The sequence below is a fragment of the Micromys minutus genome (genome assembly GCF_963924665.1).
Source record: "Micromys minutus genome assembly, chromosome: 19".
NCBI lineage: Eukaryota > Metazoa > Chordata > Mammalia > Rodentia > Muridae > Micromys > Micromys minutus.
This window is the reverse complement of record NC_137954.1, coordinates 17,123,163-17,267,341: the sequence shown is the minus strand read 5'-3', so window position 1 is coordinate 17,267,341 and position 144,179 is coordinate 17,123,163.

The window sequence follows — 144,179 nt, the reverse complement described above, 5'->3', positions numbered from 1 at the left end:
CAAGGAACAAAGAAAGAAATTAAAGACTCATTAGAATTTAATGAAAATAAAGTCACAATATACCAAAACATATGGACACAATGAAAGCAGTGTTAAGAGGAAAACTCATAGCTCTGAGTGACTCTAAAAAGAAACTGGAGAGAGCATACACTAGCAGCTTGATAGCACACCCGAAAGCTTTAGAACAAAGAGAATCAAATACACCCAAGAGGAGTAGATGGCATGAAATAATCAATGTCAAAGCTGGAATCAACCAAGTAGAAACAAAAAGAATTGTACAAAGTATTAACAAAACCAGGAGCCAGTTCTTTGAGAAAATCAACAAGATAAATAAACCCTTAGTCAAACTAACCAGAGGGCACAGAAACAATATCCAAATTAACAAAATCAGAAATTAAAGGGGAGACATAACATCAGCAACTTATGAAATTCAAAAACATCATCAGATCCTATGACAAAAACCTATACTCAACAAAAGTGGAAAATCTGGATGAAATGGACAACTTTCTAGACATAAATCTATAATTTATGAAGAAAATGTGTTTTAGCTATTGCTAAAACACCATTACTGAGCTAACTTACAAAAGAAAGCACTTATGTTTGGGGCTTATGATTCCAGAGGATTAGAGCCTATGACCTTCATTGCCAGATAAATGGCATCAGGCCAGCAGGTACCACTGTAGCAGTAGCTGAAATTCTGTCTTGATCCACAAACAGGGAAAGAGAGAGCTAACTGGGTCTAATGTGTGCATTTGAAATTTCATAGCCTACATCAAGAGTTACACCTTCTCCAACAAGGCTGCACCTTCAAATTCTTCCCAAATCATTCAACAGGCTGGAGAGCAAGTACTCAAATATATGAGCTCATGGAGTTATTCTCCTTCAAACTACCACAATATTCATAATACATAAAGGTAGAATTAATTATGAATGGCCATCAAACCCACTGAGGGAAACATCTAGAAAATTGTTATTAAACTGAGTATCTACTTTGCTGAGATGGTAGTCTGATTGCTCATGAGCCTCTTAAAATTTTGTGCTGTACCATGTGCCATGCGCCCAGTTTTGGGTAGCTATGCTTCCTGGAAGGAGTGAAAATATTTTAAAGAGACATCTGTGGCCCTCTCAATTCTGACTATTGACACAATAGACCCCCCAAAATCGAAATCTCCTACTGGAAGAGATATGGTTGTGGCTCTGACAGCAACCAATTAGCAACTTGCCTCCTAGAAGAAAAGCTTTATAACTTACCAGACCTCCTTGCAGGACAGCCAGGAGAATGAAAAGAGCCACACTTTGACCAGGACTCCTTTGTTATACCTACCTTGCTATCTACTGATACCTCATCTTCAAGTTAAGGTAACCTTACCCAGAAGGTAAAGTTGAGCATGTGTGGATGGGGGAGTAGTCACTGGATCATTTGCCCCCCCCCATAGCCACTCTTCCTATGTTTCACTATTTTTGGGGGAGTAGCCCCTACTCCAGTTGTTCAGGACCGGCATGAAGACAAAACTGCATTTCTGCTACATATATGCAGGGAGGCCTAGGTCTAGCCTGCATATGTTCTTTGTTTGGGGGTTCAGTCTCAGAGAGCCCCAAAGGTCCATGTTAGTTGACTCTGTTTCTTACTGTGGAGTTCCTATCTCCTTAGTGTTCACAACCCTTCTGCCTATTCTTCCACAAAAACGTCCAAGTTCCAACCATTATTTGGCTGTGGGTCTCTGCATCTGTCTGTGTCAATTGGTGGGTGAAGCCTCTCAGAGGACAGCCATGCTAGGCTTTTGTCTGTACACATATCATTAACAGTGCAGAGTATCATTAATAATGTCTGGGATTGGGGCTTGCCCATAGGGTGGGTCTCAAGCTGGGTTGGCTAGTGGTTAGGCATTCCCTCGGTCTACTTCATCGCCAATCCCAAGTACTTGTTGAGGATGGGCTACTGAGCCTGGTGTGTTAGGGTAGTCAGAGCCCAGGCTCGTCTCCTAAGTGGCTAACATTTGCTCATCATATTTCTTCCACCATTGGTGCTTTATCAAGTTACACTGCATCCCCCATTCGGTGAGTTCTAGCTAACAGGCCATAAGTCTATTTTGATTTCTCACGTATAGGCTACCATTTCTAGTAAATCAGTTGCTTTGTGTTCATTAGTAAATGTCTGAAAAGAAACAGTCTTAAAGAATGTGACTCTACAATTATTTTCCTTTTGTTATTGGGAATTCAGTCCCTATCTTTCTGGCCCTTAGCTCTGCATTTATTTTGAATCTAGAAAAGTATTGAATAGGCTGTTTATGCAGTGCCTTTTCATTGCCATTCTTTTGTTTACATATTGACTGTATTAATTTCAAATCCAGGGCCTTGAATATCTTCTGCAAGTACTGAGCTAAGAAACTCCCTCTCGGCCATGTGACATTTGCGTTCAGCTGTTTTAAGTTCCTAGTTCTTAACTAATTAGATTCAGTGTGCTGTTTGGACCTTGGAACAGTAACAAGATCTTGAAGACAGACCAAACACTCGAACCCCTTAGTAACCAGAGCTCTTCTATCTTCTCTGGATTATTTGCTAGAGAGCTCAAGATTTAGTTCGTCTCAGAAAAATACCCTTTCAGCATCATACTCACTGGCTGTGGTGCAGCCTGCCTGGAAGCCAGATCTAGCCTGGAAACATCAAATACAATTTCCTGGAAGCTGATGTCGATTTTATTTTCAAAACCTGGCAGAAAAGGTTTCTCCAGGAACTCTATGGTGCACCTGTCATGTGCATCTGTAGAAACTGCTATATCTGCAGCGAGGCTTTAGGAACCTCATGGCAGCCAATCAGAAAAGTGAGGTGCTGTTCAGTGACAATGGACCAAGCAAGGAAGTAGTAAATGTTTCTTATTCTTCCTCATTTATCATTGTTCCACTTGCAACACTTGTGCACATACATGAAATTACATACATACACACACACACACACACACACACACACACACACACACACACACACACACTTGCAGGAAGTAGAGCATAAGAACCCAGAAGATTGTCATGTCAATGGAAACCTGGCTAGGTGTCATATTAAAACCTCCGGGAAAGAGATTATAAGAACTAGAAAGACTGGTTCTGCTCCACTCCACTCTGCTGAGAGGCAGTAAAATGGTATGAGTGAGACAAGAGTCAGAAAGATTTCAAGAGAGGTGTGTACAAGGTACGCTATGGCTCTCCTGTCCACCCTCCTCATTACCAAAGAAATTGGGGCTTGACTCATCCTCCATGAAAGTAGGTGTTCCCAAGAGACCTGCCCAGAAGGTTCTCAGGGTGAGATTTTAATCAGGGAAATTGTGAATATTTTCTCAGGAGAGTGTGTGATACAGTTTTGTTTAGGAACATGGATGAAAGTTGCTTGTGGTAGCATTTCTAAGTAAGAAAGGAAGGAGTCTGTCTCCTTCTTGTATTCCATTTAGTGGTGGCAAGATTTTTAACACTTTTATGTTGGTCAAGAGCAGGCCAGAGGAATGGATTTGAATCATGATCCAGTAATCAGCTTTCCTCAGAATACTTAAGAGGATATTTTTTAGAGTTGGTCAGACAGATTGTAACATCGTTGTTCATTTTGATTATCATCAACCTAATTGAATTAAGAAATGCTACAAAGTTAGGCAGATTCAGCCCTCAGTGTGTTTATGAAAGCATTTGCAGAGACAATTGGAAAAGAAGGGTTCTGGCTTCATCAATGGATTCATTCCTTGTTAGATCAATATAGTTTTATATTAGGGGATTGAGGAAGGTGAGGCCTAGAGGTATGTCCTAGGAGTTGAATCTTAGCTGCCCCCCTTTCTAAAGTCTCAGTTTCTTCTTTCTTTCTTTTTAAGATTTATTTATTTTATATATATGAGCATGCGGTCCTTGACATGCCAACAGAGGACAATTGATCCAATTAAAGATGATTATGAGCCACCATGTGGTTGCTGGGTACTGAACTCAGGACCTTTGGAAGAGCAGCCAGTGCTCTTAACCACTGAGCCATCTCTCCAGCCCCTGAAGTCTTATTTTCTTTGCATGCACTATGGAGTAAAGAACTACCTATGCCCTGCTATCCTGAGGTCCTGCTGTCACACCCTCCCATTGCCATGTGTTCTGATCAAGGGAGCTGAAAAAAAATGCCATGACTCAGAAACTATGACCTAAAACAAATCTTCTCCTGCTTAAGTAGATTCTGTCAGATATTTCTCAAATGATTGAGTGGTTCAGAGTTTCCACATTGGAATCCCACAGGTGTTTAACTGGGGCTCTCAACATCTAGTCATCTTGACAGCTTACTTGGAAAAGAATTCTACTGTGAATGGGAATTTATACCCCTGGAGCCCATCAGCTCCCTTCCAGCTGTCCTGTCTCTGTCATCATGTATGAGATGCCTCTCAGAGAGCTGGGCATTTTTGACTGTCATTAAGTGAAAACATGAAGACAAACTCAAAGGATAAATGCATGAGAAAGATGAAGTTTCAGAAAAATTAACTAAGTAACCTTAGTGCTGTGCTGAATTATATTCTCTGAAAAGTTAAGTTTTGAATAATCAAACAGGGATGTGGACTCCTAAGTTGCTTGATCTGTGTTGGAGCTGTTTTGTATGGTCATCTGAACTGTCTTGGTTGCATTGTTAATTCCATTAATATGTTTCTTCTGATGGTGAGACACCACTGCAATTGTGTAGTAGGTTTGTTTTTACTTATGACATAGGTTCACTCAATTTACCATCTCTCGAAATGTCTTGTTTAGCCACACTAAAGATCTTCAGTCTTATGAGAGAGACAAAACCTTAGTTGAGCTTGAATTTGTAATTAATTAGATAACTATAGGTTAGGCTGCAGTAACAAATGATTTTAAAATCTTTGTGGCTTATTTAATGTCATGAGATTTTATCTTAGTAAAAACATTTCAAGAGCATGAGGTAACCCTGATTAATCCTGAAGCAAGACTTTCTAGAACTTTGCTACCTAACAGAATAGCCAGTAACTTTATAAGGCAATGAAGGACTTAGGAAGAATGTGTGAAGGATTTAGTCTTATTCTGTTCAACTAAAATTTTAAATGAAAGCTGGACTTAGTAGACCTAATAAAACACAATATTATAAACTTTCTTAAAATTATTTTTATATTTATCTATTAAAATTGGATAGCAGACAAAAATATATTGCAAAATTAGTTTTACCTATTCGCTTAGTTAGGGTTTTACTACTGTGAACAGATACCATGACCAAGGCAAGTATGATAAAGGACAATATTTAATTGCGGCTGGCTTACAGGTTCAGAGGTTCAGTCTGTTATTATCAAGATGGGAGCATGGCAGCATCTAGACAGGCATGATGTGGGAGGATCTGAGTTCTACATCTTCATGAAGACTGCTAGTAGAATGCTGACTTCCAGGCCCATGCCCGCAGTGACACGCCTATGGCAACTAGGCCATGCCTCCTAATAGTCCTCTTCTTGGGCCAACCATATTCAAACCATCACACCTATCTAATTGGACTGTAAGAAAACTTGTAAAGTATACACCTTGTATTGTACTCTAGAGCTGCAATAATCTGGGAAAATATGGACATTAAATAATAGAGAAAACATGTCTTAATTGTCTCAGCCTACAAATGGCACTCTGTTTCCATGCCCAAGAGTAGTCATGAGTCCTGCAGTCTCTGCCTTAAGATGGTGTTTTTCCTTCTGCAAAGTTGCTCACTGCATGCCTGCACCTACTGTTCCTAGTCTCATTTACTATTCTTCTACCACCGTTACCTTTAGATGCCCGTAAACTACTCTTTGTCTTATTTTATATTTCCAAATTATTAATTTGCTTATTTTAAAAATAACAAGTTAAATATTTAGACGAAATGCTAGCAAATCAAGTGAAATTAGTTATTCATGGCAGTTATGAGCCAAAAAAATTCTCTACTTACTACTTGATGTGGGGCATAAACTTGTCATTAAGTCCTGTTGTAAGGAGACATCAATAATATGAGAAGACATTGATTTTTGTTTGTTCTGTTGTTGGTCTCTATAACTGTAAACACGAACCAGGGAAAGTCTCTAAGTTCCAATAATATGAACCAATTCTAGTACCAGCTTCTATTTTGCATTTTCTCCCATTGCTCTGATCTTCGGTGAAGTCCTTGCTCTCTAAAGAGTTGACTGAACTTATCTGCACTCCCTTCCCATAGGTTGGGGCTTTCCAAAGTCTCCCCACGGTTTTGACATTTTTTTTGTTTATTGGAACTGAGGAGATGACCGAGCAGTGAAGAGCTCTTCTTGCACCAGCAGAAGACAGACCCTGGTTTGGTTCCCAAGACCCACATGGCAGCTCGCAACCTTTCATACCTCTAGTCTCAAAGACTCTCATGCCTCTTCTGGCCTCTGAAAGCAGCGCATGTACATGGCTCACATGCATACAGACTGGCAAAACATGCATGTACACAAAATGAAAGTAAATATATCTTTAAAATATTGTTAAATCCCATTATTACTTTTGTGGGACTGGTTTATTAGGAGGAAGAATAAAAGCATGAGTGGAAGGCTTCTTGTTTCACATTAATTCTCTTGTCAGTTGCTGCTCTTCTCTCTGTCCAGTCTCCTGAGATGTAGCTCAATTCATCACTCTCTCTGCTGCAGACCCATTTAAATGATTATAGGACACATTATTATATTAGCTACCTTGGTCTTCTTCCAGTAGCAAGATCCATTATGGCTTGAGAGGTACACTGTGATCTGGGATATTCAGCATTTTCTATTTACTCAATATGAATGAGATCATGGAACAACTGCTCAGAGCATTTATCTTCAAGATGTCTTTTATAGCTACTACTAGATTGAAAGACCCTTAAGAACGCTAAAGAATTAAAAAGAACTAACAATTGATTGTCACAGGAGGAAGACAATGCTGTGAGTACAGTGCTACACATTCTAGAAATCATAGAATTTGAGTTAGCAGAGATCCTAGGGTAAAAAAGTTTCCAGCCACTGTACCTCAACCTCTTAAAACATTAAAGGTGTAGACCTTGTATGATTCATTCAGTAAGATCATAGATCAAAGTTAATTTGTACTCTTTTTTTAAAAAAAAATCATAAAGCATGAATTAGAGGCATGAGTAAGAGAGGGTAGTGCTTAGATCAGGGTACAGATAGAAATAGTCTATGGAATCTGCAGAGCCATGACACCTGCTTTGGTACAACTCACAGGTTTTTTTTTTTTTTTTTTTTTTTTTTTTTTTTTTTTTTTTTGCAACACCCTGCGCCAGTGCTCTACTGTTCAACCTCTGTAACAGAGATGGACTTTATTGACTCATTACTGGGGTCAGTCAGGTGTGGCATGGATTAGGGGTTACAATCACATCTCATTAGGTTATTGTTCTACTCCATTATCCAATGGCCCAAGGCACTGTACTAAGTATAATGTGATTCTTTATATTATAGGGAGACAGCTTAATTCTAGAGACCTCAGAAAAACAATTAAGAGAATGTTCTAGAAAATGCAAAATATACATGCATGAAAGATTCAGCTGCTACTGAGGTGCAATTATATAACTTTAGGCTAGGGGATTTATAGTTGCATAGATAAATTTTAAGTAGTCATTGAGATCGAATTGCAAATTTTATTCTACCTTTAAGCTCAGAGGCAGGCAATTTGTTCATGGTCAGACCCAGCACTAGACCTTTGGTACAAGTTATTACTGAACTGTTGGACACTGAAATGTTCATGGATATGATGATCCTGACTCATCTCCCATGCTGTTTATCTGTCATTATATTTACTCCTCATTTCTAGTAATTGTGGCTTTCAAGTGATTTGGCTTTAATGCTGTCTTAAAATAAACTGTATGGCCCTGAAACCGAAAATCTAGGGTAAATGAGAGCCACGATTCCATTGGAAAGAGGCAGAAAACCAAAACAAAACCAAACAAATCAAAACCAGACTCTTTGAGGGGGGAAAATACCAGCTTGGTTTATACAATATCCATAGGAAATATAATGGTAACTAAATTTTTTAAATTTATTTGGCACATCTGCATTTATAAATGATTAATTATCTGGCAACTTGTTTCATGATTATTGGGGAGGTAGTTGCATCCTTGGGGCTGTTTTTAGTATCATGTGATCCCTAAACTTAGTAGGGATAATGTGTGGCTAAATCTTTATAAATAGCAGGCTTTCTGTAGACAAGTCCTATGCTTCTCCTGATCGTGGTGATTTGGTGCCGCTAAGTATTTTTAGCTTAATGTATCATCTTATTGTTTCTTATTCTTAGTTTGATTCTCTTACTTCTTTTGCTTTTCCTGATTTGGGGTTTGGGTGTGCCTGGATGACTCTTGTGATCTGGGGTGGGGTTCATGAGAAAATTGCATATTCGTCTTCCATAAAACCTCGTTAGACATTTAAATAATTATGATATCAGAGGAAGCCAGAGGAACAAGCTGAGAGATGACTAGACTGTCAGCCAAAGGCATCTTACTTTGGCACGTAAAATATCTTAGGATGTTACTTAACATATCTGAAACTCGCTTTTGTCATTCAAGAATGAGATGTTGTTAGGAGGATGGCTCAGCAGGTAAAGGGGCTCACTGCCAAACCTGATGACCTGAGTTTCACCCACAGGACCAAGAGGACATAAGGAGAAGATATCTCCTGCAAGTTGTCCCCTGACATGTGTGAACCCCATAACACTCCCTACCTTCCCCAAATAAATATGCAATTAAAAATTATAAAAAAAAAACCCTGAGATGAACATGCTTGGGGATATTTTTGTTTGCTTGCTTGCTTACTTTTGCTGAATGAAACAGGAATATGATAGCTAGGACTATGCTTGAGTTGTAGTAAACAGTCAATTGATGTTGAATCTGATCTCCACAAAAATAAGTGGCAGATACAGTCCGGATAGAAGAAACAAAAAGGTTCTCTAATTCTGGAATGGCAAGATGACTCACCAGGTGATGGACATACAAATCTAATGACCTGAATTCACTCTCTAATGTTGCCCTCTGACCTCTGTCCGTGTTCCCTGGCACACTTATCCCAGTATTCATAAACACACATAAAAGGCAGCAGAGCCTTATGGTCTGGCCCCCTTTCACCACTGATCAACTGTACTTGTGTAATACTTCTGATTGGGCCACAGTCTGGGAGCATTCAATTCATCTATAGGAATCTTACAAGAATTTATACAAGTACTCTTTGTACAAAGATTTACAACGTAATCTTTGAATACCAATAGTCTGTTTGCTTTTGTGTTTCTATCTAAACTACTTCAATCCAGAAATCTTAGAGCATTCACCTCCCGTGGTTGACTAGGTTATATGATGTACATTTGTTGGGAGATGAAAACATGCTCTCCTCAAACTCCCTTCCACCTAAGTCCAAAGATGATATAGAGCAAAAGCCAAAAGGGTATGAATGTAATGGTAGAAATTGCAAGAAAACAACTATTTTTTTAAAAATCAAACTCATATGATTGTCATTGTGGTATAGTGTTTTATAACGTTCAACTAAAAATGACAGATGAGAAAGAATATGTAATTCTCTAATTTGCTCATTTTCTTACAACCACTGATGATGTAGTTGCCATTGAATCTTAAGTTGCTTGGATATTTAAATTAACACAATGAGACTGTCAGATTATCTTAAATTATCATGTAGAGTTTTATCCTCTGAGCATTTGTGTCATAAGGTTCTCAGAAGGCACAGAAGCAGTCTTGTTTATGAAATACTGCCACAGATCATGAGACTCGCTGATGACTTTCAGTCTTGGGTCATGCACCCTCGCCTTGTTCTCAGTTGACATCTGTTGCTATAGTGAGGCCGCTGTGATGTCAGGCCTTTATTATCAGAAACCCTTGTTTAACTGCCCCCTTTCAACTCTACAAACCTGCCTAATTGCCATTTGGCCTCTATAACAGAGGTTGAGAACCTGTCCACCACCTTCTTCAGAAAATGGCCTTGAAGCTATGATTTGAATAATAGTAATTAACATCCACGCAAGATGAGTTTTATTCACGGAGTTTTGAGACATTAATTAGTGTTATAACATCCCTGAGAGGTAAGTAATTATAATTCTCACAGTCTTTTAGGAGGAGGAACCTGAGATAGTGCTGGGTTAAGTCTCTGGCCTAAGCTTATGCACAAGGAGGCCAGGCATAGATAGGACCATCTGAAGAGGATATGATCATCTTGTCTGACAAGAGCGAACAGTCATTCTGGTAATATGCTGGCAGCGTCACAGTGTAGAGAGCATCCTCAGTAGTGAAAGGTCTTTACTTTGGTCCCAGAACTGATGACATTGGCTAGAATCTGGTCGAAGAGAGCAATTTTCTGAAAAAGTCTATTAAATTGGAAGATTGACATTAGTTCCTTCATGAAGAATTGCAAAAGAAGTTAGAAATGTGGCCTCTTGAAAAGAATGTCTCAAATGATGTGAAGACATACATATTAGTGTTGGATACGATCCTCCTCTCATCCTGTTAGTAAACATTAGTCTGAGATGCCCATCTTATACCCCAATACATAGCTGTGTGAGGGAAACTGAGCGGCAACACAATGTTTCTGCCTCAGGTCTCATACCAAAGTGGACTATGGAATAGTTGATGTTGAAAATGCCATGTTTAAGTATTATCTGGCACTAGTGATTTAAGAGCTCTTATATTATTCAAAAATTTAAGTACTATCTCCTAATAATAGATTTTATATTAATAAAGGTTCATTTAAATTAATTTATTAGGTTTAGATTTTATTTTATTTCTGCCTCAGTCTCTCTGCCTCTCTGTCCCCCTGTTTGTCTCTGTCTGTCTCTCTGTCTCTCTCTCTCCCTCCCTCCCTCCTTCCCTCCCTCCCCCTCCCCCCCTTTTGTGTATGCCTGCAGAGGCCTGATGAGGTTGTGAGGTTCCCTGTGGCTGGAATAGCAGGTGGCTGTGATCTGCCTGAGTACTGGGAGCTGAACTCAATGTTCTGCAAGAACTTGAACAGTGAGCGATCTCTCCAACACCAAGGCTTCTTTTAAAGATAACATTTATTGAGAAGATCTAGGTTCCAGCAACTGTGTCCAGCCTAAAATGTATGAGCCCCACGTGTCTTGGGATAACTATGACTATGGCCTAACACAAAACTGTAAACTTACTTAAAACATTAGATATCTAATCTGAGGCAGAGGAGATGATGCTTATGCTGTATCTGATCAGTTCTCTCCACACAAACATTACTCCATCATAGTCCAGGTTCCATTTTGGAGAAAGGTAGCTATCAATTCTAAATTCTTCATTAAACTCAAGTATCCAGACTGGAAGTTAGGGTTGTACTTTCAAGAGAGACTATCTTCAGGTAAAATAACTGATATGTAAATTTTCAAAATCTAGGCTTAATCCATGTGGTCATAGAAATACAGTGAGCTTTTACCATTGTATTAATGGCAGAATGATTTCCCTTTATTTGCAGTACATATAATCAGCATCACTAACACCTGTTTATAGTGTTATCATTTAATCTTTCCTGTGCCATCTCCCCTCAGCAAATCATAGCGCTGGACTAAATGCCATCAATATCCTGCAATATCAAATACTTTAACTGAGACGCAGCAGTCTCATCAGGAAAAAAAAAAAGCTGTGAAAAATTTTAATCATTTCACGAGAATATTGTGCAGATTAATTAGTAAATTCATCACATACTGAAAATGTAGGGCATGTTAACATTCAGGTGCTATGTTTGGTGACCTGTGATCATCTGGGGGATATTCAAAAGGGTAGGTGGAAAGTTTGAGAAACTCTTGTAGATTGTGTATGAGGGGGTACAAGCCCAGGATGAAGATTCCTAAAGCAAATTTTGTTTCAGAGCTTGACATAATTGTTTAGTAATTTGAGTTTCTTTCTTTCTCTTCCTTTCTTTCTTTCTTTCTTTCTTTCTTTCTTTCTTTCTTTCTTTCTTTCTTTCTTTCTCTCTTTCTTTCTTTCTTTTTTTCTCTCTCTCTCTTTCTTTCATCTTTCTGTACTGGCTGGTTTTGTGTCAACTTGACACAGGCTGGAGTTATCACAGAGAAAGGAGCTTCAGTTGAGGAAATGCCTCCATGAGATCCAGCTGTCAGGCATTTTCTCAACTAGTTATCAAGAGGGAGGGCCCAGCCAATTGTGTGTGGTGCCATCCCTGGGTTGGTAGACTTGGATTCTACAGAAAAGCAGGATGAGCAAGCCGGAAGAAGCAAGCCAGTAAGTCACATCCCTCCATGGCCTCTGCATCAGCTCCTGCTTCCTGACCTGCTTAAGTTCCAGTCCTGACTTCCTTTAGTGATAAAGAGCATGTGGGAAGTGTAAGCTGAATAAACCCTTTTCTCTCCAACTTGCTTTTTGGTCATGATGCTTGTGCAGGAATAGATATTCTGACTAAGACACTTTCTTTTTTTCTTTCTTTCTCTTTCTTTCTTTCTTTCTTTCTTTCTTTCTTTCTTTCTTTCTTTCTTCTTTCTTTCTTCTCTTTATTCCTTTCTTTCTTTCTTTCTTTCTTTCTTTCTTCCTTTCTTCCTTATTTTGGTAGGAACCAGTTTATTTTTATAGGGTTACTTCAAGAGAAAAGTAGTAGTAATGAGGAAGATACACCATACTAGTCTAGAAAACACAGTAAGCAACATAAACCATGTCATACTGTACTGAACATGTGTCTATAGAAAATTCCCATTTTCTTTTTAAAATGTGTTATTGGATATTTTATGTATTTGCATTTCAAATGTTATCCCCCTTTCCGGTTTGCCCTCCACAACCCCCTATCCCCTCCCCCTGCTTCTATGAAGGTGCTCTCCCACCCACCCACCCACTTACTCCCACCTCACTGCCCTGGCATACACTGGGGCATTGAGCCTTCACAGGACCAAGGGCCTCTCCTCCCATTGATTCCAGATAAGGTCATCCTCTGTTACATGTGCATCAGGAGCCATGGGTCTCTCCATATGCACTCTTTGGTTGGTGGTTTAATCCCTGGGAGCTCTGAGATGTCTGGTTTGAGTTTCTAGGCACAGAGTTCATGGGAAAATGGCACATTCAATTTTCTGTAGAGATGTGATTGTGTATATGCAGGATTTGTATGTATACACAAGTATATTTAGTAGGTATATACAAAAATCATGTGCATAAACCTCTAAAATTCTTGCACACCTATGTGCATAAACATAGACAGTTATCTACTTGATTTGTATAATATTACTTTTATGTATTATTTTTTCTGGACTTATTACTTTTTTATTGGATGACAAATCAATATCTTCTTCTCTGGAGAAGACTATCATTCTTGCTCAGTATTCCTTAGTTACTTATGGTTCTTTGTATAAGGCTGGGGTCCAGTGGGCTTTCCTCCCACTCACATTCCCATTAGCATATCTATAGTTGCTGGCCTTGTTCATCTTATGCTTAGCTAGTCATGTTAGTGACATTTTATGAGTGCAGCTTCTGTCATTCTCAGGAGATACTATCTCACAGCAAATTTCACATACTTCTGGCTCTTACAATCTTACCATCCCCTCTTTTGCAACATTGTCTGGGTGTTAAGTATGTTTTTCAAAGATATGAGTTTCAAAGATTTATTATATGTGTAATTATTTGTGTAGTCTCTTGAGTGTATGAGTACATGAACGCAGGTACCTGCAGAGGCCAGAGGCATCTTATCGGCCTGGTGTAGATTGTCCTGAAGCTGTTTGTATTTTAATGTTAATACCACTTCCCCAAGATGACACCAACTGAACCTTCCCATTTTAATTAGTAAAATAAAGGAAAGCTAGTGACAGGGCAGGGTGAGGGAGGTGGAGAGGGCTGGGAGGTCAGAGGAGGTCAGAGGACAGAGGGTGAAGGTTGTGGCAACATGGAGTTTCCCAAGGACCAGCTAGACCCAGGTGATATTAAGTGGCATTAAATAGCTATGGACATTAAGGATTTTATAGGTCTAGTATCTCATATAGTAGGGAAGTTTGTATCTTTGTCTATTTGATGTAATCTTGTTGTGTGGAGGGTTTGTGGATTGAGAGTTGAACATATAAACCTGTATGAAAAGCTATCAGGCTATATATAGAGTTGTGCTCATGTGGAATTTTGGGGTAGAGAAACACCCCAGGACAGAAGCAGAGAACAGGCAGTAGAAAACCGCCAGGGAAAGGACTTGCGTGGACAAGCTGGGCTGTGCTGGCTTGGACTGGGCGCCAGAGGTGTGTGGGGCTCCATATCAGGGTTGAGCCTGAGGAGCCAGTAAAGAAATAAACCCTTTTTATTTCTTAATATTTGCTACACCACCCTGGAGCTGATTAATTAGTAATTTTGTATTGGTACTGGGAACTGAACTTGGGTCCTCAGAAAGAATAGTGCATGCATATTTTATATTATTTTGTGTGTGGGGGGTGGGTGTGTGTGGTTATTTCATTTTTGTTTTTCATTTTGGGGGTGGTCACATAACAAATCCCATTGGAGGTCTACTGGAGGTGCCAGTAGGGTCAGAATTAATCAATAAAAGCAAATTATGTGGATCTGATGCAGGTAAATGAGCAGGCAGATGAATGCATTGCAGCTCCAGATAGACAAATAGGCAGACAGGCAGGTGACAATCCAAAGAGGCTGCTTAAATAAAACAAATGAAACAGAGCTGAAGTCCCTGAGAAAGCTGTGACTTCTCTGACTGATGATTCTTTGCTGTCTTCCAGTTGGCTGGATGATGGTAAGTGGGTTATTGTGCTGGCCATGGTGTGTCTGCTCTCTACATATGGTCTGGGGGAAGAACTCTCCCTTCAGGCTAGTATGTCTAATCCGTTCTCAGCCATGACATTTTTTTCTGATAAGGTTTTAATATATCCATATACTTGTAAAGTTTTAATTTACTTTGATTAATTTATAAGACAACATAGTTTCTTTCCCCTGGAAGTAAGTCATTTATCAGTCTATAGTAGTTGTGTGTTACTGGACAGGCAGATGGAGCTGTTGGTGTGTCCCGAGTAGAAGACTTGTTCTCTGTCCTCAAAATGGAGTCAACTGCTACCTGAAAAACTGAGGTCAAGGTAAAGCATAGTCTAAAAAACTACTTTTGTACACAGTATGTCATAACTTAGAGAAAGGCACAGCTATAGAATAGCTCTCAACACTTGTTGTGCAAATTAGTTCAATATTGATATCCTCAGTACTGGGGTCCAAGTTAACCCCAAGACATTCTCTCATGATATGATTTATAGTCTTAAAAGTGTCAAGGCATGTCAGGGTAGGGGACAGTGGATAAATTGTTGCACAATGCCAGATGAGTGCAACCAAATATGGAGATACTACAAGAAAGGATGCTAGCACATGTGTGCATGATTGTGAATGAGAGATTTATGGCAGAAGGTAGCCAAAGGGCTCTTGGAGATCTCTATGTTACTTCTGTACTCAGTGTGCTTTTATATACATCTTCATGGTGTGTAAAAGGAAGAGTATTTGAGGATGATTATCACCATCAAACTGGAACCTCATACGCATGTGCATACCTTACAGATGCTCCCACAGACAAATGTACACACACACACACACACACAAATGGAAAAAGTAATAATGATTTGTCTTGTCTCAATTTCCATTTGATACAGATATCAGATATAAGAATGCTCTAGCCTTGATTTGTGACCATTGTGAAACTATGTCTTTACTGGAATTGTTCGGGTTATCTTTGACCTTGTCTACCCTAATAAGATAGGCTTGGCCACAATCCTCAATAGGCTAATTAATAGAGTATCAATGGTGACAAAAAGATAGAGACAGGGGGACAGAGATAGAGACAGAGAGACAGAGACAAAAGCAGAGAGACAGAGACAGAGAGACATAGACAGAGAGTCAGAGAGACAAAGAGACAGAGACAGAGAGACAGAGAGAAAGACACACACACAAAGGGAGATGGAGAGATAGAGAGAGAGAGAGAGAGAGAGAGAGAGAGAGAGAGAGAGAGAGAGAGAGAGAGAATGACCACTTTGGGAAGAGGAACAAAGAGACATAGTGACATCTCTCCCCAGCTCCATCTTTGAGTCAGCTTATTAGAAGGTAATTGGTGTGCATAACTAAGCAGTCTAGGTTATAACAACCTATAGTTGTATTGTTTCCACGTTATCACAACTCTGTGAAATACATTCCTGGGAAACACATTCCTCTGTCTGACACCAAGCAACAGTCTTTCCTTTCTCTCAGCATAGGATTCCTAGAGAAATGTCAATTTCTTGGGTTCTATTGTTTCATTAGGGTGATAGTCAAAGCGAGGGACACTCTCAAGTATCTCAGGACACATTTTTTTTATCCCTAATATCCCTTTTCCTGCCTGGATCATTATTATTGCTATTGATCATGATATCATATTTAATCTATGGTAATATAGATACCAGAACTTTCAGCCTCATCCCAAGGTGTTGGTTTCATGCCCATTCTGTGAGTCAGTGAGCTGAGCTAAGTCACCTGATAAGTGCTTAGGAGAGAGAGGTAAGACTTCTTCACTGCTGCCAATCAGATAAGAAGCATTCCAACCAGCCCATAATTCCAGGTCACATTTAAATTGAGCAAGAAATGCCAGAAGGACACATTTTAATATTAGTGTGTTAAAAATAGTCTTTGAATCTGAAATTTATTCTAGGTATCACAAAGAACCAAATAATGCATTAGTAAATACTTGTAATAGAATTAAGAATAAAACATAGCTGGTCTTATCTTGGCCAATGTTTCTCTATGACAGACTGAGATTTTCTTTTTCAAAGACATTTAAGATGCAGGGTTTGCATGAATTTTTATTAACTATCTAATGGAATGGAGCAGTTGAGGTATGAGGAGACTTGCTCTGCCAAAGACTGGTGGCTATGTTTGGATTTTGCAATCTCCTTTTCCTTTACAATGAGTATTCATATTGGTTTGTGGCCCAATAAATCATTAGCCAAGTGGAAAGAGTATTGGATTTAATGTTCTAATAGTCAAGGTCAGAGCTTGTCATTCAAAATAATAATTAGATCTACCCTCGCAGAATATGTGTGACAAGAATAACAAATACTTACACAGCCCTATGCCAAATTTTAAGTAACTTCATGTCTTAATTCATTCAACCCTTAAAGCCACTACAGCAATAGTATTATCATCATCATGGGAGATTTGTGGTTTGGCAACGAAGAACAGCTTGTCCAAGTTCACCCAGCAAGTACTAGGATACAGATTTAGGCAGCAGCTCATGTCTATCAGTTCAGTTCTCTTTAGAATAAGTGAATAAAAGCATTTATTAAATTAACTGCCAGTGATGTAGCTCAATGGTAGAATACAAGCTTTACACACACACACACACACACACACACACACACACACACACACAAATATGGTTGTGTATCATAAACACTTGGTCCTAAAGTCAAATCCTTAACTCAAATCCTTAACTTCTAGACATTCAAATTTTCTTCCTTGGTATGACGTCATATGCCACAAAGCTAAAAGGCCACATTTTATAGCCACCCTAAGAGCTAGAAGTAAATTTCAGCAGATGTTAGTGGGAAAGTCTAGAAAATGTACTGTGTGGTTGCAGCAGAGAGTTGGCTAGTGTGGCTTCTGACCAGAGTTCTTTCTAGTAGTTTCCATAACACACTTGGCACCACCAGGCACCACTATACCCACAGGCATCTCTTCTCTGCATGATTGGTTGTGTAGCATATGGGGTCAGAAGCTGAGAAACACTGAGGACAGTTCTTCACCAGCCTTATGCACAGCACCTTCCACCACTCTGAGGAGTGCAAGGTTTAATCTCAATCCAGCTCGTCTTCTGTCTTGCATTAAAAACATATCCTGTCTTCAGTGAGAATTTTATCACTTAGTACTGGTGGGCAACAAGTCCCAGTGGCTACTGACTGTATTGTTTAAATCCCTAAAGAAGATTTAAATCTTGTAAAGAGTAGCTCACTAACTCACCCACTCACTCACACACACACACCCACCCACTTACTCACTCACTCACTCACTCACCCACTCACTCACTCACCCACCCACCCACCCACCCACTCACTCACTCACTCACTCACTCACTCTCTCACTTACCCACCCACTCACTCACTCACCCACCCACCCACCCACCCACCCACTCACCCACCCACTCACTCACTCACTCACCCACCCACCCACCCACTCACCCACCCACTCACTCACCCACCCACCCACCCACTCACCCACCCACTCACTCACTCACTCACTCACCCACCCACTCACCCACCCACTCACTCACTCACTCACTCACTCACCCACCCACCCACACACCCACTCACCCACACACCCACCCACTCACCCACTCACCCACTCACCCACTCACCCACTCACCCACTCACCCATTCACCCACCCACACACCCACCCACTCACCCACCCACTCACCCACTCACTCACCCACCCACACACCCACACACCCACTCACCCACTCACCCACCCACCCATTCACTCACTCACTCACTCACTCACTCACTCACTCACTCACCCCTGGAACTGGTCTTTCTACTTAACAACCTATAGCTTCTGAGATTGCTTGAATAAATACAGAAGGTTAAAATAAAATGAGACAATAAGAGGCTTCATTCCAAACATGCAAAGATATTAAACTGAAAATACAATAAAGGCAGATGCAAGCATACAAGGTGAATGGAAATACCATTCTAAGTTTCTTTTTGCTAAAGAAAGAAAGTATGAGATTCAGAAAACCATAAGACACACCTTTTAAAAGGCAAATGCACTTTTTTGAACAATGTTTCACTATTCTGAAAAACATTACTATGTATTTTAATGCATATAATATACCAAGAAATCATTTCAATCAAACAAGATTCTCTTCAATATTTATTATCATTGACTCTTGGTTAATAAAATATATAAATGCTTTGTCATTGATAGGTAACTATCTACCAAATGGCTTCTCTTCTGCCCTTTCTGCTGTGACCTCATCATATCTATGAGACTCCTAACCAATTAGTACCTACACAATACATTCAATACTTCCCCATAGTAAGCTTAGCCCACTCAGTACCCTCCCAACCTTCATATACAGACCAAGGATAGTTGCAGGTTAGGTTTTCATATTCTTATTTCCCAATCAGTAATATTGCCAATAATTTCATGTTGGTGACTCCCTCATTCTGTAACATAAATTCCTATGATACTAATCCATATTATACCTCCCTTTTTGTTGATGTTCAGGATTCAATTTATACTGACCCGATCTTGTCCAGAAGTTGGGAACTAATGGACTATTATATAAATACAGTTCATGTAACTGTTAATGAATTCTAGATTCCACGTGTAATTCATTATTCCATTCATAAACAATCAGCTTGGAGGATGGAGACACTGATGGAGATGCACTTTATAAGCTCTTTTTTAAGTGTATTTCAAAGTTTTGTATTTCGATGTCACGTATTTTCTTGGAAATAATGGAAAAGTTGCAGTACTGCAGAGATCCCATTTTCCCTTCAGCTCGTCGCATTAAGTTCACTTCTTACATAACTGAAGAACAATGATCAAAACTAAGACATCAGTGTGGGTGTAATTCTACTAGCAAATTATAGGTGCATTGTACATAGAATCAATTTTCAGAACTGCTAGCGTGTACACTTTATTCAGTGTTCTCCTGTCCTCACATCAATGCCACCCCTACCCCTTCTGTTTTGTTCTCTCTCCCTTTGCCTAGAGTACCACGTGGAGTTAGCTGTCTGTCTTGTCTCTTTCGCCTCCTCCAATCCAAGGAAGCCTCTGTCTGTCTTCATCTTTTGTGACTTTGTTGTGTGACAGAAGAAAAAGTGAGTTAAAGACTTTCTTCAGTTGTTTTCACCAGATGCTTTACCATTATTGAACCGACGGCACAGGTTTCAGCAGGGATGTACAGGTCTAATGTGACAATTTTAGTGCATTGTGTTGGAGTCAAGTGGTGTGTGTGTATGTGTGTGTGTGTGTGTGTGTGTGTGTGTGTATACATGCATGCATGTCTGTCTGTCTGTCTGTATATAAGCCTGGTAAAATTAAACAAGTCCCCGTGGCTAGAGTTGTGCCTTCCACATCTCACCACAGTAAAGCCAGTGATTTTTTGCTTTCCAACTTGTGGTCATTAGCAGTGAACATCTAAGTCCAGCCCACTTTCAAAGAAATGAAAATTTAAGTTTTACTTTCAGGATTGAAGAGAGGCAATGTCTTGTCACCATCTGTTAAAATCATCATAGTAATTAAGCCATAGTTTGAGGGTATGAAAATATTTTGGTGCCTTGAAGTTTCTCCCATGAATTTTTAACATTTATTGGAGAATCTTTCATTTTCTTCCTATTACTTATTCCCTTTTGCACATATTAGTTATGACTATAATCAATTACTTTTATTTATTTATTCAGCCAACCATTTATTTGTAACAGTGTGGACACATGAGCAATCAGTTTACTCTTTGACTGTAACTAATTTTATTCCACTCACTATGTTATTTAGCACTGCTTTGTTTTCTTCCATTCCATTGTGACTTGTGTGTGTGTGTGTGCATGTGTGTGCATGTAAAACCTTTGAGTATCAACTCAAAACTTTGTTTTTTGCTTATTTGGTAAACTTCTTTCTTCCCTAAAAAGAGTAATGATCAGATTCTCCTACTTAATATAACTATGGTAATAAAAAATAGCACCATTATATTTGTAAATATTTATAACAAGAATGATATCTAGCAAAAATAAAGGTAAACATTATATCATGACTTATTTTTAGAGGAATTTATCATTTCTCATAATAACACATTTTATTCTTTTAGTAGTCTCTGTTCAATTGATGTGTTTTTAATTCTTACAAGTATTTAACATGGGAAGTCATTACAGAGATGCTAGACACACAGGATTATTTGACAATATGATACTGAGTTTTGTTCAGTTTTAGAAAAACCACCATAGGGCTAAATCCATAACCATTAGTAAAATTTTAGTCTCAGATTTATACTATACCATAAATACATACATAATATTATATATCTGCATTAAAAATAAAACCATCACTGTCTTTCTATAAAAGAAATAATGCATTTGTTTTCATGCTATATCACAGTGGCCAAAAGCTTTGGTTTCTAAAAAGTTAAAAGAAACCATCTTCAGGTACAGGGGAAACTAGAGAAGGAAAGAGATGAAGTTAACATGAAAGGGGAAATGGGAAAAACAGGAATAGGTATTAACTGGGGAGGAATAGAGAAAAGGGAGAATGGATAAAATAACACACTAAAGGTGCTTGAAAAAGTGTTACAGTCCTATTATTTATATTTACTTAAAGGTACATATAATACAAACATATATATTCATACACACACACACACACACATACATGAAGATATACTAGATGAGGTGATAAGAACTAACAAAAACCCCATTCCTGAATGAGAAACCTTCCTTTGAGTTGTTTGTCAAGAACTCCAAGAGACTCTCCAAACCATATAGACTGTTACTGTTACCCTTATTGAATCCCAATTGTGGGCTGAAGTTAAATTCTGGTTGTAGGTAAGTCCCTATTACCAAAGAAACATTGGACATAGGACTCAGAATATCTGAGTTGTATCAGACCTAGAGCCTTCTCCCTGAAGAATACTTTCCACAGTCCACTGAAGATGGTATGCAAACTGCCAAGGGAGGAAAACAATCAACAGTCCTACCAAGCTGTAATGCTTATGAGCCACAGCAGTAAACAGTGTGACAAGATATTCCTAAGAATGTAATAGTGACACCTATGTCTTTGTGGTAACCAACAGCTATCTAATTGGACTTACGGTCCACTCAATTGAAGAGAATCCATGCCAGGTTCTACAAACTTATATAATATCAGTGCATTATGAGGGCATAAAACCTTGCTTCACTTTTTTTACATTAATGCAATTTCTAATTCATAACTCCAAAAACATGTAGCTCTCATCGATCATCAAAGAAGCTCCTTGTAAGAGACAGAGGCCATTTGAGAAAGCCCCAACTGGTCAAAATGCAGAGAACAGTGGATCCTCAGATTCCCGGTTCCAATAGATTGATTTATCAGCAGCTAAAGCCTAGGGAATATTGTGGAAAAATGGGTAGAGAGAAAGATTATAAGAGCCAGAAAACCTGAAAATCTATTGTAAGATTGTGTTTTCTAGATAGGACAGGCAAGGTATACCTATAAAATATCAACAATATGGGTACCTAAATGATATCTGAACAATGACAACATAGTTGGCAGGAGATGTGCATGGGTGTGCTACAGTAATACTTAAAGAAAAGGAAGCCATGCCCTTGGAGAAAGGGAAGGAGAATAGGAGAGGGGCAGGAGGGAGGGAAAGGAGGAAGTAAAATCAAATTATCTTTTAACTAAAAATAAAATAGAATTGAAAAACAATATTCCTTGGATTTAAGAATATTCATTTGTTAGATACCGATTAATAAATCTTCTTGGTTGGGTTGTATTCAAAAGGGTAAAATACTTAAACAGAAAGTAAATACTGATTGCCAATTCATTTTTCATAAGCCAATCCATCAGGATAGTTAGCAGAGAAACATTTATGCAAAATCCACAGTAAACATCCTACTTATACAAGCACAAAATCCTAACATTAGGCTGAACTTAGAAAGGGCCAGTTTCACATTTTCTGAAAATGTGCAAACTTTGTGTGTGTGTGAAAGGATCGCACTATGCAGTACATACTTTGAGAATCTCTATCCATAGCTTCCTGAATTCTGAGATTACATGAGTGAGCCACTCATATGTTTGAAAGCTACTGAATTGTGGAAAATTAGCAAACAAAACAAAACAACACAAAAAGAAGCAAACCACAAAATCCCCACTAGCTTTGTGTTCTAATATGAAGGGACTTACTATTGATTCAAGATGTCATTGTTAGATCAATCACATACTTCTTTTACTATCTTAATATATATTTATTTCACAGTATGACATTAACTACTTTGGCATACTTATTTTTAACCATTATTTTGTAATTTTAGTTATTTAATAATATTCATAAATATTTAAAGAACATCAAAAATAATAATAGCAAGGCATTTTGACAATATTTATACAATTGATTATATACATTGTTTCTTAAATTAATTAAGTTCATCATTTTTAGGTGTTAAACTGATTATTTTTTTAAGAATAAGCAAAATCTTTTGATATATATTTTATTACTTGAAACCAACTAGTGAAATCAATATTGTTGCCTTAATGATTCTTAGGTTCACTCTGAAAAGGTTGTCAAAATTTTCCACTATTAAAGCAAAATTCAGATTTACCTATTAGCATATTTGCTGTTATGAGCAGGTTTCAAAATATTACTAGCCACAACTTTAACACCAGATACCTAAGTATGACAATCCTGCTAACAATGACTACATTTATAACCAATACATATTCCATAGACCCAGACTCTTTCATTTATATAAACCTTTCTGTCTCCTCATAGGTTTAAGTGTTTGAACATTTGATCCTAGGTTGATGTTTCTGTTTTGGAAGGCTGTAGAAACTTGGAAAGATGAATCTTTGGAGGAAGTTAATTACTGAGGGTGAGCCTTAAGGATAGACTGGTTCTACATTCCTTGATCACTCCCTGTTCTTAAAGCAGATTCAGTGTGAAGATCTACCCTCTTTGTGCTCGTCCTCCTTGCTTTTCCCAGCTTGAACAAAGTATCCCCTCTAACTGTGAACCACAGTCAGCCTTTCTTTCATGTTGCTTCCTGTTAGGTATTTGGCCCAAGCATTAGACAGATAACTCTCCAGGTATGCTTTCTAACTCATATATACTTGTCTCCTAGCAACAGTGTCTAGAAATATCACATTTAATTAACTCTAAGATGTTATCAGTTATAGATGCACAGTTATGTTAGGCACCGAAAATGAAATACTGTTTATTAAACTGTGAAACTATGCTGTCAGATTATTTTTAATTTTAAAAGGAGATTTTTGGATCCATTTAGACAAAAAATTATTACATAATTCTATTTATCCATAAATTTAAATTATAGGTAGAATCATTCGGTCATTCTCTTCTTCAAACTTCTTCATTACCTGTGAGGGTCATAGAAGGCACAAAGGGAAATATTATTTTTTAATTTAAAATGTATTAAAAGAAAAAATAGTTCCCCGGGGGATTCTTTGCAGCTCCCTTTCTCAATCATGCTTGGAAATGTGGTTCTACCTGTAAGGAAGGAGTGGAAAAATCTCAGCTCACTTCATTCAGTTTCTCAATAATTATATTCCAAATAGATTATATTTGGCAATACTCCATTTAAATTGCATATTCAGAACATGGAAAGAGCTCTGTTAGGAGATGGAAAGAAATTCAACCTCTAGAGTCCAGTTTAGGCTCACCAGTCACAAGTGAATGGCTCCTGACCTTCAGATAATTTCTCCACACCTAAGTATAGAATTGAACATTTGTAATATATTGGTGAAAAGAAGGCATCAGGCCAAAAAAAATCAATCTTTCATGTTTTTAAAACATGTGCATGCTATATAAATGAGAAGGGAGAGAAAATGTTTTCATAAGGAAATGAACAGTAGTGTCGACCTTTGGGATGAATCTGAGATAGAATAACAGGGGCATGGTGAGGAACTTTCTGTCTTCACTTAATCTTTGATTTGGTTTTCAAGACAAAAAAATGTGTAATGAGTAAATTCCTTTTGTAGTTAGAGTAGCTTTCAGGGCTGTTGAGTAGTGTTATCCTAGCAGCAGGAGCTTTCTTGTACAACTGAAATGAGTGTGCCTGGCTGTGTCGTTGTTCCATAACACTGCAGTACATGGGGCAGCACCTCCCAGACTTCAGAAGCCCTCTCCTGGTTTCCAGTATGGCCCTCAACATACCTCCTTATGTATGGTTTACATTTGAAGAGACAGACTGAGTCTGGAACTCCTAGAGTCCCTCTGCAGATTCATTTCTATAAAAGTCGTATGGGCAACTCTTTCCACAGAGTTCTATGGAGGGATTCTGTGGAAAGTGAGAGATGACGCTTCATCACTTAAAACTGCTTAATTACAATTCTGTTCCCACTTTTCTTCTGCTCACACATTTACTCTCTTGTCCCCTTCCACATAGCTCCCAGTTCCTTGAAGTCTTTATGACTCTCAAATTCTTACTCTCACCTATCCATTTTCCTCGCCTAACTTTTCCTGACACTGTCCATTCGTAGACATTGCAAGGATGTTACAGAACAAAGGCAAGGCCCAGCAATGAAGTCATTGTGGTAGGTACCAATTATAATCTGTAATGTTATACTTTGTATCACTTGAAAAAAATCCGTAGTTCTAAAATGTTTGCTCATTTAAGACTTATTGTCTTTCTTTGTGCTGGAATTTTCTTGCCTACTGCCTTCTACCTCACTCAAGGATTGTGTCTCCCCTTCATCCCCAACTTCCATCAGCTCTACCAGCCCCTCTAGCCAGCCAGTTCAGGAAATGGTTTCTCTTCCTAAGCCATGTGTCTGAAAGCTGAGTCATGCTTGCATGAGTCCTAGCTCCCAAGCTGGATCATTTTCTCGCCCTTCTCCTAATTGGCTTCCATTTACAATGATAATTTATGGAAACACTTAGGGAATCTTAGATACTGTGTGGATCTGTAGAACATACCTCACCAAATTCCACCTATAGTGATTTACTGCAATGAAACTAAAAACTTCAGACTAACTTTAGCATAACTTGAGATGTCTGAAATGTTTTAGTGAATGAAGATATAATCATTTAATTTCTTTCCTGCCTTTTCTCTGTCTTACCTCTTCCATATCTGTTAACTCTCTCTCTTAAAGTCACAGCCTCCTCATATTTAGCAATTGATGTGTTTGATACATATACATTCACATATACATATGCACATATATGCATGCATATATGTGTATTTATGTAATATACATATATATGTATATATGTATATTTGTTGCAGGATACTGTGTGTATATATATAAGTTAATATATATAATGTATATATATTAATTAATTAATGTAAAGAACTTGCTGAGTTAGTTCAGTATTATCTGCTTATATATGTTTCTGGGGCTGACTATTTGGTATTAGATAATCAGAGGGCTCAGCCCTGGGGATGGCCAATTCTACATCTTTCATTAATTACTACTTTTCTGTAGCTCTTTATAGCCCATGACATTTCCCTCATCTATATTAGGGATATAAACTGTTGTTGGAATTGTTCAGGTCTTGTTTAGACATGGTATTGTAGTATGTGGCTTCCCTGGCATTTCTAGGAAACAATTTCACACGGACTCCCAAGTCCTTTGGCTCTTATATTCTTTCTATCCCTTTTCCACAATGTTCTTTGAGCCTTGAAGATATATATATAATGTGTGTGTGTGTGTGTGTGTGTGTGTGTGTATACATATATATGCATATACATGTGCACACATATAGGAACTATATATATTGTTCCTTGCATTTTGACCAGTGGGCTTTCTGTAATGATCACTACTGCAAAATGAAATATCTTGGATTGAGTAGTGATATCTACACTTATCTATAGGTATAAAGATAAATTTACAGTACCAGGCATGTAGATGCAGTGAACTATTCAGATGAAATTATGTTCAGTATATAAAAGTAACTGGCAATAACTGAATGAAATACAACGTCATTAATATCAATCAATACTGGAATGCACATGAGGTGGTGTGTTGTGAAACAATAGGCAGAGGAGTTTCTGTAAATTGTAGTAGTGAAGAATGATAGAAAGGATTACATATTGGAAATAAAAGATGAAACTTTAATTAACAATAATTAAGTTGAAAATTGGAAGAGAAGCCATGGTAAATCTGTGCAGAGATCTGAATAAACCTTATGACTGTGATATTCTATGCAAAACAATTTAAAGTGAATACTCATAGCTTAATTTTATTTACATAAATTTAGAAATATACATGTAAATATCCAGTAACACATAAAGGCACAGATATAAATGATAAAACTGGAAAGCAAAGGGATAATAATCCCAAATCGAAGTGTATTTTTTAAGGAACATAATAGATGAAGGACAGTCAAGAAACATCAATGGAACTCAGCCCAACTCACTTCTGGAATGTGTGGAAAATCATGTATTTACTTTGTTCTTTATTAAAACTAAAACCACTTATCATATTTCAGCATTAGTGATATTTTGAGATTGGTTCTAGGTTTTATACAAATTATAGAAGAAGGAAAGGGGCTCTCACAAGTTGTTCTTTTATTTTTACATGCAGGTTTTGGCACATGTGTGTTCATGTACATATAGACACACACATGCATTAAATAAATGTAAGAAACAAACCAATAAATAAAGCAAGTGCTCTGATTCCAGCTGTACCACCAACACCAAGGAGTGTTGCCTTTTGTTCTTCATTTTCATTGAGGAAGTAATTGAATTCTAATTTCAGGAATTCAGAGTTGTAGATGCCTCTAAAAATTGAGAGGTACTCAGACAGAGGAACCAGAAGCAATTACTTCTACATAAACAAGAGATTTTAAAAAATCATTCATTTTATGGTTTATCAAGAATATTTCTACAAGGAAAACTAAAGAATAAAATACTGTATAAGAATCTGAAGCAGAAGTGAAGATCATGTAGCACTCTCCCAGAGGACCCAAGTATAGTCCTTAGCACCCATATCAGGCAGGACAAATTTTCCTGTACCTTCAGTTCCAAGAGGAATCCAGTGCTTCTGCTCTCCACTAACGACCCCCTCTCACAAACGTGCATGCGTGTGCACGTGGGTGTGCACACACACACACCAGAGGCACATACACATATTTTTAAAGAATAATAAACACTCTTATAGATGAAAGTATCAATTCTAAACACAGATATTGTTAAGAGAGAAAGCCCATGCCCATTATGTCTGTCTTTATCTACCTTGCTATGAAAAATAAAATTACATACATTGGCCTGGGAAGAAGAAGCTTCAGGAGCTTGTGGCCTTATTTGCAGAGGGATCAAGACTCACATAGTACAGCTTTCACATTTTCTGGAGTTTTCCTCAGAAAAAGTCCTCACAGAAGTTCATCAACAGTGTCATCAGGTGATACATTATCTTACTCTATGGTCTTTGTAAAGAGACTACTATTTTGAAAGAGTGTTAGTTTTCTTCTATCTTGCTTAGATTCTTAGACTCAATAACTACTTGTGGACCCTTGTATGCTGAAATAGATTCAAGCTATCAGCTTTGCCCTATTATGAATAGGGAATTTACAAGAGACTGCTGTAACACTTCTGCCATGCAGATTATTGAGTAATAAAGTAGATATTTAGGAAATTGGCTGGTTACTATTTCTGATGACCTTCAAAAGAAGTTACTGCAGCTGCTGGAAGCCTCTGTAGAGTTGCTTCTTCATGAAACCATTGGCACTTGCTGGTCTCAGACTGCCAAAGCATTACATCAACAAGAGTTAACATCTTCTGTGCAGACACAAGAAGAATAAGATGTTGGCATTGACCTGAAGACATTTGAAGTATCAGAGGAAGGATGAAGGATTTAATCAGAAGGACAAGCATAAATAGATTAATAATAGATAGATAAATAGATAGAGTAGCATTAGATGACCCTTGAAGAAGACAAATAAATTATTATAATGACAAACCAAAAGGATGAAATACATCCTTCCATGTAGAGACTGTGGCTGGCAGATGTATAATAGTAGGTTAAGGAATATGCAGAAAACCTTGTTAATTAGAATTAAGCAATGTTACAATTTTTGACATGACTTGTTTGCCTTCTAATTTTGTAAATGACTTGTTTGTTATAGAGGGTGGGAAAAGAGGAACAAAGTAAAGAATCAAGAGTAAAAAGAATAAAATTAATATTTTCCCAATACTACCCTTAACAAACTCTGTGAAATTCAATCTTATTTTATTCTCAAGTTGGTCTTCTAATGAATGGACAAGAAAATAAATACATATAAAACAACCCAAACAAACAAACAAAAAACAGAACAAAACAAAACAAACAAACAAACAAAAAAACCCAAAAAACTCAGGAGGGAGGAAGGGTGAAACAGAAAGGCAGAAGAGTACTGGATGGCTGTAGCATGTTGGAAAAGAATTTGACCCAACCACAGGATTTTCTGTGCTCCTATCAATTAAGCTTGGCATAAAAAGCTACTTAGAAATTGGCAGAAACACAAAGAAAGAGGAGGTGAATCTGATTTTTAAAACAACACTGCTTCAAAAATCTCCCAGGAAATTATTTAAGGTATTAAAGTAAATGGAAGATAAGATTTGCCCATGAATACTGCTTCCAGAACCAGTTATAGTTGGTGATCATGTGACGAGTATGTTTAAAATCAATACCTCACTTCTCATTAGAATCATTTGCACAGTGAAACCCAGTTTGCCCAAAGAATTTGTTTCATTCTCATCTGTTTATGACATGTGATTCCTATTTCTAATACACACTTTGGTTTTGATCCATAACAGCTTTTATATCTTAAACTTATTCTTGATGTAATTTACAAAAGAGTTTCTGAGGACAGAAAATGAATTACCTTTGCTTTTTGCCAGGCACAGGCTGCATTGCAGTAGATTTTAGAGAAAATTGTCTAAAATGCTTTAGTCAGAAGAGATGTTTCTCAAGGTGAGAGTGTGAGCTTTAAGAAATATAAACTAATAAATTTGAGCTTGGTATAGTGGCTCAAAGCCAAAATAATAATCCCAAGGGGTCTAGATGCCAGCCAGAGTCACATGAAAAGAGACAGAGTCTGAGAGGGGAATAAAGAAATCAAACTAGTTATTTCACACAACTGTCTCTTTACATTAATGTGTGTGTGTGTGTGTGTGTATGCCACACGTGTGCAGATCCCTGTGGAAACTAGAAGAGGGCATCAGATCACTTGGAGCTGGAGTGGCAGATAATTGTGTGGTTTTCTACTTGGATGCTGTGTAACATCCTCAATAAGCAATGTAGGGGAAGCCAAGGCAATCAGGTACAGAGGGGGATTAGGAGCCAGTGCACCTTGATGAAGACAAGTGGAGTGGGAAGGGTGATGGGAGCAGGGTGGGGTAAGGGGATAACATTTCAAATGTACATACAGAGAGTATCTAAGAAAAAGAAAAAGAAAGAAGCAATATGTGCTAGTGACTTCTGAGCCATTTCTCTTGTCCAAACTTGTAATTTCTGACATGCTAATATATCTCTGAGTAGAGATAAAATACATTAAAAATTATAATTTTAGTTTTATGTCATGTCATCAAATAGTTATTGAGACATACTAATTTTTTGTTGGTAAGCTCCATTAATTATCTAGTAGTCCTTATATTTAAAATTATAGTGAACAAAAATCTAAAATATAGGCTTTCCTCAAAATATTTGCACATCTGATAAACAAGCTCATCACTTTTTATATCGCCACTCTGCCAACAAAAAATAATTTTCCAGAGCATTTAAATAATAATTCAAATTAACCCATTTTCAAATATGTTTTAGGAATATGTCCCGTCATCTTGAACACAGTTAGAAATGTTAAGTGAGAAGATATTTCGATATACCATCTACTTTAGAAGCAAGAGGTTGTAGGAATGAAGCACCTTATTCAGTCTCATACGGCACTAGAAGAGCAGAACTTTTATTTAACAAGCCTCTAAGTCATTTTGACATAGAGACTTGAGTTTGAAAATTGCTTGTCTGGATGGTCTTTACCTAACAATTTACTTTCTGTTAAGGATCAACCTATTCTATGTAAATGTCCCATCTGAGAATGAGACAATAGGTTTATTTTGATATTGAGTTTATGCTCAAATTCTGGATCTCAAGGGTAGTTTGTGACCAGATGGCTGACTTTGTATCACTTAAGCAGTTTTCTTACTCATCAATATTGTAGACTAATGTGTTCCTCACACATTTGCTATCTAATTATATACCCAGTCTCTGGCGTACAGCTGAACTTAGTAACCTGCATTTATAATTATTGCTACTACTTCTATCATTTTTACAGCCATGAATTTTCCACCTTAATTTGTGTTTGCTAATGTGATACTATAGCCAATAATAGGTTAAGGATAGACATTTTGTCATCTTTGTTTCCTTGCAAAAGAAGATACTTAAAAACCATTGTTTATGGGAGAAGGTAAAGAATATTATCACCTTCACAGTATTATGTAGCAAATTTAGGGGTTTAAACACTCAACTATGGAGAAAAGCTTCTTCAGGCTCAGAAGTTATAAGGTTCAGAAACATTTCCTTTTATAAAAACACAGAAGGGACTTGTGACTCAGAAAGAAATTAACCTGCAAGTTTCAGGAAGTTCCTGAAACTAGCAAAACAAATGGAAAGTCTCCATGAGGTTAGTGAAGTAGTAAACAAATGCTGTGAAGAGAAAACTTTTTGTTTACCAAGGTGAATTTAGGTGCAATCCTTGTAAATTTTATTTTATTTTTTTGTATCTTGAATAAGAAACATTTGTTACTTGTCTCCAGTGATGACTTTTGCTGATTATTCACACTAGAGATAAGGAAAGAGTAGTACAGTTATTAGTTTTTCTGACTATAATAAATACCCGAGATATTCTATTTACACAGATAAAAGGTTTTGCTTGCCTCAAAATTCTAGAGGTCTGTGATTGAGAGTGTCTTTCTTGCCTTTACAGTTCTGGTTGGGAGGCAATGTAACCAGGTTGGTAATAAGCAATAGGAAAAAGCTATTCACCTCATATCCAGTGACTCAAAGGAAAGAGAAAAAGAGCCTGTATCTTACTGTGTTCTTCAAGGGTATCCAATGATTTAAATACCTATGAGGTCCTAATGCTTAAACATTTTACTACCTCCTACATGTGCCATGCTGAAGATCATGAAATATAGATCTTTAACAACACTTCATGTGCAACTGTAGCAAGTAGTGATGGAATGTCTTCTAAGAACAATATTTTGACACTGAGTATGCCCTAGACCAATTTTCTGCATAGCTACTGAGAAAGTGAGTCTATGGGGTGGTTTGCAAAAGGTATTCAAGATCCAGTTCTTGCTATTTTCATAGCCATTTTTTGGAATGAACTGATTCAGTCTGGTTTCTCTGCCTACTTTAATAATTATGCTCAGGCTTATCTGAACTTTAAGGAGAAACATCTAATTAGTAGCAAAGCTATATAAAAAACTTTATTTAGAGAATTTTTGAACTCAACTGTATCTCAGAGCAAGAAAACACCATGGTGGCTTTGTTGGCTTAACTTTGTGTCAATTTGACACAGCTAAAGTCATTTTAGCCCCACCAGATTTCCCTTTGACCTAGCCTGAGAGGTGTTTTGTTGATTTATCATTGATACTGGAGAACCCATCCAACTTTGGTTGGTACTATCCTGGGCTGGTGGTCCTGGTTGCTATTAAAAAGGAGACTGAGCAAGCCATGAAGAGCAAACCAATAAGTAGCACTTTCCCATGGTCCCTGTATCAGATTCCTGGCTTGAGTTCCTGGTCTGACTTCCCTGAATGATAGACTACATACTGGAAGATGAAATAAACCCTTGCTCCACTTGGACTTGATCTTTGAACAAGGAGATTTATCTGCATTCTTCTGCATGCTGACTGCCATTTGAACCAGCGCCATTTGTTGAAAGTGCTGTGGTTTTTACACTAGATGGTTTTAGTTTCTTTGTCAAAGATCAAGTGACCATAGGTGTATGGGTTCATTTCTGGGTCTTCAATTCTATTCCACGGATCTACCTGACTCTCTCTGTACCAATACCATATAGTTTTTTTTTGTTTTGTTTTTTTTTAATCACAATTGCTATGTAATAAAGCTTGAGGTTGGACATCGTGATTTCCCCAGAGGTTATTTTATTGTTGAGAATAGTTCTCACTATCCTTGGTTTTTTGTTTTTCCAAATGAATTTGCAAATTGCTCTTTCCAACTCTATGAAGAATTGAGTTGGAATTTTGATGGGGATTGCATTGAATCTGTAGATTGCTTTTGGCAAGATGGCCATTTTTACTATATTAATCCTGCAAATTCATGAGCATGGGGTATCTTTTCATCTTCTGAGATCTTTTTCAATTTCTTTCTTTAGAGACTTGAAGTTCTTGTCATACAGATCTTTCACTTTCTTAATTAGAGTCATATCAAGGTATTTTATATTGTTTGTGACTATTGTGAAGGGTGTTGTTTCCCTAATTTCTTTTTCAGTCTGTTTATTCTTTGAGTAGAGGAAGGGTACTGATTTGTTTGAGTTCATTTTATATCCAGCCACTTTGCTGAAGTTGTTTATCAGGTTTAGGAGTTCTGTGGTGGAACTTCTGGGGTCACTTAAGTATACTATTATATAATCTGCAAATAGTGATATTTTAACTTCTTTCTTTCCAATTTGTATTCCTTTGACCTCTTTTATTTTTGTCTAAATGTTCTGGCTAGGACTTCAAGTACTATATTAAATAGATGGGAGAGAGTAGGCAATCTTGTCCAGTCCCTGATTTTAGTGGGATTGCTTCAAGCCTCAATCTAGATGTCCTTGAACAGTGGAATGGATACAGAAAATGTGGTACATTTACACAATGGAGTACTACTCAGCTATTAAAACCAATGACTTCATAAAATTCTTAGGCAAATGGATGGAACTAGAAAATATCATCCTGACTGAGTTCACCCAATCACAAAAGAACTCACATGAAATGCACTCACTGCTAAGTGGATATTAGCCAAAAAAAAATCTCAGAATACCCAAGATACAATCCACAGACCACATGAAGCTCAAGAAGAAGGAAGACCAAAGAGTAGATGCTTCATTCTCAGAAAAAAATAACAGAATACTCATGGAAAGAAATACAACGACAAAGTGTGTAGCAGAAACTGAAGGGACGACCGTGCAGAGACTGCCCCACCTAGAGATCTATCCCATATTCAGATAGACACGAAACCCAGACATTATTCCAGATGCCAAGAAGTGCATGCTGACAGGAGCCTGATATAGCTGTCTCCTGAGAGGCTCTGACAGAGCCTGACAAATGCAGAGGTGGATGTTCTCAACCAACCATTGGACTGAGAATGGGGTCCCCAGTGGAGGAGTTAGAAAAATGACTGAAGGAGCTGAAGGGGTTTGCCACTCTACAGGAAGAACAACAATATCAACCAACCAGGCCTCCTAGAGCTCCCAGAGACTAAACCACCAACACATGGAGGGACCCATGGCTCCAGCTGCATATGTAGCAGAGGATGGCCTTATCAGGCATCAGGAAGAGAAGAGGCCTTTGGCGCTCTGAAGGCTCAATATCCCAGTGTAGGGGAATGCCAAAGTGGGGAGATGAGTGGCAGTGTGTAGGTTGGGTGAACACTCTTATAGAGGCAGGGGGAGGGTGGTGGGATGGGGGATTCCAGAAGGGAAACTGGGAAAGGGGATAACATTTGAAATATAAGTAAAGAAAATACCCAGTAAAAAATGAAGGTGCAAATGTCATTTTTACCAAACTAGAAAGCTGCCAATGGAAAATTATGATATGATCATAATTTTCCATAGCTGAGGCTAGAGGCTGCTCGTGAAAATTAATAATAGATTTAATTAAACTGAAAGGTGATAACATTTGAAATGTAATCACAGAAAATATCTAATTTATGAAAAAAATGGTAGAAATAAACCCTTTCATTCCCAAGTATCTTTGGTCATGGTGTTCTGTCACAACAAAGAAACCCTAAGACAATAAAGATGTATCATTTATCTAAGTTAGTAGAGGTTAAAAATAGAATAATCTGCATATTAAAAACTGTTTGTATGTAAGTATGGTGTATGTGTAGTCATACACATTGTGGTGAACATGTATGTGTCTGGTGGTGTTAGTTAACAATTTTGGAAAGCGTGAAAAGCAGTTCTCTCCTTATACCATGTAAAAGATTAGATTATCAGTCAACAAATGCCTTAACCTTACCATAACCCACCTTGCCAGACAACCAATCTGAAATTTTTATCAATCATCTATTTGTCTTCTATCATGTGTTTGTCTGTGTCTGTCTCTCTATGCCTTTATTTATAAATATGATGTATTTGTCTTAAAGGGCATATGAAAGTCAGAGAACACTAGTGAGTGTTATTCCTCTGGTGGCTGCCTACCTTTTAATTTGAAAGTATCTCATTGGCCTGGAACTCATGAAGAAGACTATGCCAATTGGTTGTGAATCCAAAGAATCCACCTTTCTCCTGCCCTAGTTTGAGATTACAAAAGTGTGTTCTATGACCCACTTTCTTTTTCATATAAATTTTGGGTTCCTTATGCATGCCTACGAAGTGAACTCTCAACTGAATGAACTCTCTTCCCTGCTCTATGATTTTTAAGTGAAAACAATAAAATTTTCAAATTACTTTAACAAATATATAAGTATCTACAAGTCAATTACCAGTGTCTTCTTAGGCACTGATAAGTTACTACCAAATGCCCCAAAGTATTTTTCATTTCCTGGTTTTGACTGTTGAAAATACTTATAACTTATGAATTTGTACAAATTGAGATAAAACATAAACAACACCTTATTATTCCTGGAAAATGAATAATAAATGCTATCTAATATGCAACTCCCCAAAGGGATCGCAACCCACAGGCTGAGAATGTCTATTTTAGTGCAAGCTAAGAGAAACTGCATGTCAATATGGTTGCTTCAATGATTAAATGTATGAATGTTCAAGTAATTAAATATGAATATAAATCCACAAAAGCTCAAGTTCATTGGTCAGTCATAAATTTCCAATTCATAGTACAGCCTGGCAAGGCTATTTTTGCTTTTTGCCTTGTCATATGCTTCTAAGAGTAACATGAGGAGCAGCCAGCTCCCAGTGCTGGTAAAGATTTCCAAAAGAACCAACAGAAGCTTAAGCTGTTTTCTGACTCAGCCTTCTCCTGGGTATCTGCCAAGCTGAGTTAAGGCTGCAGATCCTCCCTGGTTCACAGGAAATTAGCTTTCAGTAAGAATATCCCCAGGGAACGTGTTAAATGTCACTTGCAACATGTCTGAGTTGGACTTTATAGAAAACACTGAAAACCTTTATTGTCTACAGCTGTGGCATATTCAGGGCCCAGTCACTGGTGAATTTTGCAGCTCCTAAGAACACATTTGTTCATAAGCTTTCTTATAGCTATTTTTTTAAAAAAAATATGATATTTTGGGGCTTCTTAGAAATATTTTAAAATATATACATGGTTCAGAGCTGATAACCAACATCTGCAATGAAAATATGAATGCAAAGGCCTTAAAAAATCAGTCAAATGTTTTGTATTATTTGTTTAGATATTTTCTGTTTTATGTATTTCCTAAATGATGTTAAAAACATATATCTTGAAGAAAAATTAAAGTTACATTAAAATGTTTGTAAAAAGAAAAAACATTCCTCCAAAACATGGATTACCTGCTATTACTGAATTTAAAAGTCAGATGAATTTCTCAACGCAAAAGAAAAGTGTTCATACTGAATAAAGCAAATAGCATGTCATGAAAGAAAATAAGGTACACAAAATCACCTGGAGACAAAATAAGACTCTATCTGTCTGTCTATCTGTCCATCTATCTATATTACCATATCTTATCTATCAGAGGGTAGATATGAAGGTATCACAGTATATATGTATGTATGGGTATATAAAACTCTATGTAGCAATTATATATATATATATATATATATATATATATATATATATATATGTTACAGTATACTTCTATGTATGAAGACATAAACCTGTAGTATGTACATATATTCTGGGTTTATCCTCAACAGACTGCCCTGGACCTCATTTCTGTGGCTACCACCCACACATGGAAATGTTAACCTCAGTTCCTCCTCAGATGTTCAGACAATTCTGTGGTGTACCTCATGTCTCAGAGTTCCCCTGCCGGATCAGGCTGGAGCTACACATAAAAATTTTTTTTCTAAAGACCAAGCCTTTGGTGACTTATCTCCAATTCGTTCTCAAAAAAATTTACTTGTACATAGACTTTCTTCTCAAGCTCTGCTTCTTAAAGACCTAACATTGCCTAACAGTCTATTTCAAACAAGACTGGTAAACCTTGACCTATCTAGTGAAACAAAATGAGGAAGTTGTGCTTAAATCTCACTTCTTCTGTATTAAAGGATGACTGGCACTGCCTAGATGGCCAGGAACCAGAGACTGGACAAACCAGGTACCTGGGATAAAACTAAAAACAACTGGGGAAAAATGTAAACGAAATTGTACCTAGTGAAGTCTGCCATGCTCATAGATTGGAGCCTAGCCCAGTCTTCATCAGAGAGGCTTGATCTAATACCTGATAGAAACAGATGCAGTGACCCACAGCTAAACATTGGGCAAAGCTTAGGGAATCCTATGGAATAGGGAGATGAAAGATTGTAGGAGATAGAGGGGCCCAGGACAGCCCAAGAATGTAGCCTTGAGAATCAGTGTCATAGAGGACACAGAGACTGAAGGGACAAGCTGGGAGCTGGCATGTGTCTGAGCTAGGTCCTCTGCATACACATTGGGGTTGCAATTCTTGTGGGATTCCCAGCAGTGAGAGTAGGGTTGTTTCTGACTCTTTTGTCTTCTCTTGGGACCCTTTTCCTCCTACTGGGTTACCTTGTCCATACTTAATATGAGGGTTTGTGCCTGGTTACACAGTGTTCCAATGATATCTCTGAAGGAAAATGGAGGAGGAATGGATCTGAAGAAGAGGGCATCAGGGAGAGACTGGGAGAAGTGGAGTGAGGGAAACTTCGGTTGGGCTGTAATACATGAGAGAAGAATAAATAAAAATTTTAGAAAAGGCATTTTGAAGGAAGGAAAGAATAATACTGACCAGATGTTTTAAATAAAAATTTACAGTAAGGATTATATGTGGAGAAGTCAATCTAATATGTAATTTAAAAAACTCTGGGTGAGAACAGTTTTTTTTTTCTTCAAATCTTTTCAAGGAAAATCATACCCATAGTTAAGAGAAACGGATAAGCCAACAATTCTGTAGTAAGACATACTTCTTTAAAAAAATGAAAACGTTCTTTTTGGACATGGCATGACTTTTGCACACAGAGAGAACCGCCATGCTGACTTGCACTGTACCCGTGTAAAATCAAAGGAGTTAAAGTGTTAGAGCTGGGGAAGGACATGCAAGTCCTCAATCTTACCCGAGGAGCTATTGGCTACTGATGGCTCCTGGGGATAATCACCCTACTTTGGGGTATAGCCAATAATAATTTGTCCATGCTCCAGTAGATGACCTCAGATTCATGAGCACACAGGCAACAGCCCTTAATGTACCCACCAAGTTAATTATAGGAGGCACAGAGTTAGGAGGGCTATAGGTATGAGAGGTGTGAATAGGCATTGGAGGGAGCAAGTTGAGAATAGTTCTTATCAAAGTGCTTTCTATATCTGTATGAACTTCTCAGACAATAAATTTAAAATATTTTAAGATTATTTTTTAAAAGGATACTGAGTCATTTGGGCATATACTAAGGAGTGGTATAGTTATATGACAGATTTACTTTTAGCTTTTTGTTATTTGTACTAAGTTTTATTTTTGGTGTTTCATCAAAAACAAAATATATATTTGAAAATAATTTTATTTTTTTAGTTTTTCCTTTTTATGATTTTTTTTTCATTTTTATTGGTTATTGTATTTATTGATATTTCAAATGTAATCCCCATCCCAGTTTTTCCTCCACAAGCCTCCTCTACCCCTCTTCCCCCTTCCTCTATTAGGGTGTTTCCCACCCACCCACTTCTGCCTCAGTGCCCTAGCATTTCCCTACCCTGCATCATTGATCCTTCACAGGATCAAGGGGCTCCCTTCCCAGCGATGCCAAAAAGGCAGTCCTCTGCTAAATATATAGCTGGAGCCATGGGCCACCCCTGTGTACTCTTTAGTTGCTGGTTTAGTCCCTGAGAGCTTTGAGGGTCTGGTTGGTTGATGTTGTTGTTCTTCCTATGGGGTTGCAAACCCCTTCAGCTCCTTCAGTCTTTGCCCTAACCTCTCCATAGGGGTCCCTGTGCTCAGTCCAATGTTTGACCACAAGCATCTGCATCTGTATTGGTCTGGCTCTGGCAGAGCCTCTCAGGGGACAGCTATACCAGGCTCCTGTCAGTAAGTATTCCTTGGTGTGAGGCGAAACCTCAGTGTTGTTTTGATTTGCATTTTCCTGTTGACTAAGGATACTGACTTTTCTTTAAGTGCTTTAAGTTAATTTTGTATCTAGCCACTTTGCTGAAGTTGCTTATCAGCTGTAGAAGTTCTTTCATGATATTTTGGGGGGGGCTCACTTATGTGTACTATCATAACATCTGCAAATAGTGATATTTTGACTTCTTTCTTTCCAATTTGTATACCTTTGATCCCCCTTTGATGCCTAATTGCTCTGGCTAAAACTTCAAGTACTATATTGAATACATATAGGGAGAGTGGGCAGCCTTGTCTTATCCCAGATTTTAGTGGAATTCCTTCAAGTTTCTCTCCATTTGGCCATTGGCTTGCTATATATTGCTTTTATTATACCTAGGTATGGACCTTAGGTCCTATTCTCTCCAATACTTTTAGCATGAAGGGATGTTGTATTATGTCAAAGGTTTTTCAGCATCTAATGAGTTAATTATATGTTTTTTTCTTTGATATTGTTTATATAGTGTATTATGTTGATGGTTTCTGTATAATAAACCATCCCTGCATTCATGGGATGAAGGATATTTAATCAAGTTGAATGAGTGTTCTGATGTGTTCTTGGATTCAGTTGGCAAGAATTTTATTGAGTATTTTTACACTGACATTCATGTCGCAAATTAGTATAAACTTTTCTTTCCTTGTTGGGCTTTTGTGTGGTCTAGGTATTAGTGTAATTGTGGCTTCATAATATGTATTACATAAAGTTTCTTCTGTTTCTGTTTTATGAAATACTTTGAGAAGTATTGGCATTAGGTCTTCTTTGAAGGTCTGATAAAATTCTACACTAAAACCATCCGGTCTTGGAGAATATTTTTGTTGGAAGACTTTTAATGACTGCTTCTATTTCCTTAGGGGTTATAGGACTGTTTAGATGGTTTATCTGATCCTGATTAACTTTGGTATCTGGTATCTTTATCAAAAATCATCCATTTCATCTAGATTTTCCAGTTTTGTTGAATATAGGCTTTTGTAGTAGGATCTAATAATTTTTTGAATTTCATATGTTGCTGATGTTATGTCTCCCCTTTCATTTCTGATTTTTGTTAATTTGGATACTGTCTCTGTGCTGTCTGGTTAGTCTAGCTAAGGGTTTATCTATCTTGTTGATTTTCTCAATGAACCAGCTCCTTGTTTTATTGATTATTTGTATAGTTTTCTTTGTTTCTACATGATTGATTTTAACCTTGGTTGAGTTTATTTCCTGCCATCTACTCCTCTTGGGTTTGTTTGATTCTTTTTGTTCTAGAGCTTTCAGATGTGCTGTTAAGCTCATCTTTCTTTTTAGAAACACTCAGAGCTATAAGTTTTCCTCTTAGCACTGTTTTCATTATGTCCCATAAGTTTGGGTATGGTGTGCCTTCATTTTCATTAAGTTCTAAAATGTCTTTAATTTCTTCTTTATTTCTTCCCTGTCCAAGTTATCATTGAATAGATAGTTGTTTGGCTTCCACGTGTATGTGTACTCCCTGTTGTTTATGAAGACCATTCTTAGTCTGTGGTGATAAGATAGGATGCATGGGGTTTTTTTCAACCTTTTTGTACTGGATGAGGCTTGTTTTGTGTCTGATTATATAGTGTTTTAATTATTATGTGATGGGGAGGATTTCTTTTCTGATCCCATCTGTTTAGTGTTCTGTAGGTTTCTTGTATATTTATGGGCATCTCTTTTTTAGGTTAGGGAACTTTATTTTTATTTTTTTTTTTTTTACAATTTTTTGAAGATGTGTTTACTGGCCCTTTGAGTTGGGAATCTTCACTCTCTTCTATACCTATTATTTTAAAGTTTGGTCTTTTTATTGTGTCCTAGATTGCTTGAATGGTTTGAGTTAAGAGCTCTTTGCTTTTGTATTTCCTTTGACTGTTGTGTCAATGTTTTCTATGGTATTTTCTATGACTGAGATTCTTTCTTCTGTCTCTTGTGCTCTATTGGTGATGCTTGCATCTGTGACTCCTGATCTCTTTCCTAGGTTTTCTGTCTCCAGGGTTATCTCCCTTTGTTTTTTCTTTAATGTTTCTATTTACATTTTTAGATCCTAGATTGTTTTGTTCAATTCCTTCACCTGTTTGATTGAGTTTTCTGTATTTTTTTTAAAGACTTATTTGTTTCCTCTTGAAGGGCTTCTACTTGTTTACCTGTGTTCTGTTTTTCTTTAAGGGAGTTATTTATGTCATTCTTAAATTCCTCTATAATATTCAACAGATGGGATTTTAGACCTGAATTTTGCTTTTTAGGTATGTTAGGGTATCCAGGGCTTGGTGTGGTGGAAGAAACCAGTTCTGATGTTGTCAAGTAGTGTTACATTCTGTTATGTTCTTGACCTTGCATCTCACCATCTGGTTATTTCCAGTGCTAATTGCTCTTGCTGTCTCTGACTGGAGCCTGCCCCTCCTGTGATCCTGATTGTGTCAGAACTCCTAAGAGTCCAGCTGCCTCTCTGATCCTGTGATTACTCGATCCTTGTATCCTGGTATCCTGGGTGTATCAGAGCTCCTGGGAGTCAAGCTTTCTCTGGGTGTGCTTGGGGAGCCAGGGCTCTGGGTCTGCTATTGGGCACAGGTGCAAGACAGAAGGATGCTGTGCCTCTGGCTGGGTGGGGGGGTTTGTGTTTCTCTGGTTCTTTTTTCTCAGTTATGCAAGGCATTGGGAAAGATGTTGTGGCCTCAACTGTGATCTTTAGTGTGTTACACCTCCAGTGAATCTGGATATGTCTGATTTCCTGGGAGTCAAGCTTCCTCTGTGATCCTGTGATCTTGGGAGTCTCAGAGCACCTTAGACTCAAACTCCCACTGAGTTGTAGGAATGGGTGCAGAGCCAAAGCCCCAGGTCTGCTCCAGGTACAGGTTCAAACTGGAATGAATTCATGCCACTGGCTGTGGGAGGATTCCTGTGTCCCTGGATCTGGAGGGTCCCAGTTACTCTGGGTGTTGGGATAGATGTTGTGACCTAACCTGTGATCCTGGGTGTTTCAGAGTACCTAGGCATTGGGTTCCCTTAGAGTGTTGCAGGAGTGGGTGCAGAGCCAGTACCCCAGGTCTACTTTGGGTGCCAAAATTTTTTCATTAAATTTAATTGAAGTTTTTTTGTATTTATTCACTTTATATCATGCTCACTTTCCCCTTCCCAGTCACCCTGTTACACAATTCCTCCCCGATCCCCTTCTCTTCTAAGAGATCAGCAGACCCCTTGGTTGCCCTCCCTCCCCTCACACACACACATATACCCTGTTCCTTCAAGTCTCTGCAACGCTAAGTGCTTCCTCTCCTACTAAGTCCAGACAAATCACCCCAGCTAGAAGAACATATCTTACAGTACAGGCAACAGCTTTTGGGACAGTCCCTGCTTCAGTTGTTCAGGACCCACATGAAGGCCAAGCTGCACATCTGCTACATATGATCATGAAAGCCTAGGTTCAGCCCATATACGTTTTTTTGGTTGGTGGTTCAGACCCTAAGAGTCCCAAGGGTACTGTTTAGTTGACTCTGTTGGTCTTCCTATGGAGAACCTATTTCCTTCATGGCCTGCAATCCTTCCTTCTATTTTTCCTTAAGAGTCTCTAAGCTCCATCCACTGTTTGGCTGAGGGTGTCTGCATTTGTTTGAGTCAGATGCTGTGGGGAGCTTCTCAGAGGACAGCCGTGTCATGCTCCTATCTGCAAGCATAACAGAGTATCATTAATAGTGTCAGGGATTGTTTCTTGCCCATTATTGGTTGTTCATTCCCCCAGTCTCTGCTCCAACCCCAGCGCCTGCACTAAGGATACACCATACTGATATCCAGAATGGCTGCACCAGTTTGCTTTCCCACCAACAGTGAGTGAAGATCCCCTTTCTCTTCATCCTTAGCAGTGTTTTTTTTTTTTTTTTTTTTTGCCTGTTGTTTTGTAGAAATTAGACATTTTGCCTGGGATAAGATGAGATCTTAAAATTGTTTTAATTTGCATTTCCCTAAGCACTAATGATGTTGAACATTTTTTTTTGTATTTCTCAGTTATTTTTATTTATGCTTTTGAGAACTCTCTGTTCAGATCCATAGCCCATTTTAATTAGGTCATTTGTTTGATTTACTCTACCTTTTAGTTATTTAGATATTGTGCATTAGTCCTCTGCTGGGTGCATATCTGGCAAAGGCTCTTTCCCAATTTGTGGCTTTCTTCTTCATGTGACTGTTTCCATGCCTACACAAAAGCTTTTATGATTTTATGAGATTCTATTTATCCAGTATTGGCATTAATTCCTGGCCTAATGGAATACTATTTAGGAAATTTTCCTACACATATCTTTTAGAGCACTGTCTATATTTTCTTCTAACTTGATATCCTGCTCCACCGATACTTGCTCAGCAATGTTTGCTACCATCCTTTTCACAATAGGTAAGAAATGGAAGCAAGCTAAATGTCTTTCCGTTGTTGAATGGACACTGGAAAAACAAGAGGGAGTTCTAACTAGGGAGGAGGGAGATAGACTAGGACGAGGGACCAGAGTTAAATAGTACTGAGGCACATCTTTATGGAATCATATTGTTTTTATGTACATACATGCACACACACACACACACACACACACACACACACTCACACACACACACACACACACACACACACACAGAGAGAGAGAGAGAGAGAGAGAGAGAGAGAGAGAGAGAGATGTTTATGTCTCTTGGAATGACAATGTTTTCTACAAGAACTGTAGGCTAACAAACCCCTAGTACCAGGAGAGAAACCTCCTTTTGAATGGTTTGTCAGGTTATTGAAAATGACTCCCAAAGCAATATAGACTACTGATTTAGTACTTTGTTGCCTCTTAAAAATTGAAGGAAGCCCTTGTTGCTACAGACCCTCATACTTAGCACACAGGTCTTGGGTTATTTGAATTAGTACTAATCTGAAAGCCTCCTTCCTGTAGTCTAGTGTCCCTGGTACCAGAAAATCCTATATAAGATGTCAAGAAACGGAAGCAAATGGAAATCCTACCTGATTGTAACACCCATGAGCTATGGAAATGAGCAACATGACAAGATTTCTGTAAAGGTGCAGCAAGTGTCACTCACATGATGGTAGTAACCAACAGCTATCTAATTGGATTTACAGCCTACTCAACAGGAGGAAAATCATGGCTGTTATTTGAAATCTAATCAGCTTCTAGTGAGATCATAGAACTTAGAAAAAAAATCAACCACCGCCACTCCTATAAGGAGTGGTTCTTAGTAATATTACATTGTATACATAAACATAACATATTTTCTTCATCCATTCTCCTGTTGAGAGACATCTTCCTTGTTTCCAGTGTTTTGCTACCAGGAATAAAGCCACAATGAACAGGGTTGAGCCTTGAGGTAGGATGGAGTGTCCTTTGCGTATATGCCTAAGAGTGCAATAGTTGTATTTTCAGGTAGATCCATTTCCAGCATTCTGAGAAACCACCAGATTGGTTCCATAGTGGTTTTAGCAGAGTGTATTCCCACCAGCAATGGACATCTCCCTGTTTTACGTCCCTGCCTGCATGACATCTAACCTGAGTTATTATTGATCTTAGCCATTCTGACAGGTATAAGATGGAATCTCAAAGCCTCCCATAGAAGGCCTCTCTCTAATCCTAGCCGTGATTGCCACCAAGCCTGCTGCTGTCAAGCTAAGGACTCTCACCGTAGAACCAGCCAGAGCTCCTCTCCCCCAACCTTTACCTCCCAGACTAGACTCGGTGTTGGCTGGTCCTGTAGTGAGAGCCGGAATAGATGTCCAAGAGCCTGGAAACCAGACCATCCAAACAGCTCTGGTGGCCCTGTGCCTCAGACCGTGCTTTCCCACCCCCGAGCAGAGCCTTGGCACTTCCCTTTGCACTCAGGACCCACAACCCCATATCTAGTGTCTGCTCTGCCTCAGGGCATAGCCACTTGAGGAGACAGAACATGGAAAGCTTGACTAAGATGGTTTGGGGGTCCACAGGCCCACAATGAAGCCATCTGGCTTTTAGGCTCTTAGAAGCCATCTATATATCGCAGGGATTGGAGGAAGAGCTCAGAACAGAGCTGGGGGCCTGTGTGCTGGGCCTAGCCTGGCTGGGTCAGGGGGTGCCAAGCTCTGACTAGTCCAATGAGGGAGGTCTTTGGCTTGATGGCTGGCTTGGTGGCAGTTGTCACTGGGAGTACACAGAGGCCTTCTATAGATGATTAGGCAGCAGCTCTGTACGCTAAGGCCTTCTCCATGGCTCCCCACAGCAGATCTCAATGAACAGAGGCTGTCCACAGTTCTGAATCATTTCTTGTCATGGTGGAAAGTGGATGCATAAAACCATACCCCTCTTCTCAGTGTGTGCCTGAGAGTAAATATCTTTTGCAGGGAGGAATATCTGGGAAGAAAAGCTTATTGTCTACATCCTTCAGGCCTCTGGGTACCTCAATATCGTGAGATCTCCTTAAGACAAAAAAACTAAGTGTAGGCAGAGATTTTTGTTCACAGCAACAGAAAGGTAACTCACCACATACATTTTGTTTTTTGAAGTTGTGTAAGCATTTTCATATGTTTTGTTTTTCCAACTTGATTCTCACATGAGAGCATGAAACATCCATTTTCACGTTAAAGACCAGGGAACAGAAGCTATGAATTCTAGGGAGTCCTCAAGGTTGTCACATTAAAGAGGGACACATGCGGGATGCGGGATTCAGACCAGGTCAGTTTGATGCAGAAATCATACATTTTATCAGCTATTCAACTTCTAGGAAGCAGGCAAATTGAATGAATAATAGGTGTTAATTAGGAAGAAATGGGGTACAGAATGTTGGGTATAACTTAAATGTTTTGGTAATTTCAGTAAGATAGGTCTTTTGGCTACGGCTAATGAGGTTTTCATGGTGCGAATATTTGATATAATTACTCGTGATATAATAATTTTCAGAATTTGGATTGGAGTCTAATTGGAGTTTTTCTTTTTTTTCCCTTTTCCAATTATTTGTTTATTCACTTTACATCTGATCTCAGCCACCCTTCTCTTCCCTGTCCCTGCCCTGTTGCAGTCCCGTCTCATCCCTCCTTCTGTCTCTGGGTAGGGAGAGGTCTCCCTGGGTACTAACCTACCCTGACACTTCAAGTCACTGCAGGACAAGGTGCACCCCCCCCCCATGAGGCTAGACAGGCAGCCCAGTTAGAGGAATCAGCAGGCAACAGAGTCAGGGGACAGCCCTTCTTCTAGTTAGTTCTTGCCCATGGGATGGGTCCCGTGCCAGGTTGGACCTTTCCCTCAGTCTCTGATTCATCTTTATTCCTGAACTTCTCGTGGGTAGGATTGGACCAAAGGTTTTGTGAGTGGGTTGGTGTGCTTACCCCTCCACTGGGAGTCCTTTCTCACTACTTCCACCTTCAAGTCCATCTCCACCACTGCTAGAAGCCCCAGCTAGCGTCACCCTCACACACTCCCTGTAGCCTCCCCCAATTCTAGGTCTCTGGCAGGTTATTGAGATACCCCGACTCCAGCCACCAATTTCTGTTCATTCTTCCTGGACTTCCCCACCCCACCCCGTTCTACTCCCCATCCCTTCTTACAACCATTTTCTTCCCTCCCTCCAATGACTATTTTAGAAAATAATTTATTTATTGTGGCAAAATCAAAATGGCTATCTGAAAGAGTTTGGCTAAATCTAAGCACACAAACATGTATGCACACATACATACACATACATATACACACACATATATATACATAATACATTTACACACACACGCGCACACACATATGCATATATGTTTCTATTTGATGCCTGGGCTGAATCTCTGCTAATCATGAGTTAGACAATGGACTTTGAGGTGATGAAATGGGTAATTTCCTTGGCGTTCTACTCCTTTCCAAGGCGGTACCTGATTGAAAACGGCATTCTGCTGAGACACTACTGCCCTCTACTGGTTCTATGGTAGTACTACTGTCTTGTGCTTCTGGCATGAAAATGCCCCTTACCTACCAGAATGAATGATCTTTTGCAAGTTAGCCTCTGCACAAGGCATTGTCTGTCACCTTTTTGGCGTGACAGCAAAACTTTGAATTAGATATCTTGCTGTAGCCATCTTTCTATCTCTTCGTGGAGAGATAGATAGGAGGCGATAGCGTAATGAGAGCTACAGACCTCTCAGGCTTCCGTTAGCTGTTCACGGTTTCCTTAGGCTCTGCGACTGCTACTTGGGGTCTGAGTTTTGTTGTCATTCTTGTTCTTACAGAGAATTTCATATTATAGGCAGATGTCAGCATAAAGGAATGGTTCAGTCAGGGTGGTTTTGTTCTTTGAAAAGAGATTGTAGAAACGGGTTGAAATGTCAGAAGTAATATTTTCCTTAGAATGTTTTAGAGAGGCGGTGAGGCATACTGGAGGGCATCTTAGTGAGAGAACAGGAGCCAGCCCTGCTTTCTTCATTCAGGAGCACCAGACTCTGAACATGTAATTGTCACTGATCTTGAAACCTGAACGAGGAATGCAATGCTGTCTTTTTGGTTTATGGAAATATACGCACATGAAATATAATTCTCCTAATTCAAGAGGAGTGCTTGCTCAGTTCAATGTATTATGTGATTAAAAAAAAAAAAAGGAAAGGATTGGTGTGTGAAAACGTGAGTTGTATGAAGGAAGGCTGTACTTCGTTTTCTCTTAAAAATCATCTCACTGAATGTGTCATGTATACAAATTAGAAAGATGACTACCAAATATAAATGCGTCTAATGTATGATAAAATAGAATCTATTTACAGTCAATTTTTTTTTTCTCAGAAACCCGAGTTTGCAGGGCAGTATCACATTTTAGCAGATAAAAGTTTTCTTTGCCAACTGAAGGTCCTGAGTTCCATGCCTGGTATGACACAAGCCCCGCAAGTGGTCCTGTGACCTCCATACACACCCCTCGTCACGTGCATGGAGACCCCTCCCTGCCACTTTGTTGAATGGAATCTGAGTAAGCAACCATTGTTTAAAGACACACTTTAACGATTTGTTGGGTCATTTGTATTATTTTATGTTAATTTCATTACAAAAACAGTTGGGACTTTAGAAGGAGGTGGTCGTTGGTTCTGTTTCTTCACTTGTTATTTGGAGAACATTAAAAAAAAACTAAATAAGAAATTTGTATAATTACCAACCTGAGGCGATTATACATTCTTAATATTTCCTTTTTAAACTTACAAAACCAACACTCAATGTAGAACGACTGTTATACTTCTAATTGAGGTATAGAGAATTTAATAAATTAGAAAAGATCAAAACCTGTATAAATGTTATAGCTAATATCCAATTATCAGTGACTGCATATTATGTCTGTTCTTTTGTGACTGGGTTACCTCACTCAGGATGATATTCTCTAGATGCATCCATCTTCCTAGGAATATCATAAAGTCATTGTTTCTAATAGCTGAGTAGTACTCCATTGTGTAAATATACCACGATTTTTGTATCAATTCATCTACTGAAGGACATCTGGGTTCTTTCCAGCTTCTGGCTATTATAAGTAGGGCTGCCATGAACATTGTGGTGCATGTGTCCTTACTGTATGTTGGAACATCTTTGGGGTATATGCCCAGAAGTGGAATAACTGGGTCTTTAGATAGGACTATGTCCAATTTTCTGAGGAACCACCAGACTGATTTCCAGAGTGGTTGTACCAGTTTAAAACTCCACCAACAGTGGAGAAGTGTTCTTCTTTCTCTGCATCCTCGCCAGCATCTGTTGTTACCTGAGTTTTTGATCTTAGCCATTCTGACTGGTGTGAGGTAGAATCTCAGGGTTGTTTTGATTTGCATTTCCCTGATGACTAAGGATGTCGAGCACTTCCTTAGATGCTTCTCAGCCATTTGATATTCCTCAACTGAGAACTTTTTATCTCTGTACTCCATTTTTAATAGGATTGTTTGATTCTCTGGAGTCTAACTTCTTGAGTTCTTTGTATATATTGGATATTAGACCTCTATGAAACCTCAGTCCTTCATAGAAAAACAAAACAAAAAACAAAAACCAGAAAAAATAACAAGTAAATAGCACCCACTCAGAGTGGGGTACACCTAGACCTTAAATCACTAATAACTCAAGAGCTAAGAAGATAGCCTTGTGGCCATTTTTGGTATTTAAAAATCATTATGTTTAATCTTTACACACCAAGAAAACTTTGACTAGTTCCATGTTACATTTTGTTTTACATATACTTTATGCTTATGGTAACTAGTAAGATTTCAGTGCATGCTATGAAACCTTTAAAATAATCAAATACTGACAAAAATATATTCATATAGTTTTTTGCCAAAATGCTTTAAAAAAATCTGTACATGTATCTCTCCCTCTTTTAAAAAATAAAGTTGTAAGAAAAAAAAAGTTTTCCTGAAAGGAAGTGCAATACTCAAAATAAAATATTATAGCTAAGTCCCTCTTGGCCATGAGAACCTTGTGTCTACCTTACTAACTCTTCACTAAACTTCAGAAAAATGCTTTATGAAGCGCCCCTGTGAAGATTGACAGGAATCATTATTGTTCACCTTCAGAACAAAATGCTTCCTAAATTAATATCTTCAGAATGAAATGTGTCAGTCAATCCCAATGTTTCTGGTCCCTATGCTGGTAGGCTGCTGGTGACTGCTCTCTCTTCAATTCTAGATACTTTGATTTGGGAAATTATGGCCACGGCTGTGTACTAAATTTCTCCTTCCATACGTACATTTAGATTCCTTGGTTGCTGGTGGAGCTTTTGTTTGTTAGCTTTCACCTTCATGACCTTAGAACACCATCCAGTGGCAGGGATGCCTGACTCCTAAGATTTAGGTGGGAGATGAGATAAAATTAAACCATGCTGTAGTTAAATCTCTAATATACTTTAAAAAATAAACAAGGCTTTGCATGGCTCCATGGTAGAACTATGTGTTTAACATGTATCATCAATCTCTCGTTTTAATCTACAATCCCAGAACCAATTAACAAACATGACCCATACATGTATTCGAAAGAACTACCTTAGGTATATGAAACTGTGCCTAGCCTGGACTTTTTAAGTACTATAATTATTACTATTTCTATTATTACTAAATTAATTTATCAAACCAAGCAAAAATAAAATGGTAATAGTTGTTCTCAGCTTACATTTGAGAGAAACTTTTTTTTTTTAATTGAACAGAAAGGGTGAAATGTGGCAAGTACTTTCCCCCAATGAATAAAAATTTCAGGAGGCCAGTCACTGGGAGAGGAGTAGGCAGGGCTTCAGAGCAGGGATGAGAGGAGAAGAGACTTGGGGCTTTTGGGATGGAGAGAGAGCTTGGGGTATAAAATGTAACAAACTAGAGGCCCCCCGATTAGATGGCGGTCTTTATAGGAAAGGAAGATGAAGAAAGGTCTACCTAGATCCCTGTGGCTTTAAATAGGCACAGGTAGCTATGACTATCAAGGGTGGATTATTACAGGACAATTCGTTTTATGCAGGTGGGCAGTTTATATCAATTGGCTCTGAGTTTATTGTTGTGGCCATTTTGTGGGGCAAGAGTTTACTGATGTAAAATCTGATTGACATGTTGCAAGCCTCTAGAGTTTTGATTTCGCTGGGTTACAGGGATTTGTGATAGCTAACCGTAGGATAGGTGGTCTCCGTATGGGGTTAGCCGTGGAGGCAGCTACACTGCAGGGGCCAGAGTGTAGCCTGGGCTGGCGAGGCTCCGTGCCTTTTCCCCGTTTAATGGAACACTTGCTGCTGTTGCTCTGACAGCCCTCAAAGATGTACATCTCACATTGTTTGGATATGCTCATCCTAACTTTGTTTCTGTTTCACCTTTCCAATCTTTGCTACTCAGATCTTGTGCCGATCATCTCTGTGATTTCAAACCTCGAATCTTCAAATTCGTATAGTGATAAAAGGTGTCTTAGTTCTCTGGTTCTCCTTTACCACCCTCCTTACCACCATCGCCTCTGCAGTTGACAAATCTATTTTATTTCTATAGTCAGGATCCAAGATTACAATAGTATTTATGTAGCTAATAGTTACAAACACAAACCAGAAGTTGCACTACTTCAGTTTCAGTAATATTGTACATTTCACACTCAGGCAATGAGCCATAATTAAGTTACTTTTCCTTCCACAGCAACACCACAGATTTGCACTATTTGGAGACAAATGTTCTTAGAACAAGGAGCAAGAAGATGGATTTATTTGATGCTAATATAACTTTTGATCTTATCTTCAAAATGTTGCAATGACTTCAGATTAAATCTAGGATCTGACACACGCTAGGCAAATGCTCTACCACTGAGCTACATCCTCGACGCTGAAGACTCACTTTCTAAATGGAGAAATGTCACAGACTTTATGTCAGATATCCTTTTTTTCTTGACAGTCATGGAGCTCAGAGGCACTGATCGAGTCACTAGGCTATTAGCACCATGTGGTTTACAATTTTGACGGGACTACGATTTCAGATAGCCCCAACTTTCCAAATGTGCTTGATAACTTAAGATTTTGTTTTCATTAGAACTCTCTTCCAATATTATTACCAAAGCTTGCTGAAATTCCCCTTTCAGAATGAATGCTGGCTCTACATATGTTCACTAAAACTGGCAGACTCTCAACCCTCTACCTTCATAATCAGGTATATGAATGCATGAAGATTTAAACAGATTCCTCAAATAGGCTGCCACTATTCCTGGCAGACTTGTAGGTAACTAGGAAGAAAATTTATGCTGTAATTTCATTTGCTTCAAATACTTAAAAAATTCTCTCAAATATTCTCTTTAAAACCTGGGTATTGGAGATAGTTTAACATTTCCAATATTTTTTTTTTTTTAGGTATCTTTTTGTTGTCAGCCTTTGTGACTTAAGTTAATTGTGGTAAGCAAATAGATTTCAAATACTAATTTTTTAAATAGTATTATGAGGCTTCTCAGCACAGAATATAGCCTGTTATGGTAAGATTCTCCACCACCACCTGTGTATCTGTGTGTGCATTTGTGTGTGTATGTATGTCCGTGTGTGTGTGTGTGTGCATGTGTATGTGCATGTGTTTGTCTATGTGTGTGTGTGTGCATGTGTGTGTGTGTGTTTGTGTATGTAAAGAACATTATTTGTTCTTGTTAGAAAGGATCTATGAAAGTGCTGTTGGCTTTGCTGGCAAGCTCCCTTCTGCAGAACTTTCTAGGAAAGTTTCCACTTTGTGTAGCAGAACCTCCCTGGGGGTGAACTGGATGCCCCACTTGCCAGGTAAATTCTGTAGGGGCAGGAAGAGGAAAAGCACACCTGGAGGAGGGAGGTCTTTCTTCAGGAGCAGGCTCCCTCTGCTGCTGAAACTTGCTGGACAGGGCTTACCAGATTAAGTTCCATCATGGTACACACCTCCATGAATAGTAGATGGGAAGCTAATGGGTAGCAGGTGTCTAGTGTGCCCAAAGTAGGATCATTTGCAGAGCTCTTGCCAATATTCATTACATTATGACTTATTTGTATCACACTGTAAACTAGTAGAGAGGTCATATCAGTAGCAAAACTAGGAATTTAAACTTCTTGAGATAATCTACATACTAAGCGGAAACATGGCATTTTCTTATGATTCTCATTTATTATTTGTCAACAATATAAAACTGACCTAAAAATAAGTGAATTTATCATTAGATGGTGCTATATGCCCATATCATTTAATACTTTCCCAATAGCCAGCATTGAATAATCGTGGCTTCATAAGTTTATGTAAAGGCAACTTGAAATATTTACAAATTACAGAAAATTTAAGTAAGGTTTGGCAGACTAGGTACATTTTTAGCAGAGCAGCAACAGAGCAAAGCAAAACCCTTAGAAAAATGCAGAGCTTGTGTGTGATTGACATTCATCTGTAAACATGTGTCTTGGCTGCACCACTGAACCATGTGAGTCTGTTGCTGTTGTGGTGGGCACGGGGCATCTTTCTCACTGTTTCAGTCTCTTCATCTTGAAATGGCTCCAGCCAAAAGCATTTGAACAGTCTGTAGTATGAAAGTCTGACCCATAGTAAGGTCCTGGAGCTATTACTGCCTCCCGAATCATCTTCCCTTCTCCATTTTTGAACCTAGAAGAGACTCGAAGTTTTCTGCTGATCTATATCATACCAAAAAAAAAAGGGACAAAGTTAAAAAATAATCTACTAGGACATAATTGCACTCATGTATTCGTGCAAAATTATACTTTTTCATCATGGAGTGCTACCAAAACGGTCTGTAGTGGATACAGAGTGAAAAACATTTACAAAAGGAACAGCCCGTGCTCAAAGGAATTGGAGTCAATGACAAGCACCTACCTGTTTAGGGTCCGGGACATACACAGGTATTGTCCATTGCTCCAATATTAATCTATTGGCATCTGTCAGACAGTGATCTCAGTAGCATCACGATCAATAACCTTAATTATCTCTGCAAGTCACTTTCTAAGAATTATGAGCCTATAAGACAAAAGCTTGCTGGCCTCAAGGATGATAACTTCCCTTCTCTCTGGACTAGTTTGTGCTTTTTCAATTCTTTATTATAAGCTAATACTCTTTCTGCATTTTTTGGCTATAAAAGTTCCAGACAACATTAAACTTGTCTCAGTTTCTAAAATTTCTCTACGTTGGATAAGATTACATGACAGAAAATGTATAAGAGCATCAGAGACCCACTTTCTAAAAAAGACAGAAATGGACTTCTGAAACTAGTGTACTGCACAGCAAAATTTGAGGGTTGTAGTAACCATATTATGCTGACTTACATTTACATATTAGTCACTGATAAATTCACACCTCATCCTTCAGGTTTTAAACGTCAAGATGTGAAGGCCGGGTGTAACATATTTTAGATATGCTCTAAGAATAAGCATTTAGTTTAATATTTTCTATCCAGAGTGTTCAGTTTTAGAAACCGTAGCCGACCTTTTTCAATTTCTGCTTCCTCTTCCCTTTTTTTCTCCGTTCTCCCCTTTCCTCTTCTCTCCTCTGACTCCTGAAGCTTATTTCAGAACAATTCATCCCCAAAGCTAAACAAAGAATGCAACAGTTTTATTGGAGAGTGAGATAAGACAAGAAAGGTGACACATGAGAACCCAGAGGACATCCGTCCTACACCAGGCTTGATGTCAAGCATTAAGCCAAGTGGAGACAAGGGATGTGCTGAGTCAGTAAGGTCCGATGATGGGAAAGCAGGCATCACTACAGAACACAAGGATGTGGGGAGTTCATGCTCAAGCAGGGTAAGGAAGTCATGGAGTGGCGATGCAGGGTGTAGAAGAGGGATACCCATAGCATATTGCATCCAAGGTCTTATCTATGCAGTGTTAAGTTTGATGGTGAATGTCTTACCCATGCTTGGGTACCTGGATCTTCAGAGTCCAGGAAGTGGGAGGTGCAGGGCATGGATCAGGTACAGGTGGGGTTGGGGTTGAGATGAGGGGTGATGGCCTAGTATTTAAAGTCAGAACTTGAGAACCGTACTTTATGTGGCTCAGGCAGCTAAGTGACAGGTGGCTAATATAAATTTTGATCCTGGTTCATTTGAAGTTAAAAATATAAATAATCATAAAAGTCAATTTTTTTCTAAGATGAAACAACTGTGGTCATGATATGAATTTGTGGCATTTGATATGTTGACAATCATTCCTGATAAAGTTATCTATTTTTTTTTTTAGCTATAACAACAGAATATGGCTGTGAGGAAACAAGTAAAGAATGCCCCTGAGATATCCACCTGAGCCCCTTTTATGTCGAAAGAAATATAGGTCAGAGTTTTCTACCATTGTGGCTTGGATCATTCTTATCAGGTATGAAAATTCTGGGGTCACAGGGATTTCTTCCTATTTTTCATTCCTGGTAATCAAGGCACCACTGACCCTTGGCTATACTAGACATGGAGGGGGGACTAAACTCACTCTTATTACCCTTAGCCCACCCTTGATAGAGCACCCTGGATGATGTTGAATTTGACAACCTCTACGTTTTATGTACTTCTACATATACCTCAAATTAAAAAAAATGCAAATGCAAAGTTTCAAGACTGAGTTTTCTCTCATACTATGATATTGACATTTACTGCTGTATTTGAAGGAGACTTAAGTTCCTGATCAGAAATCTGGCTCACTAGAAACTATTCCAGCTTCATTTAGAATAATGATGATGATGGTAATGATGACGGTGGTGGTGGTGGTGGTGATGGTGGTGATGGTACTAGTTAGCATTTGTCAATAACACAAAAACCAGGTCTTTCAATTAAGAAAAATGTTTTTATCAACTTGACCTATAGGCAAGTCTGTGGGATTATTTTTTAAAAATTAATGATGGGTTTAGCAACTCAGTCCATGAGGGTGTTGCTACTCATGGTCGGGTGGTCTTCTATTGTATAGAAACCACGATGAGCAAGCGATAAGAAACAACACATTAAGGAATATTTCTCCTTGGTTCTACTTTGGATCCTGCCGCTAGTTCCTTCCCTGACTTTCCTTCATAGTGGGCTATAAACTGTGGGATATACAAACACCCTTTTCTGTATGTGTTGCTTTTTGTTGTCTTAATAACTGCAATATAAAGCAAGGATGATTCTAATAGTAAGGGAAGGAGGGAGGGAGAGAGAAAGAAAGAGACAGGGGAGGGAGGGAGGGAGAAAGGGGGAGGACAGGGGGGATATCTTAGAACAAAACTATTGGCTGAACAGAAGTTGCCTCATGTCTAGAACCACAAGAAATAAAATATAAGCCATCTTTCCCAAGATAGTCATTTATACTCTGGTCCACTTGTCTTGGTAACAATTGCTCCTGCACCATGGTCCTTTCTTTTACCCCCTGGAGCTAAGTAAATAAAATGATATTCCTTATTTTGATGTATCAGCCATTTTGATTGTGACTTTCCCTCTTGTACTTGAGAGTCAAGAACTGAACATGATGTTCAAATTTTTTTCATCTTCACAAATTTGGTATTAAATTTAGCAATTTAGTATTTTCATGCATTAAAACTACTTTTGTATTTTTAAAATCTAATATCTAAAAATTTCTTAAAGAAAGGTTATAGAGTGTATGAGGTATATTTGTATGTATGTATGTGTGCTTGTATGCACTAGAACATAGATAGGGTCTCATCCTATAGCCCAGGTTAGCATGGAAGCTTAGCTTTTTTTGTAACCTCTTGAGTGATAGGATTCAAGGTATGCATTGCTTCACAGGATCATTAAGATAAAATATCTTAATGGTAAAATATCTATTTTAACATCTTCAAGATGCATAGCTTTCCATTAAAACCCGAAGTCCCTGTGTATAGTGAACTGTAGCTTCTGTAGGTAGTCATTTAATTTCAGAAGGCCTGTTTCCTCCTCACATAAGGATAGGTTTGGAGCAGGTGGTCAAGGCAACCAACATAATGCGAAAAGACATTTACCAATCCTACATCTGATAGAGAGCTAATATCCAGTATATACAAAGAACCCAAGAAGTTAGATGCCAGAGAATCAAATAGTTCTATTAAAATGGGGTACAGAGGTAAACAAAGAATTTTCAACTGAGAAATACTGAATGGCTGAGAAGCACCTAAAGAAATGTTCAATATCCCTAGTCATCAGGAAAATGCAAATCAAAAAAAAAAAAAAAAAAAAAAAAAAAAAAAAACCCCTGAGATTCCACTTATGTCAGTGAGAATGGCTAATATAAAAAACTTAGGTGACAGCAAATGCTGGCAAGGATGTGGAGAAAGAGGGACACTTCTCTGTTTTCTCTGTTGTTGGTGGGATTTCAGGCTGGTACAACCACTCTGGAAATCAGTCTGGAGGATCCTCAGAAAAATAGACATAGTACTACTTGAGGACCTAGCTATACCACTCCTGGGCATATACCCAAAGGTGCTCTAATACATAACATGGTCACATGTTCCACCATGTTCATAGCAGCCTTATTTATAACAGCCAGAAATTGGAAAGGTTGTCCTTCACCAGAGGAATGGATACAGAAATTGTGGTACATTTATACAATGGAGTGCTACTCAGCTGTTAGAAACAACGGACTTTATGAAATTCCTAAGCAAATGGATGGAACTAGAAGCTATCATCCTGAGTGAGGTAACCCAGTCTCAAAGGAACACACATGGTATGTACTCACTGATAGTCGGATATTAGCCCCTAAAAGCTCTGAATACCCCGTAAACAATTCACAGACCTTATAAAACTCAAAAAGAAGGAAGGCCAGAATGTGTACGCTTCAGTCCTTTTTAGAAGGGAGAACAAAACACTTATGGGAGGTAATATATGGACAAATAGAGGAGTAGGGATTGAAGAAAAGATTATTCAGAGACTGCCTCACCTGAAGATTCATCCCATATGCAGCCACCAAACCCAAGCACTATTGCTGATGTCAAGAAGTGCTTACTGTTAGAGCCAGATATAGATGCCTTCTCAGAGGCTCTGCCAGAGTCATACAGATACAAAATAAAAAAAATGTTTGAATGTAAACGGCAACATGATTTGAACCTTTGAGAAGTAGAATTTTGTTTTTGTATCAAAACTTTTCAGATGTTTAGCACCAGCATTACCATGCCACACTTTCCTGACAGTTTCTCTAATTTTCCACCAGATGGTGCTATATCACTACATGATATGTTCCTATTCACCATTTCTCATAGACTGTTGTTACAGAGTAATCATGGGTTGTAACTACTGTTTCAAAAACCATACAGCACAGGCGCAAACACACACACACATGCACACATATACAAACACACACAAGCATGATTTATAAAAACAACTAGTGGTAAAAATTACTATTTAAATTAAAAGTTGAGATTTTTAAAAATTAACTGCCAGATAATAAGCATACTAAAATTTGTGAAGCATATGTTAGTCTACACTGAGAACTGCCACGCCAACTTAACATTGTCTTTCAAGTGTGACTGAGGTATGATTTACTTAGATATATAATACATTTATGGGAAAAACATATTCTTCTAACTTCATGTAGTAGACCTATTACTTCATAAATGTTCTATGTCATTGGTACCTGCCTCAATAATCATTAACATTAGCTATATCTGTTAGAGGTCATAGGGTCAATCAGGAGAGAAAAGCAGGATTAACCAGGGTTCAATCATAAAAACAGGAATTATATATTTTAAGCAGAGAGTGGTTTAATATAGAATTATATATTTTTAACTGTGTCTGAGAAGGTTAAATAAGTGAAAATGGTGATGGAGAAGGCAGGTGTATGTGTGGAGACTTGGAGAAGGCGGTCTTAAGTTTGCTGCCCTGTGTGGTAGATCAGACAATGACTGACACCACTCAAGAGATAAAAACAGCTGCAAATGTCATAGCTGCTCTGCAGAACCTGAGGCTGTGATTTGCCTTGGGAGGTGATGTCACTGTGACAATAATGGTGAGTGAGAATTCAAGGTGTTGCTGCACAACTTATAACTGCCAAATCTCAATTCCCAATCCAAGTGTTCTCTACCAGTATTTTATTCATATAGGAGTTCAAGAAGGTAGATGTTGAGGAAATTCAGGAAGAGGTTCTCGGGTTGTGGTCACAATAATAAATAGTTCAATGTATAAAAGGGTCAAACAGTGCTGCATTTTGCAAAGAATTCTCAGCACACATTGTGTGGGATGATCGTATAGGTCCACTGCATGCAGGCTCTTGAGAGCAGAATGCTGTCTTTTTAGAAGATAATTTTATGGAGTGTTTACTTTTGTTCATCCATGTGAAAAATTTTTTCCGTTTAACTGTGTCTTTGCATTCTGGTAGGGAAATTCTAAGATAAGAAATCAAGAAAATCTACTTCTTAGTAAATCAATCATCTATGTATTCATATTATAATATTTATATTAAATCCAAGGTTTTGCACACATAAACAAGTACTTTGTGGCTGAATCACATCCCCAGAACAGACTATCTCATTACTGAATCCTAGTAATGGAAGCTTACAGTCTTATGAAGACAGAAAGACCAAGAATATCTGTTGAAAGCCAAGATCTGGCTCTTGGCTTTTGTTGTTGTTGTTGTTATTTGTTTGTTTGTTTAGATTTTTGGTTTTTGTTTTGGTAGATTGTTCTCAAATAATTTAAAAGCATATTTACACCAAAATTTCAAGCCCAAAAGCCTTTAAGTTAAAATTAGGACAGACCAAAAAGGAAAGGAAATGAACAAAGGACATCTGTGAGATGGTGCATTTGTAAACCCTGACAGTCTGATTTTGATCCTTGGAACTGTCATGGTGGGAAGAAAGAACCAGCCGACCATTTAATTTGTCCTGTGGCCTCCACAGACATGCTGGGGGTTATACCTTCCACATTTTTCACCATTTATCAATGTGAAAATGAAATAAATAGAGGGAAGAGCAGAAGCACAGAGAGAGGGAGGGAGAAATTAATGCCCCAAATGCTTACTAAATATGCCCCAAATATTTGCAAAATATTTATCTTAGAAAATACAATGTTCACCTTGGGAAAGAAGAGAGATCTTGATTAAAATTGTGTGAGCATTAATCTTAACTTTTTTCACATCTTTGCACATGCCAGGCAAGGTCTTTACCACTGAATCCCAGAGACTCAAGGTACCATAACAGCAAGGGAACAGACTGAGCTCAGGGAAAGCTAAAAGCAAAGTAAGAATATTGAAGGAGAATGTTTGCTTCTGAGACATCAATAGCCCTTTATCAAGTGACTCATGACAACGCCAGTGCTCTCCAGGACTCTGGAGCCCAAATCTGGAAGCCATAACTTCTATTCTGTGTTATACATGTATATAATGTGCCTGTTTGAAAGCATTTGTTAAGACCTGTGCTATGATTTTCATTTAAAATGCCCCATGGTCTTCTGCTATGTATGTTTGTTCATAAAATGGTGGAACTGTGGAGAAGCTGTAAGATGTGGGCTTGGTTGGAGAAGTTGCGTTACTGGAGAGGGCTTTTGAAAGTGTTAACCACATATAATTTTACTCAAACTCTAACTTCCTGGGCCTGTACTATGTGAAGAGTCTCTGCCACATTCTCTGGCTGCCATGACCTTTGCCTAGCCTTTTCTGTTCTGATATGTATGCCCTTCGAACTTTGAGCCCGAACAAACCCTCCCTCCTTTAACTTACTTCTGCCAGGTGGTTTGTCAGAGCAACAAGAACATACTATGTGTAATGGCTGCTGGGTGGTGCTATTGTGCCACCCAGGTTTTATAATCACTGTATATGGTGGGGACTGCAGTGAACTGTTAGTTAAAAATTGTAATATAGAGACATAATAGCAGAAAGACCCAGAGTTCCATATTGTGTAAAACCAGCAAAGGAGAGAATTCCTCAAAGAAGAAAATGGGAATGGAGGAGCCAGTGGTTGTGTGAAGACCAGTCAAGTGGAAAGATTATCACTACATTAGAGGAGGGCAATGTTCACCCACAGTGACTTGCCTCCTCTTCTATGAACTGGTTTTATCTTCCATTTCACTTATCCCTGTTCAATCATATCTCTACATAAAGTTTCCACCGAGGTGGTTTCAAAATACCGTGAACTGGCAGGTAGCTTCATTACCATGGTTACTAAGAGTCCACAGAGAACCAAAGTATACACAGCCTCTATTGCTGGGCCTAATTGAGTCACCAGCTTCTTGCTCCTCTCTTCACACACAGCTTTGGCAAAAGTAAATGTTGTTCTCACAAAGCTGAAAAATGGTATAAATCCTACCGACTTGATTTAAAAAAAATCATTAGTGAATAAATAGAAGGTAGAGGACCAAAAAGGGCTGACACGGATACTTTCTATGAATTTTCCATTTTCAGGAGCCAACAAGATAATGTCAATGTAAGTGATAAAATATTGTATGATTGTAAAAAGTGTTTCTTACATCTTTGACATGATGATTTGATGTTTCTCCTAATCTGTACTAATTTTTTGTCCTCAAAAGTAATCTATACATACCAGAGCTCTTTGAAATTTCTGAAGCCCTATTCTGCATCATAACAGCATTTGAGAAGACAAAAATAGAAAATAGAACATTGCACAGGTTACCATAGCTCATGACAATCTAATTATTCACCACTGCTTTGGCTCTATCCAGAGGCTATTTTTCTGGAGAGATATAGTTCCTTTATACGCCTTCCAGAGGTACTGATAGATTGATGGTAGGTATTTAGCTATAGAACCATCCATTTGAGCACAACTCCTTGCAATCCATTTAAAAACCATATATTCATTAGCTTTGGCGAATCCAGACATTCTTTGCACCATGCAAGTGCCCAGTCCGTGATTTTAGAGTTTATTTTCCTCTGTGGACATTTATGTTTGTTTGTTGATTTTCCACACTTCTTCCCTGGTAAATCTGAAGCAAACACTGTAGAGCATAAGGCAGGCATTTTGGAAAGGTGGGATTTATGCTGAGACTATAGAGTTGTAATCTCTTTATAGGTCTGAGTGACAGAATGTATCGATCACCACTGATTATCGTAAACAAAGGGATGTTGTCACATTATAATATGCAGAGCCAGGCTTTCTGTGTTGACAAATCTCCCTTTCTTCAGAAAACAGCATTAGAATAACCTCTCATGTGAAGTAAATGATGGTTGGGATAGCACACTGCTCCATCATTGAACTGTAGGTGGTCATAGAATGTGCCATTTGTTTCCCATTGACTAGATAGGCTAGCAAAAATGAGATCTGTATGATCTATGCATACATATTCTACTTCAAATCTTATTTCTTCTGTTTGTAAGCAGAAAACAACATAAAGGCTACTAAGATTACCTGTTTTAGGTACTATGGCTTGAAATGTTAAAATGTGACTATCTTTGAATGATGGCTACATTAATGCATAATCAGGCAGTTAAGGTTTTCTTTCTTTCTTTTTTTTTTTTCAAAAGAAATAGGTTCTATTTATTTTGAGTGTGTAGGTTGGCTGATATACATGATCTTCCCCCCTTTTTGAGATAAAAATAATGTTAATAGCAGATGTAAGTATCAATCTTCATTTACTCTTCAACAGATTTTTGCAAGTTTTGCTGTGGTCTCCTGTTGGTAAAGTTCCCTTCCCATCTCTCACTGTAGAGATGGTTTGGTGTGACTTCGATTTGGTGGAAGAGGTGGCAATAGATCTGATTTGAGTACTAAAGAGAGCTTATATGTCATCTTTGATCTTTTGCATCTTCATCACTGCTGAGAGACAACTCTAGGTAGACCAGAGATCCCAGAAGACTGAGGAAGAGCTTAACCTCAGTAGAAGAGAAAGGCTTTCTTTCTAACCCTTGAGCTAGCTGTAGTGCTGTTTGATATTACTGTGGGCATAGCTGACGGACACATGGATCTGCAAACAATGTGTTGGCATATACTGGCGAGGTAATTCTTCATTCTTTGTTACTTATAATTACTGGCTAAAATTTGGGATTAGTTTGCTAAGTATAAGTGATTTTTCAAACGAACTCTTATGAGTCTAAGTCGGTCCATGCATTTTTATTTCTCAGAGATTTTTCTTTCCCTTGACAGATTCTTTACCTAACTATTTTTTTTTTCTAAGAAACAATCTAAAGAGAATTCTCAGTCTACAGTCTTTGAACTTGACAAATAACACACTTAGTAGAATTTAAAAGGAGGGTATTCCACTGTTTGAATGACTCATTAAGGAAACTTCTTATTCTGTTGTGGGTCATTTTCCAAAATTAGTTTTAAATAACCATGTCTAGTGAGTTTCAAGATAACAAAACTAATTTTATGAGTAGGTTTATTCTCAGAATGTATTTTAATTATATTCTAGTCATGTAAATCTGCAGTAAGAACAATTGTACTTTAAGTTTTTTAGTCCTAACAGCAAACAATTTAGTGGATTATATCCTAATTCAAAGTTGAAGAGTACGACATCTGACTCCCCTGTGCCAAATGGTCAACCTCAAGAATGATCTGTACAAGCAACATTATCTAGTCTAAGCATGGTGCACTTATGCATTAAGGATATGTAGATAGACAGATAGACAGACAGACACATTCTTTCATACATACATACATAGATACATACATACACACATGGATGGATGGATGGATTGATATGTATATGTGTATGTATGTAATGTAAAAAGGCCATATATTACAAATAAAGCAATGAAAAGTATATGGGAAGGTTTAGAGGTTTGAAAGGTAGAAAATATAATTGTAGTATAATCACAAAAATAAAAGAAATAATTTTTAAAAATAAGTGAAAAACTAAAAGTAGAGACAAAAATGTATCTTAATTAACTCAAGAATTATTATAACATATATAGTTTATTACAATAATTGGTGTCTGAACACACACACACACCAAACATCCATACATACACACACACACACACACACACACACACACACACACACACACACACACTCCACTCCAAATTCCACAATGCTAAAAAACTGTTTCTATGATGGTGATTTTGGACCACACAATCCGAGGCCAAACCTCTTTTTGAAAACATACATAGCTTTTTGTTTATAAGTGTCTCATCTTATAAGATCAAGGCTTACATTTTTTCTGATCTCTAGGGTCTTTCCACATCTCTGGGTCTCTACAAACCCTTCTTATTTCCATAGTCCATTCATTGTCAGAGAACAACTCAGAAGTTAACAAAGGAACTGATACTAAGATGAATGGGAGGTAGAAGGCATCAAAGCTGCTTTAATTAAGTAGTTCTGGAAACATTGACACTACTTGTGGACTGAGTCTGACTTTACCCTCCATGCCTTCTGCCCTGAGCCAGTCGCGGCACTGCAGCTCTGCCTCAGTTTGTTGAATATGTAAGTCTTCTCCCAAGAGGTAGTGTTCTCCTCTGTGACACTAGCTCTGAGATGCACACAGGTGCTCCGTTGTTCTGCTTCCTTAGCTGCTGCTCCACTGTTTGGCAACTGTTCTTATTTTTGCCTTTCCAGTATACAGCGAATGCTTTCAGAGCAGAAGTCCATATAAGGTTTGCAACCTTACTGATCTCCTGAGTGTATCTACAGAGCAGGGATATAGTATCTTTTGTAACAAAGACAAGACAAAATCTGGTTAAAAGTCCCTGGTCAGTCGTGACTGTCTGTTGTAGCAATAAAGTATTACTAATAGTTTACTTAAAATTAAGTTGATATCAAAATTTTAAAAATTGATTTTTTAATTTTAGCACATGAATTCTCTTGTATATTGAAAAGCTTTCAGATTTTCATGACATATATATAGGTGTAGGACTTCTTCCACTCACCAAAGTATGCAGTTTCATCAGACCTATCTTTGAATGCACTAAAATTTTGTTTTCCTTAAAATAATTCCCAAAGCCAAAATAATGTGTGTCACTTTCTACTTATGTAGATTGTTATAAACTTATTTTGAATCCATTATTGTTAATTATTTTTAAAGCTTGGGTCTTTACAGTTTCCATGATCTATCAAAATTATATTAATTTCTGCTGTTTCAGTAATTTGATATATTTTAATGGACAAATTATTTCTTACTCTTTCTAAGGTGAATTTAAATGGAAGATATTAAATAGTGGTGAGCTAAAGGTTACAAAGAACCGTATCAATATTTCTGCAGCAATGTTTAATAACTTATTAACTTGACATTAATAATTACAGGGTATAGTTAAGATACACATGTCTGTACATATACACAAACAGACACACACACATATATATGAAAAATGCCAAGAATATGAAGGATACTGGGGGGAGTACATAGACAAGTTAGGAGGAAAGAAAGGGAATGGAAAACGTTGTAAATTCCAGTCTCAAAAAAATGAACAAAACAAAATAAAATAATTACAGTATACCATTAGAAGAACTAAAAAAAGACTAACCCTGTGCCTCCAAGCTGGAAATGGGCTTTGAGAGCTATTAACTGATAGAAGATTGCTGGATTTAGCATGGCCTTGGTGGGTAAAAATAAAATGATTTCTGCCCCTGAGACAGGGTTAGCAGGCATGGGCCTCCACACAAGTGTCAATAGCTGGTGTGGGCATGCGGATTGTTTGTATAATACTATACATATTTTAACATTCCTCCTTCAAGGAATGTCCTTCCTGTTAACATTAATAATGGTAACCAGAGATAGCACGAGTCTGAGACAGGAATGTATGGCTAATGTCTTAGCAAAATGGTAAATGCTGGGACCTTCAAGACAGCCCTTAAGGCCATGGAAAAGAACTCTGAAAACATGAGTTTGAAAATATATAATTTCTCAACTATGTAAAAAATAAGGATGTAACATGAATTATACCAGTGGCTTAGTGAAGCCAAAAGGGGCAAAAGCAGCTGCACTTTGAGCCAAAATTGGCAGAAAGGTACTAAGCAAAGTGATAAAGAGATTTAGGGAGTGGTGGTCACAGGAGATCCCACCCAGCTAGGTTTTTTCTTTTCTTTTCCTTTTATTGGATACTCTCTGTATATACATTTAAAATGTTATCTTCTTTCCCCCCATTCCTATCCCCCCTCCCCTTGCTTCCATGAAGGTGCTCTGTCTCCCAGTCACCCTCTCTACATCAGTACCTTGGCATTCCTCTACACTGGAAATGCATTTTTGCATTTTGCATTTGTTCTATCCATTTGCCTTCATTGGACCAAAGGCCTCTTCTCCCATAGACACCAGACAATCCTATCCTATGCCACATATGCAACTGGAGCCATGTGTCTCTCCATGTGTGCTCAATGGTTGGTGTTTTAGTCCCAGGGAGCTCTGGAAGGTTTGGTTGGTTGATAATGTTGTTCTTCCCATGGGGTTTCAAATCATTTCAGCTCCTTCAGTTCTTTCTCTAGCTCTTTCATTGGGATCTCCATGTTCTGTTCGATGATTAGCTGCAAGGATCCTCAGCTGTATCTGTATGACTCTGGCAAAGCCTCTGAGGAGGCATCCATATCTGGCTCCTGACAGTAAGTACTTATTGGCATCAGCAATAGTGCTTGGGTTTGGTGGTTGCATATGGAGTGGATCCTCAGGTGAGGCAGTCTCTGAATGATCTTTTTCCTCAATCCCAGCTCCTCTATTTGTCCTTATATTTCCTCCAGTGAGCATTTTGTTCTCCCTTCTAAGAAGGACTGAAGTGTACACATTCTGGCCTTTCTTCCTTTTGAGCTTCATAAGGTCTGTGAAATGTTTCTTGGGTATTCAGAGTTTTGGGGGGTTAGTATGTGCTTATCAGTGAGTGCATACCTTGCATGTTCTTTTGTGACTGGGTTACCTTACTCAGAATAATAGTTTCTAGTTCTATCCATTTGCCTATGAATTTCATAAATTCATTGTTTCTAAAAGCTGATTAGTACTCCAATGTGTAAATGTACCACATATTCTGTAACCATTACTCTGTTGAAGGACATCTGGATTCTTTCCAGACTCTGGCTATTATAAATAAGGCTGCTATGAACATTTGGAACATGTGTCCTTGTAATATGTTGTAGTGTCTTTTGGGTATATGCCCAGTAGTGGAATAGCTGGCTCTTCAGGTAGTACTATGTTTACAAAGACCGGAAGATTTCTGAGTTCAGGGTTGGCCTGGGTTAGAGTAAGTTTAGTCCCAGGTGTAGTAAGTAGATTTGGAAATTTCTGGATGGAGTCCCACCCAGCTATCTTTTCATCTGTGCTTAACAGAGGCAGACAGATCTCTAAATTCTTTTATAAAGTTAAGATAAATAAAAGGTGCTTGCTATCTCCTAAGAATGAAGAGGCTCAGGTCAGAAAATGTTGTTTCAAAGGATAATCAAAAGGGAACCTGAGGTAAATGACTACATTGATGTGTAAAATAAAAGACTGGGTTTATGATCTCTAAGAGAGGAGTTATCTAGAGAAGTTTTTTAGAACAGTGAGAGAGAACTACTTGCCAAACTGTCAGCAGGAAATAGACAGAGCTGCCTAGAGATCTCCAGAGAAAGCCGAAAAGAAAGAAAGTGTTAGGGTCTAAGAATCACTTAAAAATGATATCCCAGACTCAAATAGTATGTGAAAGAAAACAGTTTTATTCAGGTGAATTTCATGCATGCAGGGAATGCATTTCAGAATAGAGACCTCCCCTGGACTTGAACACCCAACTTTTATTGTCAGTTCAAGGAATTCCAAGAAGGGGTATGTGCCCTTTCACCTTGATTGGTTAGCTCTGTCTCTAGGGGTTTGACTGATTCTATAACTATTTAGGGCTCTGAAAATCTCCCAGGGGAGAGGGTTGCTTACTCATTCTAGCTATCCTCACTTCAGGCCAAAGGTCAAGGTTGGCTGATCACAGGTCCCTGGATCTGGGTTCTCATTTCTGGCAAAAAGACTTAGGCCTAATCTCCCGAACTGCCAGTTTGCAGCTTGTCATGAAGTCAGCCTGGCTTTAGCTAACTAGGTCCTCTCAAAATCAGTCTGGAATGCTATCTCAAGCAGAACATGGTCTTTCAGCTTGGAGCCATGATTCATCTCTGAAGCATTTGTTTGTACGGCTCCCAGACACCCTTTCTTTCAGAGCCCTTTCTATCTCTAAGCCAAGGCTGGTCCTTGGCACAAGATCATGTGATAAACTCAAATTTAAATTTGTTTGAAAAGAATGATTAGCATTTAGGAAAGGTGAAGATGCCTAGGTAACTCTTTAGTATGACTGTTTTTAAGAAAAAAACTAATTTAAGAGAAAAAATGTTCAGCTCTTCATAATCACAAAGCTAACAGATTCACACAGGGCAGAGGATTCTTAAAATTTTCCATCATTTAAAATCCTTTCCATACGAGAAAAAGGTAAGTAACCCTGAGCATAATAGGTGTTTAAATAGATAAGAGGAACACACATGTTTTGTAAAGTTCTATTCAAGTTTGGAACAATCTAGAAGGCTCCTTAAACCAGGAAAGTAAACAACTCAATTAGCTTCAGGAAATCCCTGAAACTGAACAAATTCATTATGCCACTCCCTACCAGAGTAACAAGAGTCAAGCTGCAAAAACAGAGCTCAGACAAGCAAAGCTGAAAAGAAGACACTAAAACCAGACCAACTGCCTAGGAGAAAGAGAAACCAGTTGAGCTGCTGGAAGGAGTTTGAACTAGAGTCATTTGGAAAAGCCACTATCCAACCTGTTGAGCTATAAGGAGGCCATGCAGTATGTTCCAAGGTTTTCAGTTTTTATGAACTGCCACCCATGCTGCGGAACATATTTGAGCCTTTAAGTCATTTATGCTTCTGTAAGTAGCCCTTCACCCATACTTCAATCATACTTCTTTAAGTATTCTCAATAAAACTTATTGGTTCACAAAATTGGTCCTTGGTGGTATCTGTACTTTTATTTTTGGGCTATCTCTCTGGGTTGAGTGAAGCTTGTATCTCCCCAGAAATAAATTTACTACACGAAACATCAATTATTTACTGAGAATTAATCAATTTTTAAATTTTAAAACAGTTTTAGTATATATATATATATATATATATATATATATATATATATATAATTTTATCATTCATTAAAAATGAGCAATTTAGTATACTAGTTAGATATATATGCTTATTCATTTTTATACAAAAAGTTAAATCTTAACCAAATATTACATACTGTAGGATATGGACCATCTTGCATATTTTTCAGAGTTCAATGCTGATTTTATAACTGTCAATACTGAGAGCATTGTACCATGTAAATACATAGCACTGAATGACGGTAGTATATTTAGGCTCATTTCAGAAATTCCTGGAATAATTTCCTAATCATAAGTCAGAATTAATTTAATATTTTATCTCAGGTCATCAATTTGAAGAGCATTTTTAAAAACCAGGTGTTAAATCAGAGAGATAAAAGTAATTTGATACACACCAAGTATTGTTAAAAGTTCTCATTTTCTGTACTAGATTGTCATGTTTCTATAAGAGCAGAAAACTTACTCGACCTTATTAATTCATACTTGTTTACATGTATACACCCATGTGTGGAAGTCAGAGGACAATTTATATGAGTTGGTTTTCTCCTTCGACCATGTGGGTTCAGGGAATCAAACTCAAGTTGACCTCAGGTCATCAAACTAGAGGAAAAGTGTGTTTGCCTCTTGGACCACCCCATGGGCAAATCCAGCAAATTAATGACATACAACAGTCTCAGATCTGAGCTGAAGTGTTTCAGGAAGGTTTATTGGTGGTATCAATATGCATACCACAAAGTGCATGTTTCTTGTTCAGATCGAGGCTTCTTTGAAGTTGCATGATACAGTATACCCAAGCCAGTGAGAAGTAATCCAGATTCATCACACACTTAGTTTTTAATGTCATTGCACATTAAAATAACATAAACTAGGGCCTAGATCAAGAGTCCATACTGTTCGTCAACCTCTGTTGGCTTCCACAGACACTTGTATTAATGTGCACAAACCCACACATAGACACTGTTATGTGAGAGACGCTTTCTGGTGACAACCCCCCCCCCCACATTTATTAATTCCATAAAGAGAACCCATGAAAGACCAAAGTAAAAAAGGGACCAATACATAACTTAATGAACCAACGGGCATATTTTTAAATTGTGGTTACTAATAGAAGTATGGGTAAGGGACTACCCTATATCTTACAAAGAACAGGGATAACTCAAAAGCAGCTGCATTACCAGAAAGCTCAACCCAACATGGGTAAGTGCACCCTCAAAACTGCAGGCCTGGAGCCCACTACCAAGCCGGGAGGTAGCATTGTAACTAAAACAGCAGAGAATATCTCTTTCTGTTATTTGGTTAATTAGAGCCTCCACTGTAGCAACTATTATAGCAACTGTTTACATCTTATACAGTTGGGGGGTGGTGGTTAAGAATTGTCCATTCTTTGCTCTTCCTCTTCTCTTCTGCAGCAAATGGTTCGATTTGAAGATAATGTTGCCAGTGGCAGCAATATGCCATAAAGATACATCATTTAAAATAAAATATTTTTTCATTTTTATCGGTTATTTTTATTTATTTACATTTTAAATGTTATCCCCATCCACAGTTTCCCCCTCAAAAACCTTCTATGCCCATCCCCCTGTCCCTATGAGGGTGTTCTCTCACCTACCCACAGCTGCCTCAGTGCGCTAACATTCCTCTACCCTTGGTCATACAGCCTCCACAGGACCAAGGGTCTTTTCTCCAGTGATGCCCAATAAGGTAATCCTCTGCTACATTAATGCCCCCCACATCTGTACTCTTTGGTTGGTGGTTTAGTCCCTGGGAGCTTTGGGGGATCTGGTTGGTGCATATCACAGGGACCCAAGAGGTTCTCGGGACCCAACAGGGAAATTAGCTGAAATACCCAACAAAGAGGAGATAAAACCTACAGAGATTATATCCAGTGGATAGGCATGGGCCCTGGTGGAAGGATGGGACCACTCACCTACCTCAAAAATACCAATCCAGCATCCCTCATATCATAAGGAAATGCAGGGATATAGAGCAGTGTAGAGACTAAAGGAAAGGCCTTCAAAAACTGCCCCACATAGGGATTCATTCCATCTGCAGACACCAAACCCAGATACTATTGCTGATGCCAAGAAGTGCTTACTGACTGAAGCCTAGTATAGCTGTCCCCTGAGAGGTTCTGCCAGAGCCTGACCAATACAGATGATGCTGTACACAGCCAAACATCAGAATGAGCATGGGAACCCCAATGGGGAAGTTAGGGTAAGGACTATAGGAGCTGAAGGGGTCTGCAAATATATAGGAAGAGCAACATCATCATCTAAAATATTTTTTTAAAAAGAAGCTAGGTTAAAAGCCATGAATAGTTAGAACAGAAAGTGAGTCCCTTCAGGGACACTGAGAAAGGATGTTGCACAGGTTACAAATAGTTCAGGACCACTTCTTTTATAAAAGACAGAGAGTTCTATCTCTTACATTAATCACATGATATTTGTGTTTTTCAAATGTTGTAATGCATTATTTATGGGCGGTTTGAAATTCTAAGGTGTGAGTACACAGTAAGATCTAGGTGACTAGGTTTTCCCAGAACAAATGAGGAAATAATGATTATTTTCTGAGAAACTTATGTAAATGAAGGATTTCATTTAACAGACACAAATTATTCCCTTGATTTAAAAAAATGCATATTTTTTTAGCATTAAGGTAATGGTACTATTCTTTAAGAGTCGAATTTGCAGAAAAGAGATCATTGATTTTTCAATTTAGAATATTTCTCTTTATTTTTTCCTAATTTTTAGAATGTTTATTTTTGCTTTAAAACATAAAGTGCAAACACAGACTTCTCTGAAAATCCACTGTGAGAAATGCTTTTCTAGGCTCAGCATCTACTTCCCCAGTGCCTCTCAAATGAGTGCATTTACTAGTTGGCAAAAGATGTCCCTAGTTTTTATATCTGTCAATTTTCTTTGCTGGCTACTTTTGTAGATAAAAGACCTTCCTTTCTTCCTTCATTTCTTCCTTCCTTCCTTCCTTCCTTCCTTCCTTCCTTCCATCCATCCTTCTTCCCCCCCCCTCCTTCTTGTATATGTTACATCAAGAACTCAATTTAATCTTCCTTTACTTTTCCTCCTTCACTCACCTTCCCCCCTTCTTGCTAGATTCAATCCTATTCCATTTTTCTTTTCTTTTATTGAATATTTTATTTATTTGCATTTCAAATGTTATTCACATTTTTGGTTTCTCTGCTGGAAACCTCGTATCCCATCTTCCATCTTAATGCAATTATGAGGTTGTTCTTCTATCCAGCTTTCCATCCACCCACTCCTGTGTCCCCACCCTGACATTCCCCTACACTGGGGCATCAAGCCTTCCCAGGTCCAAGGACCTCTCCTCTCATTGATGCCCAATAAGGTCATCTGCTACATATGGTGCTGGAGCCATGGGTCTCTCAATGTGTAGTCTTTGGTTGGTCATTTAGTCCCTGGGAGTTCTGGGGTGGGGGTTGTATGGTTGTTTGATATTATTGTTCTTCCTATGGGTTGCAAACCCTTTCAGCTCCTTCAATCCTTTCTTGAACTTCTCCACTGGGGACCCCATGCTCAGTCCAATGGTTGGCTTTGAGCATCTGCCTCTATATCTGTCAGAATCTAGAAGATTCTAATCTCCTTACACAAAGATCAAGTACAAGTGGATAAAGAACCTCCACATAAAACCAGATACACTGGAAATAACAGAAGAGAAAGTAGGAAAGAGCCTCGAACACATGGGCACAGGGGAAAATTTCTTGAACAAAATACCAATGACTTATGCTCTAAGATCAAGAGTCAATAAATGGGACCTCATAAAATTGCAAAACGTCCCGAAGGCAAAGGACACTGTTGATAGGACAAAAGGGCCACCTACCAACTCCGAAAAGATCTTTAGCAATTCTACATCTGCTAGAGGGCTAATATTTAATATATACAAAGAACTTAAGAAGTTAGACTCTAGAGAACAAAATAACCGTATTAAAAATAAGATTTTTTTTCTATTTAAATTTCTCCTCTGGAAGCCTTACCTAGTTACAGAAGTTGGCTTGATAAGGCTCTATATTTATAATTACTAGGAATGTCAGCCTTATAGATTCCTGGGAGTTTCTAGTGCACTATGTTTCTACCTTGCCCCTGAAATGCCCCCTGTAGTGGTTTAAGTATGCTCAGGCCATGGGAAATGGCACTATTATGAAGTGTTGTCTTATTGGAGGAGATATATGCTGGTTAGAGTAAGTGTGTCATTCTTGAGATAAGGTTTTGAGTATATATATACTCAAGAAGTATGGCAAATGTGATTCATACTCTCTTTTTGACTGCCCGTGGAAGACAGTCTCTTCCTGGATACTTGGATACTTTTGGATAAAGATTTAGAACTCTCAGCTTCTTCATTACCATGTCTGCCTGAATGCTGCCATGCTTCCAACCATGATGATAATAGACTGAACTTCTGAAACTATAAGCCAACTCTAACTTAATGTTTTCTTTTGTAACAGTTGCTTTGGTTATGATGTCTCTTCCCAGTAATAAAACTCTAAGACAGAAGTTGCTATCAGCAACTGCAGTATTACTGGCTTGACCATTCTTTTGTTTGGAGGACTGTGGATTTGAGAACTTTAGAGTAGAAGTGTAGTAGAATGCTTTAACTGGGCCTTAATGGGCCATCCTAGTAGGAGCATGGAAGATAATTGTACTGAGTGTAATTTGAACTATAAGGCCTTGGCTCCTCTTCAGAGGAGAAGAATTTTACTTTGTTGTGTAGAGATTATTCTTGTGATATTTTGGTGAAGTATGTGGCTTTCTTTTTGCCTTTGTCCAAAGACTCTGCCTAAGGCTAAGGTAAAGAGATTTAGATTACTTGCACTGACAAAGAAAACCTCAAAACAGTCTAGTATAGACTCTGTCCTGTGGTTCATTCTTATGAAAAGCATTTTTATCAAGTGTAGCAAGCTTCAAAAGAAAATAATGCAGAATGTATAATTAAAAGATTAAAGAGGCACCAGGAAATAGAATGGAACTGAATCCTGTGCTTAAGGAGATACTCAGATAAAAGATATTAAATTAAATTAAGGGTGGTGAACTCAGGGCAAGATACTGCCCAAATAAGCTTCCATCTTGTGAAAAGAAATTAAAGAAAAGCTAATGTCTAGGAATGGTACTACATGCCTTGAATCCCAGCATTCAGGAGACAGAGGCATCTCTGAGTTCAAGGTCAGTCTACAGAGCAAGTTCCAAGTGTAGACAGTTAAGGAAATCATCGAAAACAGAAAACTGGTGAAGATATGTGATGGTTTGTATATGTTCAGCCCAGGGAATGGCACACTTAGAAGGTGTGGTCCTGTTTGAGTAAGTGTAGCCTTATTGGAGTAGGTGTGTCACTGTGGGTGTGTGCTTTAAGACCCTCATTCTAGCTGCCTGGAAGCCAGTCTTCTCCTAGCAGCCTTCAGATGAAGATGTACAACTCTGTTTCTCCTGCACCATACCTGCCTAGACACTGCCATGTTTATGCCTTGAGGATAATGAACTGACCCTCTGGGCCTGTAAGCCAGCCCCAATTAAATGTTGTCCTTTATAAGACTTGCCTTGGTCATGGTGTTTATTCACAGCAGTAAAACCCTAAGACAAAATGTAATAGGACAAGCTAGCTATGTTCCAGCCCTAGCAAACAGCAGAACTCAGAAGATTCAGCTACATGGCTCTGGCTTTACAGCAAAGAATAGAAGAGATTTCAGTGTCAATTGGTGCTGGTTTGCTGGGGCTAAGAATTTAGCAGTGATTAAGAAGAGAACACCCTCACTGAGGTGAGATCTTCTGAGAAGTATTTTCTGAGAGCACAAAGAACTGTGTTCCAGATACAGACCCTGTGCTGACAGTTGAACTTGGTAATGTGTAAAAATCACCATCTGATATTGGTTTTGAAAGCATAAAGGGGTCATATAAAGCAGCTGAGGCTTAACAATGTGGGAGGCCAGGAGAGAGCATTGGTGAACGTACAGCCTTATTGTTCCTTTCTTTCTCCACCTTCCATGATCATCCTGTTCCACACTCAGTGCAAGAATGAAGCATCCAAACCCTGATCTTCCTTCTATCTATGGTTTGTGGATTGTATCATAGGTGTTGTGAGCTTTAAGGCTAGTATCCACTTATCAGTGAGTACATACCATGTGCGTTCTTTTGTGATTGGGTTATCTCATTCAGGATGATATTTTCTAGTTCCATCTGTTTTCATAACGTCATTATTTTTAATCACTGAATACCTCATTTTCTGTATCCATTCTTCTGCTGAGGGACATGTGGGTTCTTTCCAGGTTCTGGCTATTATAAATAAGGCTACTATGAACATAGTGAATCATGTGTCCTTGTTATATGTTGGAGCATTTTGGGGGTATATTCCAGTAGTAGTATAGCAGGATCCTAAGGTGGAACTATTTCCAGTTTTCTCAGAAACCACCAGACTGGTTTCCAAAGTGGTTGTACCAGCTGACAATTCCACTAACAATGGAAGAATGTTCCTTTATCTCCATATCCTCGCCAACATCTGCTTTTACCTACATTTAAAAAAAAAATTAGCTATTCTGATTAGTGTGAGGTGGAATCTCAGGGTCCCTTTGATTTGCATTTCCCTAATGACTAAGGATGTTAAACATGTCTTTAAGTTCTTCTAAGCCATTTGAAATTTTTTGGTAGGAATTCTCTATTTAATTCTGCAGCCCACTTTTTAATAGGGTTATTTGGTTCTCTGGAGTCTAAATTCTTGACTTCTTTGTATACTTTGGATATTAGCCCTCTACCTGATTTAGGATTGGTAAGGATTCTTCCTTAATCTGTTGGTTGCCATTTTTTTTTCCTATTTACAGTGACCTTTGTATTACAAAAGCTTTTTGATTTTATGAGCTCCTATCTGTTGGCTGATGATCTTAAAGCATAAGGCATTGGTATTCTGTTCAGGAAGTTTTCTCCTGTGCCCAAATATTTGAGGGGCTTCCCCACTTTCTCTTCTATTAGATTCAGCATATCTGGTTTTATGTGGAGGTTCTTGATTCACTTGAGCTTTGAACAAGGAGATAAAGATAGACAGATTTGCATTCTTCTACATGCATACCTCCAGGTAAACTAGCACCATTTGTTGAAAATGCTGTCTTTTATTTACTGAATGGTTTTGGATCCTTTGTCAAAAATCAAGTGAGCAAAGGTATATCGGTTCATTTCTGGGTCTTCAGTTCTATTCCATTTATCTACTTGCCTGTCTCTTTACCAATACCATGCAGTTTTTATAACTCTATAATATAACTTGAGGTCAGGGATGGTGATTTCCCTAGACGTTCTTTTATTGTTGAGAACATTTTTCACTATCCTGTTTTTTGTTATTCTAAATAAATTTGAGAATTGGTATTTCTGAATCTATGAAGAATTGAGTTGAAATTTTCATAGGGATTTCATTAAATGTGTAGATTGCTTTCAGTAAGATGGCCATTTTTTAATATATTAATCCTGCTGATCCATGAGTATGGGTTATCTTTTCATCTTCAGAGGTATTCTTCAATTTCTCTCTTCAGGGATTTGAGGTCCTTGTCATACAGATTTTTCACTCATTTGGTTAGAGTCACACCAAGATATCATATATTATTTGCGACTATTGCGAAGGGTGTTGTTTCTCTAAAACCCTCTCAGCCTTTTCATCCTCTGAGTAGAAGAAGGCTTCTTATTTGTTAGAGTGCATTTCATATCCCGCCACTGTGCTGAAGTTATTTGTCAGCTGTAGGAGCTTTCTGGTAGAAATTCTTGACTTGCTTATGTATACTATCTAATCTAATAGTGATATCTTGACTTCCTACTTCCCAATTTCTAACCCTTAGAACTCCTTTTGTTGTCTAATTTCTCAGGCTAGATCTTTGAGTACTATATTGAGTAGGTAAAGAGAGAGTGGGCTGCTTTGTCTTGTCCCCAGTTTTAATGAGATTGCATTGTGTTTCTCTCCATTTAGTTTGATATTGGCTGTTTATTCGCTATGTATTGATTTTATTATATTTGGATATGAACTTTGAATTCTTGATCTCTCTGATACTTTTAACATGAATTGATGTTATACATTGTCGAAGGCTTTTTAAGCATCTAATGAGATGATCATGTTGTTTTTTGCTACTATTTACTATGTTAATCTTACTGATCCATGATCATCAGAGATCTTTCCATTTTCTGATATCTTCTTCAGTTTCCTTCAAGTTCTTAGGACAGAAATTCAAAAACTTGAAGTTCTTGTCATACACATCTCTCACTCACTCATTTCAAATTACCCCCACAACATTTTCTTTTGTTATTTATAAAGGATGTTATTTCCCTGATTTCTTTCTCAATGCATTTGTCATTTGTATATAGGATGGCTACTGATTTTTTATTTAGTTCATTTTGTATCCAGTCACTTTGCTGAAGGATTTTATCAGCTAGAGAAGTTCCCTGGTAGAATTTTTTAGGTGGTTTATGTATACTATCTTATCTGAGAATAATGTCTTAGTAGGTACTTATGTTAAATTAAAGGTTTCTGTCATGCCATTGACCATTCAGTTCCCAGATAAAAGACACATAAGCTTGAATCAGCAGTAGATGTGAGCAGATATCTATGCTATTAAAATCTTCTTCCCCACCAACAATCCCAAGTTATAATTTGCCATTTTACATCTGGGCGGTGTTTATCTCTTATTGGTTAGCCCTTGTGGCTACATTTTCATGATTTATCTACCCCATGGCAGCTTCCTCCTCTCTCCACCTTCTTTCTCCCCTTGTCCTCTCCTCAGACCCCAGGCTCAGGAACCCCAAACTCCACCTATCTCAGTTCTTTAGTTGTCTTGTTGTTTGTGGTATGCATGTTGGGGTCTAGCTGTGGGTCCATGTTCTGTTTCCTCTCTCTCAGGATATGTAGATGCATACTGAAAGGATGAAGCAGAGCCCCGAAGAGGTGAGACCTGCAGGATCTGGGAGTGAATGCAAGGGGGGGGAGGCTTCTCCTAAGATCTTAATGAAATACCTCACTGAGATAATCTTAGCTTGTGCACATATCTTTATGGTCAGTGGGCTTCTAGACATATACTTTACTCAGGGTGATTGGGACTATATATAGGTGAACCTAGGAAAGTGAGAAGGGGGTTTTTCTTTCAGTGAAATTTCATTGGCTGGGGCTTAAAGTACTGACAATACCCTATTTGCATAAAGAGGCATTCCAGAATTTGAACCTGTAATTTTGTGACATTTCCCAGGTAGAGTGTGGGTTGGGCTCCCCAGTATTGATTGATGTTGATTGTAGGTGTCCCAGTAAAGAAAAGAGCTCACCAAGATGCTAATCCTTCATTTTATGAAAGGCAGAGAGTTTCAGTCTCCTTGGAAAGACTGATACCTAGCTAGCTCACTCCAGTTACTTTATTCTAACATTATACAAAGGTAATTGAGGCTGGGAAAGGTTCCAGCTACCAGAGTTATCTTACTCTTGCTACCCATGAGGACAGACAACCCATACAAATCTCAATCCATTTTGTTTATAGCTAGCCTAATCAAAAGTAAGAACTCCAGGTTCGCTGGTAGTATTGTAGGGTCAAGGTTAATGTAGTTGCACACTCTCATGTAGCACCAAGTGCAGATTGACTAGATATCTTAAGATACAAGAAGACTTGAAGGGAAAATACACATGTGTATTGCAGCAGTCTGGAAGAATCTGAACCTTCAGAAGATCTGGCAGGTAAACAAGGAAACATCAGAAAGCAGTGTGAAGACTGCTGCGAGTAAATCTTCCCAATTCAGAGTGCACTCCAACCTGAACCTGGTGCTCTAAAATATTCACATTATAATTCAAAAGAGTGAAAACCACGCAGCTGTCTGCTATCATGCTCATTCAGTAATGCCTGTGCCAGATAAGTGTCATGCTGGTGTTGAGGAACCTGGGAATTGATGCTGCTTTCTTGACTTTCATGTCTACAGAAACCGAAGACCCTAGTTGTTTTGTGCTTTTAAAAGTGCTGGATATTGTGTTTAACATACGATAGGGCTAAGAAATATTTGCTAGGCCCATCCAGAGATTATTCTGTGTAACTGCTTTGTTATTCAATATCAGTGGATATGAATCAGAAGTGGTCAAAACTTGGAGTTCCGTAAATAAATTCTTATCACTTGTAAGGAATAATAAATATTTTATGCAACAAAGGACCATTCATATGCTCTAGTCTTCCTGAGATTTCCGGAAGATGAAAGGTTCTAAGGACTCTAAACAAGAAAAATAGGACACAGAGACAAAGTAGTGAAGCATCGGTGTTGGTGTTTATTGAGTAGAAAGCTTACTCTTCCACAGTTGAAGTCTTTCGCTTTTAAATTTATCTTTAACACAATTCAATCTTGACAACCCTGAAGTGTTTCTGCTGAGATCAATGTATTATGTTTTTGATCTGAGGAACTAAATTCAGCGTTCAAACTCAGGGAAGTATTTCTTAACTATAGTATCAAAACTGAACTTTTGGTTTGGTTTTGCTTTTTTTGTTTTGTTGTTATTTTGCATCATACATATAACATTTTTGTTGAAGAAGTAATTATAGCATATTAAAACAAATAGAGTTATGTCTGTGAGACACAAACACTCTAGGTATTCTGGAAATGTAGATGCACTGAAAGTTGATGCCAAATAAAAAAGATACTGTGGGAATCCTACAGTGAGGGACAATTCTCTCTCTTCTAACAAGAGTTAACTGCTATTAAGAACTATGTTTTGGTTTGTGGAAATTCCATTCATTGCATTTCTGTCCTGGGTGCCATACCTTATGCAAAATTATCTGTAGTATTTCAGTCACTGTGTCCTTGCAGTTTGTATAAAATAACAAAAGAAAACAATTTTTATATGTACCCTCTCACAAGAATCACACTTATTTATCCTCAAATAGTTAAGAGCATTTATGGTAATTTTGAATTATTGTTTCTAAATTTTATTCATAATATTGTAAGATCTTTGAATATTTATTTTCTTTTTTTCATTCAAGATTTATTTTCTAACCAGAAAAATGTTTAGTAATGTATTTAGCTTTAAGATTCAACTTTTATTTTTTATATTATGATACACTCTGTTTGTTAATCTTTGACCTTAGAGCTTGAGCCATTGGTGTTTTGTTCAGGAAATTTTCTCCTGTGCCTATGTGTTCTAAGGTTTGCCCTACTTTCTCATCTAATAGTTTCAGTGTATCTGGTTTAATGTGGAGATCTTTGATCCACTTACACTTGAGCTTTGTACAAGGAGATAAGAAAGGGTCTATTTTCATTCTTTTGCATGCTGAGTGCCAGTTGGACCAGCACCATTTGTTGAATAGGCTGTCCTTTTTCCATTGAATGTTTACTGCTCCTTTGTCAAAAATCAGGTGACCATATACATGAGGGCTCATTTATGGATCTTCTATTCTATTCCATTGATCCACATGCCTATTTCTGTACCAGTACCATGCAGTTTTCAGCACAATTGCCTTGTAATATAGCTTGAGGTCAGGGATAGTGATTCCCGCAGATGTTTTTTTGTTGTTGAGGATGGATTTCCCTATTCTAGGTCTTTTGTTATTCCATATGAAATTGCACATTGATCTTTCCAATTCCTTGAAGAACTGTGTTGGAATTTTAATGGGGATTGCATTGAATCTGTAGATTGCTTTTGGTAGGATGGCCATTTTTAAGATATTGATTTTTCCAATCCATGAGCATGGGAGATCTTTCTATTTTCTGAGATGCTCCTCAATTTCTTTCTTTAGAGGTTTGAAGTTCTTGTCATACAGGTCCTTCACTTGCTTAGTCACAGTCACACCAAGGTATTTCATAGTTTTTGTAGCGATTGTGAAGGGTACCTTTTCCCTAATTTCTTTCTCCACATGTTTGTCCTTTGAGTACAGGAAGGCTACTGATTTGTTTGAGTTAATTTTGTATCCAGCCACTTTGCTGGACTTGTTTATCAGCTGTAGGAGTTCTCTGGTGGAATTTTTGGGGTCACTCAAGTACACTATCATGTCATTGGCAAAGAGTGATGTTTTTATCTCTTCCTTTCCGATTTGTATCCCCTTGATCTCCTTTTGCTGTCTAATTGCTCCAGCCAGGACTTCCAGTACTATGTTGAATAGGTAGGGGGAGAGTGGGTAGCCTTGTCGAGTCCCTGATTTTAGTGGGATTGCTTCAAGTTTCTCGCCATTAAGTTTGATGTTGGCTGTTGGTTTGCTGTATATTGCTTTTATTATGTTTAAGTGTGGACCTTGGATTCCTGTTCTTTCCAGGACTTTTAACATGAAGGGGTGTTGGATTTTGTCAAATGCTTGCTCAGAATCTAGTGAGATGACCATGTGATTTTGATCTTTGAGTTTGTTTATATGGTGGATTACGTTGATGGATTTTCTTATATTAAATCATCCCTGCATCCCAGGGATGAAGCCTACTTGGTCATGATGAATGATCATTTTGATGTGTTCTTGGATTCGGTTTGCAAGGATTTTGTTGAGTATTTTTGCATCAATGTTCATAAGTGAGATTGGTCTGAAGTTCTCTTTCCTTGTAGGGTCTTTGTGTGGTTTAGGTATGAGGGTTATTGTAGCCTCAAAACATGAGTTAGATAGTATTCCATCTGATTCTATCTTTTGAATAGTTTGGAGAGTATTGGTGTTATATCCCCAATAAATGTCTGATAAAATTCTGCACTGAACCCGTCTGGACCTGGGCTTTTTTTGGTTGGGAGGCTTTTGATGACTTCTATTTCTTTAGGTTTTATAGGGTTATTTAGATGGTTTACTTGGTCCTGGTTTAACTCTAGGATCTTGTATCTATCTTGGAATTTGTCTATTTTTTCCAGATTTTCCAATTTTGTGGAGTATAAGTTTTTGTAGTAGGATCTGATGATTTCTTGAATTTCCTTAGTTTCAGTTGTTATGTCCCCACTTTCCTTTCTGATTTTGTTAATTTGTATACTCTCTCTTTGCCCTCTAGTTAGTCTGGCTAGGGGTTTATCAATCTTGTTGATTTTCTCAAAGAACCAACTCTTGGTTTTTTTTGCTTTTTTCAATGGTTCTTTTTGATTCTATATGGTCTATTTCTGCCCTAATTTTGATTATTTCTTGCCGTCTACTCTTTTTGGGTATATCTGCTTCCTTTTGTTCTAGGGCTTTTAGCTGTGCTGTCAGGTTGCTGATGTAAGCTCTCTCCAGTTTCCTTTCGAAGCACTTAGGGCTATGAGTTTTCCTCTCAGTAGTGCTTTCATTGCATCCCATAGGTTTGGGTATGTTGTGTTTTCGTTTTCGTTGAATTCTAGACAATCCTTAATTTCTTTTTTTTATTTCTTCTTTGACCCTGCTATTGTTTAACATAGCGTTGTTTAGTTTCCATGTGTATGTGGGCTTTAATTTGTCCTTGTTTTTGTTAAAGACCAGCCGTAGACCATGGTGATCTGAGAGGATGCATGGGAGTATTTCAATCTTCTTATATCGATGGAGGCTCATTCTGTGTCCAATTATGTGGTCAATTTTCGAGAAGGAGCCATGGGGTGGTGAGAAGAAGGTGTATTCTTTTACTTTAGGATAATATGTTCTGTATATATCTATTAATTCTAGTTGGTTCAAAGTCTCTGCTAGTTTTGTAGTGTCCTTGTTCAGTTTCTGTTTCCATGATCTGTCCATTAGTGAGAGTGGGGTATTAAAGTCTCCCACTATTATTGTGTGGGGTGAAATGTATTTTTTGAGCTTTAGTAGGGTTTCTTTTATGAATCTTCCAAGCAAACGGCCCCAGAAACAAGCTGGTTTAGCCATTCTAATATTGAATAAAGTATATTTTCAACCAAAAGTTATCAAAAAAAGATGAGGAAGGACACTTTTTACTCATTACAGGAAAATGTATTAAGATGAATTTTTAATTTTAAACATATATGCTCCAAATACAAGAGCACCCATATTTATAAACGAAACCCTACTAAAGGTCAAGACATGCATTGTACCACACACAATGATAGTGGGAAAGTTCAACAACCCACTCTCATTAATGGACAGATCATGGAAGCAGAAACTGAATAAGAATGCAGTGAAACAGGCAGAGATTATGAACCAGTTGGTATTAACAGAGATCTACAGAGCATTTCATCCTAAAAACAAAAGCATACACCTTCTTCTCAGCACTTCACAGCACCTTTTCTAAAATTGACCATATAGTTTGTCACAAAACATGCCTCAGTAGATATAAGAAGATTGAAATACTCCCATGCATCCTATCAGATCACCAGGGACTAAGGCTGGTCTTTAATAACAACAAAGACAACAAAAAACTCACATAGACATGAAAGCTGAACAATGCTCTACTCAATGATAGAATGGAGAAAGAAGAAATAAATAAAGAAATTAAGGATTTTCTAAAATTTAATGAAAATGAAAGCACAACGTACCCAAACCTCTGGGATGCAATGAAAGCAGTACTATCAAACCTTTAAAAAAATGAAGTACTGACAAAAATATATTCATATAGTTTTACGCTAAAAAGACTGAAGATTAATGCACAAATTTGTAGGTCTTAGGAAAACCTGATAGAAATAAGGAAAAGTATTCTAAATGAGAAAGGACAAAGAATTTCACAAATTTTAAATTAAAACTTATGTACAAGTCTAAAAACCTTTAACAACACAATGTATAAGAAATATTCAGACATCCTTATATTCATCTGCACAAGACCAAGCCAATTAACTTCTTCTAGTGTAGATTGGACAGGGGCATCTGAGGCACTGCCCTGAGCTGAGGAACTGTTGGCAGGTAATATCTGCTGAGAAAGACTCACCATTGATTAAGAGTGTGGTCCAAAATAGGTTTCCCACACACATCCTTATGTACTTATTATGGGCAGTACTAACTGGAGTATTCGGGATAAAACATAAATAAGTTATTAATAAAATTATAAAAGGAGGACATAACTTTGGGGTATATACGTGGAAGATAAGGGATGAATATGATCAAGATACATTGTGTATCTTTATGAAAATTTCAAAATATTAAAAATTTAAAACCAAAACCAAAGTGGGAAGTTCTCAAGAAACTACATACAGTAAAATTGTTTCAGATCTCCATATGTATAAACTCTCTATCTATCTATCTATCTATCTATCTATCTATCTATCTATCTATCTATCCATCTATCTATCTCTATCTCTTTCTCTCTCTCTCTTACACACACACACACACACACACACACACACACAAACACAAGCATGGACATATACACCCATTCGGACACCCACATGAATAGAAATATCGAGAAAAATAAATATGAGAAATGTAGGAGGCTCTAACAATTATATATTCTACCCACTGATCTTAACTTAAAACTCAAATAAAGGCTTTCAAGAAACCGTGATTTATTGTCCCAAGATGATAGTAACATTCTCACCAATCTCCCAGCCTCATGGATGTAAATAAGTATCAACATAACCAGAACTGGAGAATAAACATCTTATTTTAAATGAAAATTTCAGTCCACTTGTCCTGGCTCTGCTCTGGCGCTTGTATTCTTAGGAAGTGAATAAAAATACACATTTTATTCTTCTTGCTGATATTTTATGTTAAGTGAAAAGGTGGGCTGCCTGGGTGTATCTCCTGCGGTTGATAGCAGAAAGGACTGTTTGAGTTTAGGAACTAGGTTTGACATTTATGTGTTCCTTCTATTATTTTTAAATATTAAAAATAATTTAAACGGTTTTGGATAGAAGTAGCAGAAAGCCTTTAAACTGGTCCAAATCACAGATCAAATTTTTATTTCACAAAAAATAATGTCAAGACACATCCTGGATGTAGATGAACCATGGTTCAAAGATCACACAGAGGTCCTGCTGTTTGAAGTTAGATAACTGAGTTCACATGTGTGGATGACTCCATCAATAATTGCTCAAAGGTGTTCTGTTTTATTTTATTATTGCTCAGAGTATAAGCAGAGAGATCAGTTTCTCCTGAGCTACGATGAATATAATTGTATTGGTTAGCAAGTAGAAAGAGGATGCTGAATGGCATCTATGTCTCTCCTAAGGAAAAAACATAAATAATGTGTATTAGGTAGGCAGCCATCAACTGGATAAATGTAAATGCTTAAAGATAATACATAAAAAGCTAAACTTTTAGAAAAAATTAAACACAGTAAATTAAATAGCTCTAAGTTCTGGTGAAGAAACAATGAGCCAGGATTGAAAAAAAATACTGTGACCTTCTAAGAGAAACATTTTGCCCTGAGTTCACCAATGTATGTCTCTCCTTGGTTTTTATTTCTCTCCTTTGTTTATTGTCTGACCCTGCTCAGAGACTGACTGACTTCACAACCCATTCTCCGTGTTAGGCACACTCAACAGCGTACACATTTCTAATTTCCTTGGCAGACTGACTGACTTCACAACCCATTCTCCGTGTTAGGCACACTCAACAGCGTACACATTTCTAATTTCCTTGGCAAATTCATACTGGACATGACGTTACATGACAAAATTCATGACAGAGTCTAAAATATAAATTATATATAATCTACCATAATTCAGAAACTAATCTAAAATGTAAACATATATTATGAATATAAATGTATATTTAAGTATACTGTAATGCTTTATTATTAACAATATAACAATATTCTATATGTGCCAATGTTATCATTTTAAATATATTTTGTCTATTCTATGATATTTGGAATTTATATTTTCTTATAATTGCTTTTAATTCATTAAAGGCCAAGGTTATGAGAAAATAAAAGCACAAAATGAATTCCATTCTGAAAGTTTAAAAGCGCTCTCCAACAGGAACATAACTTTCAAAATTGTTTTGTCTTTGAAATAGGTTGATTTCCTTATAGGTGAACATTTTCCCAAGCTTTTCAGCACTTTTTACGTCTTTTCCAATCAAATGCAACTATTAGTTTAGAGAGAACAACTTGTGATTTTTAGAAAATACCACACTTTATAATAAGGTTCTGGTAAAAAAAAATATTTAGACAGTAATGACTACCCAAATGAACATATTTAAGTAAAGATATGATTCAACCCAGCGTGAAGTGGCTACTATGTGTGTCCTTACTAGGTCCTGTCATCATCTTCTCAGGAGGGTGAACAATTATTGTTAGAGTGAGTGAACATAAGATTACTGTAGAGAATAAAATTTAAGACTCAAAGCTGTGTAAAAGCTCTTGAATCTTCTGTCTAAAGTGGTCTATTTTGTTAAAGTGAACAGTATACATCAAATAAATTGTACATTTAAATAGTCCAAGTACTTGGATAAAACTATTTTTACTCTTGTTGCTGTACATTTGCTTCTTTCTATAAATCCCACCAACAAGGAAAGCATTCTTATCAACTGGAGTTACTGAGGCTCTATAGTCAATACTTCAATAACTATTAAATATACAGAAAGCAAATGAACACTAACAAACTCCTATGATGCCAGCATAACACTAATATCAAAACCAGGGAACAACAGCAAACAAACAGATACAGAAATCAGGAAGTTTATGCATGGACATGTAAGGAGTAAAGTCAGTGAAATACAAGCACAGTTAAACAGATGGAAGACTGGGGCAGTAAGGGTCAAACCTGGAGCACACTGAAGAATGGAGAAATGAAGTTTGGTGGAAGGCTTACCCAACCTATATGGAGACCTTTGCTATTCCAACCCAAGAGAAATGATAGGAGCTAGTACAAGTGGCATACCGTTTGTCTGAGGAGAGTTAAAAATGCAAAATTGAAATGATGATTTCTGATGAGTGTCCACTGTTTTTAAACTGTCATAAAGCAGAGGAACTATTAAGTTGGACAATTTTAATTCAGGATCATATGTATTAATCTTCATTTATTTAGTTTGATGCACATACCAAAATATGTGCATATTATACAATTCTACACATGTAGATATATACCCATACATACAAGTCATCTGGATTTACATCTAACCCTTTAGGTATGTGTATATGTGCGTGCGTGTGTGCATGCATGTGCACACACACACACAAATCACATATGTGTATCTACAAGCATAGGCATGTCTATGTACATATGACTAATTTATCTACTAACATCACTCAAATGTTTGAAAAACTCTTTCAGACAAAGTGTCCATAGATTCCACGTTGGAAGCATAATTTGTATTGTTAGGTAAAACTGTACATTGATAAGCCTATCTTTCAATCTCTCTATCTTTCCATCTGCATAGTAAGTGATGTTTCTGCTGCATAGTCTCTTTACTCTAGGGCTATGGCACAGTGAAGATCTCTAGGCAGAGCCATTTCATAAGGAACTTTATACCATGTTATGACCTTGACATAAAAATGGAAAAGGAATTAGGGATTGTTAAGTTTTGTATTGTCAAATCTTTTTATAGCAATGGAGAAATGATTTGGGTATGTTTCTTGTGACTCTTGGCAAGAATAAAAACTGTGAGACTTATACCTTGACAAAATGAACTTGTCATGGACATTGGCACTTAGCATCACTCACCTTGCATTCAAGGCTCTGTTTGTTTAAGATGCACTTTGCTTTTCACAATACAATTAATTACCTCTTTCTAAGAAATTGCATTGCTTTATTTTTTCTTGCCAGCTTTCTATAAGTGAGGGTCATGCATTATTTTTGTGGAAATGGGTCAATACTATAGGAAAATAATGAACTGTAGGAGGACTATAGAATAATTTACTGTGATTTGTGCCATTGGTAGGTGGCACAAATATTTTAGTAACTACCATTACAGCATGTAGATTGCTATATTATCCTCTTAGGGATACAAATTTGTTAGAAATTGATGTTTTGGGAAAAGAAAGTAAATAAATATATTGTAGCTTTATTACATACATATACTAGTACTGTTCAGTGAGTATGTTCTGTTTAATAATCTATTTAATTCTTGTTTATTTGCTTTTCCATTGCTTCTTGAGAGGGAGGGAGGGAGGGAGGGAGAGAGACACACACACACACACACACACACACACACACACACAGAGAGAGAGAGAGAGAGAGAGAGAGAGAGAGAGAGAGAGAGAGAGAGAGAGAGAGAAAGAGAGAGAGGAAGGGAAGAATAAATAAATAAATAAATAAATAAATAAATAAATAAACAAATAAATAAATAAATAAATCTGGGAGGATTTGGTGGAGGGGAAATCATAATCAAAATATATTGTATAAAAATATTTTCCATAAAAATAAAATGTCTTCTCTTTCTTGAAACAATGTGTTCTTCAGTAAGATAAGTGGCAAACTGTGGTTTAAGTACAGTCTGGACGAATTTATGAAGAACTTGACAAAGTGCTCTTTTTCAGTCAAATGCAATCACCAGCATGAGAAGGAGAGCAAACCCTTGTCTCCAGCACTACTTTTATTTCATCTAATTTGTTATAACCAGCAATTCTAAGTAGTCTTCCATTTGAGTGAGGCTCAGAAGGCTTGCACAGTGTCTTTGATTTCAGAAATGCCAATAATAAATTCTTATCACCTGACTTCAGTATGTCCTGTTCCTAATAATGGGAAATATTTTAACACAGCACTTTACAATAATAAAAATGAAACAAAGAAAGGAATGTTCCATGGTGATAGCCCCTAAAACCAGGCAAACCTCACAGTGCACCGTAACAACTATGTGACAGCCAGCAATGGTTACACACTTTCCCCAAATTATATGTGCAGTGCAAAATGTTGGTGGTTGTATTTTCAGGTTTGTTTATGATAGCTAATATTTAAAAAACAATACGTATTAAAAAACCTGGAAAATCTACGAATAGATTTTATTGTTTTTATTGAATTTATTTCCTTAATAATGTTTTATTTTAAAATAAATTACATAATTTTCCCTTCCATTTCATTCTTCCAATTCTCTTCTTACCCCTGGGTCCTCTCCAAATGCTTCTATGTCCTCCTACTTCCTCCCTGTGTCATGCCATCTTTTTCTTTGGTTATCATTGTTCATACAAACATACACATATACATACATGCATGCATATACATATATATCTTCCTGAGTCTGTTTAGTGTTGCTTGTATGTACATGATTTTAGGGTTTGTATGTATGTGTATATCCACTTTGTACTGGATAAACAATTAGGATTCTCATTATTTAAAAGAAAAAGAATGGATTTTCATTATTTTTAAAACTTTGTGTGAAAGAAAGCATAAGCTTTAGGTATAATTTTTTTGGAAATTTATGTGCACTTGATGTAAATCAAAATAATATTTTTTTCAGGGTCTTTATCTAACTGTAGATTAAGTCATTTTCAAATCTCTAGCATACTTTCAGTTAAAATTTCATGGTACCACAAGAACTGAAGGACACAAAAACATACACAATACGAAAATCAGTTTTGAAGATAGACCAAGTTCTAGTTACTGTTTGGGGTTGGGTCCTCAAATGAGAAAGCTGTAGTGATAAATAAAACTGTCAGCACAGTAGTACTGTCACACTGAGGGTCACTGTGAGTGATCATTGGGGCTCATGGCATTTTACCTAATGCCAAACTGTACTCAAGCTCTCGGTCTGGCTTGCTTTGCCAGTCTCCCTATACTGAAATCTACCATTCTTATTGGCATTTGTAGAAAATGCCCCTCTTAATATTGAAGGTATAATATAAAACAACCGGCTGGTTCTAGGGCTCCAATGACACTCTAAAGATTTGAGACAAAGAAGCACAAAGAAGCAAAAGATCCAGAATATAATAAAAAACTCCAGTTCAATGTTCATATAAATTTGCTTTCTTAGACAAAATTACCTGACAGTGAAAAGCTCTACTTTAACCTAGATCACATTTTGGAAGAAATAATAGTTTGTTGTTTTTAATCAATTTGCCTAAAAAAATCCAGCTTAGGGGATATAGTGCATTGTTTCTGTTTTAAGGTAAAACTGGTTAATGCAGACAGTATGAGAACTTGGGTAGATTTTCTGTGTTCTGTCACTGTATTTCAAAGCCTGTAGCAAGTATAACTAACTCATAAACCTCTTGGATACATATTGCACTAAGTAAAACACAATCGCAAAGGAAAGACATATGAATATTAAGAAATCCAGAAAATATAAAAACAAGAAAATGAGAAGATAGTGAGTTATTTATGTGAATATGTATATTTGTGTGTGCATGTTGATTAATGTGTGTATGTGTGTGTGTGTGTGTGCCTATGCATGTGGAGAAAATAGGCCAAACTCAGGTATTATTTTTCAAATGCTATCCACCCTTTTTCTTAAGATAGTGTTTATCATTGGCATAGAACTTGCCAAATGGGCTAGGCTAGAGGGTCAGTGAATACCAGAGGTCTGCCTGGCTCTAGAATTAGAAGCATGTTTCACCATGGACAGATATTCTTTTATGTGTCTTCTAGAGACCATAATCAAGTTCTTCTGTTTGTAAGGTAAATGTTTTACAAACTGAGTTATACCCCCAGCTCAAATAGACAATTATTAACATTACACACACACATGTATATATATATATATATATATATATATATATATATATATATAATATATGTATATATATATACATACGTGTGTGTATACCTATATGAATATATTTTTGTTTCTACACACCTTGAAAGTTAACATAAAACCAGCACATAACTGAACACTATTTTATATGTCATTTGTATTATACATTTCATTGATGAGTATCAATCCATTTAAACAGAGCTTTATTGACCCAAATAGTTATTAAATATTTACTGAGAAAAGAATATTGTCTCATATAAAGACTATTTGCTAGAGGAAAGTTACAGTTGTCCCAGTAATATATTTCAATATCACTGTTTCCTTTAAAATATTCTTGAAGCCTACATGTTGAGACTTGTAGTTTCTGAATATATTATCAGTTATTAAACATGCTCTAAAAATTATTTAACATTTTTCTCTCTCTTCCCTCTGCTGCCCCTCTTCTCTCTCTGACTCTCCCTTCATCTTTCTCTCTCCCACACATTCTCTCTGATGTAGAGCCACAGTAAGAAGATAGCTTCCGGCAACCAGAAAGAGAGCTCATATCCAAACCCTACAGCACTGGAACATTAATCTCAGCATCATATAATGCATTGAAAGTAAATAAATGTTAAGAATTGTGATCAATACCCTCAGAAACAAAATTCAGCTTTATATTTTCTAAGTTGCATAGCGAAACCAGTTATTCATCCAAGAATGTATTTTCTCCTTATTAACATTATTTTAAGATGTATATTCAAGAACTCACCAATAACTGAAAAGTGTAATTTTGAAGGTTCTAGTTAAAAATACATAACCCACAAGGACATGGTGTCTAATTTCTTCCTTCCTTATTTATTTTATATTATTGATCTTTATATTAATTGGAAGATAATTGTATAAAATTCATGGGGTCAACTGTGTACATAGTGTAATAAAGTCAAGCCAGTTGATTAAGTCAAGCCAATGTGAGCCAGCCGGTATTTTGGAAGTTTGTGATAGTTTGATTAGGACATAGTTTCTCTTCTAGCAACATTGGAATACATGTTTTATTAACTACAATTTCTATACAGTGCAGGAAAACAGAATATTTCTGTACTCTAAATAAAATTATGTATCCTTTGCTCATTGTCTTATGTCATATCCTCTCCCATTGAGTCTTTGGCCTCCACAAATTACAGTTTCACTCTTTGTTTCTGAGTTAACTCTTCTAGGCATCCAACATAAGCAAGATCATAGAGTATTCTTTTTATGGTCCTGACTTATTTCAGTTAGTAAAATGTCCTCCAATTCCATCTATCTGTCTATGTTACATGTATGATTGAATGTTTTTTAAAGCTGCATGTACTCTCATTCATATATATGCTGAAATTTATTAATTAGTATTTAATTCAACATTATGGCAATGAACATGAAAGAAAAATATATCATCAGCATACTGGCTTCTGTTTTATACATGCTGTTCTTTCATGTAAACATGCTTATGTGCTTCTCATTCTCACTGTAAGTGAACTGCACTCTCCCCCTTTACCTAGCTCAGTCTGACTAGGATTCTAAGAGTGTGTACAGCCTACATTATATTTCCATATCTCTTTATATAAATAGACATCATAATTTGATTTACAGTAATGGAAAATTGAATTTATGTTACTATCTTTTTTTAGAGACATTTGGAACAGTCATCTTTTATGAATAGCAATACTTATTATTTATTTTATTCTTTGAAATTGGATATAATCACATCATGTTCCTCCTTCAAAATTTCTTCATTCTTGTTATGTACATTTTTATATGTATTCCTAAATATATAAATGTGCCTTGCCGTCTTCTGTATAACATTATGTGTGTGTGCACAGTTTCAAGACTGACCACTTGGTATTAGAAAACCATAAGGATTTATTACCCCCAAGTAGATTGCATGATAAGTTTTTACCACAGTTTTATGCTTGTTTGGGCCAAACACCTTTTCTTTTCAAAGATTATCTTAAGAGAAACAACAACAACTAGTGCTGAACATGTATGTAGCCAAACCTGAATACTAATGATGTATATTTGAGACTACCATGGGTTGGGACAGACACTTTTGATTTGTTGGCAAAACAGACAAGATGTTCCTGCTCCAGTGTTACCCCCAGTGAGCTCATCTTGGTGATTTTTGTTATATGGTCCTGTGTCTTTGTACTCCCCAAATGCTCAATTTAGAACAAAATCACTTATGTCTATCTATGTAATTCTCTTACACGATTCTCTTAACTAGCCAACAGAGTGCACACAGGATAATAATCCCATCATTCATTTCTCAAGATTGTTAACAGCACTGGCACTGGGAAGTATTTTGTTCTCTATAAATATCTCAAGTTATCATAATGATTAGTCATGCAGCAATGTCTAAAAACATAAAACATGAGCAGCGAATGTATAACTCAATAGAGCAGACCATTAATTCATGACATCATAACTGTGCTTATGAGTCCCAGAGTCACGGGAATCTTAGGAACCACTTGTGAATATGTGAAAAGCCATGTGGAGGACTCTCACCACAGGACTGAGATCCTGCCATGACCCCTTCCCTAACAAGATGGCCTCAAGGCTCCCACACCATGGGATTAAATTACCCCCTCCTACTTTACTCCTGTCAGATATTCTAACAGTAATGAGAAAAGTAACTAGTTTATTAAGGAATCCCAGAACTGAAGGAATTTCCTTGGCTTTCAATGGAAAATCCATCTTCCAAGGTTATCTGTCTTTGTTATTCATGGCTCAGATTCAGATAACTTCTGATAAGCCAAGAACTAACATTAATGGGGAAGAATGGATCTTTTTTCACATTTATTTACTTATTTATTTATTAATTTATTTATTCACTTTATATTCTGATCCATCTGCCCCCTCATCCATCCTGGTCCCCCTTCACAGAGTCCCTACCCTCTCCCCTTCTCCTCTTAGAAGGTAGAGCGCCTCTCTCCACCTCACCCCACCTCAGTATCCTCTCATGCTGGTACATCAAGTATATTCAGGACTAATTGCATCTTCTCTCACTAAGGCCAGAAAAGGCACCCAGTTAGGGGAACAGGATCCACAGGCAAACAGCAACTTTAGTGACAGCCACAGCTCTAGTAGTTGGGGGAAAGATACATGCAGACTGAGTGTCACATCTCCTACATATGTGCAAGAAGCCTAGGTCCAACCCATGTATGTCTTCGATTGGTGGTTCAGTCTCTGAAAGCCCCAAGGGTCCAGGGAAGTTGACTCTCTTGGACTTTCTGTGGAGTTCCTATTCCTCCTGGGGCCCCCAATATCTTCCCCAATTCTCCATAAGAATCCCTGAGCTCTCTCCAATGTTTGGCTGTGGGTCTCTGCACCTGTTTCAGTCAGATGCTGGGTGGAGCCTCTCAGCAGACAGTTATGCTAGGTTCTTGTTTGCAAGCATAACAGCATATTATTAATGGTGTCATGGGTTGGTGCTTGCCCATGGGATGGGTCTCAAGTTGAGCCCTTATTGGTTAGCCATTCCCTCCATTTCTGCTTCATCTTTTTTCCTGCATTACCTGTAGTCAGGACAAATTTTGGTCGAAAGTTTAGCAGGTGGGTTGAAATTTTCAAAGTCCTTAGTCATCAGAGAAATGCAATTCAAAATGGCCCTGAGATTCCATCTTAAATGGAATAATAATAAAAATGGTTAAGATAAAAGACTTAAGCAACAGTACATGCTGGTAAATATATGGAGCAAGGTGAAGATTCCTCCATTGCTTCTGAGAATGCAGACTTCTACAACCACTCTGGCAATCAATCTGGTGGTTTCTCAGAAAAGTGGGAATAGTTCTACCTGAAGACCCAGCTATACCTCTCCTGGATATAAACCCAAAAGATGCCCCACCATACTACAAGGACATGTGTTCTACCATGTTCATAGCAGCTTTACATGCAATATACAAACACTAGAAACAACCCAGATGCCCCTCAGTGGAACAAATACAGAAAATGTGGTTTATTTATAAAATGGAATACTATTCATTTATTAAAAAACAAGGAAATCATGAATTTTGTAGGCAAATAGATGGAACTAAAAAATAGCCAGAGTGAGGTAACCCGGCCTCAAAAGGCCATGGATGACATGCACTCCCTTGTAAGTGAATATTAGCCATAAAGTACAGAATACACACACTCCGCTCCACAAACCCAAAGAAGACAATCAAGGAGACCCAAACAATGATCCTTGAATCTTAGAAGAGGGAAAAGTGGTTATAGGAGGAAGGTGGAGGGAGAGAACTAGGTGGGAGACGGAATCGTGAGGGGAATGGAAGAAGGCTCAGGATAAGGTACAGGGTGAGACCAGAGATAGGGCCAGAGGGCTAGAGTGCCAGAAGGCCAGAAGAATAAATAGATATCTGCAGCTGGTGGTAGTGGTGGGGCTTCTCTAGGATGTACCACATACATGGGGTAGGGATACTCCCAGAAGTCTATGTGAGTAACTTTAGCCAAGGCTCCCTGCAGTGAAGATGTGGAACCAGCAGGTGCTACCTCCTGTAGCCAGGCAAGAACCCTGACGGAGGTATAAGGCTCTTTTCCTTTTTCTCTCCATTCTCTGTAACTCCTACCAAATTTTATGCTAAAAAAAAAAAAAAAAAAAAAAAAAAAAAAAAAAAAAACTAAGTTTTTCCAAGCAAGTGTAACCTTCTCCCTCACCCACTGCTTACCCTGTATTTACCTACACCTGTCAAAATTGCCTCAGATCCCACTACCATTTGGCTCCAACCAGAAAGTGTTCTGATTTAACACACGTTTAAGTTGAAAAAAAAAAAAAGAAGAAGCTTTGAGGAGCTGCACTGTCACCTTTTTCAGTGCAAGATTTTCTTAACTGTGTTTTGCAGTCTCACCATGTAGATCTTAATATAACAGTTCTTGGCAGGACAGTAAAGTAGGAAATGTGAAATTCTGACCTGACAGGGAAAGAAGAGTAGGGAATGTTCTGTGCTTCATCCCAAGTGATACCCCTGAGCTGAAAGGAAACTGTGTGCTTTCCTTCATTGCCGAATGGTATTTGGCTGTTGGCTGTTTTTTAGGACCAGTGAAACACACGCTTCATACTTAGCACTGGTGAATAAACAGTGTCAATTGCGGGCTCTCTTAGAGAATTCGTGTTAGAATTAAAATGATAAAGCCTAAAATAGCCCTATAATTATCAGTTATATCAAGAACAGTACCTGGAGAATGTGAAATCATGAGCAGAAATATATATTACCATATTAGAGACACACTTCAATCATTGTTCAGCTTTTAATCAGTTGTGTGGTTTTTGTGTTAGTGAGCGCTGCAATGTAATCAAGTTATTTTCAAAAAGAAATATTAGGTGACATAAAGTACATAAAATATTTCAGAGCATTGGTTATCGTTTTTTTATGCTCAAGCAACCCAAGCTTTTGAAATATCTTGCAAACACTGACAATCTTTTTAACTTTCAGTTTCACTGGGTTTAATACTCACACACTCTTTTCTCAATGAAGAGGATTTTAACCCATAAATTGCCCCCTACCCAATGCTTGTCCCGGAAATCACTGGGCCACCTCCGTGGAGTTCTTGATAACAGACTTCTTATTTAACTCTCTGATGAAGAGTAGTTCCCTCAGAGTATTTCTTGATGTCTGACTGTCAATCCGAAGTCCTCTCATCAGGTAACTGATTCATACCCTTTAACGTAAGACATCATCATCTGTGCTATATGGAGATGAGATTCGTACACAGGAAACATCATTCAGTGATGACTCCAACTCTTCTATAGTGTGAAGTAAGCAAAAACTAAAAAAAATAAGGGAGACTATTTTTGAGTGCTTTACGTAGATTCTTTCAGGCTCATAAATGAACACAGGAAATGATCTTAAGAGAAAGAGAGAGAAGAAGTAAAAAAAAAGAGCAGTAAAGCCCTGCTGGAGACACACATTGATTGAGAACAGCCCAGCCTCAACTTAATGTGAGCTTAAAGGCTCTGAAGGCATGCAGTGAAGAAGAAAATTACTTCCCTGCTGTGGTCAGAAGAGTAGCTATCCATTCTGTGCTTGGCTTCAAGTGGCAACCTTCTACCTAAGCAAAGACATTTCCCATGCCAACAGTGGCTTCTCCATAGTGCTGGTCTTTACTCAATATGCACTTAGACTTAAGCCTGTAATAATTATTTCTTACTCAGCAAAATATTCATTCAGAAATATTTTTAACTTTCCATTGCTTCTCCACTGACATTTGTGACAGAGAAACAAATTATTAGTACAATGACATTGTCTCGCCATCCATCACTTCCAGAGAAGTCAGCACATAGAAGTATGTTGAAAAATTTGCCATGGCTGGGTTTTATTTTATTTTATTTTATTTTATTTTATTTTATTTTATTATGTTTATTCTTTGATGACCTCCAACCCTCCTCTCTTTTATACTGTATAATATTACCAGGGAATTCAGCATATGACCTTCTTTTTACCTCAGTGTTGAAGAGAATTCCTAAGCCACTAATCTATTAGCTATAAAAGCTTACTGCTAAAATGTTAACATTAAATTATCTCCAGGGGAAGTTATTAAAAGAAGTTTAAATCATTTTTCCTCTCAACATGTAAGTGAAAAGACATTTGTAAATTGTTAGTGTGCTTTTTATAGACCATCTAAAATTATCCAGTTATAGTACAGGAGTGACCAATATAGAAGTACCAGTCAGAAGCAACTGATGTTGCTTTAATAGCTTGATTTTCAGGCAGAACTCTTTGGCTCTCTATGAAGTTGTGTATAGCAGTTAGGGTACAAAGAACTGAACAGGGCTTCCTAGAGTGAGCACAGGGATGTTGATAAACATTCTCTCAACTGTCTAGGCTTCATGCAGCTTCATAGAGTCATCATTACTGTGAATGAAATGTGTCCTTAAACTAGAACATTATAAGCATATGATTTATATATGTTTATAGCACATATATAAACACATAGCATATTATTTAATGCAAATAACATACTAAGTAATATATCCATCATGTTTCATCTTTCTGGCTATTGGTTGTACATTCTAAGGGCTATTTATTCAACCAAAGAATATATATTCTATAACAAAATTGCATTTCCTGGACTGTAAGTTTCAGAACAGTTCAATTCAGTGAAAAATTTTTTTGCAGTACTAAATACATTGAAGGCACTGTGTAATGTTTCTAGAGATAAAATAGGGAAATGTGTGATCTTCCTATTAAAAGCAATGCATAATTTCATTATTGAAACTTATAATTATACATCTAAATACATTATGTAAGAACATGTATTATTACATACAAGCACACAAGTATTTTTCAAATTCTAATTAGAAATGTTTTTATATGAAAATAGAGCAAAGATGCATAGATAATCAATAATAGAACTTATAGCCTGAAAAAAATCAGGACTAACCATGGCTTCTTCAGGAATATTTGTGATAGAAATGGGATATACTAAATTTCAAAATAAATAAAGTTAATAAAATGTGCAAAACTACTTTTCTATATTAGAGAATATTATAAATAAGTAACAAAAGAACACAAGAATACTCATAAGAGCAAGACAGAATTATGAAGCTGTGGATTGAGTCAAGCTATAAAGAATAATGAAAACTGAGTAAAATTAGAAAATTTCCATCTTAGATATTTTGGGAAATACTATAATATAATTAGATTTCTAATTAAAAGCATGTGCAGAGATATTTAAAATATACAAACCAAAAGCTGTTAGAGTCATAAAGAACAATTTTACTCTATTACTGAATTGATTCCTCCAAGTCGCTAACAAATTAGTGAATGTATTGAGTTAAAATATTCTATATGTGAAAGATTAACACTGAAATATTCTGTGAAAGCCTAACTATACATACACATTTATCACATTTAATTATTACTATTTTAACTGACAAGGTGGTGATTTCCCAAAATTCTAGGATAGTTTTATTTTTTTATTTTTTTCATACTTCTGACATTTTATTTTATTTTTTTAAACGACTTTATTTTACAAAACAAAGATAAATGTACAGATTTTAAACATTTTTTGCTTAAAATTATACATTTTTGTCAGTACTGTTTTTCAGATATTAAAATAATTTTTACATAAAACTATGTGAATATATTTTTTTTAGTCAGTACTTGATTTTTTCAAGGGTTTGACAGTATGCATTGAAAACCTAATAGTTACCATGAGCATAAAGTACATGCAAAACAAAATGCAACATGTAAATAGTCAAAGTCTTCTTGTTTTTTAAATATATATATATTTTTGTTCTCTTTACTTCTTGGAATTCATACACTCTGTGAGTTGTTTCTGGGGGAGTGCAAGCCACTGGGGTTAGTATCCCAATATCAGTGACTGCATATTATGTCTGTTCTTTTGTGACTGGGTTATCTCACTCAGGATGATATTCTCTAGAGGCAGCCATTTTCTTAAGAATTTGGTTAAGTCATTGTTTCTGGTGGCTGAGTAGTATTCCATTGTGTAAATGTACCACAATTTTTGTATCCATTCATCTTCTGAAAGACATCTGGGTTCTTTCCAGCTTCTGGCTATTATAAATAGAGCCGCTATCAACATTGTGGTGCATATATCTTTGTTGTGTATTAAAGTGTCTCTGGGGTATATGCCCAGAAGTGGAATAGCTGGGTCGTCAGGTAGTACTATATCCAGTTTTCTGAGGTATCGCCAGACTGATTTCCAGAGTGGTTGTATTAGTTTGCAACCCCACCAACAGTGGAGAAGTGTTCCTCTTTCTCCTCAGCCTCACCAGCATCTGCTGTCATCTGATTTTTGGATCTTGGCCAATCTGACTGGTGTGAGGTGGAATCTCAGGGTTGTTTTGATTTGCATTTAACTGATGGCTAAGGATGTCAAGCACTTCCTCAGATGTTTCTCGGCCATTCAGTGTTCCTCAACTGAGAACATTTTGTTTAGCTCTGTACCCCATTTTTTAATAGGGTTATTTGATTCTCTGGTGTCTAGCTTTTTGAGTTCCTTGTATACCTTGGATATTAGGCCTCTATCTGATGTGGTGTTGGTAAAGATCTTTTCCCATTATGTTGGTTGCCGTTTTGTTTTCTTGACGATGTCCTTAGCCTTACAGAAACTTTGCAATCTCATTAAGACCCATTTGTTAATCTTTGACCTTAGAGCTTGAGCCATTGGTGTTTTGTTCAGGAAATTTTCTCCTGTGCCTATGTGTTCTAAGGTTTTCCCTACTTTTTCATCTAATAGTTTCAGTGTATCTGGTTTAATGTCGAGATCTTTGATCCACTTACACTTGAGCTTTGTACAAGGAGATAAGAAAGGGTCTATTTTCATTCTTTTGATGCTGAGTGCCAGTTGGACCAGCACCATTTGTTGAATAGGCTGTCCTTTTTCCATTGAATGTTTACTGCTCCTTTGTCAAAAATCAGGTGACCATATACATGAGGGCTCATTTCTGGATCTTCTATTCTATTCCATTGATCCACATGCCTATTTCTGTACCAGTACCATGCAGTTTTCAGCACAATTGCCTTGTAATATAGCTTGAGGTCAGGGATAGTGATTCCCGCAGATGTTTTTTGTTGTTGAGGATAGATTTAGCTATTTTAGGTCTTTTGTTATTTCATATGAAATTGCACATTGATCTTTCCAATTCCATGAAAACCTGGGTGGGAATTTTGATGGAGATTGAATTGAGTCTGTAGATTGCTTTTGGTAGCATGGCCATTTTAAAATGTTGATCTTTCCAATCCATGAGCATGGGAGATCTTTCCATTTTCTGAGATCCTCCTCAATTTCTTTCTTTAGAGGTTTGAAGTTCTTGTCGTACAGGTCCTTCACTTGCTTAGTTAGAGTCACACCAAGGTATTTCATAGTTTTTGTGATGATTGTGAAGGGTACCTTTTCCCTAATTTCTGTCTCCACATGTTTGTCCTTTGAGTATAGGAAGGCTACTGATTTGTTCGAGTTAATTTTGTATCCGGCCACTTTGCTGAACTTGTTTATCAGCTGTAGGAGTTCTCTGGTGGAATTTTTGGGGTCACTAAAGTACACTATCATGTCATCGGCAAAGAGTGATGTTTTTATCTCTTCCTTTCCGATTTGTATCCCCTTGATCTCCTTTTGCTGTCTAATTGCTCCAGCCAGGACTTCTAGTACTATGTTGAATAGGTAGGGGGAGAGTGGGCAGCCCTTTCGAGTCCCTGATTTAGTGGGATTGCTTCAAGTTTCTCGCCATTAAGTATGATGTTGGCTGTTGGTTTGCTGTATATTGCTTTTATTATGTTTAGGTATGGACCTTGGATTCTTGTTCTTTCCAGGACTTTTAACATGAAGGGGTGTTGAATTTTGTCACATGCTTTCTCAGCATCTAGTGAGATGACCATGTGATTTTGATCTTTGAGTTTGTTTATATGGTGGATTACATTGATGGATTTCCTTATATTAAACCATCCCTGCATCCCAGGGATGAAGCCTACTTGGTCATGATGAATGATCGTTTTAATGTGTTCTTGGATTCAGTTTGTAAGGATTTTGTTGAGTATTTTTGCATCAATGTTCATAAGTGAGATTGGTCTGAAGTTCTCTTTCCTTGTAGGGTCTTTGTGTGGTTTAGGTACGAGGGTTATTGTAGCCTCAAAAAATGAGTTAGGTAGTATTCCATCTGATTCTATCTTTTGGAATAGTTTCGAGAGTATTGGTGTTATATCCCCAATAAATGTCTGATAAAATTCTGCTTTGAACCTGTCTGGACCTGGGCTTTTTTTGGTTGAAAGACTTTTGATGACTTATTCTATTTCTTTAGGTGTTATAGGGTTATTTAGATGGTTTACTTGGTCCTAGTTTAACTTTGGGATCTTGTGTCTGTCTAGGAATTCATTTCCTCCAGATTTTCCAATTTTTTGGAGTATAAGTTTTTGTAGTAAGATCTGATTATTTCCTGAATTTCGTCAGTTTCAGTTATGTTCCCACTTTCCTTTCTGATGTTGTTAATTTGTATACTCTCTCTTTCCTGCTAGTTAGTCTTGCTAGGGATTTATCAATCTTGTTTATTTTCTCAAAGAACCAACTCTTAGTTTTGTTGATTTTTTTTCAATGGTTCTTTTTGATTCTATTTGGTCTATTTCTGCCCTTATTTTGATTATTTCTTGCCGTCTACTCTTTTTGGGTATATCTGCTTTCTTCTGTTCTAGGGCTTTTAGCTGTGCAGTCAGGTTGCTGATGTAAGCTCTCTCCAGTTTCTTTTTGGAAGCACTTAGGGCTATAAGTTTTCCTCTCAGTACTGCTTTCATTGCATCCCATAGGCTTGGGTATGTTGTGTTTTCATTTTCGTTGAATTCTAGAAAATCCTTAATTCCTTTTTTTATTTCTTCTTTGACCCTGCTATTGTTTAACAGAGCGTTGTTTAGTTTCCATGTGTATGTGGGCTTTTTGTTGTCTTTGTTGTTGTTAAAGACCAGCCGTAGACCATGGTGATCTGAGAGGATGCATGGGAGTATTTCAATCTTCTTATATTGATTGAGGCTTGTTCTGTGTCCAATTATGTTGTCAATTTTCGAGAAGGTGCCATGGGGTGGTGAGAACAAGGTATATTCTTTTACTTTAGGATAATATGTTCTGTATATATCTATTAATTCTTGTTGGTTCAAAGTCTCTGCTAGTTTTACAATGTCCTTGTTCAGTTTCTGTTTCCATGATCTGTCCATTGGTGAGAGTGGGGTATTAAAGTCTCCCACTGTTATTGTGTAAGGTGAAATATATTTTTTTGCGCTTTAGTAGGATTTCTTTTATGAATTTGGGTGCTTTTTTATTCGGAGCATATATGTTAAGGATTGAGAGTTTCTCCTGATCGGTTTCCTCGTTAATGAGTAAAAAGTGTCCTTCCTTAACTTTTTTGATAACTTTTGGTTGGAAATTTACTTTATTCGATATTAGAATAGCCACTCTAGCTTGCTTCTTGGAGCTGTTTGCTTGGAAGTTTTTTTCCTACCCTTTAAATCTGAGATAGTGTCTGTCTTTGTCTCTGAGATGAGTTTCCTGTATGCAGAAAAAGGCTGGATTTTGTTTATGTATCCAGTCTGATAGCCTATGTCTGTTTATTGGGGAGTTGAGTCCATTTATGTTAATAGATATCAAGGAATAGTTGTTTCTGTTTCCTGCCATTATTGCTTTTGTGGGTTGAATTGTGTCTGTTTCTTTTTCTTCTTTTAGTTTTCTTCTTTAGGAGTTTTCTTGTTTTTACTAGGCTGTATTTTCCCTCATTGTATTGGGTTTTCCACCTATAATTCGTTGTAGTGCTGGGTTTGTGGTCAGATATTGTGTAAATTTTGATTTGTCTTGAAATATCTTCGTCTCTTCATCGATGGTGATTGATAGTTTTGCTGGATATAGCAGCTTGGGCTGGCACTTGTGTTCTCTTAGGGTGTGCATGATGTCTGTCCAGGCTCTTCAAGCTTTCATAGTCTCTGTTGAGAAATCGGGTGTGAGTCTAATTGGCCTGCCTTTATATGTTACCTGATTTTATCCCTTACTGCTTTTAGTATTCTTTCTTTGCTTTGGGCACTTGATGTTTTTACTATTATTTGTCGGGAGGTATTTCTTTTCTGGTCCAACCTATTTGGAGTTCTGAAGGCTTCTTTTATGCTCGTGGTCATCTCATTCTTGAGGGTAGGGAAGTTTTCTTCTACGATATTGTTGAAGATATTTACTGTGCCTCTTAGTTGATACTCTTCTCCCTCTTCTATTCCTATTATCCTTAGGTTCGGTCTTCTCATTGTGTCCTGGATTTCCTGGACATTTTGGGTTAGGAGCTTTTTGTTTTTTGCATCTTCTCTGGCAGTTTTGTCTATGTTTACAATGTTGTCTTCTGTCCCCGAGATTCTCTCTTCCATCTCTTGTAATCTATTGGAAATGCTTGCTTCTGTGATTCCTGATTTCTTTTTTAGGTGTTCTACCTCTAGGGTTATCTCTTTTTGTGTTTTCTTTATTGTGTCAATTTCCGTTTTAAATTCCCTCTTCCATTCCTTCATCTCTTTGATTCTGTTTTCCTCTAGTTCTTTGAGTTCTTTGAGTGTTTTTCTTGTTTCTTCTTTAAAAGCTTCTGAATCTTTTTGCTTTTCCTCCCGTTCTTGTTTAAGTATCTCTATCAGCATCTTGAGGTATGATTTCAGGTCTGTGTCTTCCTTTTCTGGAGTGTTTGGAGTTCCGTTGTTTGCTGTTATGGGAGAGCTGGGTTCTGGTATTGCTAGATTGTCTTGGTTTCCTTGGGATATACTCTTTCACTTTTCTCTTGCCATTTTGTTGTCAGTGATATGTTCTTGCCTTTCCCTTGTATCTGGTCTGTGTTCCTGGATCTCCACTGGTCCAGGTGGCAGATGGGTCGAGCCCTGTTCTATGCCTCAGAGTCGCCGGGTGGGAACAGAAGTTTCAAAGTTCTGTTCCAGGTCACTGTATCAGACAGGGCGTGGCAGGGCAAGGCAGGGGGTGCTTTTTCCATGTGCACTCTGCAGAGATCTCTCTGCTTTCTGGCAGCCCAGGTCTCTCACTCACCAGTTGCTCAGCCTCTACGAGCCGCCGTTCCGGGTGGCAGATGGGCCAGGCTCCGCTCTGTGTCCTGAAGTGGCCTCTGGGTGGAAATAGAAGTTCTTAAGTTCTGTTTCAGGTCACTGTATCGGGCAGGACAGGGCAGGTTAAGGCAGGGGGTGCACTTTCCGTGTGCACTCCGCAGAGATCCCTCCGCTCCCCAGCAGCCTAGGTCTCCCACTCACCAGTTGTTCAGCCTTTATGAGCTGCCATTCCGGGTGTCAGATGGGCCAGGCTCCGCTCTCTCTAGGATAGTTTTAAAATGTATTTATAATGTAGAAAGATCAAATGAACATTTCCATTAATTTAACCATCATTTTATGAGAAAATATGAATTTATTTACTCTCAGTTATTTAAAATATAAAATAAATTAATTACAGAAATTATGCTCTGTGCAATAATTCTCTAAGCTTATTTGTCCTGTACATCAGATACGCTATACCCCTAGTTCAACAACTTCTGTTCTCTTCACCCCCCTCCCCAGGAAGATAAATGAAATCAATTTATCCAAGATACAAAATCAAACTGCCCAGCATATGAATTGATAAAGAGATTGTGTCACACACATAATATAAATTATCATCCAGTGCTTCCTGCTGAAGACCAGTGGTTCTTCGGATTCCCCCAAAGCCATTAATGCCATGTTGGCACCTTTTAAGCACCCATCTTCAGTGTGCAAACAGCCATTGCTGGACCACCCAAATGATGTCCTATAAACCAATCCAACAAATCTTCTCACAGTAGATATTCCTATGTGGTTCTGTTCCTGTGGAATGTCTTAGCTAATACAAACATGAACCTAATCCTTCCTTCCCCAGGCTTTAGTAACATCTAGACTCAACAGTTTTACTATGCATACTGTTGGGTATCACAAATATATTCAGTCAAACTAGCTGTCAAATGCTGGCCAGTTCAAGATGAATTAGAGGCCTTCATTAAATATCAGCAATTCTCATCATAATCAATTATGACTTCCTTGTAAAGTAATGGAAACAATAATGAGAAGGTCAGTGTAGTTTTTGTTCACAATGGGATAGTTCTGAGAGGAAAGAAATCTCCTCCAGTAATTTTACAAAGAGCACTTATTCTCTGCTGTTCTTGTTTTAAAGAACCAGTGAGAAATGGTATTACCTATATCATGAAAACAGGCTACTCTATAGGGCCAGGGGGCTTACTGATACTCTAACGGACTGGAGTAGTTTATTCACCCCAAACCAAAGTTTTGTTCCACTGTGGTTATCATAAGAAACTGATCTGATAATAATGTTATCCTCACTAAAGAAACTCAGATATGAAGAGGAAGCAGAGAGGAGGTGACTAATCTTCTATAACCAGCTAAAATATCTTCAATATACTGAGAAACTATACCCAGCTAAAACATCTTCGACCTACTGAACAACTATACCCAGCTAAAATGTCTTTGACCTACTGAGCAACTGTACCCAGCTAAAATATCTCCGACCTACTGAGCAACTATACCCAGCTAAAACATCTTCAACCTACTGAGCAACTATGGTAGTTATTCACAAGACAGGAGAGAATTGAGGGTGTGGGTAGTAGGGGAAAACTATACCTTTACTTTAATAAAGACCACCCATGCTGAAAGTATGAATGAGGGGACCTTCTGCCTGAATAAAGTTTGACATAGAAGTCACAAGCCAAAAAAAAAAAAAAAAAAAAAAAAAAAACCAGAAATTTGACCAACCAAACAGAATGGGGATTGTGGATATAGTTTAGTTTGAATGGGGCTTAGTAGGAGACTGGAATATTTAACAGTAATTCATATTGAAAGTGGGGGGCCAACTGGGGCCTTAAAGAAGTAGGTTTCTTGAGATGGGTCAGTAGCTTTTTAATCACAGTAAGAGAAGGTGTTGATAGACATTGAAACTTTACATCCAGCAAAACTGAATGGGTAAGTCAACAATGCAGCACACCAAATTAATCAACTTGAATAGGCATTATAAGATATCATGGACATTTCTCATCTGGACAATAAATGATAAAATCTCTTTCTCAAAACTTTAGTCTGTTTTTTTCTCTTTATAGAACAATTACATAAATTTAAGCTATTTTATTAATTTACTGCCATCTCCAGAAATAATGGATCCAATCATTAACTTCATATGACAAAAATATGATTGGCTAGTGGTTAGCTGTTATGCTTTACATTCTTTGAAATGCTTTTTTAGAGATATTCAATCAACAAAATACAAATATTATATTCTTTTGTTAAATAATAAAAGTTTAAAAATAGTTGTCCAACAACCATAGATGCTATTTCTATAATGAAAAAGAAACTGGTTTGGTTTAAATACCAAGGAGCGAGCTTTAGAGAAGGGAGCAGAATCATCATGAGTATTTAAGAAATATTGATCTCCTGTCTGCCACCACCATTCTAATAATAGGAATATTTGTACCTGAGAGTAGTAAGGAATAAAATAACATAAGCCCTTTATTTTCCAAATTATATTTGCAATTGACAATGTTCTTAATGGTCATACATTTTATTAGAACATGAAACTGTTCCCAGCCCTTAAGAAACATATTTTATTTTGCTTTGAAAAACTAAAGATAATTATTTATTAAATCGTTCATTGAATTAAACTTAAATGCTGCAATAGTTTAAATTGTTTTATTAGGCAAAAGTCCACAAAGATGTCAGTAAGAAAATAAATAAGTATGGTTTGTTGATACATAAAAAAAATGTTCTTTAGGAATACTAAGAATTTTATCTATCTCTCTAAATTCGTGAAAGACTGTTTCAAATGTCAATTTAACACATTTATAAGTGTATAAACTGATTTTTGAAGGATTGGGAACTCCTACACTTTGATAATAAAACACAATTCAGTAGAATATATTTGGAAGGCAAAAGCTAAAGCATATCAGAAATTTCAACATATTCCTTCACTTTGTCTGAGTCACACCTGTCTTAGGAATTTTTCTTTGGAAATATGTTATATTTTGACAAAGACTTATGTAAAAACATCTTTCAGTATAAGCTTACAATACTGAAAAGATAGGGATGGCATAAATATCTGAAATTCAGTTGTTGCTTAATGAACCATGATTTATCTACACACTACAGTTGCAAATATGAAAGAAGTCATGAAAATTGTGTTTAGAAGTTATAACTTCTTTTTACCCTTTCTCTCATAATATGATGATCATTCATATGTCTTCAGAAAAGTATAAAAGTACATATACTACTGCTACATGAACTTAGCCTGAGGTGCTTTCATAATTGTTTTAATTAGAAACTGAGATTAATACTAGAGTATTTGTTGCTTGTTGTTGTAGTAACATATATCCACACTCTAAGATGCTTAAAACACAAATTTGTCAGGCCTTTTATTGCTTGTGTAAAGGAGGACTATTGAGTTCAAGTTAATTTTATTTATTTATTTTTATTTTCTTTTTTTAACAACTTTATTTTACAAAACAAAGATAAATGTACAGATTTTAAGCATTTATTGCATAAAATTATACAATACATTTTTGTCAGTACTTTTTTTTCAGATTTTAAAATAATTTTTACATTAAACTGTATGAATATATTTTTTAGTCAGTACTTGATTTTTTTAAAGGTTTGATAGTATGCATTGAAAACTTAATAGTTACAATGAACATACAGTACATGTAAAACAAAATGTAACATGGAAATAGTCAAAGTTTTCTTGTTGTATAGAGATTTTTTTGTTTTGTTTTGTTTTGTTTTCTTTATTTCTTGGACTTCACACAGATTGTGAGTTGTTTCTGGGGCAGTGCAAGCCTCTGGGGTTAGCATCCCATTATCAGTGACTGCATATTATGTCTGTTATTTTGTGACTGGGTTATCTCACTCAGAATGATATTCTCTAGATGCAGCCATTTTCTTAAGAATTTGGTTAAGTCATTGTTTCTGGTGGCTGAGTAGTATTCCATTGTGTAAATGTACCACAATTTTTGTATCCATTCATCTTCTGAAAGACAACTAGGTTCGTTCCAGCTTCTGGCAATTATAAATAAAGCTGCTATGAACATTGTGGTGCATATATCATTGTTGTATACTAAGGTGTCTCTGGGGTATATGCCCAGAAGTGGAATAGCTGGGTCTTCAGGTAGTACTATATCCAATTTTCTGAGGTATCGCCAGACTGATTTCCAGAGTGGTTGTATTAGTTTGCAACCCCACCAACAGTGGAGAAGTTTTCCTCTTTCTCCTCAGCCTCGCCAGCATCTGCTGTTATCTGATTTTTGGATCTTGGTCAATCTGACTGGTGTGAGGTGGAATCTCAGGGTTGTTTTGATTTGCAATTCCCTGATGGCTAAGGATGTCGAACACTTCCTCAGATATTTCTCAGCCATTCTATATTCCTCAACTGAGAATGTTTTGTTTAGCTCTGTACCCCATTTTTAATAGGGTTATTTGATTCTCTGGTGTCTAGCCTTTTGAGTTCTTTGTATACCTTAGATATTAGGCCTCTACCTGATGTGGAAAATCTTTTCCCATTTTGTTGGCTGCTATTTTGTTTTCTTGACAATTTCCTTAGCCTTACAGAAACTTTGCAATCTCATTAAGTCCTATTTGTTAATCTTTGACATTAGAGCTTGAGCCATTGGTGTTTTGTTCAGAAAATTTTCTCCTGTGCCTATATGTTCTAAAGTTTTCCCTACTTTCTCATCTTAATAGTTTCAGTGTATCTGGTTTAATGTAAAGATCTTTGATCCACTTACACTTGAGCTTTGTACAAGGAGATAAGAACGGGTCTATTTTCATTCTTTTGCATGTTGAGTGCCAGTTGGACCAGCACCATTTGTTGAATAGGCTGTCCTTTTTTCATTGAATGTTTATGGCTCCTTTGTCAAAAATCAGGTGACCATATATGTGAGTGCTCATTTTTGGATCTTTTATTCTATTCCATTGATCCACATGCCTATTTCTGTACCAGTACCATGCAGTTTTCAGCACAATTGCCTTGTAATATAGTTTGAGGTAAGGGATAGTGATTCCTGCAGATGTTTTCTTGTTGTTGAGGATGGATTTCGCTATTCTAGGTCTTTTGTTGTTCCATATGAAATTGCACATTGATCTTTCCAATTCCATGAAGAACTGTGTTGGAATGTTGATGGGGATTGCGTTGAATCTGTAGAGTGCTTTTGGTAGGATGGCCATTTTTAAAATGTTGATCTTTGCAATCCATGAGCATGGGAGATCTTTCCATTTTCTGAGATCCTCCTCAATTTCCTTCTTTAGACGTTTGAAGTTCTTGTCGTACAGGTCCTTCACCTGCTTAGTTAGAGTCACACCAAGGTATTTCATAGTTTTCGTGACAATTGTGAAGGGTACCTTTTCCCTAATTTCTTTCTCCACATGTTTGTCCTTTGAGTATAGGAAGACTACTGATTTGTTTGAGATGATTTTGTATACAGCCTCTTTGCTGAACTTGTTTATCAGCTGTAGGAGTTTTCTGGTAAAGTTTTTGGGGTCACTTAAGTACACTATCATGTCATCGGCAAAGAGTGATGTTTTTATCACTTCCTTTCTGATTTGTATCCCCTTGATCTCCTTTTGCTGTGTAATTGCTCCAGCCAGGAATTCCAGTACTATCTTGAATAGGTAGGGGGAGAGTGGGCAGCCTTGTCGAGTACCCGATTTTAGTGGGATTGATTCAAGTTTCCCACTGTTAAGTTTCATGTTGCCTGTTGGTTTGCTGTATATTGCTTTTATTATGTTTAGGTATGGACCTTGGATTCCTGTTCTTTCCAGGACTTTTAACATGAAGTGGTGTTGAATTTTGTCAAATGCTTTCTCAGTATCTAGTGAGATGATCATGTGATTTTGTTCTTTGAGTTTGTTTATATGGTGGATTACGTTGATGGATTTCCTTATATTAAACCATCCCTGAATCCCAGGCATGAAGCCTACTTGGTCATGATGAATGATCGTTTTGATATGTTCTTGGATTCGGTTTGCAAGGATTTTGTTGAGTATTTTTGCATCAATGTTTATAAGTGAGATTGGTCTGAAGTTCTCTTTCCTTGTAGGGTCTTTGTGTAGTTTAGGTTCAAGGGTTATTGTAGCCTCAAAAAATGAGTTGGTAGCATTCCATTTGATTCTATCTTTTGGAATAGTTTGGAGAGTATTGGTGTTATATCCGCAATAAATGTCTCATAAAATTCTGCACTGAACCGGTCTGGACCTGGGCTTTTTTTGGTTGGGAGGCTTTTGATGACTTCTATTTCTTTAGGTGTTATAGGGTCATTTGGATGGTTTACTTGGTCCTGGTTTAACTTTGGGATCTTCTATCTGTCTAGGAATTCGTCCATTTCCTCCAGATTTTCCAATTTTGTGGAGTACAAGTTTTTGTAGTAGGATCTGATGATTTCTTGAATTTCCTCAGTTTCAGTTGTTATGTCTCCACTTTCCTTTCTGATTTTGTTAATTTGTGTACTCTCTCTTTGCCCTCTAGTTAGTCTGGCTAGGGGTTTATCAATCTTGTCGATTTTCTCAAAGAACCAACTCTTGGTTTTGTTGATTTTTTCAATGGTTCTTTTTGTTTCTATTTGGTCTATTTGTGCCCTAATTTTGATTATTTCTTGCCGTCTACTCTTCTTGGGTATATCTGCTTTCTTTTGTATTAGGGCTTTCAGCTGTGCTGTCAGGTTTCTGATGTATGCTCTCTCCAGTTTCTTTTTGGAAGCACGTAGGGCTATGAGTTTTCCTTTCAATACTGCTTTCATTGCATCCAATAGGTTTGTGTATGTTGTGTTTTCATTTTTGGTGAATTCTAGAAAGTCCTTAATTTATTTCTTTATTTCTTCTTTGACCCTGCTATTGTTTAACGGAGCGTTGTTTAGTTTCCATGTGTATGTGGGCTTTTTGTTGTCTTTGTTGTTGTTAAAGACCAGCCGTACCATGGTGATCTGAGAGGATGCATGGGAGTATTTCAATCTTCTTATATCGATTAAGGCTTGTTCTATGTCCAATTATGTGGTCAATTTTTGAGAAGGTGCCATGGGGTGGTGAGAAGAAGGTGTATTCTTTTACTTTAGGATGAAATGTTCTATATGTATCTATTAATTCTAGTTGGTTCAAGTTCTCTTCTAGTTTTACAGTGTCTTTGTTCAGTTTCTGTTTCCCTGATCTGTCCATTGGTAAGAGTAGTGTATTAAAGTCTCCCACTATTATTGTGTGGAGTGAAACATATTTTTTGAGCTTTAGTAGAGTTTCTTTTATGATTGTGGGCACTTTTTTATTTGGAAAACATATGTTAATAATTGACAGTTCCTCCTGACAGATTTCCCCGTTAATGAGTAAGAAGTGTCCTTCCTTAACTTTTTTGATAACTTTTGGTTGGAAATTTACTTTATTCGATATTAGAATAGCCACTCCAGCTTGCTTCTTGGGGCTTTGTGCTTGGTATTTTTTTCCCACCATGTTACTCTGAGATAGTGTCTGTCTTTGTCGCTGAGATGAGTTTCCTCTATGCTGCAAAAGGCTGGATTTTGTTTATGTATCCAGTCTGATAGCCTATGTCTCTTTATTGGGGAGTTGAGTCCATTTATGTAAATAGATATCAAGGAATAGTTGTTTTGGTTTCCTGCCATTATTGCTTTTGTGGGTTGAGTTGTGTCTGTGTCTTTTTCTTCTTTTAGTTTTTTTTGTTTAGGAGTTTTCTTGTTTTTACTAGGCTGTATTTTCCCTCATTGTATTGGGTTTTCCACCTATAATTCGTTGTAGTGCTGGGTTTGTGGTCAGATATTGTGTAAATTTTGATTTGTCTTGAAATATCTTCATCTCTCCATCTATGCTTATTTATAGTTTTGCTGAGTATAGCAGCTTGCGCTGACACTAGTGCTCTCTAAGGGTCTGCATAATGTCTGTCCAGGCTCTTCTAGCTTTCATAGTCTCTTTTGAAAAATTGGGTGTGATTCTGATTGGCCTTCCTTTATATGTTACCTGACCTTTTTTCCCTTACTGCATTTAGTATTCTTTCTTTGCTTTGGGCACTTGGTGTTTTGACTATTATGTGTTGGGAGGTATCTCTTTTCTGTTCCAACATAATTGGAGTTCTTTTTTTTTTAAATGACTTCATTTTGCAAAACAAAGATAAATGTAAAGGTTTTAAACATTTTTTGCTTAAAATTATACATTTTTGTCAGTACTGTTTCTTCAGACATTAAAATAAATTTTACATAAAACCATGTGAATATGTTTTTTAGTCAGTACTTGATTTTTTTTCAAGGGCTTGACAGTATGCATTGAAAACGTACTAGTTGCAATAAGCGTAAAGTACATGCAAAACAAAGCGCAACATGGAAATAGTCAAAGTCTTCTTGTTTTGTGAATATATGTATAGTTTTTGTTTTCTTTATTTCTTGGACTTCATACAGTCTGTGAGTTGTTTCTGGGGGAGTGCAAGCCTCTGGGGTTAGCATCCCACTTTCAGTGACTGCATATTATGTCTGTTCTTTTGTGACTGGGTTATCTCACTCAGGATGATCTTCTCTAGATGCAGCCATTTTCTTAAGAATTTGGTTAAGTCATTGTTTCTGGTGGCTGAGTAGTATTCCATTGTGTAAATGTACCTCAATTTTTGTATCCATTCGTCTTCTGAAGGACATCTGGGTTCCTTCCAGCTTCTGGCTATTATAAATAGAGCCGCTATGAACATTGTGGTGCATATATCTTTGTTGTATATTAAAGTGTCTCTGGGGTATATGCCCAGAAGTGGAATAGCTGGGTCTTCAGGTAGTACTATATCCAATATTCTGACAGATTTCCAGAGTGGTTGTATTAGCTTGCAACCCCACCAACAGTGGAGAAGTGTTCCTATTTCTCCGCAGCCTCACCGGCATCTGCTGTCATCTGAGTTTTGGATCTTGGCTAATCTGACTGGTGTGAGGTGGAATCTTAGGGTTGTTTTGATTTGCATTTCCCTGATGGCTAAGGATGTCGAACACTTCCTCAGATGTTTCTCCGCCATTCGGTGTTCCTCAACTGAAAATGATTTGTTTAGCTCTGTACCCCATTTTTTAATAGGGTTATTTGATTCTCTGGTGTCTAGCTTTTTGAATTTCTTGTACACCTTGGATATTAGGCCTCTATCTGATGTGGTGTTGGTAAAGATCTTTTACCATTCTGTTGGTTGCCGTTTTGCTTTCTTGATGATGTCCTTAGCCTTACAGAAACTTTGCAATCTCATTAAGTCCCATTTGTTAATCTTTGACCTTAGAGCTTGAGCCATTGGTGTTTTGTTCAGGAAATTTTTTCCTATGCCTATGTGTTCTAAGTTTTTCTCTACTTTCTCATCTAATAGTTTCAGTGTATCTGGTTTAATGGGGAGATCTTTAATCATCTTACACTTAGCTTTGTACAAGGAGATAAGAACGGGTCTATTTTCATTCTTTTGCATGTTGAGTGCCAGTTGGACCAGCACCATTTTTTGAATAGGCTGTCCTTTTTCCATTGAATGTTTACTTCTCCTTTGTCAAAAATCAGGTGACCATATACATGAGGGCTCATTTCTGGATCTTCTATTCTATTCCATTGATCCACCTGCCTATTTCTGTACCAGTACCATGCAGTTTTCAGCACAATTGCCTTGTAATATAGTTTGAGGTCAGGGATAGTGATTCCCGCAGATGTTTTTTGTTGTTGAGGATGGATTTCGCTATTCTAGGTCTTTTGTTATTCCATATAAAATTGCACATGGATCTTTCCAATTCCATGAAAAACTGGGTTGGAATTTTGATGGGGAATGCATTGAATCTGTAGATTGCTTTTGGTAGGATGGCCATTTTTAAGATGTTGATCTTTCCAATCCATGAGCATGGGAGATCTTTCCATTTTCTGAGATCCTCCTCAATTTCCTTCTTTAGAGGTTTGAAGTTCTTGTCATACAGGTCCTTCACTTGCTTAGTTAGAGTCACACCAAGGTATTTCATAGTTTTTGTAACGATTGTGAAGGGTACCTTTTCCTTAATTTCTTTCTCCACATGATTGTCCTTTGAGTATAGGAAGGCTACTGATTTGTTTGAGTTAATTTTGTATCCGGCCACTTTGCTGAACTTGTTTATCAGCTGTAGGAGTTCTCTGGTGGAATTTTTGGGGTCACTCAAGTACAATATCATGTCATCGGCAAAGAGTGATGTTTTTATCTCTTCCTTTCTGATCTGTATCCCCTTTATCTCCTTTTGCTGTCTAATTGCTCCAGCCAGGACTTCCAGTACTATGTTGAATAGGTAGGGGGAGAGTGGGCAGCCTTTTCGAGTCCCTGATTTTAGTGGGATTGCTTCAAGTTTCTCGCCATTAAGTTTGACCTTGGCTGTTGGTTTGCTGTATATTGCTTTTATTATGTTTAAATATGGGCCTTGGATTCCTGTTCTTTCCAGGACTTTTAACATGAAGGGGTGTTGGATTTTGTCGAATGCTTTCTCAGCGTCTAGTGAGATGACCATGTGATTTTGGTCTTTAAGTTTGTTTATATGGTGGATTACATTGATGGATTTCCTTATGTTAAACCATCGTTGCATCCCAGGGATGAAGCCTACTTGGTCATGATGAATGATGTTTTTGATGTCTTCTTGGATTCGGTTTGTAAGGATTTTGTTGAGTATTTTTGCATCAATGTTTATAAGTGAGATTGGTCTGAAGTTCTCTTTCCTTGTAGGGTCTTTGTGTGGCTTAGGTAGGAGGGTTATTTTAGCTTCAAAAAATGAGTTGGGTAATATTTCATCTGATTCTATCTTGTGGAATAGTTTGGAGAGTATTGGTGTTATGTCCGCAATAAAAGTCTGATAAAATTCTGCACTGAACCCGTCTGGACCTGGGCTTTTTTTGGTTGGGAGGCTTTTGATGACTTCTATTTCTTTAGGTGTTATAGGGTTATTTAGATGGTTTACTTGGTCCTTGTTAAACTTTGGGACCTTGTATCTGTCTAGGAATTTGTCCATTTCCTCCAGATTTTTCAAGTTTGTGGAGTATAAGTTTTTGTAGTAGGATCTGATGATTTCTTGAATTTCCTTAGTTTCAGTTGTTATGTCACCACTTTCCTTTCTGATTTTGTTAATTTGGATACTCTCTCTTTGCCCTTTAGTTAGTCTGGCTAGGGGTTTATCAATCTTGTTGATTTTCTCAAAGAGCCAACTCTTTGTTTTGTTGATTTTTTCAATGGTTCTTTTTGTTTCTATTTGGTCTATTTCTGCCCTAATTTTGATGATTTCTTGCCGCCTACTCTTTTTGGGTATATCTGCTTCCTTTTGTTCTAGTGCTTTTAGCTGTGCTGTCAGGTTGCTGATGTGAGCTCTCTCCAGTTTCTTTTTGGAAGCACTTAGGGCTATGAGTTTTCCTTTCAATACTGCTTCCATTGCATCCCATAGGTTTGGGTATGTTGTGTTATCATTTTCGTTGAATTCTAGAAAGTCCTTAATTTCTTTCTTTATTTCTTCTTTGACCCTCCTATCCTTTAACAGAGCGTTGTTTATTTTCCATGTGTATGTGGGCATTTTGTTGTCTTTGTTGTTGTTAAAGACCAGCCGTAGACCATGGTGATCTGAGAGGATGCATGGGAGTATTTCAATCTTTTTATATCGATGAAGGCTCGTTCTGTGTTCAATTATGTGGTCAATTTTCGAGAAGGTGCCATGGGGTGGTGAGAAGAAGGTGTATTCTTTTACTTTAGGATAGTATGTTCTGTATATATGTATTAATTCGAGTTGGTTCAAAGTCTCTGCTAGTTTTGCATTGTCCTTGTTCAGTTTCTGTTTCCCTGATTTGTCCATTGGTGAGAGTGGGGTATTAAAGTCTCCCACTATTATTGTGTGGAGTGAAATGTATTTTTTGAGCTTTAGTAGAGTTTCTTTTATGAATGTGGGTGATTTTTTATTTGGAGCATATATGTTAAGGATTGAGAGTTCCTCCTGACAGATTTCCCCGGTAATGAGTAAAAAGTGTCCTTCTTTATCCTTTTTGATAACTTTTGGTTGGAAGTTTCCTTTATTCGATATTATAATAGCCACTCCAGCTTGCTTCTTGGAGCTGTTTGCTTGGAAGTTTTTTTCCCACCCTTTTACTCTGAGATAGTGTCTGTCTTTGTCTCTGAGATGAGTTTCCTTTATGCAGCAAAAGGCTGGATTTTGTTTATGTATCCAGTCTGATAGTCTATGTCTCTTTATTGGGGAGTTGAGACCATTTATGTCAATAGATATCAAGGAATTATTGTTTCTGTTTTCTGCCATTTTTGCCCTTTTGGGTTGAGTTGTGTCTGTGTTTTTTTCTTCTTTTAGTTTTCTTGTTTAGGAGTTTTCTTGTTTTTACTAGGCTGTATTTTCCCTCATTGTATTGGGTTTTCCACCTATAATTCGTTGTAGTGTTGGGTTTGTGGTCAGATATTTTGTGAATTTTGATTTGTCTTGAAATATCTTTGTCTCTCCATCGATGGTGATTGATAGTTTTGCTGGGTATAGCAGCTTGGGCTGGCACTTGTGCTCTCTTAAGGAGTGCATGATGTCTGTCCAGGCTCTTTTAGCTTTCATAGTCTCTGTTGAGAAATCGGGTGTGAGTCTGATTGGTCTGCCTTTATATGTTACCTGACCTTTTTTCCTTACTGCTTTTAGAATTCTTTCTTTACTTTGGGCACTTGATGTTTTAGTATTATGTGTCGGGAGGTATTTCTTTTCTGGTCCAACCTATTTGGAGTTCTGAAGGCTTCTTTTATGCCTGTGGTCATCTCATTTTTGAGGGTAGGGAAGTTTTCTTCTATGATTTTGTTGAAGATATTTACTGTGCCTCTTAGTTGATACTCTTCTCCCTCTTCTATTCCTATTATCCTTAGGTTCGGTCTTCTCATTGTGTCTTGTATTTCCTGGCCATTTTGGGTTAGGAGCTTTTTGTTTTTTGCATCTTCTCTGGCTGTTTTGTCTATGTTTGCAATGTTGTCTTCTGCCCCCGAGATTTTCTCCTCGATCTCTTGTAATCTGTTGGAAATGCTTGCTTCTGTGACTCCTGATTTCTTTTTTTGGTGTTCTGACTCTAGGGTTATCTCTTTTAGCGCTTTCTTTATTGTGTCAATTTCTGTTTTAATTTCTCTCTTCCATTCCTTTATTTCTTTGGTTCTGTTTTCGTCTCGTTCTTTGCGTTCTTTGAGTGTTTTTCTTGTTTCTTCTTTAAAAGCTTCTGAATCTTTTTGCTTTTCCTCTTTTTCTTGTTTAAGTAACTCTATCAGCGTCTTGAGGTATGATTTCAGGTCTGTGTCTTCTTTCTCTGGAGTGTTTGGAATTTCGATGTTTGCTACTATCGGAGAGCTGGGTTCTGGTATTGCTAGATTGTCTTGGTTTCCTTGGGATATACTCTTTCTCTTTCCTCTTGCCATTTTGTTGTCAGTGATATGTTCTTGCCTTTCCCTTGTATCTGGTCTGCGTTCCTGGTACACTTTCCGTGTGCACTCTGCAGAGATCTCTCTACTCCCTGGCAGCCCAGGTTCCGGGTGGCAGCTGGGCCAGGCCCTGCTCTGAGTACTGAAGTCGCCTCCGGGTGGGAACAGACGTTCCTAAGATCTGTTCCTGGTCACAGATGCTCAGCTTCTCCAAGCCACCTTTCTGGCTGGCAGGTGGGCCAGGCTCTGCTCTGCGTCCTGAAGTCGTCTCAGGGTGGGAACAGAAGTTCCTAAGATCTGTTCCCGGTCACTGGATCCGGGAGGACAGGGCAGGTCAGGGCAGGGGGTGCCCTTTCCGTGTGCACTCCGCAGAGATCCCTCTGCTCCCCAGCAGCCTAGGTCTCCCACTCACCAGTTGCTCAGCCTGTATGATCCGCCTTTCCGGCTGGCAGTTGGGCCAGGCTCCGCTCTGCGTCCTGAAGTCGTCTCCGGGTGGGAACAAATGTTTCTAAGATCTGTTCCAGGTCACAGTTGCTCAGCCTGTACGAGCCGCCTTTTCGGCTGGCAGTTGGGCCAGGCTCCGCTCTGTGTCCTGAAGTTGTCTCCGGGTGGGAACAGAAGTTCCTAAGATCTGTTCCAGGTCACAGTTGCTCAGCCTGTATGAGCCGCCTTTCCGGCTGGCAGTTGGGCCAGGCTCCGCTCTGTGTCCTGAAGTCGTCTCCGGGTGGGAACAGAAGTTCCTAAGATCTGTTCCCGGTCACTGGATCGGGGAGGACAGGGCAGGTCAGGGCAGGGGGTGCCCTTTCCGTGTGCACTCCGCAGAGATTCCTCTGCTCCCCAGCAGCCTAGGACTCCCACTCACCAGTTGCTCAGCCTGTACCCTAATTGGAGTTCTGAAGGCTTCTTTTATGGTCGTGGTCATCTCATTCTTGAGGGTATGGAAGTTTTCTTCTACGATTTTGTTTAAGATATTTACTGTGCCTCTTATTTGATACTTTTCTCCCTCTTCTATTCCTATTATCCTTAGGTTCGGTCTTCTCATTGTGTCCTGGGTTTCCTGGACATTTTGGGTTTGAGCTTTTTGTTTTTTGCATCTTCTCTGGCTGTTTTGTCTATGTTTTCAATGATGTCTTCTGCCCCCGAGATTCTCTCTTCCATCTCTTGTAATCTATTGGAAATGCTTGCTTCTGTGACTCCTGATTTTTTTTTTTTTTTTTTTTTTTTTTTTTGGTGTTCTGCCTCTAGAGTTATCTCTTTTAATGTTTTCTTTATTGTGTCAATTTCCATTTTAATATCCCTCTTCCATTCCTTTATTTCCTTGGTTCTGTTTTCCTCTAGTTTTTTGAGTTCTTTGAGTGTTTTTCTTGTTTCCTCTTTAAAGCTTCTGAATCTTTTTGTTTTTCCTCCCGTTCTTGTTTATTTATCTCTATCAGCATCTTGAGGTATGATTTCAGGTTTGCGTCTTCTTTTTCTGGAGTGTTTGGAATTCTGATGTTTGCTGTTATGGGAGAGCTGGGTTCTGGTGTTGCCAGGTTGTCTTGGTTTCCTTGTGATATACTCTTTCTCTTTCCTCTTTTCATTTTGTTGTCAGTTGTATGTTCTCGCCTTTCCCTTGTACCTGGTCTGTGTCACTGGATCTCCACTGGTCCAGGTGGCAGATGGGCCCAGCCCTGTTCTATGCCTCAGGGTCGCCGGGTGGGGACAGAGTTTCCAAAGTTCTGTTTCTTGTCCCTGGATTAGTCAGGTCAGAGGGTGTGCCCCGCTTGTGCACTCTGCAGAAATCTCTCTGCTCCCTGGCCTCCCAGATCTCCCACTCACCAGTCTCTCAACCTTAGGAGCTGGCAGTCCGCGTGGCAGATGTGCTGGGCTCTGCTCTGTGCCCTGAAGTCGCTGCCGGGTGGAAACAGAAGTTCCAAAGTTCTGTTCCTGGTCCCAGTTTTTCAGCCCTAGGAGCTGGCGGTCTGCATGGCAGATGGTCCGGGCTCTGTTCTCAAGTTAATTTTATATCACCTAGTTTGCTGAAGGTGTTTGTCAGCTGTAGAAGTTTTTTGGTAGAATTTTTGAAGTCACACGTATCATCTGCGGATAGCAGGACATTCACTTCTTCCTTTCCAATTTGTTTCTCCTTGATCTCTTTTAGTTGTCTTATTTCTCTAAATAGAACTTCAAGTTCTGTATTGAGAGAGTAGACAAGTCTTGTCTTATCCTTGATTTTAGTAGAGATGCTTTAAATCTCTCTCCATTAAATTGGATGTTGCCTATTGGCTTGCTGTATATTGCTTTGATTGTGTTTAGGTATGCAGCTTGTATCCCTGTTGTCTCCAAGACTGACAGCTGTAGTGGCTGTACCAGGCTGCAATCTCACCACCAGTGAACGAGGGATCCCTTTCCCCACACCCCTTCCAGCATCTACTGTTTGTTTATTATATTGGCCTCTTCCAGTCTGAACAACCTTTTTCAGAAGGGAGTTCTTCAGTTGAAAGATCAAGCCAGAAGCTTAATTATTTCAGAGGTCACTTCCTGATTTCATGCACTTTATGCTCTGAATATCATATCTGATGGTTTGAGACATACCAATTTATTGAAAGGTAGATTACTTGACCATCTAAGCCTTACCAGTAGTGGAGTTAGAGCCTATTTTTTTCTAAAACTTTGCAGTCAAGGTGATGTATACTGCTTCTTGTTCCAAGCCAGTATAGTTGCCAATGGTTCAGAGTTTACTATTACTGTGACCAATTTTGATCACTCAAATCTGGCAAACTGTAACCATCATTAGTTATTCTTAGCCAATTTGTATGAGGCTCATGATCTCCAGACAAGCAGAAGGTTCATACTTGGTGTTTCAGCTCCTTCACACAGGGAAAACAACTGTTTCTACAGTTAATATTTGGGAATGCTCTGCATTTCCCTATTGAATGTAGAGTGGATGTCCAAAGTGTCTTAGGTGAAAATATTTCATTAATGAAGTACGCCTTTTATCCATTGTAAATCTTGGATTATGGTCTGAATTATATAGTCAAATTAATCTCATGTGCTAACATGTAGCTGTTTTACTGTAACTGTAGTCTTGTTAGCAGAACCATTGAGGTGAATTCTTAACCTTGTTAGGATGAAACTCAAAGCAAACCTTACCTCCCAGACACTGACTACCTTTCACTTTTCACTAGGAAAACAGATACGATTTAAATAAATTAAACGTAAATTTGATTAATTCAGTTCAGGTTAATTAATTAATTAAATGCTTTAAGCTTTGTATCTACAAATTAACCTTCAACTGCCCTTTGTATAAACTTGACTAAATTGACACAGGAAAACATAATAACTCCATTTTATCTTCAGTGTTAACAACCATCAGTTTTCTCCTAGAGCAATCCTTATCTCCATAGAAGTTGTTAGGATGTTCAAATGATCCAAGATACATTTACATTACAGGAAAAAGGCTAATATGGTGTTGGAGACGATGTGTGCTCTAGCCTGGCAGAAAGAGCCATCCATTCACAACACTGATGTCAGATCTGTGATCAAAGGTCCCTTCTGACTCTTGGTGTTTCAGCTTCAATAATTCAAGAAAGATTTGTGTAAGCCAACAGTGTCTCTCAAGACCAACACAGATTTTCTACTTGTATTCATCACTATTTCTAGTATGGAAACACACACACAAAATCATAAAAACAATTTATTACACAATCATCATTTTACAAAAGATGTCAAGTGAAGCCTATTGCATCTGAAGAAAGTGCTAATTAGAGTCAAATCTTAAATAAAATTTACATCTCCCACTGCTGTTCATTTATATCATTCTGTCCAAATTATATATTATTTTCAAATTTAAGCAATCTCTAATATTAAATAGAATGCTTAAAATATTTTCTTTCACCTGGCTATTTTGCCATAGTTCATTTATTATTTCAAATCAGTGATCAAACACTCAATTATGGGAAAACCAATTAATATAAGCAATTTTTGCATTATTGTCATACATCCAATAAATATAACTTTTAATGAGAATTGTCATGATGAACCTTCTAAACATATCAATTTCAGTTCCACTGGCTGTCAACTAAGAAGGATCATTGCTGGATTATATGATTATTCCATTTCTTTCTCTGTTTCTGTTTCATAAAGGAAAATTCCATATTGTTTTCTAGTTATGGCTGTTCCAACCAAAAGTGTCTAAGATTTCTAGTTTTACCATATCTTTGATAACATGAGCCTGGAATTAAGCTAATTCAAATAAACCAACCACAGAAAAGCAAGTGCTGAATTTTTTTTTCAGTTATATAATGAATCTAAAAGAAAAAGTCTAACCCTCAATGTTGTCCCTGCCTCTGTTGCCTGCTTTTGGGACCCCGTTCTCCTAATGGGTTATCTCCTCCAGCCTTAATAGAAGAGGAGGAGCTTACTCTTACTGTAAGTTGATATGCTAAAGCTAGTTGATATCTTTGGGAGGTCCTTTTCTACAGACAACTAGCTGAGAAGTAGAAGGGGGCAGAGAGGGGAATTGGGATCTGAAAGGAACTGGGAAGAGAGAGAAGGGGAAGCTGTGGTTAGGATGGAAAAAAAGTCAGCTATGCTTTATTTTTTTTTAGGAAGGGAAAAAAAGAAGTGGTTCACAAAATCATATTATTCAAGAAGTCTCACAATAATTTTGATACAGTAAAGAAGATTTTATTCAGGACTATTGTGATGGGGTCTTATAATAAAGGGCTGAGAAGGGTCTTATTTCTAAATGCAACAACAGCAGCCTAAGATTTATAGCTAAATGGAAGGATGAAGGGATTGTTAGAAAGGGGTCAAAAAAGGAGGCAAGAAGTATCTTCCAATTTTATCCAAATACTATTCCAAACTAATCAGGTATTAAGAGCACAAGATTCTTCTAAAATTGACTTAGGGAAATGGTTGCAAAATTAAACACAAGGGGAGGCATAAAACTCGAAGGTCAGGGCTCAGCTGAGAACATGGTGCAAAGGAACTTAACTGACATTTGGTTTAGGAGACAGTACTTGTGAATTTTTCCCCATTATCATTTTACTGAACCCCAATTCCCAGACAACAAAGAATGGGTGTTATTTTTAGTCTACCTTGTGGGTAATCATTTTAAGCACTTGAGGCCACTGTCTTGAATTCTTCACTATTTTACTTTTCTTTAAAGACTTACATTTCCTGAAAATGTCAGAGTAGCAATTAGACAGTGAGAACACATTGCAGCTGGATGGTACCAGTCAGAGCAGCGGGTGTGATGAGCAGGTCCGGAGAGCTATGAAGACTGGAGTGTCCGTACCCAGTGGGGTTTGGAAAACCAAAGAACCTGCAAAGAGGATAGATTTTTCAAAAGTCCTTTAGTAAACAGGAGCCACTTGAGGACTATTCAGGTTTCATGTTGAGAATTAGACTTGCAATTTTTATTGAAGACAGGGGAATTTGCATCTGAAAGAATGTCAGATTCCTCCCTTCTGGCCAATGGACCTATTATCCTTGGCTCAGAAATTAATAAAGAAAAAAATTATAATAACTATAATAAACCCAAGCACTCACATGGGGGGAAAAAGATAATATGAGAAAGGCAAACAATGCTTCAAAACTTGTTACACGAATCTGAAACAGGAAAGAAAGAAAGAAAAGAAAGAAAGACAGAAAGAAAGAAAGAAAGAAAGAAAGAAAGAAAGAAAGAAAGAAATCTGGCTTATTCAACAAAGTGCACTGACTCATGTTCTAAAGCCATAAATTCAAAGGTATACATTAGTCGTTACATAATAATAGCAAAGAGATTTAAGATAAGGGAGGAAGGAAGACACTGGTAACTGAAATCCCACAGGGAGAGATCAGATGTGCACTGAACAGAGTAGAAAGCAAGGGTGAGCTGATGCACAAAGAGCTTGCATCCACCCTTTTCTTGTAGCTGTGACTCTCCTCCTCTCTGAATAAGACATTTTAAAAGATCCCTCGCGATACATCAATTCTGTGGACAGTGAAAAATTCAGTGGACAGTGTATTCAAAGACAGAATATGGGTGCAGGAAAACATTGCATGAAAAGATATACAAATTGTAACATGTATTTTAAAGCCATTTAGAAAAAAAGAAAGCATAAAATATGCCCAAATATTAATCTCAATTATCTCTGGATAATGAGAATGCTGTCCTCAGTCAATATTTCTAAGCACACATAGGAAATTGTGCTACATAAAATTTCATTCTGAAGACCAACGCCACATATTAATGGAAAATGTTATAGTATCTTTCTAGGTTCTGTTAGTACCTTCCTTACTTGGCTGTATTATGCAAGCTCTGAAAACATCCTCAGTCTTCCTCATTGTAAACATTGGACTGAGGGCAGACCTCAGTGGCAGAACAAAATGAAGCCACAGATCATGAAGGAGCTGAGATACCAGCAGCAGAAATGTACAAAAAAATAAAAAAATAAAAAAATAAAAAAAGCCCTGAGTTCAATGTCCAGCAGTAAGAAATTAAAAGTAAGAAGTGAAGGCATGCTATTTATACATTATTAAAATATTATAAAATTAACATGAAAATTTTACTAATAGATATGATATTTTATCCAAAAATACTACAAAAAGTCTCACTAATTTTAGTATGTGTGTAGGTTTTATTAGTACATTGCAGAGAATTATTTTTCAAATATAAGTTTTATACTCATGCCTTTTAAAGTTTTTTCTTTTTTCCCTTCTTCTTTATTTTTATTTTTCTCTTCTTATATTGGTTATTTTATTTATTTACATTTCAAATGTTGTCCTTCCTGGTTTCCTCCTAAAACTGCTCCCTTACCCCTCGGAGGGTGCTCTCCAGCCTCACCCACTCCAGCCTCACCCACTCCAGCCTCCCTGCTCTAGTGTCCCCCTATGCTGGGGCATCGAGCTTCCACAGGACCAAGGACCTCTCCTCCCATTGATTCTAGACAATGACATCCTCTGCTACATATGCATCTGGAGCCATGGATCTCTTCATGTGTATACTCTTTGGTTGGTGGTTTAGTCTCTGGGAGCTCTTGTGTGTGTGTGTGTGGGGGGGAGGGTTCCGTTACTTGATATTGTTCTTTCCATGGGGTTGCAATCCCCTTCACCTCTTTCAGTCCTTCCACTAACTGTTCCATTGGGGTCCCTCTGCTCAGTCTGATGGTTGGCTGCGAGCATCCATATCTGTATTGGTCAGACTCTGGCATAGCCTCTCAGGGGACAAGCATACCATGCTCCTGTCAGCAAGCAAATCTTAGCATCAGCAATAGTGTTTGAGTTTGGTGTCTGCGGATGGGTTGGACCCCTAGGTGGGGTGGTCTCTGGATGGCCTTTTCTTCAGTCTCTGCTCCACTCCTTGTGCCTGCATTTCCTTTAAACAGAAACCAATCTGGGTTAAGATTTTGGAGATGAGTGTGTGGCTCCATCTCTCAACAGGGGCCATGCCTATCCACTGGGTATTTTCTCTGCAGGATCTATCTCCTCTTTGTTGGGTATTTCATCCCCAGTGGGTCCTGGGAACCTCTTGCTTCTCTGGCATTTGGGACTTTCTAGTGGCTATCCCAGGCTATCCTGTCCCCCACTGCTATGCATCTCTGGTAATGCCCCCTTTTTTCAGGCCCCTTCTTTCTCCCTCCCAGGTCCCTTCCTCCCTCTATTTCCCATGATTATTTTGTTCCCTCTTCTAAGCAGGACTGATACTTCCACAATTTGGTCTTCCTTCCTCTTGAGCTTCTTATGGTTTGTGAGTTGTATCCTGGGTATTCAGAGCTTTCTGGGGCTAGCATCTGCTTATCACTGAGTGCATACCATGTGTGTTCTTTTGTAACCGGGTTACCTCACTCAGGATATTTTCTAGTTTCATCTATTTGCCTGTGAATTTCATGGAGTCGTTGTTTTTAATAGCTGAGTAGTACGCCATTGTGCAAATGTCCCACATTTTTTGTATCCATTCATTCTTTGAAGAATAAAATCTGGCTTGTTTTTAGCTTCTGGTTATTATAAATAAGGCTGCTATGAACATTGTGTTCTTGTTATATGTTGAAGCATCTTTTGGGCATATGCCCAGGAGAGGTATAGCTGAGTCCTTAGGCAGCACTATTTTCAAATTTTTGAGGAACTGTCAGACTACTATGACCAAGACCTGTGTTTCTGTAGAGATTATTTTAGAGAATCCGGTTTATTTCACATATAGGACCTGATTTTTTTAAATACATGTAGAAAATATAGATATTTCTATTTTGTATATAAACTTTAAGAAGGGAAGCCTTACTCTGAAAATTCTATGCAAACAAAAAGCAAGATGTACATAAAAGTTTAAAACAGAAATAAATAGATCAGTTAATTCTGATAATAAATTCAACTTAACCTCGTGGATAAAACTCAATGTTAAAGGTCGGTAGGCATTTTATATTATTTTTATTTTATGTGATTTACAATTTAGTATACATCTCATGCTGTTAGTATATGCCTACTTATTTGTTGGGTATGTTAGAAAAAGTTTGATATGTGCCCATTAGGCAAATCCCCTAACTCTTCAGTCAACGGCACTGCATTATATTAAAAACACAGGAAATGGATTCTGAGCTATGAAAATCTTCATTTACGTGTATCCACGGCCTTAATTTTCTTCTTGTAGAACTTCATGTTTATACATACTGTTGATTTAAGCCAAATGATCCAAATATTGGTGTTTAAACATGTTTTTCGTGGATTTATACTACGGAAAGTTTTAACTTCAACATCAATGTCTATACCTGTAAAAGACGTGAAAGACAGGTTTTCCTCTCCCCGGGATTTTCAAGTTAGCTTGCCGATGCAGAATGAGAGAAGTGAGAAGCCATAAATCATGTCGCTTTTCCCCAGCCCTTGAGGCTGGTGTACTTGTCAAGCACTGCTCTGACTTTAAAGCACATGTTGTAAATTTTGTAGAATAATTAGCTGACAAAGAACACAGGGTCAGTAAATGAATCATCGTTTTCTTTCGATGGCTTCATAAAGTAGAGGCACTTCGCATACCTTGTGCAGTCAGACTGTGTTTCTCACATCTAACTTCATAAGAGGCATAAATTCTTTGGATGTGCATCAGCCTGAGCAGGCAGCAACTACGGAAGCACCAGTTTTATCCGAAGACGTCATTAACTAGAGCACTGTGTTCCATTTAAAAGCTCTTCGAAGTACTTTAACGGTACTGAGAAGCTCTGTGGAAGCTCGAGCACAGCATTTTGTGCCGCAAATGATGTATGGTGTGGGGATGGGGGCAGCAGAGCACTTTGGGGGGGGGGCTTCAGACCCCCCGAGGACTACCATGAGGAGGTGAGGTCTCTAAAACACAGGAAAAGAGCTTCGCTCCCCCCCCCCCCACAACCCCCTATATGAAGTGGTGGAACCTGCAGCCAAGTGGAGGATAGCTGTCTCCATAAGGTGGAGACCCAATCATGCATAAACCATGGCCCAGTCCACCTGTGATATAATGCGGGGGATAGGGTTTGGGTGAGAACGTCCGTGTTCCAGATAACTTTGGTGGGAAACAGGACAGACCTAACGCCAAGGCGTCCAGGACCCCGGCTTTGGCTTTGGCTGTGTGACTTGCCTCTCTTGCCTCCCTAAGTATTTCCCAGCAAGCCAGGTGGCAGAGTCTGGAAGAATCTCTCTGGGGGGGGGGGGGGGTCTCACATGTAAAGGGTGTTTGCTTCTTTCTGGAGCTGTTCCTAGAATGGTAAAACCAGGCATGTCTGCTGCCATGCGGTGGTTCTGGACACCTGCTTTTTCGAGCCTTGGGTCTGGACTAGAAAGCAGCAGAAGAGAAGGGGTCATGGTACTCAGTCCCCACTTCTTTCCCGCCTCCCAGCCACCATCTCTGTTGCTGTCCCTCCCACTTCTCTTCCCCTCCTCCTTCCTTCCCTCCCATCTCTCCTCCCTCTGCCCCCACTCCACCATTACCCCAGACCAACATTTCAACACCCAAAGTCGAGGGTACAATCTATGAAAAACGACCTTGAAAGTTCACAGTATAGGTTTTCAAATGATGGCTATCAACCTTGGTTTCCAGTTGCAATATTTGGAGAGCTGACCATAGGTGCAAGGCAGATAGTGACGTAAGTCACTCGATGTTTATTGTAAGCGACAATACTGATGAGATTCAAATATATCAGCCTATGCTGTGGTGTGTGTGTGTGTGTGTGTGTGTGTGTGTGTGTGTGTGTGTCGGGGTGACTGGGAAGGGTGTCTATAAGGGAAACTCTCCAGTTGGAAAGTAGTTGTTCCTCTGTGGATCCAATGAACATGGAAGAATATAAGATTTGTGGCTGGGCTTTTATAGTCAGTGAAAAAGATTGGGCAATAATATTGCATGGCTAAAGAAACCATAAACTATTTCATTTCAACTCGTTCTAATTTTAACTTTATTACTGTGGGGAGCTCGTGGAGACCATGCAAGGAGAATCTTGGGCCATTATTAAGTCACAAATCCTATAGGAGGCGATTTTGGATGTGATTATAAGAATTTGTTATCCTAACCACGTGGTCTCTCTTTAAATACACTGTGTCATAACTCAAAACAGTTTTACTTAGGAAAAACATCTGTTTTTAATCATTTTGGTCAAAGAAAATTTTTTTTTCTTCTTTGCTTTTAAACCTAGAGCTTTGGGCAAGCAGTAACAAAGTTACTGAATACACAACTAAGAGTCCTCCAAATATTTTGATTTTTAATTAAATATATTTAGCCCTCCTAAATGCTGTCTATTAGATTGAATGTATTGATAAAATCAGCAGTAAAGCAATGAATGTAAATTAATCATGATTAATTTGTTCTGAATTCCACTTTACTAAGCAATGCAATCGAATCTATAAAATAATAAAAAATTTGGTTCTAAATTTACATGACTGGATTAGAAACAGTCTAAATACTGGATACCTTTCACAATAAAATAAAATTTACACACACACATATATAGTCCTGTTTGTATGTGATTTAAAAGGATGGTCACAAGAAACAATATTCACCAAAGTGTCACAAGTAACTTTTTCTAAGGTCAGTTATTTCATTTAACTAGATATGTATTTTTTTATATTTTCAGCTTCAGTGTGTTTCAAACTTTAAATAACATGGCAGATGTGTTGTGCCCAAGAGTGTTCATGAGTCCCAAGAGACCAGCAAGGAGCTTGGACTTGGGCTGTCCTCCAACCCAAACCTGACTCAAGAGGATGCAGAGCAGCCTTGAACCCTCAACAGGACAAGGTTTTATAGGGAATGGGAATAAATGAGGGGTGTTCAGCCTGGCAGCATCTAACTGAATGGCCATTGTAAGCCAACAGGTGGATGCTCTGAAGCAAGACTATATGTAATCAGTTACAAAGGGTCTGAAAGTAGATCTGAAGCAAGAAAGTACATATGAAACAGTCAAGACTAATCTTTGATTAACTGTTGCTAGGAAGTTGCTAGGGAGTAACTCTGGCCAAGGATAAGCCATGGGGTCCTTCCTGGTACTTGGATGTAGGTTGGGTTCAGCTATGGGTCAAGTTTCCTGCTTTCCTTTTTCTCCTTCTTTCTTTAAGATGGAGGCCAGTCTTGAAATAGAATAGGTTTGGCCTCTCAAGTGTAGGTCAAATTAGTATTTTTTTAAAGAAATAATTTCAAAGTGAATCCTGTGAATAAGTGTTTGGTATTTTGAAAATTCTGAAGTCTAAATTGAATTGGTCTATTTATTAAAGCCTTTTCTAAACTTTCAGAATGCTCATTTGGAAATTCCAATTCTGTGCACACTATTCTCAGCTGAATAAATCCATTGTTACAATTTGATGGCCATTCCACATCCTAAAATCTATCCACTTGAAAGTAACATACCATTTGGCTAAAACAAGTAGCCCACACATTCAAGATTTTGTTTCTATTTTTAAGCCTCTTAAATTTTTATTATTTTTGTTTTATGTGCATTTTAAGAAACTAGACTTAAGAATAATATTTTTATTATATATAAACATATAACACACATATGTATGTGTACACATAAATGTACAAGCACACACATGAGAGAGAGAAAGGGAGGGAGGGAGGGGAAGAGAGAGAGAGAGAGAGAGAGAGAGAGAGAGAGAGAGAGAGAGAGAGAGAGAGAGAGAGAGAGAACAGTTTGTGTGTCCATGTACCATATATATGACTGGTATCCCTGAAGACTTTAAGAAGGCACCAGATCCCCTAGAACTGAAGATTCAGATGGTTGTGAACGTCCATGTGGTGCTGGGAAACAAACCTGGGTTCTCTGCAAGAACAGCCAGTGCTCTTAACTGTTGATTCACCTCTTTAGTCCCAAGATTTAGCTTCTATTTTTTAATTGGCTATATGGAACATATCTTTCTTTCTTCTTTTTAAATAACCCAACTCTCTCCAACTTAATGCTACTGGCGTGAATAGCTTTGTTTAGTAATACAAATTAATTTCCTATGGTAAGTTATCCATCAAGAATGCATTAATGCAAAATAAAAAAAGTTAAAACACAATAAATTCTGAATAGCATGACAAGGTGCAACGATTTTGCAATGAGTAAGATGAGGGTGGTTAAAAAGAAAGATGTGCTAAATTTTGGTTAAGACTCCAGGTCAATTAGTTGCAGCAATACAAGTGCAATCTATTATGTTGATATATTATTTTAGCAGTGTGCTGGAAATGATTAAGACATTTAAGGTTTAAAGCAGCTGGAACCACATGTGAGTTCGATAATCGTGTTCAGTGGGGGAAGAAGTCAGTTCACTAAGTGGGAATTGCTGGAGAACAGAAGACTTAATTCTGTAAGATTTACTGCGAGCTTAAAATCAGCTCTGTCCCCTGTAGCAATAAACAGTCTACATTTGGGGTGACAGCTGCTTAGTAGCAGTTACCTAGAAACAGCTTCTACTTCGTCTGTTTAGAGAACACTTATCCTCCTTAATCCTATTTGAAATTAAAGTCTAGTTGTCTCTTTTTCTTTAGGGAAGGCATTGTGTCGCAAAGGAAAGGACCCATAAATCCAAGTGAGTATGTGATCTACAGTGATCTATAATAGAAAGACCAATGAAGAACAAAGGGTTTTGTTTTTGTTTTGATTTCTTTTGTGAGGAAAAAAAAAAAACCTCTGTAAAAATTTTAAATATTTCTCATTTTATGTGACCTGCAAAACTGAGGTTTTGGGCTTGGCAGATATAATTATGGCTGGTGAAAACTGACGAGGCCAATACACAAATGAACACTTTGGGGAGAGTTTTACTGGCTCTGAAGCCAGCCAGCTGTGTCTTGAGTGTGGTTAGGGCCAATCGCTGATTTCTATATCTTCATAAGATCTCCAAAATTTAGTTCTGTCTATAAGGTGGGAAGAGCCAAGGAAACCTTTTTTTGAGAATATCATATTATATGAATCAGTTGTTTACTCTATTACAGTGGTCAGGTTCCTATAGCAAAAAGTATGCACCAGCTTGCACAAAAAGAATTGTATTTACTTAGATCCTAAGCTGTGAGAGATCCAATATGCTGGCCAATATGTTTGCTTGTAAATAAATGCACTTGTCTTTCTTTTTATCACTTTACTGCATATTCTCTGTATTTACACTTCAAATGTTATCCCCTTTCCTCCCACTCCAACCACCCCCCCTTGTTGCTTTCATGAAGATGCTCCCACTCCCAACCACCCTTCCTACCTCAGCCCTTGGCATTCCCCTACACTGAGAAAACAAGCCTTTACTGAATCAAAGGCCTCTCTTTCCATAGATGCCAGACAATGCTTTCATCTGCAACTGGAGCCATGAGTCTCTCCATGTGAACTCACTGGTTGGTGATTTAGTCTCTGGGAGCTCTAGAGTGTTTGGTTTATTGATATTGTTGTGCTTCCCATGGGGTTGTGATCCAGTTCATTTCGTTAAGTCCTTTCTCTAGCTCCTTTATTGGGGCTCCTGTGTTCAATCCGATGATTAGCTGCAAGCAACCTCAGCTGTATTTGTATGGCTCTGGTAGAGCCTCTGAGGAGGCATCCATATCAGGCTCCTGCCAGTAAGCACTACTTGGCATCAGTAATAATTTCTGGGTTTGGTGGGTGATTATTGGATAGATTCCCAGGGGAGCCTATCTCTGGATGATCTTTTCTTCAATCCCTGCCCCTCTTTTTGTACCTGTATTTTCTCTTGTGAGTATTTTGTTCTCCCTTCCTAAGAAGGACTGAGGCATCCACATTGTTGCCTTCCTTCTCTTTGAGCTTCCTAAGGTATGTGAATTGTTTTTAGGATATTCTGAGGATTTGGGGCTAGTATCCACTTATCAGTGAGCGTATACCATGTGTGTTCTTTTGTGACTGGGTTACCTCACTCAGGATGATAGCTTCTCCTTCCATCCATTTGTCTAAAAATTCATAAAGTCATTGTTTCTAATAGCTCTATTGTGTAAATATACCACAATTTCTGTATCCAGTCCTCTGTTAAGGGACATCTGTGTTCTTTCTAGCTTCTGGCTATTATAAATAAGGCTGCTATAAACATGGTGGAGTATGTGTCCTTGTTATATGTTGGAGCACCTTTGGGTATATGCCCAAGAGTGGTATATCAAGTAAAAGATCTGTATGACAAGAACTTCAGTCTCTGAGAAAAGAAATTGAAGAAGATCTAAGAATACGGAAAAAAATCTCCCATGCTCAGAGATTGGAGGGATTAGTATAGTAAAAATGGCCATCTCACCAAAAGCAATTTACAGATTCAATGCAACCCCCATCAAAATTCCAACTCAATTCTTCCTAGAGTTAGAAAGAGAAATTTGCAAATTCATTTGGAATAACAAAAAAACCCATGATAGTGAGAACTATTCTCAACAATAAGAGAACTGGGGTAATCACCATCCCTGAACCCAAGCTGTATTACAGATCAATAATAATAAAAACCACATGGTATTGTTACAGAGACAAACAGGTAGATCAATAAAATAGAATTGAAGACCCAGAAATGAACCCTCACACCTATGGTCACTTGATCTAAGAACATTCAATAGAAAAAAAGACAGCATCTTCAACAAATGGTGCAAGTTCAACTGGCAGTCAGCATGTAGAAGAATGAAACTTGAGCGATTCTTATCTCCTTGTACAAAGCTCAAGTGCAGTTCTTGGTAGGGATGTCACAACATAAAACACTCAGAAAACAGATCTACAACAAAAATGCTTTCTTGCTCAGTATTCAACTGGATGAGTTTTATGTATAAAATACCCCTTGAGAAAGCCTCATACTGAGAGTTGATTTACAGCAAATTATAAACTGATGACATTTTCCCATTGAGAATAATTTCACTTGGGCTGCTTTCATCACTGTGGTCACCTGAATTATTTAAATTGTTGGATTGCTTCTCTTTGAAGAGAGAATCTTTCAGCCAATTCTACTTACAACATATTTGTGCCAGATAGGTCTGAGATGTACGAAGCTTGCACATTTTTCTGCCTTACAGAATGCGGTTTTTGCAGGTTCAGAAAGTTGCTTGAAAATCTAATGAGTGCCCAACTGCAGCTCGTTGTTTTCTCACATGTTCTGGCAGCTCATTTCCTGCATGAGTAACATCTGCAAGGCGCAAGCATCTTGAATGATCTAGGGTCCTCATGTGTATAAAACTTGGCTGCATATTTCATATTGACTAATATTTCATATTGACTAATACTGCCTAGGGCCATCTGAGAGTCTGAGGAAATGATGAACGAAAATAATATTCACAAAGTTCTCTAATTCCTTTTCTGCAGAATACAAAAGTGTCTCTCATATCAGTATTAAGGTCGCTGCACAACCTAACAACAGCATCAGCCAGCAGATGGGTGGCACTAGTGTTACTATTGCTTTTGTGGGCCTGATGTTTTTGGTACCACAAGTGGAAGTTGTCACGTGATTAATCATTTCACAAATACTTGAGGACATATCATGTCTACTACTTAAGGGTCTGCCCTGGCCCTAGGCAGTCTTTTCCTTTGTATAAAGTAATGGTTGAGATTGGTTGTCTTTGTTGATAGACCAGAGTTTGATGTAGACATACAGCTAGCTAAAGATTTTCTTTCATTTAAACGAGCTTTTCAAATGTTTCTAAGGTGCTAAGCATCACACTGAGATATTTATTGTGAGTGTCCACTCATTAAGGTATGGCTCTTGCTCCTGTTTGAGAGGATATTTGAGGATACGTTCTTATCTGCTGCTCCTGAATTCAGTGTTCAAGTCTTTATCTACATACTGTGAACACGATACTCCAAACCACAACTAGGAAAGGCCTGCTGGTGACCTACAATTATATCTGTTATTCTCACCATTTGTAGGAGTGCTTCTAGAACTGGGACCTTAGAACGGTATATAAATGCTATTTAGGGGTATTGCTTCTTGTGGGGAGGGTGAGGACTCACAGCCACGTTAGATTCTTTCTCTTCATGGCTTTTTAAAACCCGTCCAAAGATTGCTCAAATTACAGAACTTGGTAAATGCTCTCTTATGCGTGATTCTGAAAATGTCTATATGCTATTAACAGAACATGGGGGAACTGGTGTTCTATTGTGGAAATATAAAATAGTCTTTCTTTTATCATTATAATGGTTTTTACTTAGAGATATTTTTGCCTCATGGATATACTTAACGCCTTATTGCTGATTGTAACGAATCAGGATTTTCCTCTAACTGGCAGCTGTTTCCAGCTACACATAGTTGTGTTGAATAACATAAAATGGAAATCAGCACCAGCACGTGAAGACCGGGGCAGTTGGACTTGCTGTTAACGGCTATTGTGGGGAATCTTGCAGATGACCTGTGTACACTAATGGGGAACCAGGGAGAAAAGGGCTTGATTCTTTGTTAGTCTCAGTTCTAAATGCCAGTGGTCTAAAACGTATGACCTCTATATTATTCTTTGCAAAATCTATGACACCGTCGCTGCTTTGGTTCTATCACGGGCTCTTAGAGAACAGCAAACAATTACAAAATAAAAATCCAAGAAAACAAGACCATTAGTTGTAAGCCAGCTGAGTTTCTTGAATAATATCAATTGTAGCCACTCTTATCATAATTTAGGATAATTTGAGATCCCCAATTCTTGACAAACAAATTGAGAGAGGCGGCATTTATTTTTTTCTAAAATGATAGCCTTACTTCTTCTGTATGTGTTTTGGGAGAATACTAAATTTTTTGAGTTAGTGACAGATTTCTTCTCATTTATTTCGTGAGGATTTTTAGTGGGGGGAAATTAAAGTGAAGCCATAGAAGCATACTGGGATGTGGGTCAGTGAAATAGAGACTTAAAAATATAAATATGCATTCAATCACAGGATGGGCAATGCTGAAGTGTGACATCTGTTTTCTGGTAATTCTTGTCTAAAATTTTCTCATTTAAATACATGATATCATTGTATTCTTTCTGCTTTAATAGAAGAACCATTGTAAGATCATGCAAGAAACTGTTTCTATGAACTAAAGGGGTTGGCAGCCAGGTATAGCTCAATTATAATATTGGCTGGATATATGCCACCTACATGATAAGTAATTCTATATTGAAAATATATACAACAGGTCCAAAAGAAAAAGGAGGCTGGAGAGAGGGAAGGCCATTTTACTGCCTTTGGGAAGTCAGCAGCATTCTTAGGACTTTGGTATTAAGTTTCTATAACACTGAGAAAATTGCAATCTTTATACTTGGTTCATCTCTTACACTGTCAAATGTAAACAACTGGACCACTGCCTTACTTTTAAATCTTTAGTAATTTATCCTAAAATCATTAGCATTTCCAGCAGACACTAAAATTGCCAGGTATCTATTTAATATTTTATTCATCACAATTTATTAGGAAGTTGAAAAAAAAAGGAACTGTTTGATATTGGAAGCATACTCAAAAGTATACATGTGACACCATGGTCAGAGTCTGGCTGAGATTCACACCAACAAGAGATGATTGTTCTGGAATCATGATTTCTTTTCTTTTGTTCCCTGCGATTCACAAGCCTGCTCTTGGCACCTGCTTCACTGCAGAACCCACATGACAAACTGAAATGTGTAATGATTTTGTTTTCTTCTACCTTTGTAACCCAGCCACTATTTAATCGTGTGGAGGAATTCCCAGGATCAATATTCTAAGTGATTATCCTAGTGTTTTCTTTCCCCGGGTTCCCAAAACAAGCAAACTTGACCAGCAGTTTTATTTCATTCACCCACGAGGCTCTGTGTGAGATCTTAGCTCTGTAGTCTAGATATTTCAGTTAGTTGGAAGTCCCTTAAGAAGCAGCAATGAGCAACGGTGTTAGAAAAGCTTTGTGGCAACCTTTATGCAGTTCATCCTGACTAGGTTCAGACTGTCTTCCAACGATGTGATTTATTGTTTTCATTAGAAAAAGAAAAAAAAGAGAGAAAGTGCATTGTGGTTATAATGGTGATAAAATATTATCAAAGAAGTTTTGAGGTCAGCCTTAAAGCCATATATACAAAAACAAAACCAGATTGATCAGATTGTACTTTATATTTGTGCATATGCATAATATATTAATTATATATTATATGATGTAACTAATATATACTACATGATTAACATATAATATGTAATAACTATATAATGTGTACTGTGTAATACCTAATAAAGGAAAAGAAACGATCAGGTTGAGAGCGGGGAGTACATGGGAGGGAACCTGGGATAGGTGTGAGGGGTGGAGGGTAGAAAGGGAGGCAGGAAAGTGACGTAAGTTTATTTCAACAAAAACGTTTAAAAGCAACTGTAAAACAAAATTAGAGATTAAATAAATATAAAAATCGTGTGCATAACCACAGATGTTCTTGTACTTCATAGCTCTTATTTTCCTTATTAGAGTCCAATGTTCTATTAATGTAAATAACACAGTCTTCCAGGCAACACTTAAGGCAATGGGACTACACTCCTCTACATACACAGAGAAACAAACTTGACAATTAGACAGGCTTGGTCAATCACTCTTCAGTTTGTTTTCTGAGACAGGGCTTTTCCTTCAGACCTGCAGCACAAGGATTAGGCTAGACTTCTTGGCCAACAAGCCTTAGAGATCTGCCTGCCTCTGTCTCTCCAGGGCTGGGGTTACAATCAAGTACCACCATGCCTGCTCCTGCCCTTTGTGTGGATGCTGGAGATAAAACTCAGGTCCACAAGCTCTCCTGGTGAACACTTTACTAACAGCTACCTCCCAGTTCATTTTCCTTATTATCAATTTTTACATGAGATATTTTTATTCTTTTTGTATGTATTGATACTTGTTATATGTGTGTATTCTTTCCCATGTGTGCTAGCCTGCTTATGCATACATGTGGAAGCCAGAAATTGATACGGGGTATCTCTAAATTGCTTGCTGCACTAATTTTGGGACAGCTTCTCCCACCAAACCTAGAGCCCAGAAGCTCTGTCAGACCTAGTGTCTGGCAAACTTTAGGGATCTGCCTGACTCCAAACCCTCACTCATGGGGTTGCACAGGTACACCAACATGCCTGGCTTTTCCCATGAGGTCTAGGGAAAGGAGCTCATGTTCTTGGGCTTAAGTAAGCACTTATCACAGGAGCTGTCTTCTGAGTACCACCGTCCTTTATTTCTTGTATAACTTTGTGTTTGGCTTAAATTTTATAGTGCAAGGTTTTAATTCTCCTCTCATGTGTATATTTGGCAACATTTTCTTTGTAGTTGTCATAGGGATATGTTTAATATTAGCAAACTGTAGTACTCTGTTTTAAACTGTACCAGTTACTTCAATGCCACGTAAAACTCTTTTACCTTACATAACATGCATTTGTGTGTGTGTGTGTGTGTGTGTGTGTGTGTGTGTGTGTGTAAAGCATGCATCCTGGTTAGGTGGTTAGTAGTAGGGGTAAAGTATAGATTGATTTACTCTTAGTGACTTTTTGGCTATCATTTGTGTTAGTAGTATTTTTGGACCTTTAAAAACTGAGTTTGGTGTGTAAAGATTAAACATAATAATTTTTAACAACCAAAAGTTTCCACAAGGCTATCTTCTTAGCTCTTGAGTTATTAATGATTTAAGCCCTATGTGTACCCCACTCCGAGAGGGTGCTACACACTTTTATTATTATTATTATTATTATTATTATTATTATTATTGTTGTTGTTGTTGTTGTTGTTGTTGTTATTGTTATTATTATTTTCTAAGAAGGACTTTTTGGTCCCTCCCCCCTTTTTGAGCTTCATATGGTCTTTGACTTGTTCCTTGGGTGTTCAGAGCTTCCTGGGGCTAGTATCCTATTATCAGTGACTGCATATCATGTCTGTTCTTCTCTGACTGGGTTACCTCACTCAGGATGATATTCTCTAGATGGATCCATTTTCCTGGGAATTTCGTAAGGTCATTGTTCTGATAGCTGTGTTGGACTCCACTGTGACAATGAAACTAAAACCAGAATTGTTTTAAGCAATAATAATCATTTAATACCAAATTCACTAATAGATTAGCTATTTTTCTTGTGGTTACTGCCTAAAAGAGCAGTAACATATTCTGTCTCAGACATATGCCTCTATCCCTGTATATGTAAGAACTTAAAAATTTGAAACTAAACATTTAAACTTCATTGTTTTTCTTCTATCTAGATGAATGATTAGACAGTCTGAGTAAATGCTATTGTTTCAGCAATACTGTTTGATTTCATCTTTGTAGATAAGTTTTCCATTGAGTTTCCTCGATTTTTAAAGTAAATCATTATCTTAAAAACAAAACAAAACTGAGTTTGTCAGTGAATGGAGCTCAGGGCCTCTTATGGAAGAATAGGAGGAAAGATCGTAGCCCCTAAGTGATAGAAACTCCTTAGGAAAACCAACACAATCAATTAATCTGGACACTTGGTGGTCTCAAACACTGAGGTACCAGCCAAAGAACATTGTCTGGGCCTACGAGTCTCTACATATATGTAACAGATGTGCAGTTTCGTCTTCATGTGGGTCTCAAACAACTGGAGCTGTTGCCTGTTAGTTGCCAGAATGTTTACATAGGGTTCTGAGTTACAAAAAGCCCCTGAAAGCCTCACCTGCTCAGGGGAGAAGGGGATGACCTGGGGGAATGGTTGTGGGAAGAAGTTCCCAGGAGGAGGGCAGGGAGTGGGATGTAAAGTGAATAAGCAAAAAATAATAATTAATGAAAAAACTAAGTTTATATAACTAAGACTAATCAGGAATTAGTTTTTCTTCTGTTTAATCATGGTGCTTTCTAAGTTCCTTCTGCCACCTAGTAAGTGAGTGTAAATTTCTTACGTGAGACTGAGGCTTTAAATGTGCATTGTCAGAGAGTTGATGTGGAAACATTTTGTGTTGTTGTTTTATAAATCAGAGCCCTATATAAGCCTTCTGGCAATTGGTAAGATTGTGGAGTGACCATGAGAGAGAAATTTGGGATGGCACATCTTACTGTTCCTTGTAACTGTTTGGAAAGTGGTCCTTGGTGTTCCACACACCTATAGTGGTCTGTGTGCTGCCTGAAGACAGGTTTAATTGGCTTCACCTGGACCCTAGGCTGCTTTCGGAAATTGTCTGTTTGTCCTTAGGGGATAAATGATAAATGGCCACTGAACTCTTCATATTTCGTATTGTTCTTGTTCTTAGTAACAGTGAATCAAATTAAAAACTGGAAAGGCAGCAAGGTGTGAATTCCTGGTTGCTGCAGGCACAAACAGTAAGAAGGCACACTCAGTAAGAAGGCACACACAGTAAGAGGACACACTCAGTAAGAAGGCACACACAGTAAGAAGGCACACACAGTAAGAAGGCACACTCATTAAGAAGGCACACTCAGTAAGAAGGCACACTCATTAAGAAGGCACACTCAGTAAGAAGACACACACAGTAAGAAGACATACACAGTAAGAAGGCACACTCAATAAGAAGGCATACTCAGGAAGAAGACACACACAGTAAGAAGGCACACTCATTAAGAAGACACACACAGTAAGAAGGCACACTCATTAAGAAGGCACACATAGTAAGAAGACACACTCAGTAAGAAGGCACACTCATTAAGAAGACACACAGTAAGAAGGCACACTCATTAAGAAGACATACACAGTAAGAAGGCACACTCATTAAGAAGACACACACAGTAAGAAGGCACACTCAATAAGAAGGCACACACAGTAAGAAGACACACTCAGTAAGAAGACACACTCAATAAGAAGACACACAGTAAGAAGGCACACTCATTAAGAAGGCACACACAGTAAGAAGGCACACTCAATAAGAAGACACACTCAGTAAGAAGGCACACTCAGTAAGAAGACACACTCAATAAGAAGGCACACACAGTAAGAAGGCACACACAGTAAGAAGACACACACAGTAAGAAGGCACACTCAGTAAGAAGACACACACAGTAAGAAGGCACACTCATTAAGAAGGCACACATAGTAAGAAGACACACTCAGTAAGAAGACACACTCAGTAAGAAGACACACTCAGTAAGAAGACACACTCAATAAAAAGGCAGTTAACTCCTGGAACCCTCCCCTAACTTGCAGCTCATTGTACATTTGCCAATTTCTCCTTCAAAGTTTTCAAAATACGATGAGACTTGATTACATTCAATCACTAAAGACATAGGCATTGTGTGCACCCAGGCCTGTAACCTGTGTTAACTTTAGGGCGTTTCACAGAAGTAATTTCACTAGACCTCTGCATTATAGGGCACTGTGACTGGCAAAGGAGACCAGCAGGCAGCTGAGGCTCTTTCCAGTGTGAGAGAGAATACGAACTAGAGTGGTCAGGCTATAAAAATAGGTTTCTCTGGCTTCAACTTATCCTAATCTTAGTTGCACTTGAGCAAAAACGCTAAACTGTCTATGCATGTTATTTTTTCATTAGAAGTAAAAAGGGGGATAAAGCTTTCGTTAAATGAATTTGCATGCTTTACTTTTGTCAGTCCTTTTACAATCACCGTTTAATGTAAATAGATACAAAAGCAATAGTGCAAACTATTTGAAAGTCATAACTGTCCCTGTGGTTTCAACCCACAAACACCCTTCTGAGCAGTGGACACACCCATCCAACTCTCAGGAGTTTAGACACTGAACGTTTACATGATTTATAATTAAATTTATAATTAAATGTGTCTAGGTCCAAGCCTCTGTTTTTCACATTTCCAGTCTTGTGCTCATTTAATATGGAAACATGTTGTTATTTGAGGTAAGAACATTCATTGTCTTTGGAGTAAATTGAGTCTACCAGTGTTACTTAGAAACAAGCAAGGAAACAAACAAAGCCTAAGAAATTAAAAAAAAAATAGCCAATAACTAGATTGACAGCATTACCCTACATGGTCCTTGGAATGTTGGGTTCTTTTCTGCTGCCAGATCATCCCATGTAAACCCAAGAACAACAATATCAACCAACCAAAACTCCCAGGGACTAAAACACCAATCAAAGCGTACACATGGAGGGACCCATAGCTCCAGCGGCACATGTAGCAGAGGACTATCTTGTTGGGCATCACTTGGAGGAGAGGCCCTTGGTCCTCTAAAGGCTCAATGTGCCAGTGTAGGGGAATTCCAGGGCAGGGAGGTAGAAGTGGGTGGGTGGGTAGGCACCCTCATAGAAGCAGAGGAGGGATGGTGGTATAGGGGTCTGTGGAGGGGAAACTGGAAAGGGGGATATCATTTGAAAATAAATAAATAGAATATACAATAAAAATTGGTTAAAGAAAACAAAACAAACAACTGAGTTTGGTCTACTTCAAAGCATCAGAGCCTACAAAAGGGGACATTTGTACAGTGGTCTTTTGGGATATATATTTTTTACAGGTACCACCTGGATGATTCATTATTAGGGTGATGGCGCATTCAAAAGTGAGGTGTAGAATTCCCCTTAAGGCAGAAGATTGCTAAAATAATCTACACATGTCAGAAAGTGAGAAGGGAAGATGAATGCAGCAGCCTTCGAATCACTGATCCCTTTATATTCTCATGGTCCCTGCCACCTTTCTTACTGCTGAGCATGCTCCCATTGGGAATACTGCACCAGCTAAGACTGTAGGGTCTGCCCCCCCTTCTTAGTCTTGGGAAATGTGCAAAGTCAGAATCCATATGGGAACTCAAAGAAATGCTAAACAATCATAATTTTCAAATTTCTGAATCTCAAATTTATGGCAGTCAGAATAAGTCACACACAAAAAAATGTAGGTGTGGGGTTTTCATTGTGAAAGATGCTATAATAAAGGAATCTCTAATCCAGGATTTATCCACACAGTGGCCACCCTGGGTATTTGAGTTCTATACCATTTGAATAATATAGAAAACAAGGGAGAAACCAAATTAGAAAAGTACATTGCAAATCAGAACATATCTTTTCTAAAGTATCAGTGATAATGTTAAGTGTATAAAACTATATGTGCATGCATATGTTTATAAGACTGCTGTGGTCTGGGAGCTTAAATGGTGTCAAAGATGCACATGTGGAAGGTGAGACTCACAGACAGTCTGTGGTACTAAGGGGAGCACTGTTGTTAGGGAGAGGTTAGTGGGAACACACCTATTTAGAGGACATTGGTCCTTTCCTCTCTGTTCCCTTACATACCACCAGAAAGTGAGCAGCTTAATTGTATGACATAGTCCTGATCATGATCCTCAGCCTCATTACAGCTCCAAAAGAGACAAGCTGGCTGACCATGGACTGAAACATTTGAAATTATAAGCACAAATAAAACTCTCCTTTTATTTTCTCAGGTATTTTGTTAGAGCTACAAAAAGGCACATTTTAAAAAACCTCATAAAATTGGTAACCACCTCCAGACTGAGCTAAAGATTTATAAAAGAATGCAGGTGGGTAAAGAGTTGTAAATATGTGTGTGTGTGTATGTATGCATGCATGTATGTATGTATGCATGTATATGTATTATGTATATTTGTTCACATTTAAAATGTTTTGTACAAATTTTATTTCTATCATATGTGTGTGTGTTCTTGTGTGTGTTTATGCTTGCATTTGGGCCTGGGTGTACATGTATTTATGGGTACATGTGTATAGAGGCCAGGCATCAACACCACACATCATTCCTTAGGGGTCATCCACCACATTTTTTACTGGGTTTTTTAGTGGCTTGGATATGACTGAGTAGGGTAGTTGAGCTGGTCAACTAGCTCCAGTAATCCACCCATAACTACATCCTTGTGCTGAGCTTACAGATGTGCAAGCTTTTCCTATGTGTGCCCTTATGCTTTCCAGAAAAATACTTTATTGACTGTGATACCTCCCTATCTTCACTAATTTGATTTTTATTAAACAAAAATGATTATCTAATACATTAAAAATGTGTCCTGCCATGACAAGATGATGAAATGCACTTCATTATTCTTACATGCTCCATTAATACCAAATATCCCCTTTTAAGTTTCATCAAAATTAAACAAAATGCGACTGTAATCTATCTTAAAAAGTCTCTTATATAAAATTTCTTAACTTTTATCTCTGCCAGTACTAAGGTGATTTATTTTAAAAAAGTAAAAGCTTTAATTTGACTAGCTAGAAATGTAAATTAGTATTTTATGCACAATTTGTGTTTATTAATATAAAACCAAAGGCCAAATAGTGTATGAGTTAGTCACACTAACTTTTTTGGTTCATTCCTATGTTTAGCAAGTTCTTATGAGATCAATGATGCTCAATATATCCTATTTAAATCTTTTCTCATGCATCCTATATTTGATTTATATGTAAGGTGAGATGAAAAGAAAAGAGTAGTAAATTGGATAATGGAAATTTTAAGTGTTAAAAAATTATCAGAATTTTAATATAATTATTAAGTATGTCTGTATACTGTTAAGTGCATGAGGCTGTATTTGAATTTTAAATATGGTTACTAGGATGTGCCCTATTGAAATGATGTTTGAGCAAAATTTGAGAAGGATGAAAGAAACTACTGAAATAGTATCTAGGGAAGAATACGGTAGGCAGATCCCACACATTGTCTATTGTTTCAAGTTATATCCACAGACAGAATCCTGGATTAAGATCCCCAGTATGGGGCAAAGTGATTAGTGAAGCAAGAAAGGAGTTGAAGTGTGAGCTACAAAGAAAAATGTCTCCCTCCTCCTCCATTGTCCTCTGTCTCTAAATCTCTCTCTTCTCATTGATTTATCTGAAGATTCCCTTATCCTTGTGTCCACATTTGTGATGTCTACATGATAAGATTTATCTTGGGTTCCAGGATCATCAGTTGAGTGAAGCAAAGCCTTTAATTTCAATCTTCTTCCCAGGAAGTGGGAAATAGGTTTAACTCAGAAATGATATATTACATAAAATAACTGGAGCTATAAAGTAAGAGGCTGGAGAGATGTTTCACTGAGTGATAAGGGCATTTGTTGCCAAGCCTGGAAATCTGAGTTTGCTTCCTACATGGTACAAGGAGAGAGCCAGTTTACCCAAGTTGATTGCCCCCTGATTTTCACATGTATGTCATGATATGCATATTTGCACTCACTCACAGACACACACACACACACACACATACACACACACACACACACACACACACACAAAGACACACACAAATGTAATTAAAATTTTTAAAGAGAAATAAATCAGGACAAGGTCAGAGAATATGAATGGGAGTAAGTATATGTAAAAAAATTAGAGAGTGTTCTTTCCTAATATAGTATTTCAATATAAGTGATGTAATCACACTGCTTCTATATACACATAAACTAAACTCTTATTATATAATTTCAGTGTGTAATATGCATAGAACAAATAAGCTTTTTAATCCAAGGAGAAGCCAAAGATTCTTTATAGACCACATTTTTCATTTTAAGGGAAGATATGTATTCAAGAAAATAAGCCAAATTTCAGAGAGCCATTTATGCAGAGAAGTTTCATTCTCTGCTTACCTGAATAGTGTTTCCTCAATAGAAATAGCCTAGGATCTACACTCTTAACCACAAATTTCAAGTTAAACATGTAGAGCTGTGGAGCTTATGCGCATTTCTAAAACTGTAGTTTCTACACCGATTTAGGATGTTCACTGGGAAAACTGGCGCCCTCTTCTCAAGCAAGAGAGAATAACAAACTGGGAAATTTTGTGTTTAATTTGGTAAGGGTAAATTTGTCTACATCTTATGAAATGCCTCATTAGATTCCCACTGAGTGAATAAACTACGTAGCTCTCTTGCACAATCAATAGCCAGTCATAGGTTTCAGTCACCTCTGCCTCTTTATCTGGTCTTCCTTCTTCAGCTGGTCACGATTAATTGAGTCCTAAAGATAGCTGTGCTCAGAACTAAAATCCAACTCCACCGTTGTTCCTCTAACAATAACAGCATTGATGTACAATTATTATGCCTGCCTATAATTATGTACTTTATGACAGTTCACTATCTGCTGTTGGGTAATCAATGACACAAAAGAAAACATAAAATAGAAGGACACGGACATGCAAGAGGGATTCTTAGGGGGAAGCAGGGATAATAGGAGTAAAAGGGAGAGGAGCACACATGGGGGTTAACAGTAATATACTATATTTATGTATAAAACAGTCAAAGAACAAATTTAAT